Source organism: Lygodium microphyllum, chromosome 2 (assembly GCF_053477565.2).
Source record: "Lygodium microphyllum isolate KBCC chromosome 2, Lygodium_microphyllum_v1.1.10, whole genome shotgun sequence".
Classification (NCBI taxonomy): Eukaryota; Viridiplantae; Streptophyta; class Polypodiopsida; order Schizaeales; family Lygodiaceae; genus Lygodium; species Lygodium microphyllum.
Genome location: NC_141136.1, coordinates 172,799,596 through 172,943,774, shown reverse-complemented (window position 1 = coordinate 172,943,774; position 144,179 = coordinate 172,799,596). Strand labels below are relative to the sequence as shown.

Below are 144,179 nucleotides of genomic sequence, written 5' to 3'. Positions count from 1 at the left end.
GGGCAGGTGTCCCAGAGACCTTTGATGAGACCAATTTTTTTTGGGTAGTTGATGTACCTAAAGGAGTCCAGAGGTAGAATTTCACGTCAATCGGATCATTGGTCATATTTTTTCAAAGCCTAGACACATTAATTCAAGTTTAAGGGTTTTGGGAAAGTTTTGCTATAAGTTTAAAGCTTCACCTCATTTTACACATTTCACTTTTGAGTTTTGAGTTTTCTCCCCTAGAAGACATGGCACACACCAAGCAAGTGGCCCGGAGACACCCCCCTAGAAATCCTATATAGAGGCCACCTCCCCCCAGCTCCACCACCACCACTCCAGTATCGCATATGTTGATGGAAGCCAAGCATAGTGACTCTTCGTGAGATGCACCATTACTAGAAGACCACGCACATCCTAGTACCAAAGGCTCCACTCTAGAAGCTAGTGCATGAGATTATAGATGGCATACTCATTAAGAACAGAAGGAGACACTTTCCAAATGGAACATGCTTGCAACTACCCGATCAGACTGCTCAAGTCCTCCTTGCACTATAGGAAGCTATCGAAGCTTAAGTCATCGACTTGTTCGGAGACTTGATCTATGTAGCAATACATGCAAGGATAGTCACGGTCAGCGATAGGGATTTGCAAATACTAAGATTCTTCCGGTGATGGAAGGATAGTCATCGTGGAGATCAACAACGATAGGGGTGTACTACCAAAACATATACAAAATGTAGCTTCCAAAGAGATTTTGTAAAACCTTGGTTGTAATGGATCCCATGTAAAATGTCATGAATATGAATACAAATTTTTTGTCACGTCTTTTTTTTTAATTCACTTGTTATTTGTTTCATTTATGTCTTTGAGTTATCGTTACATGCATTCGAACGAATAGATGTTGCGCATGAACTCGATAAAGCACTATGTATCAAATTTAGGGTACAAATCCTGTTGTGTATAAAACTGATAAATAAACATAATATTCAACTAAAAAACAATAATAAACAATGCATATGACAAACTACATTACACGCAAATCCAACAAATATCGATTTTCATTACTTCAAGAGAAGATTACAAATAACATTACATTGGTGATGAGATATCATTTGGCACTAAGTACATCTACTCTCTCCTAGGCTTCTTTGAGCTAGACTCCTCATGGTTCTTAATCATAGGCAACAACACATTTTGCCCTATAGTTCAATGGCATTGGGGTCTTCAACACCAGCAACCATACCACGGGCCACCATGGAAAAAAGTGGCTCAGGCTTAGTATTAGAGAATAAGTAGAGGAGCTTTGAACGTCGAAATAACACTACTTTCTCCAAGCTAGAGTTCGTTGGGATGCTCTTGAAGGGCCGAACCTTCGTTAGTGCCCTCAACTTCAAGAAGTTCTCAGAAAAAGCTGGTGAGCATATCTTATGGAATACAATAATGTCACTCACAAGCTGGCCGATATACTCCTTCAATGCAAAGTCCTATACCCTTCCTTATCTACCAGATCGGCCATCTTGTCTAGATGAAAATTCATCTATATAGACAATGTCTTGCATCACACAAGTTCAGTGTAAGACTCACTATGTTAGACTCGCTATGCATGGAGTATGCTAAAGAAATATACATCGGACTCGCATAAACATTTACCACTAGGGCCTCTAGGGCATCGGGAGTATGCACTTTTTTTTTGGGGGATCAGACCCCCAGAGTTGCCCTTGCCAGAGGCTCATATCTGGAGGCTTGAATCTACACTTCCGATGCCCTAGAGGCCCTACTGCTAAATTTTTGCCCGAATCTGATAACATTACCTTCTCGGCATCATCTATCTTTTGGTGTAATGAAGCATCCAAGTCTGTTCCTGCAATTGGACCACCCTCGTCTCTCTCTTGGGAAGGTATTGCATAGAGAGGTCCAAAAATGCTTTCTCTTGCAACCGCTCAAACTCCTCATCTGAGATCTCATATTGTGGCGCGGCATTCTCTTGCATGCTCACAATGGTAGAGATGTCATCAACACTCGTGCCATCATATCGAGCCACCTCATCAACATGTGCTAGCGCATCTTGTATATCAAAATCTATAAAATCACCAAGTGCATCATGCACCATAATACAATATAGATCTTCTTCCCTTAGCTCCAAAATTTATAGTACATTCTGCATAAGTAAATATTCCACCTCCTCGATGATAATAGCATGGAGAGAAGCAAGGGGTGGCTCATCACTTGTCGGCGTCTCAACAAGGCAAGGAGGTGGGTGCACAATGGCTAAGCTTTGTGCTACCTCTACTCTCTGATCGAGTGTGATCTCCTTAGGATCCCTCTCAAAATACTCTAGCTTTGGTCGAGAGGGTGTGTCAATGTCTTCTTCACTGTCCTCTTGCACCTTAGTGCACAAAACATATATAGCAAATGTTGCATCGTGCTCGATGAGATCCATCATGGCATGGTGCTAGGATGAGGTGGACACTACTCTGTGGAGATAGATCTTGCAAAGATTGAAAAGATTACAGCCCTAATCGCACCAACTAATCCAAAGCAATTGAGAGTATTTCTTGGCCATGTGGGCTACTATAGGCAATTCATTGCCCATTGTGCAACTAAGTTAGACACCTTGCACAAGCTTCTCAAGACATATGCAAAGTTCATTTGGATAGATGATTGCAAAGAAGCTTCCAACACCTTGAAGTAGTGCTTGATCAAACCACCTATCTTACGACCCCCTTACAACCTCCTAACTAGACAAAGGAATTCCATATGCATGCTAATGAATTAGTCGAAGGCTAGGTATAGTTATTTGCTAAAAAAGATCCTCAAAGCTGGAACAACCAATTTATTTTGTAAGTTGAAAAGACATCAATCGGGAGAGGAACTATATAGTGACACAGTTTGAGTGCTTGGTGATGGTGTTTTCCCTGGAGAAGTTTTGCAATTACCTTCTTTGAATACATTTTAAGTTTTGTGTGGGTCATGAGGCTCTATCCTTCCTAATGGGCAAGGCATATGTGAAAGGGAGAGTGATGAAATGGCTCTTTTTATTTCAAGAGTTTGAGTGGTTCATGAAACCTAGTCATTCCCATGTCTTAGCCGATCATCTATCATGAATCCCTAAGAGTGAAGAAGAGGTGCGAGATTATCTAGACCTTTCTGATGCAACTCTATTTCTTGTAGAAAATGTGACCCCATGGTATGCAAACATTGCCAACCACTTGGCCACTCAACAATATCCCCCTGTCATCTTTAGTTAAGAGAAGAAGAAGATTTTGTTGGAATCATCCACCTACACCCTGCTAGGTGGGGCCCTATACAAGAAAGGTAAAGATGAAGTACTCTGAGGATGCATAGTAGGAGATGAGATTAGAATTGTCATGAAAGCATGCCATGATGAGCCATGTAGTGGACACTTTACAAGAGAAGCAACATCTAGGAAAGCTCTACTTGCAGGATACTAGTGACCAACCCTCCACAAATATACCTATGATTATTATAAGCGATGTGATGCCTCTCTCAACAAATGGAAAAACCTACCAAAACTAATGCAATGCCATTGCAATCGATCCTTCTTTTGAAGCCATTCGAGAAATGAGCCATCAATTTTGTGGAGCCAATCGACCCTCCAACTAGAAAAACATAGAACAAATATGTACTAGTCCTACTTCATTGGCTACCTCATTGGGTACGCTTCTTTATTAGTAAAAACGTTTGACATCATCAACAATCCAAAGCTGGATCTTCATCGATAACCTCTAAGTGATGCAAGCTTTCAACCTAATACGATGGGGATAGGGGTATGGGCATCTCCTTTTGCTATCCTATTGGCATCCCTCACCCATCCATCTATCATGTTATAGCCCTTATTGGGGGGGTCTCCCCTTTTCATTTTATAATGTCTTTGTTTTGTAGGTTTTCCATGTGCATGCATCCCAAGTTCAACAGAAATGCAATGTGATATCATAGCTTTGTTTCTTCCTTCAAACTAGACACTTTTTCCTTTTACAACCTCGTGCTTTGACTTATGGTTTCAAAGGGGGAAATGTGTATAGAAAGGGACGGTACCCCATCTACACCATCAGAGATGATGGTCAGGGCTTCTTATGGTGGTAATAAGGGTTGCATGCCCTCAGCCTGGAGGTGGAATGGTCGCACAACTTCTAAATGTGTGGGGAGAGGAGGATCTAGGGAGCTTAGCTTGTCAAACCCAACTCTTCTCCTTGCGCTTGACTATCATTGCTTATGTGTGTTGATATTGTCTATACAAGGTCACAAAATGTATTATTTATTTATATACATATTTACAAATCCATGTCACTTCACGAGGATAAAAGCCAATTGTAGAACTCCGGATTGTACTGGAGTGTGGCAGCTTACTCAATAACGATAAATATTTTGCAACATCGAGCAGCATGGAACCTTGTCTGAGTCTACTGGCAACATGTAACTCCTCCTCAGTGAGAACCTTATCAGACAAAGAGTTCTCTTGGCTAGTTTTAGCTAAGTCCATACCCCGAATGGCAGTTAGCACTCGAAGGGAGTTGGTGCCACATAGATTGGATCTCTTTGAGACCGCCATTTGGCCAATCGCTCCTCTGAGTCATAATCTGGGCTCCTAGGTCGGCCATTGCAATGCGATTTTCAAACAAACGTTTTTCAAATTGACTTCGACCCTCTAATTATCGCTTTAGTTGCTCTATTTCTAAGAGATTTGGTTGGTAGAGCACATCATTGAATGTTACAGTTAAGCATAGTTCATCGGCTTCCTCGTTAGAGGTGAGTCACATGCGTTCATGCAGGAGCCTGTCATAGTGCTCGTCAAGATGTTCTTGCTCTTCCCAACATAGAGGAAATGGAAAGTCTTCTTCAAGCTGCTCCTTAGGGAATGCACCCATGTCCGCAAGGACGTAGACATGTGCGAATACTTTGAGTTTAGCATCCAACTCAATTAAGCATTCAACGACACTTCTATGTTCAACGAGGACTTACTCGGTTGCTATCTCATGTAAGGTTCTGGGAGTTTGCCTAGGCTTTAGCATAGCTGGGGGCTCATACCTAAATGAGCAAGATTGGTCAACGCTAGGATTGCTTATGCTCTTGGGGTTTCCATGTTTCTCCTGAGGCTTTGTTATTGTCTCATGGTTCTTCTTGGATGTGACTGGTATAAATTTGTCACCCTATTGTGACAGCATTGTATCCACTCTTGATTGGTCAATGCGAGTTATGTTGTCGGTGGATTGAGTGTTGCAAGCAATCATTGATGGTAACAACTGCTTTGATTTTTCAAAGCACACAGATGTGTCTGAGGTTTCACCACTATTAGGAGAGATATCAAAGGGTTCATTGGTGGATGGACTCGATGCTTTATTCCTCAGCTCTCCAGCACTCTTGGTCTCAATGTTCTTGGGGTCCACAACCACCTGTAACTGATACTGTTTTTGTTGTTTTCTCCTCTTTTTCTTGGTCAGTGAAGGTGCATCTCTCAACGACTCAAGACCCTGGACTAGGTTAACCGTTGATGTGCTTGGTTGGGCTTCAACATTCTCTTTCTCTAGTGTGTCCTCATGGGACATAGCCATGGCCTGCTGAATAGCCTCGCTAGGTTGTGAAGGTACAACTACCTCCCTTTTTGGAGAGTCTAGCTCTTCAGCCAATTCCCTTCTGTTTAACTCCTCCAGCCTAGGCTTTAGGCACTTTGGAAGTGCTGGAGTTGTCAAGGAAGTTGGTTGCGACACCTCCTCCACAGGTAAACTACTAAGGACAAGTTTCGCAAGGGGCATTGTCACGACCAAGGGCTATGACTGCTGTGATCCCTGATTGGAAGTGGTAGCGGCTGTGACTGCTGTGATCCCTGATTGGAAGTGGTAGCGGCTAGTCCAGTGGGCTGGCTAATCTTGGTGGATTGCGATGTCAAGTCCCTAGGGAGATCAAAAGCGGTCGTGTCTTTTGTTGCCCTTTGGGCATTCACCTGTGTAGATCGATCTAGTCACACTAGGTTGCACAGGCATATCCTTGGGCCGAGAGCTACGGATGGTGTCATGTCCCACCTCCTGGACATTTGGAAGCTTAGATGGAGAAAGATATTGGGATTGAGCAGCCGCCCTTGACGACTGTTGTTGTGCTTCCTGTGTCCGTTCGGGAAAAGAGGGTGTAGGAGATCTGGGACTCTTAGGTGGACTTGGCACTTGGCTGAACAATTTGCTCGAGGCTGTTAGACGATTGTGCCATTTGCTTTATTGAGTAATCAGCCTTCTTACGAGCAGCGTTGTGCCTCTAGTGTTCATTATCCTCTTGGAAAGTCAAAAGCTCCTTGAGCACTAGTGGCCTTTGCGTATCCTCAACGATCACATCTGATATCTGCTTGTTAAGCACGCTAGGCTAAGGATCTACCCTCCGATTAGTCCCGTTTGGTTTCTTGATTTCGACCATGAGCGGCTTGGTTACTCCAATGCTTTTGACTCGAGACTTGGTTTTTCGTTTAGCTCTCCTCCTATGCTTCTTTGCTCTTGATATGATCTGGCCTTCAGTCAACAAAGAAGGTTTAGCAGGGGGTTTTGGCACCCAAATCCATCGGTTACCTACATAATATCCTTGAGCACGTAGCAACGCTTTGGATATCCATTGCGGCGTTGTGCTGACCCTCCATTGATGCCTTCATCTATAAGGCTTGGGCTTCTTTTGGGGTCTTCTACGATATTTGTAAGTCCAAAGCCCATCCTTGGCATTGTCTCTTGACCTTCTTGTTTCAGGCATGGCCTCACTCACTGGTTCTCGTTGTTCGACCTGTGCTTGTATCAACTCTTCCAACAAGTCCTTGCTCTCATTAGTAGGCTTGACTGTTATGTCAGCGCCTTCCTTTCCTTTCCCTCAAGGTTCGAGGAGGTCAGCCTTGCTAAAGGTTGTGATTATCCTCACACTCGATAATGTCAAGTGTATCCTCTGTGCTACATAGTCGGCCTCACACTTGGTCACCCTTTTGAAGGGTCTTCCTTGGAGGGTTTCCTTCCTGTAATTAGCATTATTTGGACGAACATGAAATAGGATAGGCAAGCTTTCAGTTTCAATTGTTGCAAGGATTTTGCACTTCCCTATGAGTGCTTGTGGGTGTCCCCCATAAGGGCTAAGAGCTGCATTAGTCGGTGTGAGCTCTAGTTGGCCTAGTAGGGTCCATGATTCATAGGTCAACATATTAAAATATGCTCCTTCATCAATCAGAGCATCGATAGTATGCTCTCTTTTCGTGGTGATTTTGACCCTAAGATAAGCAGGTGGTACTATGTCTTCGTCTTCTGGGTCTTGGCTTGTAAATTTAAGCCTTCTGACAAATACCCTTGAGTCCCCAACTGCACGACCAGATGTGGATTTTCCACTGACGTCTTGGATTGTCAGTGCAATGCTATTCAAGGAGCATCTATCATCAGGACTGTCATATCTAGTCATCCTCGCTATTGTAGCTTAATGTTGTTGCTTTCCGCTTTGACCAAATGCAGTCCGAATGCGACACGTACGTGTTTTTGCAGTGTGGCCTTTTTGCCCTTGTTGGCTAGATTGACCCATTGAGGTTCTAGGGTCTGTGTTTGTCTCTGTTCGGGTATGGGCTTTTGGTTGCTCTTTTGCAAGTGAGAATCCATGCTCGTGTAGAGCCATTACTACACTAGGGTCTATTTTGGAGGACCTGCCCCTCTGCGGGGGTCCGGGGGGGCAGTCCCCCCCGACCCGCAGGGCCGTTACGATAAACACCATGCGCGATTTGAAGGACCGTTTTTGAACTACTTGCTCTAGATTTCAGCCCAGTGATAGATCTATGATGTGGTTTCGGCTCTATATGGTCTCTCGATCAGTTTCAAGTCTACGGGTTAAAATTTTAAAAAATCCAAATTTGGCCCAACAAGTCCGAGTTGCAAGGATTCAGCCCATCCGAGGGTCAAATTCGGCCAGTCCAAGTCTGGTTGTTTGAGGGCCGAGTGGCCAAGTGGGCCGATGGCCGAGTCAAGTGGGCCGAGTCAGGTGGGCCGAGGGCCGAGTGGTGAATTCGGCTCGGCCGAATGTCAACTTGTCCAAGTGGGGTTGGGCCGAGTTGGCAAGGCCAAGGGCCAAATGGCCGAGCGGTCTGAGGGCCGATTCTGGGACTCGGCCCAAAATCGCGGTCACTCAGACAGGCCGAACGCGACGCGTTTTTTCGTTGAACTTCAAAAAATTTGTTGCGCCAAGCGATGGAGGCTACCCTACTGGTCGAGCAGCTCCAGATCCGACCTACTCATGCAATGGAAGGTGTGGAATTACCTGGGCTGGGCCAATAACTCCTGGATGGCCAGATCGAAGTGGATCCACTCAACGAAGCTTTCTCCTTCTCTCCTGCTCTCCTGAAACCATGCAATGCACAATGTGGCCTTTCTTGCCACTCTTGGTCCCTTATCCCCCCTGCCTAAGCCTGCACTCACCTTAATCTTGCTTCCCTCACTAACATTCAACCCAAATTTTTATTTTTTGCCCTTCTTTTCCTTGTTTCAACATGTTATACAACAACAGAAAACACTACTGTTTGCTCCAATGTTTTGCTCCTATCCTTTCTAAATGCAAGAAAAAATCATAAGAAGAATACCTACACTACTCCATCATACTTTCCCAAGTCCAAAACAACAAAAACCTACTTGCTAAGGAGATCAAATACCTCTTTAAACTCCCTCGCTTCCTACCTATCTATCTCAAGCAGCGGTTTGGGAAAAACCTTACTTCAATGCTTGATTCAAAGCGCGCAAGCACTTAAGGCTTGAATCCATTGGTCCCGGCAACGGAACCAAAATGTGGAAACTTTCCTTCAACCACCAAGACCCACGGACCGCTTATTGTTTCAAGCGTTCCAAGTCGAGCACTAATGGCTACCTCTCACATAGCCGACGTGCCATCCATATCTACGGGTGTAGTGAGCTTATCTCCATGCCAATCGAGTTACCTCCTCTCCCGCACACTCCAGTAGCTCCACAATCCAAGTGCAAGCTTCAAGCAAGCTCCATCCGTAAGCTCCACGCTCCAAGCTCCATAGCCACGAGCAAGACAAGAGAAGAGAATAGAAGAGAAGAAGAGAGGAGAAGATAGAGAGCTTCTCCTCCCCAGTCCCTCGCCCTCACACACTCACTCCCTCACACTCTCACACTCCCTCTCTCAAGCACAAGCTCAAGCAAGCAAGAAGAAGAAAAAGAAGAAGAAGAAGAAGAAGAAGAGAGCCACTTTTGGCCACACACAAGAATGAGCTTCTCATTCACTTTTCAACTTTATATACAAAACCCTAAATCCCTTTTGGGCGGTCATCCCCTTATCCCCTTTTTTACATGGTCGGCCGTGGCCTAGGCCCTTTTTCCCATTGTCATTCTATCTTCCTAGCTTCCTTTCCACTGCCCGTCTACATTTACAAATTGCATGGGTAAGAGCCTGGCACTCCTTAAATTAAATCATGATGCGCTTGTGCTCTTTTACAAAAGTATTGACTTGCGCTTTTCCTTGTGCGCCTTTTTTCCTTATTTAGGACTTTTCTGCGCTTCTTGTGTTTCTAGATTTTTGTTGGCATGCCTTCATCTTTCATTTCACTTTGCCTTGGCCTTTGTCTTCTGCTTTAGCTTTTCCAGATTTTCCACCTTGTTCGTTTGACGGTTAACATCCCTGTTTGTATTCCAAGCTAAAAAACTCAATCTTGAGAAATATCTTGGAGTTCTTCCCTGTAGCACCGTAGAGCCTTTCAAGCTCATCTTTTTCCTTGGCAGTGGAGAATTGGTCAACATGATGAATTAAAGATTCATCTAAATGAAGCATGATGATGGCCTGAGCCCGTTCATCATCTTCTACATCAAGGGGATCGGATGGGTCAATTACTTTGGTCCCTTTTATGAAGGGCCAATAGCCTCTTTCCATCATTTTGTATTTTACCAAGACTTGCCAAGGATGGAAATCTTTTCCATTAAATTTGTGAATTTGAGGCCTTACATCTGCATTGGCCATGGCCATTATATGAAGGGCTTACCAATTGCCTTTAGCAATGGCAGCGTCTAGTCCTTTACAAGTGGCCAAGTACAACTGAATAACAGAACTGATAGCCAAGTTTTAAAGTTGTAGAGTTGAAAATGGTTGGAAATCATACATACGCAATATCTCAAGATAGGATTTAGGAGGTCCTATTCTTCGAACAACCCTTGATTTAGACTTTATTGTTTTTCTAGGTTTCAACAAGGTGAGCTTTGACTCGAATTCAAGTTCTTCCCAATAATGTGGCCTATTAGAGGAGTTCTTGGTGGAGCATGGCTTATCGATCAACTCTATGCTCTTGGATGAATCAAAGGAGAGTACAATAACACTCATATCTCTAACGTACCAATAGACTAATATTGGGATATGGTCTATGTGTTTATAGTTATCACATAGCCTTACAACCAAGCAAGAAGGGATAAATGTTATAAAGCACTTGATGGATTTAATTTTCTGATCAAAACTTTGATTGAGTCAATATCCAGCTAGCAACATGATTGTAAAATGCAACATTAGTGATTACAAGCACTCATCTCAAAGTTTATGCCACTTGAGATGTAAGATGTGGATTGTTTGATGAACTAAAGAGATCCACTGAGGGTAAGAACTTTGAAATAGAGCTTTCAAACCTTCAACTAACTGTGGAGAAGTTCAATCAATGATTAGAATCACTGTTAGTGCTTAGAAATTGAAAATTTTAAAGAATGGAAAAGCTTGAAGCTTCCTGGCTATGGCTGCTAGGAAACAGGTAGTTAGGGTTTGATTGGTTGCAGCCACCACAGGAGGAATTTCACCAAACCCTCTTAGAGGGAGATAGCCCACTAGGGGGGATTTGAAAGCCCTATGGTGGCCAAGAAGATTGTGTCACATGTAGATCACACCATGCATTGGAACTTCAGGTTGCCCAAAATTGCGTTGTTTTTTGGAACTAAGCAATGTTGCCCTCCACATCAACTAATCCCTGCGTTTAACATGCCGTGATGAAGCATCCTCAGCTTAGAAGAAAATGTCTAGAAGGAATCAGGAGATGAAATCCCCTCCTTTGGCTTCCCCAAGTCCTCCAAGGCTAGGGGGTCAAGCTGGCTATGGAGGTTGAAGGTCCAAGATGAGAGAATGAAGCTTTTCTTGTGCACTTAGTGAAGCTAAGGATAGACGAAGCTGAAAGGATCAGAGGAGGCTCTGATACCATGTGGAAAATCAAAGTTTGTAGTAAGAAGAATGTGCATAAGAGGGAGATGAGAGCTCAAAGTACAATAACAAAATCTTGCTTACTAAGTTTCTCAAAGTACAACTTGGGTACACTCTATCTCACACTTGATAGTGACCCATAGGCTGTTTATATAGCCTCTGCCAAGCTAGGGTTAGGGTTTTCCTTACCCCTTTAAGCCATTCACATCCATCTGTCCTCATAGACCCTTGCTTAGGGTGAATTCCCATGCCTATATTGTAATAGTAACTACTCTTACAAATATCCCTAATCCAACATTGGAAAGCACCATCCAATCTTGTTTAGATGAGGAGGAAAGAAATTAGAAAGAAGGCAACACTAATCAAGCATCCACTTCAGCAGCCCATGACCAACTCTTGGTTCATATTGTATCAACTAAATGCTCCTTCTGCAACGAAAAGGGACACTTATTAGAAACAGTTGGAAAAAATATCCTAAGAAAATGAAGTTTAACAAATGTAAGAAGACATGGCATATTACCAATAAATGTCCTACCATCCCTGAAGTACTAAAAGAATTGGAGGCCAATTTTGTCTCCAAACCATTTGATGATCAACTTTTCTAAAACTATAAATCCTCTACTTATAAGCACTCTTGTAGCCTAATTTATAAAGGCATCCCATTTTGTTTGAGGGGGGGCATTAACATGTCTTGTAGTCCAATGCCACTCTGGCATTGAGGGGGGGTGTTGAGAGATGGGCATGTGAACCCCATGTATGTAAGGGTGGATAAGGGTAGCTAGGTGTGAATTGTTGGTAAATCAAACTCAAGAGGACTAAATGTAAAGGGAGATAGCATCAGTTCACATGGTGAACATAGGACTAGATGTGTACTTAAGAGTGTGCTAGTGTGAGTGACCTAATCTATGATGTAAGACAGTATGCCCATGTGTGTGTAGGCTAGAATCTAGGAGAATACTATGTGTGGTGTGGAGAGAATCATGGAGAAATTAGAGGAGAGATTATAGGATCTTGATTCCAGTTCATGGAGTCATCGATGATGTCAATCTCTGGTCTATATATTCTAACTCTCTTGTGAATAAAGATGTTCATTTTTTGAGTGCCTTCTATTGCTTCTGTTGCCTCATTTTTCAATATGGTATCAAAGCTTAAAGGACTTGCTAGTGGGCTTGCTAGCTGCTAGCCATGCTATTCAATGCCTTCACTCCCTTGTAACACACTGACCCAGATGCTGCTCTCACCCCCCCTTGGCTTAGAAAGCATGCACAAGGTGCCAGGCTTTTTATCACATCATTGTAAGATACTGCTTGCACTATAGTCGTCCTGGTGTTTACACCCTTGATCATCATCAACATCACCACTACGAAGCCGAGCAAGTGGATCAGATGCTAAGCAATTGAATACTGCATGGTGTCTTTTGGAGGGAGACACACACACACACACACACACACACACTCTCTCTCTCTCTCTCTCTCTCTCTCTCTCTCTCTCTCTCTCTCTCTCTCTCTCTCTCTCTCTCTCTCTCTCTCTCTCTCTCTCTCTCTCTCTCTCTCTCTCTCTCTCTCTCTCTCTCTCTCTCTCAGGTGGAGTTGATGAGTAGACGAGCACCTCCTCTTCTTCTCAGGAAGACTACATGTGATCCTTTTCTAAGCCCACCAACTATAATAGCTGACCACTCCCTTGTTGTTGCGCTTCAACTACACTCCCTCGATGGTGTGCTTCAACGGTACTAATCATGAGTGCCTCCTCTTCTTCGAGTCTGCACGAGAGAAGGCTGTTGCAGATTACAAGCGTAACCCTCATGATTGTCACTCTAATATGATGGCCCGGTAGCCCAACCCACAGGTGCTTCAGCAAACGAAACCCTCCAAAACCACAGCAGTTCTAATGTTATCTAGTAGTGTGAGAGCACCAAGATCTCCTACCTTTGGATGCTATGAGATACATCCTTCCCCTTTTGAAGACCACAGCTGTAGGTTCCAGAGTTGCGGAGATGGTCGACTTCCTCCACACCCCCTATTAGTATTTGAAAAGCATTTAATTACTTTTTTTTTTGTCAAGATGCCTTCGAAGAATAATGACTTAAGCTTCAAGTTCTCTAGAACTTCATTTCATACATGGCAAACTAGGATCAAGTTGGTCCTCATGAAGAAAATTTTATGGAATATTGCAAATGGAAAGGAGAAGAAGCCTCGGGATCCTGCTCAAGCTACTGCACGGGAAGTTTGTGACAACAAAGCACAAGCCATAATCAAGCTAGAGCTAGATGATACCTACATCCATCATGTGGATGAATGCAACAATGCCAAGGACACTTGGGATATTCTGAATACTCTCTTTGGATCCAAGTCAAAGAGTTCCAATTTTGGACTTCTAGTTGAGTTTTTCCGTCTTGAAATGAAGCCTCAAACCTCACTTGCTTCTCATTTGAATTACATGAAAAGTCTCCTAACTCAACTTGCCGGTATTGGTTTATGCATTGATGAAGATATCTCAATTGGTGTATTACTTAAATCCCTTCCTAGTCCTAAATATGACAATGTTGTAACAACTCTCACCAATATGTCGGATCCACGACTAGTGGAAATAGAATCTTCTTTGCTTGAGGAGGAGAAGAAAAATAAATTCAAGCAAGAATCTCCACCTACTACTACAATATCATCTACAAGAGAGGAAGTACTTTACCACAATGGATTTTCTAGCAAAGGGAAATATAAGTACAATGACAACATCATTTGTGATTTCTACCACAAGCCAGGCCACAAAGAGAGGGACTGTTTTTCAAGGAAGAAAGCACAAAGATCCTATCTCATGAGCATCACCGACAAAGAAGAGCATGATGAAGAATAAACCAAAGAGCATCAAGAGGAAGACCACCAGAATCTCAACATGGAAGTGAAGAAGAAGGGGGCCTCTAAAACTCCTTCAACTTCGTTTGATGACCATTTATTTTGAATAAAGATGTAACCCTAGCACATTAACCTCGTCTTGATATTGTATACCTATTCCAAAGGTAAACTCATTGTAAGTCATGGCTAAACCTCTGATCCAAGTCTCCTACACCTTCCACACCATTGAGAAACCACATCCCTGCGTTGGTCATGGATGACCAAGTCATGTCATGCCTAAACTATTGTACATCCTGATTTTGAGAGGGGGTGTTGGTAAATCAAACTCAAGAGGACTAAATGTATAGGGGGATAGTATCAGTTCACACGGTGAACATAGGACTAGATGTGTGCTTAAGAGTGTGCTAGTGTGAGTGACCTAATCTATGATGTAAGAAAGTATGCCCATGTGTGTGCAGGCTAGAATCTAGGAGAATACCATGTGTGATGTGGAGAGAATCATGGACAAATTAGAGGAGAGATTATAGGATCTGGATTCCAGCTCATGGAGTCATTGATAATGTTAATCTCTGGTCTATATATTTTGACTCTCTTGTGAATAAAGATGTTCATTTTTTGAGTGCCTTCTATTGCTTCCATTGCCTCATTTTTCAATATGAATGAATTGGAGGGCAGGGGAAAACCCTAACCCTAGCTATCCATAGGCTATTTAAACAGCCTAGAGGTCACTCTCAATGTAGAGGAGAGTGTACTAGTTGTACTTGTGAACAACTCATTAAGCAAGATCTTCTTCTTGTACTTCTCTCCCTCTTGTGCACACTCTCTTGCTCTCACTTTGATATTTCAACATTAACATGGTATCAAAATAGGTTTCTAGGAGATTAAGTGTAAATTCCTAACCTACACAATGTGAAGAAGAACTCTAGCATGAATTTATTGTGCTTCTTGCTCAAGGCCTATTGAGGCATTCAAAGGGGGTTCTGCGGCCTGCAATGGAGCTCTGAGAAAGGTTTATGACCAACGTACTATCCAGATGCTCAGTGTGAATAGCAAGTAAGTCTGCATGTTTTCTCAGGATGATAATGTGGAGCAACATCAGAGTAATGGATGACATACCTTTTACTCACTCTTGAGTGAAAGGTCGACTGCATTTTGGGCATCATTGCATTGTATTCAACATCCTTAAGTTTTGGATATAGTAGCAACAAACATGTGGTTTTAAGCTAGCATGCACAACAGAAATTGCACATGCTTCTTAGGCACTAAAGACACCTCTTTCCTAGGTATTGAAGGTAGCAAATAGTAGCTCATTTGTGAGCTTATAACACACTGTAGAGGGGATCAACCATTGAGACCCACAGACCGGTTATTGCTTCAAGCATTCCAAGCCATGCACTAATGGCTACCTCTCACATAGCCGACGCACTATCCATCTCTTCGGGTGTAGTGAGCTTACCTCCATGCATGATCGAGTTACCTCCTCTCCCGAGCACTCTGGTAGCTCCATGATCCAAGTGCAAGCTTCAAGCAAGCTCCATCCTCAAGCTCCACGCTCCAAGCTCCATTGCCGCAAGCAAGTGAAGAGAAGAGAAGAGAAGAGAAGAGAAGAGAAGAGAAGAGAAGAAGAGAGGAGAAGATAGAGAGCTTCTCCACCACGATCCCTCACACTCTCACACTCCCTCTCTCAAGCACAATCTCAAGCAAGCAAGAAGAAGAAGAAGAAAGCTACTTTTCGCCACACACAAGAATGAGCTTCTCATTCACTTTTCAACTTTATATACACAACCTTAAATCCATTTTGGGTGGTCATCCCCTTATCCCCTTTTTCACATGGTCGACTGTGGCCTAGCCCCTTTTTCCCATTGTCCTCCTACCTTCCTAGCTTCCTTCCTACCGCCCATCTACCTTTACAATTTGCATGGGGCGCTCTTAAAATAAATCATGGTGCACCTTGCACTCTTTTACAAAAGTATTGACTTGCACTTTTTCTTGTGCGCCTTTCTCCTTGATTTAGAACTTTTCTGCACTTCTTATATTTCCATATTTTCTTGGCAAGCCTTCATCTTTCACTTCACTTTTGCCTTGGCCTTGTCTTCTACTTTAGATTTTTTGGATTTTCCACCTTGTTTGTTTGAGGGTTAACACACACATAAATTGGAAGATATCTTTGGGCATTGACACTAGATATTATTGTCTTGGTTTGAGCATCCATTGAGCTACCTAATGAATAGCAAGTATGCATGTACGGAGCAAAGTAAATTGTGGGAAAATGCTCTTGGCCTGTGACAGTGATGATAAAAAAATTCAGCCATCTAATGCTTGATAATGACACACTTGGAAAACAAGGAATGATTGGCAATGAATTTGGCATTAAACTCATGTTTCTAGATCACAAGAAGTGGACTGAAAGTGTGTGTTACAAACATGGAGCTATAACAAATCAGGAACAATCTGCACCTCAATTTCCTCTCATCAAAGCTAGTATTGATGCTTATGCATGCTTGGATAGTACCATATCACTATGAAATGATTCTTGAGCTACTGCAAGCTATTTTTGAGCTAAAATGTAATTGGTTAATATAGAGATATTAGTGCAGTCATTGTAGGATTGAAACTGCCTTGGTTTGAAAAATGTATGTCTATATTGGTTAATTGAGATCCATGGGATTCTATCTAATGTATGAATGTTAGCTCTATGCATGGGATAAGCTAGACTGAATTGAGTGTTGCCTAATGTATATGTGTTGATTGGACATTAGGCAAGCATTGTGTCTTTGAAAATACTATTTGGTCTACACAACAAGGAGTCATGCATTGTTAGCATAAAACTTGTATAGTGCAGTAAATACTTTCATATGCAAATATGGAAAAAGCAGATAGGTTAAACAATACCACACAAATTATCAGTGAAAAGTTGGATAATAACAACTATGCAATATGGAAGTTTCATATGTAGAATTTCCTCATTTGAAAAGGATATTGGGATCTTATTACAGGTGATGAGGCTTAACCAAAGCTTCTAGAAAGAAATCCCATTACTGAACATCAGAGAGCACATCATGCTTGGCTTGAACTAGCTCATAAAGTCTTGCATTGGCTTTCACTATGTATTTTCAATGCAATGGTCATACAAATCATGAATTGCAAGTCATCAAAATGGGACATCTTGATGTGGTATTATGGTACTACTACCAGCGCACAAAAGATCTAGCTAAAATAGAAGTTTAATACCATGGATAGGAAAGGGCAGTCAATACATGACTATTTCACAAAGATAAATACCATTGCTGATCAACTAGCCTCTGTAGAAACTGAAGTAGATGATGAATATTTAGTTGCATTGTGTATTACTACACTGACAATACCCGCCACTACACACTGCAAGTGGTGGGCGCTCGTCACCGTCACTTTATTCTTTATTCTTTTAGTGACAATTTGAATAAAGGAAGGCTCGGTTACACATTGTGACTGTTGGAGTTCCCATTTTGTGTCTCTCTCTTTCTTGATTTTGCTCTCCCGCCATAGCTCTTCCAAGCAAGCTTTGATCCTTCTCACCTTTCATTTTGAATGAATGGACTGCTTGAAGGAAAATTCTATTTTTATACTTAAGCATTTTATTCTTTCCATAAAAGCACAATCAATTCTTGCTTACCCAATTATATTAAGGACACTAATGGTGAACTATGGTTTCATGGCAAGAACTCAAAATGGCAGCATGGACATCGGCTTCCATTCACGGAAGAAGAAAGGGCAAAGTACCGCATCTCCCTCAATAATCGTGCCTACACCAACTAAAGTTCAGAACTATCCACAACATCGAAGAAGTCGTGGCCAAGGAGGAGGTTGCCAAAAGAGTTGTGGAACATTGCAATCTTGCTAAATATGTCGAGAAATTTGGGCAAGAGGCCAACCACACTAAGTGCGTAGAGTTCTTGAGGACCTACAATCCCGACATAGAATGTGACACTACAATAGTCGGAAGAGGAGAAGGAGCCAAGCAGGTATAGATCCAACTTAGTAAGGCCTTGGTGGAGAAGGCACTAGGGTTGGAACCCAAGGTGGAAAGGAGACCAAAATGAGATGTCTATGCCATGTTGAACATGAAGAAGGACTAGGTTCTGACCAACAATGGCATTAGCATCCAAGACATCCTCGACCTAGAGATACGGCTCCAAGAAAAGGTCATCCACTCCCTATTCTCTAAAGGTATAATTCACTCATGCACAGAATCAACGTGTCCATGTTAGAGAGCTTGGTATCCCACTCACTGGATGAGGCCGATTGGAATGGGTATGTAAGAAAGACCAATCAGCCAAGGTATTGGCCCTTGGAAGCAGACTGACAGGTGGAGAATCCCCAATATCAAAAGGTGGAGCTGAAAGAAAGAAACCATCATCAAAAGCCTCATTCATTGGGTATGGGGGATTTTTGATGGCTCTTATCCAAGAGGCAGTGAAAGAGATGTAGAATGATGAAGGAGAAGGGGTCAACGAGACACTAGAAAGGCTGCCTCCCCACCATGAACGAGAGCAATCCAATGAAAGGATAGTGAGTGAGGAAGAAGGAGAGCAACAAGCACAATCTAGCTGAGGAGGGGCCAAGAAATCAAAGAAAAGGGCTCCACAAAAGAAAGTCAAAGAAGAGAGCAGGAGAAAGAAAAAGTAGATCTGAAAAAAGCCCAAAGGGAGTTCAAAAGTGCCAAAGATAAAAGAAAAAGAAGAGAGAAGGAGATGAAAAGAGTAAAAGAGGAATCCAAGATGGCTGAAGAGGAAAGGAGGAGGAAAGTAGAGAGCATGAGGCCAAGGAGTTAAGGAGGAAGGAAGAAGAAGACATAGCCCTCGCCATCCGCCTCTTAGTGGAGCAACCTTTAAGGGAAGAGGAGCTCGCTGCCATGAGTCCACCCAGATGCGAAGACCCAAGCACTAGCTCCCAAGCACCCAAAAACCTGCCACCCCTAATAACCGAGGGCAAGGACAAGGATCTAATCAACCCCATCCCACCTGCCCTAGTGCTCACCACCCCGGCCTATGCACCCACCCAAGGCTCTTCTACCACAGTAGATGCCAACAATCTTGTGGCCTAGGTGTAGTTTCGGGTCAATAAAGAGACAACTCAAGGTGCAAGTGGAGGAACCCCTATGATAAGAGCAAAAAGATAGGTAGTTGCAGATGCGGAATGCAGACGGAATGCCAAAAGGTAGAAGATAGAAGCATCTACAACCACTGATCCTGCCGCACTAACATTGTCTACAAACTACAATGACTATGTGCAAGAACTCCTGTCACAGCTAGAGCGGGCAAAAGAAGACAAGAAAATAGCAATTGTTAAGCTTGAGGCCGAAAGGGAGACAATGGCAACCTCTCGATTAGAAAGAAATCGTCAAGTGGCCAGGTATCAAAGAGAGATCAAGGAGCTAAAGGAGAAGCTCAAGGCCAAGGGAGGAGAAGAAGAGAGGTGGCAAGCAAAGCTTGCGGCAGAAACACAAAGCCTCATGAGCCTACAACGCCATTATGATGATATGGTAGTGCTATATAAAGACCTGCAAAAGGAAAATGAAAGATACAAAATGCCGCAGAGCAGCTAGCAGCAATAGAAGAAGAGAGAAGCTGACGGCACCAAAAGCAAATATAAGATTTGGAAAAGAGGATGGCCTCAAAGCTTGAAGAGCAACAACGCTTGGAAAGAGAAATCAAGGAACAAGAGAGGAGGCTAAGAGCGTTAGCCTACAAACACAATGAAAGCCTGGAAGAAATGAAGAAAAAAGCAGATAAATGGGTGGACAGGAGCGAAGAAAGGGTGAGAGACTTAGTATGCCAGCTAGCCCTTGTAAAAGGTGACAAAGTATTAGTAGAGAGCAAGGCAGAGGCCACACAAGGGACTTTGGAAGCCCAACAACACGCCTTCCTCCACACTCTCTTGGACTGTGCAAATTGTAAGGGTAGACTGGCGATAGAAAGGAAGCTAGGAAGATAGGAGGACAATAGGAAAGAGGGCCTAGGCCACAACCGACCATGTAAAAAAGGGGATGACCGCCCAAAAGGGATTAGGATTTTGTATATAAACTCAAAAAGTGAATGAGAAGCTCATTCTTTGGTGTGTGGCTAAAGTGGACTCTTCTTTTTCTCTTCTTATCTCCTTCTTGCTTGCTTGTATGTGCTTGAGAGAGGGAGTGTGAGAGTGTGAGGGAGTGAGTGTGTGAGGGTGAGGGATCAAGGAGAAGAAGCTCTCCAATGTCTCCTCTCTTATTCTCTTCTCTTCTCTTCTCTTGTCTCGCACATGGCTATGGAGAATGGAGCTTAAAGGTGGAGGCTTGAGGCTGCTTGAGCTCGCATCTTGAATTGTGGAGCTACCGAGTTGCTTGAGGGAGGAGGCTACTTGTTCTAGCATCAAGGTAAGCTCACTACACCCCCTTAGGATCGAAGGTGTGTCGACTAGGTAAGAGATAGCTATTTGTGCTCGCTTGAAACGCTTGAAGCAATAAGCGGTCCGTGGGTCTTGGCAGTTGAGCATGAGCTCCTACTACATCAGCCTACCTCTATTTTTATATTAAAGTGCATATTTATTATTTTAATATATGAAAAACATGTAAAAAATACTCTTTATATCTACCAATGAATGCAAAACCATAAACAGTTGGGGGAAAGGGTTGTGGGGAGTTAAGAATCCATTGAAATTTGATTTTTTTTGCATATCTTGGCATATAGGATTCATAAGTCCCTAAAGAAGGGTAGTAGCACAATTACTTCGGTGCTACCTTAGCACCAACACATTGCGATCGAGGTGAAATCATGAAAAGAATTGCTTGCACACAATTCACGATGTTTGATCTATAAGTTTACATGTTTGTGCACTTAAAGGCGTTCACATTTGCATTACATTATGTACATATGATATCAAAAAAATAAATCTTGGATGCATTGCACTTGATTGTTACAATCATTGATTGGCATTGAGAGCATAAGAAGCCCCGTGTTGTAGAATAATGTGTTCATTTCCTTTGGGGCCTGATTTGTTAAGGATTGAATTATCTCCTAGAACGAAAATTAAAAGAGTGGACTATATTTCTCATGTGCTTTATGTTGGAACATCGCATCTTGGGGCCAATCCCGGAGATGTAGGAGAGCCGTAGTGGGGGCATAACAATCCGTTGGGGGGTGCTCCCTGTGTATGTGATATGATCTATTTGGGAACTCCAGTTACTTGGAGTTGGGAAGGGATTCATTGGACTATAAATAATACAAACACATGATTAAGTTAAATCAGTGTGGTTAGCCTCCAGACGTTCTTGGTAGCAAGGCCGTGGGGTGTTTCGGTTGAGCATAGAGGTCCAACTAGAGCCTTAGAGCTAGTATCAGGCCCATTTTCAATCCCGACACTGGGCATTCATACTACGGTACTAAAGAGACCAAGGCAAAGCAAGAACCAAGTTGCCCTTGTAACACAGAGCACATCCCAATACCCATTATTTTTTAGTTAGAGAGCTAAGCAAAGCCATGAAGAAGCCTCGTCCAACAAACCTAAATTGTAACATGAAGGCTTTACCTTGATATGCGGTTGAGAACCATTGGTTGAACTCTTCCTTTGATGGGGGCCAACCCATGAAATAGAAAAAGAACTCCTGTAGATGCATACTGCGTATATCATTGTTTGATTCACTAGATAGATAAGGAGATAATGACCTTGTAGCAAGTTTTACCTTTAGTAGTAATTTCTGCATGCCTTAGATCACTGAGCACCAATTGGCATTCCCTAACTTAGCACTCCATTTCCACCATATTGTGGCCACCAACTGAGCAATAACAATGTAATCAACCTCCATGCCTATTCCATCTACATCAGCCTACTTCTTCCTCGTTTGAGCATTGAACCCACGGTGGTGTGGTGTACCAGATCACTTGCTTGATCCAATACCTTGCATGCATGCAAGGGAGGAGGTGAGGCCACATGTGGGTTGCCTTCATGGATGTTATGACATGTTCATTAGTTTTTAAGACCAGCAATTCTACACTAAAGCTTCTATACCTATTATTAGATGGTTTCTGGAGGGTGCTGTCAAGATTGTGGGAGAGAAGGAAGGAGTCTCACTTGAAGCTTTCTTGCTTGCACAATGGGGGAATACACACAAGGGTGGAGGCTGAAAACAGTTTTCCTCTTCTTAGTTGTGTAAGCCAAAAGAACTCAAGTACAAAGAAATAGAAGAACCCTATATATGGGTTTCAAACCAAACTCAACTAACTAAGGTGGCATACTAACTGAGCCACGAACTTAGAGTAGATAAGGATAGCTATCATGTAGCTATTCTTCATGGGCGGTGTACCAACTGCGTCTGCAAACTGACAAGTCGGTGACATAAATACACAACGGTCACCCTGGCGTATCACGAGTGGAGCTCGATATCTCAACACTCCCCCTCGAGCTCAATCCCAATTCCTGCACACCAAGCAGGTCTCTGAACTTGCGCAGCTTCTCTGCGCCCAATGCCTTCGTGAATATGTCAGCTACCTGATCCTCTGTGCTGACATAAACTAGATCAATAAGACCTGGTAAAACCCTCTCTCGCACATAGTGATAATGCACCTCAATGTGCTTTGTTCTAGCATGATAGACTGGGTTATTTGCCAAGTGTATACTACTCATGTTGTCACAATGAATGACAACTGGCCCATCTGTAGGCTGATGCATATCATAAAGTAGCTTATGCAACCAAGCTACCTCACATGCAGCCATTGCTGCGCCCCTGTACTCAGCCTCTGTGCTGGATAAGGCAACTGTAGGCTGTTTCTTGCTACTCCAAGTGACTGTAGCACTCCCAAAAGAGAACACATATCCACTGGTAGATCGTCTATCAGAAATGCTACCAGCCCAATCAGCATCAGTGTATCCATGCAACTGTATCTGAACCCCAGTCTCATAAAATAGTCCATACTGCAATGTGGACTTCACATACCTGAGTATGCGTCTAGCCACATCCAAATGTGGTTTCCTTGGAGCCTGCATAAACTGACTTACCAATCCAATAGCATAGCTCAAATCTGGCCTAGTAATAGTCATATAAATCAAGCTTCCTACTATGCGTCTGTACATAGTAGGGTCTTCCAGAAGCTCACCTGCATCTACGCTCAGCTTCACATTCTGCTCCAAAGGAACTGAAATAGGCTTACAGCCTGTCATCCCATATTTGGACAGCATCTCCAATCCATACTGCCTCTGCAAGAGCTGTATCCCACTTGGTGATCTAATCACCTCAATGCCCAAGAAATAACGCAGCTCTCCCAAATCCTTCATCTCAAACTTCTGCTTCAATAGCATTTTCACATGAAGGATATCTTCATCACTGTCACCTGTCATAATCAAATCATCAACATAAATGACAAGTAGCATAATACCTTTCTCTGTTTTTCTCACATAAAGTGAGAAATCTGCCTTGGAAATCTGAAAGCCAATAGTGACAAGATACTGTCCTATCTTGTCAGACCATGCTCTAGGTACTTGCTTCAAGCCATACAATGCTTTCTTCAACCTGCAAACAAACTCAAGATGAACAGCATGCACATAACCTGGTGGCTGCTCCATATATACCTCTTCTTGCAAATCACCATGCAAGAAGGCATTCTTTACATCCATCTGATGTAAAGACCATTCCTTTGATGCAGCCATAGCAATGACTGCTCTTACGGTTGCCATCCTTGCAACCGGACTGAATGTTTCTTCATAGTCAATGCCATATGTTTGTGCATACCCCTTGACTACTAATCTTGCCTTGTATCTGTTCACAGAACCATCAGCATTGTGCTTCACCTTATAAACCCACTTACAACCAATTGCATTCTTACCTTTAGGCAAAGGTACTAACTCCCATGTAGCATTTGCTTCCAAGGCATCCATTTCTTTATCCATGGCTTTCTCCCATTTTTCTTTTCCCATGGCTTACTCAAAAGAAGTGGGTTCTGGTTCCTGTATCACTTTGACCATATATGCATAGTGAATGGCTGTAAATCCATCATATTTCAGCCTATCCACAGGATACCTAGCTCTCGTAGACCTGCGCAAAGTAGGTTCACTCCCAGGTGCTCTCAAAACATCCCTGGTCTTCCTTACTCCAGGTGTAACAATAGAAGGAATACCCAACTCATCATCAATGCTCTGTTCTGAGCCACTGGATTCACCATCCACATAAGAGTGACCTGCATTCACATCAAACATGGGCTGATCAACCTTCTCTTTTCCTTTTCGTGATACCTGCATACCACTATCTACATTACTTTGAGAAGATTCTCCTGATCTCAATCTGCATGTCCATGGCGAAGAATGTGAACCACTGCTAGAGGACGCTCCAGGTCCACTAATATTTTGTGACTGCTGCTGTGAATTCTGTGCAGCATTACCATTTTGTGCATCTACATCATCAATCACATTTACTGGTTTATACCAGCTACTCATCTCATCAAAAACAACATCTCTGCTCACTGTAAACTTACGAGTAGAAGGGTTATAGCATCTATACCCTTTTTGCTGCAGAGAGTAACCAATAAAGATGCACTTCTCAGCTTTTGGATCCAACTTGGATCTCAACTCATCTGGCACATGTACATAGACAATGCAACCAAAAATTTTCAAATGAGAAATATCTGGTTTCCTACCAGTATACCTCTCATGTGGAGTCATTCCATGTATTGCTGCAGTGGGAGTCCTGTTCATTATGTAGACTGCTGTAGCAGCTGCTTCGGCCCAATGAAAATCTGGCAAGTCTTTTTCATTGAGCATGGCATGAGATACCTCTCCAATATGCCTGTTTTTCCTTTCTGCAATTCCATTTTGTTGTGGGGTATGACTGCATGAATATTGCTGCTTTATGCCATGCTCCTGCAGGAACCTTGCAAACTCATTTGAGAGGTACTCTCCCCCTCCATCTGACCTTAGGCATTTTATTTGCAGGCCTGTTTCTTTTTCAACCATAGCTTTAAGGGTTTTGAAATGCCCAAAAACTTCACTTTTCTTTTTCATAAAATACACCCAAACTTTTATGCTATAGTCATCAATAAAAGTAACAAAATAATGACAGTCTCCAAGAGATGCAGATTTAGTAGTCCACACATCAGAGTGGATTAATTCCAATGGCTTCTCACTCTCTTGAACATGTCTAGGAAATGGTTTCCTTGCTTGTTTTCCAAACTGACAGGCTTCACATACCTTATGCATTTCTGCAACCTTGAATTTAGGCAAACCTGCAACAATATTTTGGGCCTGCATTGATTTAAGTCGCTGTACATTAACATGACCAATGCGTTTATGCCAGATATCAATATCTGCAACTACACCGGTCCCATGTGCAAACATTGTTGCACTCAATTCAGACATGTCTGCATCCAATGTAAACATTCTGCCCTTCTTCTTTCCTTTTGCTATCAAGCGACCTTTATTTTTCATATCCTCAACAAAGCATCCATGAGGATTAAATCTGACCTGCAAGCCCTGCTCAACCATTTGACCAACAGAAACCAGATTCTTGGTGATATTCGGGACATGAAATACATCGGACATGTATTTCTTTTTCCCATCCTGCATAGACAAAGGAATTTTTTCAATCTGCACAATAGGATGTGCAGTATCATCACCAGTCTCCACAAATCCTGGTTTTTCCATTTTCCTTGTATCCTCCATCCATTCTGCATGACCTGTCATGTGGTTTGATGCACCTGAGTCAACATACCATACATCATTGCTTTCTTCTGCACTTGTCACAGAATTGTTCATGTGCTGCACCATAAACAAATGCTCATTTCTGTCATCACCCTGTCTACTAGAAGATGCATAATTTCCTTGTTGCAGTTTTCCATTCATGATGCCATTCTGCTTTTTATAGCAGTCCTTAGCCATATGACCCATTTTACCACAGTAGTAGCATTCAATATTACTGTTTGCATTTTGGCCTCTTTGCCATCCACCACAACCTCTTTGGCTCCCCCTGCCTCTAGAGTTACCACGTCCTCCTCCATAGGATTGGTTTTCTTGAGTTTGCTGCATATTCTGATTTCTACCACGGCCTCCAAATCGGCCTCCTCTACCTCTGCCTCTACCTCTTCCAGCATTTGAGTAGAAGACAGCTTCCTTTGAAGTTCCTCCTGAAGAAGATGCACCACCATTTCTCTACTCCTCAGAAATTAGAAGAGCAATCAACTCCTCAAAATCAGGAAATCTTTCACGAACTGAAATGGATGTCCGAAACTGTGCATAATCCTTTCCTAGACCATTCAAGGTCACAGAAACTAAATCATCATCTTCCACTGGCGATCCAATGGAAGCAAGCGCATCTGCAATCTTCTTCACTTTCATGTGGTAGTCATTGATGCTCATATTTTCTCTTTGCACATTATGCAACTCTTGCTTGAGTTGCATTTTCCTGGCTTGCGTATTTGTGCTATACATTTTTTACAAAGTATCCCATGCCTCCTTTGGCGTACTTGCATCTTGAATATGCACAATCATAGAGTCAGAAATACTGATAGACAACCAGTACATAACTTTTCTGGCTCTCTCATGCCATGCTTTGAATGCCTGCATTTGCTGTTGGTTGGGAACATCAGGAAGAACTGGTTCTTCTTCATTTCCTGCAACAAATTCCCAATATCCTTTTCCCATAAGGAAATTCGTCATTCTAAACTTTCATGCTTGGAAGTTGTTCTTGTCAAGCTTTTCAGTTACAATCTGTGAAAGAGAATCAGACGCCATTATAGAATACTGCAAAAAATTCTGTCACAGCAAAAAACACAGCTTCACCCTCACAAGAGCAAATCTGCAAAACTGGCGAAAGTGGTATTTGACCACACAATCACTTCCTAGTGACGATTTTGCATAAACAGGAACCAAGGATGATTCTGTAACTCCCAATGTCTCTGCACACAAGCATACGATGCAATTTCTACAGTAACTTTTCACCGACCTGTAGAACAGTGGCTGCACAGCATAAAACTGGGCCTTTTCCTGAGTGCGTATAGAAAACTTCCACCTTCAAAACAGGCCCCGAAATGGCCTCAAATAAAAAAAACAGGGTCGCCGAGGGCTAAAGCCCTCGCCCGCAGCATGTACTGCCCTCTTGCTTCACCGCGAAGGGCGTCTCAACCTAAGACACTGCACTCTTGCAATTTCCGGCTGTGCTACCTGCAGAGATATGCTCCCAAAAACAGAAAATGAAAGCAACACTGCTCCTCTTACCACAACACCGCGAGCTTGGCTTGCTTTCTTGAGCTCCTTACCACGAACAAGGCTCTAATACCATGTCAAGATTGTGGGAGAGAAGGAAGGAGTCTCACTTGAAGCTTTCTTGCTTACACAATGGGGGAATACACACAAGGGTGGAGGCTGAAAACAGTTTTCCTCTTCTTAGTTGTGTAAGCCAAAAGAATTCAAGTACAAAGAAATAGAAGAACCCTATATATGGGTTTCAAACCAAACTCAACTAACTAAGGTGGCATACTAATTGAGCCACGAACTTAGAGTAGATAAGGATAGCTATTATGTAGCTATTCTTCATGGGCGGTGTACCAACCGCGTCTGCAAACTGACAAGTCGGTGACATAAATATACAACGGTCACCCTGGCGTATCACGAGTGGAGCTCGATATCTCAACAGGTGCCACATGGCGATAGCTTGGCACCCTCCAAAAACCTTCACAGAAAAAATAACCTTCTCTCTTTTAAAAAAGGAAGAAAACATTCTCTCTCTCTCTCTCTCTCTCTCTCTCTCTCTCTCTCTCTCTCTCTCTCCCCTACATGTCAGAGGCTAGGGGTTCGATCTTCTCCCATGGGCAGCTAATGAGGATGAGGTTGAGGTGGTGCCGAGCGAGTTGGAAGCCAAAGGATGCTCAACTCATGGTTTTATTTAGTACATAGCCATAAAAGTAAATTGATGTGAAGGGAGATGAACAAATTTCCAACTCACCTAACATTTGAGTAGTAAAAATACAAGAACAAGAGGGTGGTTAATGGTTTTACAATGAAGGCACACAATGCCAATGGTGGCGAGCAAGATGGGTGGGAGGTAGAGAGCATGACGATAGTTGTAGAGCTCTGTGTGTGTGTGTGTGTGTGTGTGTGTGTGTGTCTCTCTCTCTCTCTCTCTCTCTCTCTCTCTCTCTCTCTCTCTCTCTCTCTCTCTCTCTCTCTCTCTCTACATGTCAAAGGCCAGGGGCTTGATCTTCTCTTGTGAGTAGCTAATGAGGATGAGGATGAGGTGGTACCGGGTGAGCTAGAAGTTGAAGTATGTTCAAATCATGGTTTTATTTAGTAAATTAACCATAAAACTAAATTGATGTGAAGGGACATGAACAAATTTCCAACTCACCTAACATTTGAGTAGTAAAAAAACAAGAACATGAGGGTGGTTAGTGCTTTTATAACGAAGGCATGCAATGCCAATGGTGAGCAGGAAACTTAGGTGGGAAGTCGAGAGCATGAAGATAATCATAGAGCTCTCTCTCTCTCTCTCTCTCTCTCTCTCTCTCTACATGTCAGAGGCTAGGGGTTCTCCATCTTCTCTTGTGAGAAACTGATAAGGATGAGGTTGAGGTGGTGCTGGGTGAGCTGGAAGACGAAGGATGCTCTATTTAGTACATTAACCATAAAAGTAAATTGATGTGAAGGGAGATGAGAAAATTTCCAACTCACCTAACATTTGAGTAGTAAAAAGACAAGAACATGAGGGTGGTCAGTGCTTTTACAATGAAGGCGGCATTAGTCATAGAGCTCTCTCTCTCTCTCTCTCTCTCTCTCTCTCTCTCTCTCTCTCTCCCCATGTCAAAAGCTAGGGGCTTGATCTTCTCCTATGAGCAACTAATGAGCTGGAAGCCGAAGTTGTGGTCAATGACATCCATGTAGCCCATGATAAAGGGCCCAAAAGACATAGCAAGAGAGCTTCTTGCCAAGGTGAAGTCCCAAGAAAATGAGCGAAACCCAAACCTTCCACTTCCACGTCAACTCCATCCAAGTCCACATCAAATGCATCTCTAAAATATGGTCACGGTTGCAAAATTGAGGTCCAATGGAAGGCAAAAGAAAGTATCTAGGGTTCCATACAAGCTGTTACCATACCTAGCAAGCTACAACTATGCTAGCATGGCCCCAATTAACATGAGCTTGGCATGCTGTAAAGTAAGCAAGGGGAGAGGGTGTAAGGAGATTTCCTCCTAGCAACACATGATGTAGTAAGTTGATGCTAAAAAACACGGCAACGATTATACAACTTGAGCATAATTTAACACCTATATTTAGATGTCCTTCAACTCTTTGAGCTTGATACCATTCCAATCACCAACATATTGCATCACTTTATGCATTGGAACATTACTCCCATGTGAGTTGTGAATAGTGTATAAACTACGTTACATTTAGTAGCACCATAGAAGGTGCAATAAATTGGCATGCTTGCATAATAGGTATGTTCTAGGTGATGCTACTTTAACACAAATGAGCAGGCAGTTGGTGTGATGAAAATGATTGATTTGTTTATACTTTACTATTACATGTTCAATTGTTTTAGTGTCATAATAGGATCACCACATGGGATCTCAAGGCCTCCAAGTCTCCCCATTTTATATGACCAAACCAAAATTTTTAGATCACATAGTATGGAAGAAGTGAAGATAAAGTGGTTGGTTCAAACAAATATTTCATACATGGAAAGATACATACATATATTATATAGACATATGAAGTAATGTTTCAATCATCACAAGGCAATGCACATTTGAATTTTTCCCCATGTGCACTATGGTAATTTTTGCAAGATTTATGCTATCAATAAATCGTTGTCCACTTGATCTTTGCATAATACTCCCAAAATTACAACATTCCTAAAATGCAAATCACCTCAATGTAGGAAAGTGCTTCACGATAATTTGAAATGCACACTTGCAAGATTTTTATATAGAATTTTATTTTATGGATTAAAGCAAATACACCAAATGTGAAGCTACACACTAATATCATACAAGCCACATAGATACAAGCGTCCATGGTAAACCGGTGTGAGGCAGAGTGTTAACACTTGGTCCATCTTTGAAAACTACGATCTTGGGTGGTATGGTACCTATCACAGCATCACTGGACAAATATAACCACTCTAGGCTCATCCAATTGGCAAGCATCACATGCTATGTTGCACACACACACAAACACACACACACACACACGCGTGCGCGCACGCACACGCACGCACACGCACACACACAGAGAGAGAGAGAGAGAGAGAGAGAGAGAGAGAGAGAGAGAGAGAGAGAGAGAGAGAGAGAGAGAGAGAGAGAGAGAGAGAGAGAGAGAGAGAGAGAGAGAGAGAGAGAGAGAGAGAGAGAGAGAGAGAATAGAAAATATTACATCATCTTAGAGATAATTCTGAGGTAAATTTCAAAAGTCACATACTTATTATGGGATGTATTCTAAAGCCTTGGCAAAACTCCTAAAGAGTGGAGCAAAGTTCTTGGCACTCTTGAGAATTGTAATCATCGCCACGTGACACTATACAAAACAAGTTACACAACTTATGTCTAGCCCCAATAGGTGTCTTCCATGCATGACCTCAAAATGTGCATAGCATAAATGATCACACGTCCTTCTTCAATGAGTGTATCATTCTTGTATGCAGAAATAGCGAGGTATGACATACTTAATTTTTAATTAAGTTTGAATACACATGTGAATTTAGGGTTTAGGGTTTGTCTTTTCCTCTATTTGAGGTATCAATCCCTATGCTTAAAGATATGTTTTATATTCTTCTCAAATTTATGTTTAACATTGGCCTTGGATAAATTGAACTATGTTTCTTTGTAGATACAAACTACAATTATATTGAGAAAACACCAACATTTATTATTGAAGGAATAGTTTAGGATATATTTAATGCATGGTTGTAACATTATTCAAATGTAGCTTAAAAAGCCAAACATAAGTTCTCAATTGAATAATAGTGGTGAAAGATATTATTGAGATATAGCTTCAAAAGCAAAATATACACTTAGTTGTTCTCTTAATGTGTATGTGAATGTATATATGATGCAAATGCTTCTTGATGCTTTGTGTGAAAAGCATAACGTTACACATATTTTTAGAAATAGGTTTTGTGCTTCTATGCAAAGATCTGATTGTTACTAACATCGGTGCCAAGCATTGATCTAACACCAGTGTGCGGTATAGGACATGTAGTGCTCTACTTGTTAATGACACCAGTGTGAAGCATCACGACGACAGAAACATGAATGAATCCTCTTGACACATTAAGCATGCATGAGAAGGTAAAGTGTCCAAATTGCTATTGGCGTGCTTCGCACCGAGAAAACATCAGCGTGAAACATTGAGAGAATTTAGGAGCACACTGTAGAGCTCCTAGTGTCCTTTATTCCCCTCCAAATTCGTAGAGCTCCTAGGGGGTCCTTCATTGCCCTCATGAGAGCACATCTTTATAGCGACTTTATTGAGTTTCACTCGCATTACAAAAAGAACTGAACGTACACTTCCCTCGACAAAACTAAACCTTCGTTTTTTAAGCAGATTGTGCTTAACTTTATCTAAAAGCATTTCGTGTCTTGTTTTCTGATTTTGAGAGAGAGAGAGAGAGAGAGAGAGAGAGAGATATGGCGGAGCAAGCGGACTCTCAACCCATAGCCAGCGAGCTGGTAGCATTCTTGAATGCTTCACCGACGCCTTATCATGCTGTTGGTATTCCATTTTCCCTCTGAATTGTGTGTTTTTCGGGCCTTCTAGCGTTTTCCTTATACCTCTTGTTATAATGATCTTCAGATGCTTCTTCCTTGAATGATCCTGCAATGTAAATTTTCTAAAATGATATTCAGATGATATCGATCTTATTCCTGTAATACCTTATTCTTATGATGATCCTCAGACGGTTTCTTCTTATAAAGGATCCTGTTTTGTGGAATGATTTTCAGATGAGGCCAAGGCTATGCTCAAAGCAGCTGGCTTTGTTCAATTATCGGAAAGAGCAGTCTGGCATCTCAAGCAAGGGGGCAAGTACTTCTTCACGCGCAACCACTCCACCATCATTGCATTCACCATTGGACAACGGTGATAGAGCTTGTCCTTCTTCATTACCTTAAAGTTTGCAAGGAAAATGGTTATAATCTGTGATCGCACTAGCATCACAGAATTATTCTCCTTTGCTTCCCATGGCTTTCCAGTTGTTACTTAAACTAAGAAGAAAAAGAAGGAGCTCTTCATTCGAATTTACTCATAAATAAAGGACTTAAAAAACTCTTTGGAAGAGTGATGGTACTGTCAGATAATAGTTCTCCTTTTCCTTCTCGTAGCTTTCAGTTCTTAAGCTGCTAATAAAATAATCTCTTCGTGCTGATTTCCTCACATTAACTACTGCTCGCAAAAACTCTTTAATTGGAAGAAGGACAGCCAGTGCTAGCCTGAATCAGAGAGGTCTGCCTTTTCATTTTGGCGTGATTTTCATAACACAGAGGGACCGATTGATGCAGTTCCACTATCATTGTAATAATAATAATAATAATAATAATAATAATAATAATAATAATACTTTTGCAGGTATGCCCCTGGCAATGGTTTCATGATTGTTGGAGCCCACACAGATAGTCCCTGCCTAAAAGTGAAGCCAGTCTCAAAGGTAAACAGTTGCTGCTTTAATTGTCAGCTGAACCTTTAATTTGTTTGCTTTTCTACTAAATCATTTGCCAGTACATGGGAATGCACAAACCATATAACATGTTCACCTGTGGAAGAATGTAAATGTACGTGTGGCATGCAAGGGCAGAAGCTGACCTGAAAGTTTAGAGCATGTTAAGTCGACATATTGGTATGCTCTCCTATTGGGTGGATCCATGTGACATAGGATCTGCCAAATTCACAATATCAGCTGGCTGGAAGTTGTGTGCATGTACCAAGGCATATCTTGGAACCTAATTCACTTGTGTAACAGTTGTCTACTCATTGTCCATGTCAACATGAATTTAGTCTTCATCTTCCGACCTCCACAGTTCTTGCCATGCTCTAGATCCAACATTTTAACAGGGACTAACTCTTCCGAGGTGACTTGAAGACAAGGAGGCAAAGGAAACTCTCAAGTCTTCAAGCTTCACAAGTCTTTGGTTACACAACAAGTCCCAGCAAAGGCTACATCTCCTCTTGCTTCACGTCAAGACTTGCCCTTTTTTTGATGGCACCATGTGCCAGCTTGCCAAAGCGCAACAATTCTTTAGCTTGTTGTTGTGAGAGGGAGTCAGGGTGAAACCAACTCTTCCAAAGTGACTGAGAGACAAGGAGGCAAAGGCAACTCATCAAGTCTCCTAGCTTTATGAGCGTGTCAGCTACACAATGGGTCCTCCCAAAGGCATCATCTCTTCTTCCTTGACCTCCATGCTTGCCATTTTTTTCCACCCTCTTAGCTTTTGCTATGGGACTTTGACGAATCTGTGACATCACCTAGTTGGGTTGTCTTCTGAAGTCCACTGAAACTCTTTGGGAGTCCCTGTGAACTTTCTTGGGGGAGGGCTTGGTAGTATGCTTTTTGGTCCCAATCCAAGTTACGCATTTCTAAATCCTCCTCTCGGTCCTTTTGTTGTCCCGTTGAGGGCCCAACTCCCAATGATGAGAAAATTTTTGGACTCTAAACTAGCTTCCACCGAAGCGTGTGATTAGAGTTGCTTGCTCCTAGCTTCCAATTTGGTTTGTTGAAGCCATAGTTGCTTGGGCGTGTGATCAAAACTGCTTGCCCTCGACATATTGCATGGCCTCCGAAGAAGTGGGGCGCACCCCCACTATCAACTCCCATCCTATTGATTCCTTGCCCTCATCTTCTTCACCTAGGCTTCTTCAAGTTGAAATGGGGAATGATCTAGGCTCTAATTTCTTTAGGCTCGCTCTAGGTCCTTGAGCGTTATGCACATCACCATACCAATCCAAGCATCCCACTAGCATAATACGTAGAAGGGTCCCCAAGAGGGGTAAGTATTATTTTATCATGGACCGCATAACCATGCGCCCAACCTCTACTCCGCGAGTTAGGGTGTTTGTTGAAGCCCTCTTGCATTGGCTTCCAACTTGTTTGAACGAGTAGCCGTGACTTCTTTCTATTCGCTCCAGGTTCACAAGTCTCTATCTTGGCTTCTCTACCCTCACCCCAGGTTCTGGAGTCTCTATCTTGGCGTCTTTATACTTGCCTTGGGTTCATGAGTCTGCATGCCTAGTTTCTTTGTGTTCGCCCTAGGTCCACGAATAGTGAGTCGATTTGTTTTAGCTCCCTCCTAGGCATATTAATGTTCATCCTCAATTGCCCTCATGGCACTCATAGCATCGCTTCCACAAAGAGAAAGGGCACCTCATAGCCCGCATCTTTCATTCTTGGCACAAGTTGGCACACTCGAAGGTGGCTCTCATTATGATGACCCTCATTGGTCTCATTCTCAGCCCTCGCTTTGGGGCTTCCATTTAGCTCAACTTAGAGTGCGATCCACTACACATCCCATGGATGGGTCAAGACTTGGCTTCACATTTCAAGCTTCAAGCATCCCCCATTGCATACTCATTTTTAGCACATTTCACCAATGGCCACTTAGGCCTCAACCTATGTTCTGCACCATATGGTAACCTTGTTTTGACATGAGATCTTTTGTGCTAGACTCGCTCTCCACTTAGTCCACTGAGCTTTCGTTGTAGACTTGACTACACAAAGACACGGCGTGCTGCCTCTTTGTTGCTAGTGGGAGCCATCTTCCATAGAAGAGGCATAGCTAAGGTTGGATTCAGACTAGTCTGGACGGACTAGTTTGCTTCAATTAAAACTGTTCATGATGTGTTTATACTCATAGGAACAAGATTTTTTAAATAAAGATGCGCTTTTTATGTTGCTCATTGGTTGGCATGCTAGTAGTACTATGGCCTGAGAAGAGTGTCCTCATTGGTTCAAATCTCACTTTTTGTATGGGAGATGTTTGTCCATGGCTTGGGTGATGAGGTTATGTCGGTCAAGATTTTCTATCGTCGGATAGGTTTACGAATCGCCAGCGCTTGTGACATAAGCTTGACAATGTTGTACTTTTCCTTTGTGCGGATGAGTGTGAATTTGAGCTACATTGCTAATGGGACATGCCAGTTTCGGACCAATGGCATTGATTAAGCTTGTACATCCTAGTTGCTTTTGTCGCTAGTGGGACACTCCCTTCCCAGTAGAAGTCCTAGTCACATCATTGAGGTACATCAATGTAAGAGAGTTCAAGAATTGGCTTTCAACCAATCTCCACCCTTGGTGACCACAATCGGGCAAAGGAGACTCTGATATCAAGTGTCATGGACATGCCAGTCTCAAGTGTCGTGCCTTATACCAAAAGGCCCTACAACTCACTCTCTCAAGCCATGGCATGGTTCGTGGCGTAGAATGGATAACAGAAGCTTTCATCCAAGTATTGGTTGAGCAGGGTTTTTCCCCATGCCTTGGCACTACACAAGCACCGTGGGCTCAATCCTTCATGGGGTGACCACCGGGAGGAGCAACACCTTCCACTTTGGCTCGTCACCTTCCATGTCGTGCCTCAATGCATCACGGTCCCTTGGACCAAGATATCCACCTTGCGTTGCGGCTTGTCAAAAATAATAGGTATGCTCTGATACCATGTCAAAATAAGCGACATGTAGAGAGACAGTAGGGTTTGTGGGGAGTAACACAGTGTGTACGGCAAACACTGAGAGAAGAGAAACTAAAAAATACAAGAATACGGTGATGATGCACTGAATCATGCTATGAGAAGAAAAGCTGATACAATGGAGCCAAAGCTCAAAAGATAACTGCACTGTCCTGCCTGAATTAGGCGACAGCACATGTGGGAAATCTGCACTATGAAGGGAGTGAAACACAGTCCTTCGGGTTGTGGGCTATCAAAGTAATTACTGGAAGGTGAAGGACAACTGTGGAGGGAGCAGAACGCAGCCCTTTGATGTTGTTGGAGATGTGGAAGATGATCACTAATTGTCGAGGGAATGAACCCCAGTCCTCTGATGCTGGGGAGCGACTTGGGCAGCAAAATGTAAATCCCAAAATGTTGGAGCTGTCAAACGTAGGGAGAGCAGCCCAAATGTTGATGCCAAGTGGATAATGATGATGCTTGATGGCAGAGGATGAGCCGGCTGCAAAAATGCAAGTCCCAGTAGCCTTTGCGACAGACGAGTGACTTGAGCCACGAACCGCAATGTTCTCTTGAATGGGTGTGAAGGTAGTGGAAGGGGCTGGTGAGAGAAGGGAAGTGGTGGTGAAGAATGACTGAAGAGAGAGTGGTGTGGGGTGGTAGAAGTGAAGAATGAATGAAGCAACTACTTATTTATAGGCATAAGCTCTCTAGGGTGATGCACCATTGTGTGGGTGTCCACTCAAAAAGTGGCCAAAATGTGGACATAAGCTCTTTTTGGGGTTGTTAGTGCGAAACCCTAAATGAAGTGTATAAATTGAAGAAGTGGTTTCTCAACACCCTCTCTCAAGCCCAAAAAGGGATGAAGAAAGAGGAGTAAAGAGAGATACGATGAAGAAGAGGATCCTAGAGATCCAAGATTGCCACCTGAAAGGTAACCTGTAGTAAGGAACAGTAGACGAGATGAACAGTAGAACTCGCTGATTCCATCTTGGGAGAGAAGCCACTAGCTCCATAACTCCATACTAGAAGGAATTTGAAGGTCTCATCGCCAAGTTGCGGCTGAACCTCCAAGGCCTTGATCTAGGCGGTCTTTGAAGATCGTGGGTATTAGGAGGAGAAATGATTGCTTGAAGACAACTATTCCCAAAGAGTAAATAGAGAGTGACGAACTTCAAAATGAGTAGGTGCCCCCTTGAAGGTTGGAGATTCAAGGGCCCCCTTTGAAGCCGCAAAAGAAGTAGAGCCTCTTGGAGGGCAAAAAGAGTACATCCACCTTTGAATCCCCCTTTGCTAGAGAGAGGGAATCTGAAAACTCATGGATCATAGACTCCAAATCATCTGATGACAAACGAAGTGCCGTCGGTCATGCTAAAGAAGGTATTTGGGGTGTTGAACTCCCAGAGGTGGCCTCTCCAACTTGAGTAGTTGAGGATGGGGAAAAGGGAGGCGCCAAGGGTGGGCAATAGTCACTGTCTCTTAGTGGAGTGGACTGTGGAGCCGAAGTAATAGAAGGGGTTGAACAATCACTTTCTTTTGAAGGAGCGGAGTGCTGAGGGAACGGTATCCAACAATCACTGTCTCTCGGGGGAGCGGACTATAGAACCGCGGGTTGTTGAGGTGGCATTCCTGAAACCCTAGAAGAAGTAGAAGCAACCTCCGCAGCGCATTGCGGCGATCGCGGAGGCCATGGTACCGATTTATTCTCTCGCGGCCTGAAAGGGCTTAGTGCACATTGGATGTATCTTATTGCCTTGAGCGTAAAAATTTGAAAGCTGGTGCAAAATAAACTTTGTGGCCCAGAAGGGAGAGGTGACACAATGAGTGCCTGGGGGTTAGATGTATATACTCTAGCGGGATAGGGAGCAAAGGTCTAGGGCGGCAAGCATCGGTGGCGGTTCAAGTGATGCCATAAGAGGAGCACTCAGTGGTTTGTCCATCTGTTGTTGGAGAAGTCATAGCACCGGAGTGTCAACTTGTAAAAGAGTGGGAGAGAAAGAGAAGGGTATCTCTGTCTCCTGGTGATGCAATGAAAATGAAGGGGAAAATCAGTAGATGATGCCGAACTCGCAACCTGTCTGTGCCTTCTCTGATGAATAGGGTCTTTAGCTCTTTGAGCTCGTGCGATTTGATACCATGTCAAAAATAATAGGTATGCTTTGATACTATGTCAAAATAAGTGACGGTGCAGAGAGACAATAGGGTTTGCGTAGAGTAGCACAGAGTGTGTATGGCAAACATTGAGAGAGAAGAAAAACTTAGAAATACAAGAACATGGTGACAATGCACTGAATCATGCTATGAGAAGAAAAGGCGTTACAACGGAGCCAAAGATAACTACACTGTCGTGTCTGAATCATGCAGTAGCACTTGTGGGAAGGGAGCGAAACATAGTCATTGGGGCTATTGAAGTAATCATTGGAAGGTGAAGGACAGCTGTCGAGGGAGCGGATCACAGTTCTTTGATGCTATCGGAGATGTGGAAGATGATCACCAGTTGTCGAGGGAGTGAATTGCAATCCTTTGATGTGGAGGAGCGACCTAGGTAGCAAAACACAAATCCTAGAGTGTCGGAGCTGTCAGACGTAGGGAGAGTAGCTTAGATGCTGGCACCAGGTGGATAATGATGATGCTAGATGATGAAGGATGAGCCGGGGGACTGCAAAAACACAGGTCCCAGCAGCCTTTGTGTGACAGACGGGTGGCGCCAGGTGATGGAGGAGAAGCTAGGCTGCTAAAACGCAAGTCCTAATAGCTCCTGTGATAGATGAGTGACGCCAGGTGATGGAGGAGTAGCAAGGTTGCAAAAATGTAGGTCCCAGTAGCCCCTATGATAAATGAGTGACGCCAAGTGATGGAGGAGGAACTAGGCTACAAAAATGCAGGCCCCAGCAGCCCTTGTGATAAAGGAATGATGAAATCATTGTCAGTTGGTGATGTAGATTGTCGCTAGAGGCTAGGATGGTGATGCCAGACAAGGAGAAGATCTCCACATTGAAAAACGTAGGTGAAGATGGAGCCTGATGAAAAAGGGTGTTGATGCCAAGTAGATGATGGTGATGCTAGGTGGAAGATGCTCCAAATGCAAGGCCTAATGATGGAATAGGGTGCTTGAAGCAGAAGAGGAAGGGTGAAGGCAGCCACAAGCCATGAACCGCAATGTTCTCCTGAAGAGGTGCGAGGACAATGGAAGGGGTTGGTGAGAGAAGGGAAGTGGTGGTGAAGAATGACTAAAGAGAGAGTGTTGTGGGGTGGTAGAAGTGAAGAATGAATGAAGTGACTGCCTATTTATAGGCATAAGTTGTCTAGGGTGTTGTACCACTGTGTGGGCACCCACTAAAAAAGTGGCCAAAATGTGGACACCAAGCCTTTTTGGGGCTGTCAGTGCGGAACCCTAAATGAAGTGTGTAAACTGAAGAAGTGGTTTCTCAACATGGCTCGCCCTTGGCACATGACTCCAACAAGGCTTCTCATCCCACATCTCACACTTGGTACCTTGGCATGCCTTGTCTTGCCACAGATCGTCATGCTAGGCTCATCTTGCACGATAACACGGATCATGTCGCCTATGGAGCATGATGTGTCACGGTGGCCATGCTGCCTTGGAGCATGGCATATTGCAAAACCATCTCGAGTCTCACAACTCAACCCCCATGTCCTTGCTTGTCTCAACTCAAAGGGTCCTCTTGACTTGCACAAAGGTCATAGGGCTTAGTTGCCTTGGCCTCCTAGAGAACACCGCTGCACTAAGGGGCAAAATATGGTTGCTCCTTAGCGGTATGCACCTCGGGGGAGGGAGCGGACTGCAGGTTGCCCAAGCACTCACACCCTACTACCCTCATAGTGGGTGGGCTGCCTACAGCTAAGGAAGGGTTGGCAGTACCACAAATTGAGATGTCTGCCAATGGAGGGTTGTAGATGTTGAGCTAATAATGCATTAGCTTCACTTAAACAGCCCCAGAACATGCTTAATTTAGAAAGAAACCTTGTTTATTTAAAAAGAAATGCGTTCCTAGAAGTGCCTGTATCCCATAAGCACAAACCCACTTGGGAGGGCCCAAACTTTCTATAAATAGGTATGCTGCCCTCCATTCAGCCTTAATCTCATTTTTGTAGGTTTCAAGTGTTTTCAGCTTGTTGCCCACACCCCATTGGTGGAGGACATTGCAGTCCAAGCTGTCCATTGCAGTCTTCACTCATTTGGCGCCTGTTTCCAGCCCTCTGTCTCATTAGTTTGCTGCTTCTTACAGCCAGGCGACTGTTGCTGTCCATCATCCAACTGTTGTACAGCCTGCTACGTCAGCATACTGCTGTGTTTGCAGGCCCCAGCTGCCGCTTCGCAGATTTTCTCTCTCCTCCAGCTGTTGCCATCATCCTCTGAGTTGTCGTTTCTGTTTTCTCTCTCATGCAGCCTGCGTTTGTTGTCTCTCTCCTCCGTGCTGTGTTTACTATTTTCTCTCTCCTCAGCTTGTCGTTGCAGATTTTCTCTCTCCTTAGCTTGTTGCTACAGATTTCCACTCTCCTCACTAGCGTTTTTAGTCTTTCTCTCTCTTGCACTGCTGTCTACATCCGATCCAGTCTTCCTTGGCTGCGTTTGTTGGTGTTCGACATCGGGAGGCCATCTTGCTGCGATTCAGGCTCCGTTCAGAGTACGACATACTCCCTAGCTCATTACCCCTACCTTGATCCTTGAGATACAGGAGTTTGAGGTACAGTATTCATTCATTGCATAGTGTGTTTGCTGCATAAGCATTGTATATTCAATAGTCATATCACTTCATTTATTCTTTGTGTTCATTGTCTCTGAGTTACCCTAACCTTAATTGTGTTCTTTCATCAGTCTGTGCTTTGTCGTACAGTGTTATTTGTGTTTTTATGTTAGGATATTTACTATTTCTTCACATGGTATTAGAGCAGAGTTCTCTGAGAGAAACAGAGGCCTTGATCTGAAAGCTCTACACAAGAACTAGGAACAATAGAAGGGCTAATGACTTCGAACACTACTTTTGCACCGCTTCTCACATCCGAGCTAAATTCATCGAAGAATGAGTCGGAGAGGGCCTCACAGCTTGCTTCAGAAGCTCCTGACATGGCCGGATAGACATTGGACTACCATGGAGTTCCACAACCTTACGAGATCATTGCAGCTGAGTACGATCTCATTTTGATGCATAGAGCCCAACAGCAGATAGAAGGTAAGTTTGAATTTGACCCTTTAGATTCGGTGCACTGATCTACTAACCATGTAGAAAGGGCGGAATCTCCACTTAGGATTGGCCATCCGCAAGTGGAAATTGACACAGAGTACACTCCATTACCTTCATACTCATTTTTTTTCATGATGTATGTGAAACAATTTATGGTTTATGAGTAATGAGGAAGACAGATATTTCTTTATGAACTCAAGACTAGGTAAGCAGTTGAAACAAGAAACTGTGAGTACTCCTTCACTTTCTTTTCCTTTAAACAATTTTTGTTTTCAAAGGTCAAAATGAAGTAGGTACATCTTCATCATCATCATTTTAATTTAATGCATTTAATGGACAAAAGGAACCCACATTATTTCCCACATCTACACCTATTACAAATCCATTTAATCTCCCTCCCATCCCACCCTCTTATTTTGCTACCACATCCTTTCAGTCTCCATTAAGTGCACCGCATGTTGCCTCTCATGTAGAATCACAAGTGTTTTCATTCACCACATCGAGGGGTTCCTCAAACTAAGGCATAGTCGTTAGGACCTTATCTCTTCCTCAGCTGGGTGGTGTTCCACGTTTTTCTCACACATTTCCGGGATAGGGTGGTAAAGCTGGCCAATAAAAGAAATGCTCCACTGCCTTGACCGTGGCATCAATACCTCTATATCCTGCATATGGAGGAGCATGACTTTCAGTGATAACTCTAGGCCTTAACTGCTTTGTGACACATAGTCATCCATGCATCATCAGAAATCCATCTCTTAGCACAAAGTATCCATACCTTTGGCCATTGCAAAGCTGATCACAAACATTAGCAAAGTCCGAATCAGCAACATATTGCTCTTTCATGGCATCCAACTCAGTGTGGTAAACCATGCTGATGGCTGAAATTTGTGGCTTACGTGATAGTGCATTAGGCACAACATTCTTCTTACCATCCGGCTTATTCCACGCACTGTCATAATGTCCACCTTAAAGGTACTTGTCAACCAATTCGATGCAAACATTTGCTTGAATTGTACCCATGTTGACGGTGCTCTACCTTGCATCAAAAGAGTGGACCACCATTGTAATGCATTCCCTTTTAAGAAAGTGGTTGCCTTTCGAATCTTCGAGGACTCTGTGAAGTTCCTTCCTGAATAGGCTGCATCTAATTGTTGAATGAAAGTCAAAGCTTTAAGCCTATCTTGTACACCACCGAAGGACTCAAACTTCAGTGCTTTTCCACCCTCATCATAGTCTTTTGCTACCTCTTTGGGTGTCAAGTTGTCATACATTGGCTGTTGCAAAAAGGGTGCATTTGCTGAATTTACATCAAAACCAATGCCAAACGGAGCATTTGCATGACCAACATTCATTCCTTAAGCCCCATAAGCATTTGGGGGTGTAGGTGCAGTACGAAACATGCTACTTTGTGCACTAGTAGGCATCAAGCCAATGCTGCCATACATAGGGTTTTGTATATTTCTAGCCATACCCGAATATATTGGGCCTTGCACATGGTTGCTACATACCATACCATACATTCCCGTATGCGGTCCTTGTCCAACCATAGCATGAAAAGTTGTGCTTCCACCAAAATATCCTAGTCGCCCCATTATAGCTTGTATGCCCGGCTGTCCAAAATCCATTGGATTGGCACTTCCATGATGGCCTTGCATTTGCATTCCTTGCCCTGTAGGTACCAACTATTTTATTTCATTAGCATCTTTGGGAGCTTCAAATGAAGGGTTTGACATTATCTTCAGTGCATCTTGCTGTCGCGAAGGTGTAAAGACGTCTTCTTCTTGCCTTTGCTGTCTTTCTTTGGAGCATTCAAAAATCAGGTAAATTGAGGATCCTTTGTCAACTCAACAAAGAGATTTGATGCTGTTCTCATCCGATTCTTGAATCGGTCATCAAATTCCTCTTCACTTTGCTGGTCATCAGCCTCCTTATGCTGTGAAGGCCGTGCATCTTACCCAACAGCAACATTTTCAGCTTGCTGTCCATAGTCCGAGCCTTGTTCAAGGTCAGGCATTGCATTTCCTTCATTCCCATGTAAACGTTCATACTGAGAGGCATTATCATTGCTTGAGTCCATCTCACTGTATGAAGATATATTGCTGTAATTTCTCAGCTGAGAATAAAAATCAGCACTAGCACAAAGCTTTGGCTTGCAATCAGGCGCCTCGTGTCAAAAAATGACGTACTAGTGAGACAGTAGGGTTGGCGGGGAGAAACACGGAGTGGACTCGGCAAACATGGAGAAGAGAAGAGAAGAGAGAAGAAACTCCAATGAATGGAATGATGAAGTTCCAAATCATGGAGTGAATGTGATACAAGGAACCAAGGGTGCCGTAGCACAAGGAAGATGATGAAGACAGCCACGAACCGCGAACCGCAATGTCCTCCTAAAGGGGTGCGAGGGTAGTGGAGAGGCTGGAGAGAAGAGGTGATGGACTGAATGAATCAGCTGTGAGGAATGAATGAAAGAGTGGCCTATAAATAGACACAGTCAGTCTAGAATGGCACCCCTTTTTAGGGTTGCAAACCCTAAACGCAAAACATAGAAACGCAAAAACGCATATTGTGGGTGAAGGGTTTCTCAACATCTCGGGCCCACCAAATCAAGGGATTGAGTGGTATCCCGGTTATGGAACCATGAAACCAGCCTTCCTTCTCGGATAGGGTGGTAAATAACCTGATTAAGTACTATTTATAGTAATTAACAAATTCACAAAAGTGGAAAGTACACTTTACTATATAATCTTGGACATTGGACACCCTGTTGGTTCCAAAACTGGTGCCCCTTTCGGTATTTATTTAACTTAATTGAAGAAGAAGTTGATGTACAATGGGATTCTCCCAATCCCTTTTGGTATTCCAACTTTCCTTACTGTTCAAACTGACAAGCAAGTCTTTAATCTGATTTGCCCCTTAATTCAAGCAATCAATTGGCCTTCACCCGCTTTGATGGATATGGAAAATGCCCCAAGTTCAATTATTTGTTGGTCCCTCCACTTGAATAGGCTAAAAACAGCTTCAGGCCTGTTGAATCCAAGTGTTGGAGCTTCCAATCTCTGGCATGCTTTCCAAGACTACTGTTGAACCCTAATTTTTGCAGATTAGGGTTTATAGCAGAGACATCTGAAATTTTTGAGCTTTTGGTGATCTTAATGCTGTAATCTTTGGAGCAAGGTTGGGAGATGAGAGAAAATGCTGAGGAGAGAGAAAATTCAGACTTTTTTCGCGAAGAATTGAAGAAAATTTGTCATTTATTGTTGCTGCCCTGTCTCAACAGCTTGTAGATGCAAAGAATTGAAGAAAATTAGTCATTTACTGCTGCTGCCCTTTCTACAGCTTGTAGATGTTGTCACTGCTGCTGATTGGTCTTCTCCTGCCCTTGGTTGCCTCAGAAGATCCTCCAATGGTTGCAAATCAGACTAGCAACATCTCCTCCCTCTCTCTTGGAGGTTGAATACACTAAAAATGCCTCTTTAGTCTCTAAAGACGTTTTTTAGTCTTGCATGGGCATTTTTGACCAGTGGCAGTCTTTCCAAATGGTTTTTCTAGCATTATCTACGATTAAATATTAAATTTCAGTCTTTAAATATTGAAAATTAATCTAATAATTATTTCGGTGCCTTGAAAAATAATTTGACTGGCCAATAATTAGATTGGCTAGGCAACTTCCATTCCGGAGTGTCATTGCACTATCTTTGACCATTAGATTGGCGTTAGGTACCATTAAGCGCCACTTCTCTGGTGTCACCAATTGACACTTATGGCCAAATGAATGACCTAGGCCAACAACTGGCACTAGATACCACCAAGTACATGTGCGATATAACTTATAGCAACTTTTGCCTTTGACATCCTGTGATTTTGTCGGGTCTCGGGCTTGTAAATTTACTCTAACCCTAGTTACACCTCACATGTGCAACATTTACTTAACTATGTGATTAAAATTAATCCACATGTTAAGTAAGGTTTCAAAAATACATGTGCTCATGACAACCCTTTTCCTTAAAATGGACGATTGCACTGCCAAATGCTTCAAAAGCAAAATAGTGGATTGGAATTTCCACAAGGCATCATAGTTAACACAACATTGTGCATTGTTGCTCAACCATTCCATATGCCCAACACGTGCTGAAAATTACTAGCCAATCATAACACACCATAAGACTCACAAAGAATCTTATAAAAAAACATTGCCAGATTATCATGTGATATGTCTATTTCTCATGAGCTCAACTCATTTGGCAAAACCAAACCATAGCATAGCATAACCGAGCATAAACCATGGCTAAAACATCAATGGCATCATAACATATATTGTTGTCTATGGAACCAAATGTAAACCATTGAAAACTGAGCATAATCTGATCATAAACTGATCATAAACTGATCACTTGTTGATCTAAGAACTGATCACAAATTGCTACAAATGTGACCCCAAACTGATTACAAACTCATTGCAAAAATTGACCAGTAATCAATGCAAAAACTGATCCCAAAAGTGACCATAAACGGTTCTCAAGCTGATTAGAAAGTGAGCTGAAACTGATCAGAATTTTTGTCTCAAAATTGAGGCAAAATTCATGCCAAATTGATCATAAGCTGATGCAAAACTATAGTTCTAGTGCCTGGGCGAAACTCATACTCATCTGCATACATCTCACAGTGACTAGTACACTAAGTAGTAACCTCATGGCAAACATACTGTCAATGTAGTACCTTGGATACATGCTGAATAATCTGAGATCCATTACATACGAGAGTTGTCCATACCTGAAGGAATGGAAGTGCTACCTCCCCCTTGAGCATCTGGCAATACTCCGGACTCTTGCTCTACTGAACTTGACGGAGCCCGAACTAAAGTCGGCTCTAATTGAAAGGTATCTAGGTAAAGCTGCAACAACTGAGGATGGTCTACCAAGTCATTCTCTTCCATCCATTTGGCATCCATTGGCGAATAATTCTGAAATTTCACTAAGTATCTCTTGGAAACTTTACCTTTGACTTTTTTTCCTTATGTGTCAAAATCTACTAAGGTATTAAAATCTCATCTAGCTCCTCAATGTTAGGCTGAATTTCAACGGACATATCCTTTGGCACATCACCATGAAAAGGCCTCAACAAACTGACATGAAAGGCATTGTGTATCCGCTAATGTGGAGGCAATTTCAGCTAATATGCCACATTGCTGATCTTCTCCAACACATGGAAGGGCCCATAGTATCTCATACTCAACTTCAAATACAATCTTTCTCTTCATTTAATCTTTTTCAGCCTTGCCTTTCCAAAACTCAACAATACATAATCACCCTTTGCAAACTGCAAAGCATATCTATGGTGATCAGCTACCCTTTTTTACTTTTCTTGCGGTCTCTGAAGTGCATATTTTATCTTTGCATAGGCTACATCTAAGTTTTCCACATAACGATTAGTCTCAAAGATCTTATCCTTAGTTTGCACAATAGATGGTACCTTCTTGCTACCCTCAACCACCTCAAATGAAGCTTTGCTCAAAGAACTATGCACTATGTTGTTGTAAGCAAACTCAACCAAGGGCAAATATTGCTCCCATTGTGTCTTGTGGTCTAAAACATAGCACCTCAAAAGATCTAATACTGTGGAATTTGCTTCCTCAGATTGACCATCTGTCTCTGGATGGAAGGATGGTGAGAATTTTAGCGTGGTACCCATATTCTCAAATAACCCCTTCCAAAATAAATTGGTCATCTGGAGGGCTCGATCACTAACGATTGACTCTAACATACCATGATACTTAAAGATGTGCTGCAAAAACAATCGTGCCATATAATCAGCCTTTATTTTCTTCCTCACAGGAATGAAATGGGCTTGTTTGTAAATTTGCAAATGATAGTCCATATCCTATCATTCCCTATAGGTGTCTTAGGAAGCTAAAAATTAAAGTCCATTGCAATGCTTTGCCAAGGTCTATCCAGAATAGGCAAGGGCTGCAACAAACTCGGCATCTTTTGTCTATCATGCTTTACCTTCTGGCATACGATGCATGTCTTAACAAACTGTTCTATATCATGCCTCAAAGATGGCCAATAAAAGAAATGCTCCACTGCCTTGACCATGGCATCAACACCTCTATGTCTTGCATACAGAGGAGTATGACTTTCAGTGATAACTCTAGGCCTTAACTGCTTTGTGACACATAGTCATCCATGCATCATCAGAAATCCATCTCTTAGCACAAAGTATCCATGCCTTTGGCCATTGCAAAGTACATTAGAAAGTTCGAATCAGCAACATATTGCTCTTTCATGGCATCCAACTCAGTGTGATAAACCATGCTGATGGCTGAAATTTGTGGCTTATGCGACAGTGCATCAACCACAACATTCTTCTTACTATCCGGCTTATTCCACGCTGTCATGATGTCCACCTCAAAGGTACTTGTCAACCAATTCGATGCAAACATTTGCTTGAATTGTACCCACATTGACGGTGCTCTATCTTGCATCAAAAGAGTGGACCACCATTGTAATGCATTCCCTTTCAAGAAAGTGGTTGCCTTTCGAATATTCGAGGACTCCGTGAAGTTCCTCCCTGAATAGGATGCATCTAATTGTTGAATGAAAATCAAAGCTTTCAACTTATCTTGTATACCACTGAAGGACTCAAACTTCAGTGCTTTTCCACCCTCATCATAGTCTTTTGTTGCCCCTTTGGGTGTCAAGTTGTCATACACTGGCTGCTGCAAAAAGGGTGCATTTGCTGAATTTACATCAAAACCAATGCCAAACGGAGCATTTGCATGACCAACATTCATTCCTTAAGCCCCATAAGCTTTTGGGGGTGCAGATGTAGTACCAAACATACTACTTTGTGCCCTAGTAGGCATCAAGCCAATGCTGCCATACATAAGGTTTTGCATATTTCTAGCCATACTTGAATACATTGGGCCTTGCACACCATGCATTGGTTGCTGCATATCATAGGGATTTGTGCCATACATTCCCGTATGCGGTCCTTGTCCAACCATAGTATGAAAAATTGTGTTTACACCTTTAGCAAATGTGGCTCATTCGAAACCTAAAGTATTGAATGTGGCAACAGGTTGATTGTGGTTGTGCGATTAATTGCTTTGAGCATGTTCCTCATATGGCGAATCTGGAATCGCAACACGGATGCCATATGGCTATGGGGGATGTCAGTCGTGTGTGAGATCTAGTTTGCATTCTCCTAGACTCTTGACCAGTTGCCAAAGTTGATACCGATCAATAGGGCCACCGATTTAGAAGCCCTCAAGGAGAAATTTGAATACCCGAACGCAGACAATCCTTTAGGTAGGTTTGATCTTCCTGTCAGAAGTGGTGCAGCAATGGAAGCATAAACAACATGTTGAAATAAATTGCTGAAACACAAGACAAGAGAAAGACTGAATGAATGAACACAAATACAAATAAGAACTCAGATGTATGCTCGGGAAACGGAATCCATATCGAACACGAGACTGCAGCATACAACAGTGAGTCACTGGCTGTGTGGGCACCTTGGCACTGGCTCCTCTCTCCCTAGAAGAATCCACAAATGATGGCTGAAGTACACCAGAGGAGGAGGAGCCCCAGCAATATATAGGCATAAAATGTGGGGAGCAATAAATGCAGTCAGCCAGCATTAAATGCTCCCCAGCCCTAAAAAGGGCACCAAAAGATACGAGAAAACATACTATAAAAAAAGGTCACAGCCTTTGTAGCACAAACTCACACCAAAAACAGCAAAAACAGCTTGATGAGGTAAGTGCCCAGCTAGGAGGAGATGCAGAAACACCAAAACGCAGGCTGAAATGGATGCGCAGGTTGTATGGAGGCTGATGTTAGTAAAAACGCAGGCAAAACTGGTCGCCTGATTGGAGCAGCAGGTGCTTGATCAGCTAGAGGGAAAACAGTCCTGAAATCAGCAATAAAAGACAGCAAAAACACAAATCCTGAAATCTAATACCATGTCAGAAGTGGTGCAGCAATGGAAGCATAAACAACATGCTGAAATAAACTGCTGAAACACAAGACAAGAGAAAGATTGAATGAATGAACACAAATATAGATGAGAACTCAGATGTATGCTCAGGAAACGGAATTCATATCGAACACGAGACTACAGCATACAACAGTGAGTCACTGGCTGTGTGGACACCCTGGCACCGGCTCCTCTCTCCCCAGAAGAATCCACAAATGATGGCTGAGGTACACCAGAGGAGGAGCCCCAGCAATATATAGGCATAAAATGGGGGGAGCAATAAATGCAGTCAGCCAGCATTAAATGCTCCCCAGCCCTGAAAAGGGCACCAAAAAATGCCTGAAAAAATACTACAAAAAAAGGTCACAGCCTCTGTAGCACAGACTCACACCTGAGCTGACTAATTTGCTAACACCCTCTCTCAGATCAGGGGTGATTTGATACAATACAATAGTACAATGATGGGAAATCATAAACTATACAACATAGAGTCACCAGAAGAACCATGGATATCCAAGCAGTGAGTGGCCAGCCCACCACCAAGATGCCTCGGAGAGTATCTGACGTCGATGTTGATCATAACAGCACCACCTGAAAATAGAGAAGAATCATAGCAGCTCTCTGTGTTATGTCACCTATGTCACTCAGGACATACAAGGCCAATCTGTCAAACATGTATCTAAACATGTGACCATAAAATCCCCGCCTTTGGCCAGAACCGCCAAAGTGTCCTCTCATGTGGGCTCTAGATGAAAGCCTCCCGCTCTTTGTCAAGTAACCAACCCATCATGAACCAGGATGTCAATCCTAGCTCCACGATTTGTACCTGCCAGACTTCGGTCGATGCGTCAGGGATATCCCTCTCTGGATCCTATGCATCTGTATAGACATATAGATGAGGCATGGTTGCCCCATCTCACCACCCTCTCACACTCCCTCTCTGACACTTCAGAGTTGTGAGGGATGCCCGTATCACTACCACTAGAAAGCAGCTGAGGAAGGGGCCACTAAGCCCTTCCCATGATCCGAAAAAGAGGATCCCTTTCGCGCCTTGGACTTCGCCTTGGCTGGAGGATCAGAATCAGAATCTGAGGCAGATGATGACTCGTCAGAGGAGTCCGCATCCCGCTTCGTCTTCTGCTCCTTTTTCTTCCTGCTGAAGCCGCTAACTCTTTGCAGTTATTCCTTAAATGACCTTTCTTTCCATAGTAGTAACATTGGGCCTTCGACTTCTTCGTCGAACCCCTTGTTTTTGTGAAACTGCAACAACCTCACCTAAACCTCCATAATGTGACGGAAGCCTCCCCTATAGTCGCAAAGTAGCCTCATGGTCAAGTAGCATGGAGGACATGTGAAGAAAACTGACCGGAGTCGTAGATGTTTGCGCCTGTAAAGCATTCGCCACTCCATTAAACTCGGGAGGAAGCTTGTAGAGTACCGTACCAACAAGATGTGCCTCTGATAGGGCACACTGCATAGTGCGAAGCTGGTTCTGGAGTTGGGTAACACGAAGTAGGAAGGATTGAATCGTATCTTTGAATTCAAACTTCAGTTGTGCTGGAGCTGGCCATAGAGAGTAACGGCCCTCATGGTGGAAGGAGCCTCGTACATGAACTGTAACTTCGACCATATGTCTGAAGCTGTCGTACAGGAGGTGACCGCCGATAGAACTTCTTTGGAAATACACCGAAGTAAGGCCGAATAAGCATAGGCATCATCTGAATACCATGTAAGCACTACCTCCTCATGGTTGTCATCATCAAAATGAGATGGAATAGGAGAAGGTTGTCGAGGATGTGCCACAGCTCTGCCAACCACGTATCATAACCGCTTCTGAATAAACCAAGCCTTCATCACCGCACTCCACGTGTAATAATCAGGTCCATGGAGCTTGTCATCGGTGGATGTGCATGGAGGAGCCATCTGGAGAGGATTTAGAAAAGAAGTAGAGAAAAAAAGGGATTGGGAGAGGGAACACAGCCAAACCACGAGCACAGACTGCAAAAAAACAAGAGTTCACATGAAGTATAACCCAAAATCTGATCAAAATAAGACAAAAGCTACTGTAAAAAGTCAAGAAATCAGTAAAAAACTGTCAAAAACAGCAAAAACAGCCTGATGAGGTAAGTGCCCAGCTAGGAGGAGATGCAGAAACACCAATATGCAGGCTGAAATGGATGCGCAGGCTGTACGGAAGCTGATGTCAGCAAAAACGCAGGCAAAACTGGTTGCCTGATTGGAGCAGCAGCTGCCTGATCAGCTAGAGGGAAAACCGTCCTGAAATCAGCAATAAAAGATAGTAGAAACACAAATCGTGAAATCTGATACCATGTCAGAAGTGGTGCAGCAATGGAAGCATAAACAACATGCTGAAATAAACTGCTGAAACACAAGACAAGAGAAAGACTGAATGAATGAACACAAATACAGATCAGATGTATGCTCGGGAAATGGAATTCATATCGAACACGAGACTGCAGCATACAACAGTGAGTCACTGGCTGTGTGGGCACCCTGGCACTGGCTCCTCTCTCCCTAGAAGAATCCACAAATGATGGCTGAAGTACACCAGAGGAGGAGCCCCACCAATATATAGGCATAAAATGGGGGGAGCAATAAATGCAGTCAGCCAGCATTAAATGCTCCCCAGCCCTCTTAATATATCTTGCACCATTAATGTAATATGATGTTTAAAGTGTGCTTTTTGAGTGTCTTTGAATACTTGTGAAGTTGTTTAATGCATAATTATCTTAAAAATCCTAAATATTATCATTTTAAAATTTCCCATTCCCCCCGTTCCTAGAATGGGGCCTTCCCATTCCAACCGTGTTTCCCATTCTTGTTACTATTTCTTGTTCCCTGTTCCAGGTGGCTGTGCTTATGGGACATGGATACTTTGGTGATTTTCCTGTTTCTTGTTCCATGTAGCTGTGCTTATGGGACATAGATACTTTGGCGATTTTTACTACAATTTGGGAATTTTGAGTTTTGAGGATGCTTTAAAGAGTTAATTAAGGTTTAAAATGGTGGGCTGCAACAAATCAGCCATTCACAGTAGGGCAGTATTAAATTTCAGCCAATAGATCTTAGCCAAATTCAGTCCCAAGAGGGTGCAATGGAAGAATTTTTGTTGCTAAACCCTAATTTATGGCAGAAATTAGGGTTTACCAGCCACCTTGGGAAGAGTGCTTAGAAATTGGGGCCTAGTACTTGAAATTCAACAGCCAAAATTTGGGGATTTCAGAGAATTTCAAGAGGCCAATTGGACAACATTAAGTTTCGGCTAAAATTTGTTATCCGAGAGCGAAATTGAAGGCCAATCCCCAAGCAAACTAAGGGGCAAATTGGTTTAAAGGCTTGTTGGTTGCTCTGGACAGCAAGTTGCATTGAGGATTGAAGGAGATCATGTTGGATCTCAATATACTCCAACCTTTGGCAATACAAGTTAAAGAAATACTGCATGCTACGCTAGTTTGTGGCCAATAGAGTGTCTATTGTCCAAGATTAAGTGGTAAATTAGGAAGGCTGGTTCCATGGTTCCATTGCCAATATATCATCAACTTCCTTGAATTGGTGCACTTGATTGGAAGTGAGAAGCAATGCTCTAGTGCATAGCAACAATGGGAGGCTAGGTGACAATTGTAGACCATGTAGCAATAGTCTCCAGGGGCTGGACAGCTAGTGGAAGAGGGGTGATGGTTGAAACTTACAAGACAAGGATGGGGCTGAATGGTGGGCAGCTTGTCTATTTGTAGACGTGGAAGATCCTCCCAAATTAGGGTTTTTCATGTGGGACATAAAAACTCTATAGAATTGCTCGTCGCTTAATGAAACTTTTGGTAATATGCTATTTTAGCACTTCTTTAAAGAGCTAATGAATGAATAATGAATTTTAACTCAACATCCCTCCTCAGGCCCAAAATTGGAATGAAGAAGGGACTGAAAGAAAAGCTCAAGCCTAGTTTTACCCCAAGGTGTCTCACCCCAAAGCAACCAGGGCATCGGACAAAGGGTGCACATCAGCTGTCCAGTGGCCTATCAAGACGATAGAGCATAGTTACCAAAAACGGGATCCCCTGGAACGGGGGAATGGGAGGAACACCTAAAGTTAGGGAACGGGAATGGAGGGAACGGCATTTATATATATATATATATATATATATATATATATATATATATATATATATATATAGAGAGAGAGAGAGAGAGAGAGAGAGAGAGAGAGAGAGAGAGAGAGAGAGAGAGAGAGAGAGAGTGTGTGTTCTTTTCACACGATAGGATAGAGCCATGTATCTTGTAATCATGTAAACTTGTACTTTTTCGTAATTAATACAATTACCTTTTACGGAGAGAGAGAGAGAGAGAGAGAGAGAGAGAGAGAGAGAGAGAGAGAGAGAGAGAGAGAGAGAGAGAGAGAGAGAGAGAGAGAGAGAGAGAGAGAGAGAGAGAGGGAGAGTCAACACTTAAGTCTAGATTCATCTAGAAATTATAGATAGGCGGGTGTGTTGGAAGGTGGGCATGGCAGTTGGGGACGGCCAGGCACCCGTTGCTGGAACGGCCGTTCCAAACAGGAAATGACCAAGGAATAGCCCGGAACGGGCGGGAACGTGATAGGGAATGGGCGGGAACGTTCCCCTAGCGTTTCTTGGGCTCGGATCTCCCAGAACACGTTAATCTGTTCCTAAGTGCTGGAATGGGCATTCCTTGTTTCTATGCGATAGAGGCAATGGTTATCTTATCAAGGGAGTCCAAGTAGTCACCCTAGAGAAGATAGGGCATCGGACAAAGGGTGCTTGTGGGTTGCCCAGTGGCCTACCAAGTCTTGTAAAGGCGGATGGGACTACATTGAACTTTTTTGTTTTTGGGGGGAGGGGAGGCGAATAGATATGGTTTGCGGTCTTTCAAGTAATTTGTCCTATGGGGAGAACAAAGAGATAGTTAGATCGAACACATCACAAAATAAACAAGCTAACCCAACCACTTGAAAAGTCGATGTTGAGAGAAAGGATGATGAAGTAAAGTAAAGGTGGTGAAGAACCCTCGATAGAGACAACTGAGGATTTGCTTAGGGGTGCTTTGCACAATGAGATGCATAGTAGTATGCTACATGATGAGAATGTGCATGCAGCAGGTGCCACTTGGACAGTATCCCTTTGTGGGGAAATGGTTTTGTTGTCCAAGCACCCTTTACAAAGATGATGAAATTATGCAATGCAAAGGAGAAGGTACAATAGGGAAGAGAGACTGATGTCAAAGACAAGTGTGAAATTCTATAGAATACCAAGAAAGGGTAAGAATCCCCTCTCAACCCTGGATGTCGAAGCCAAAGGAGAAAGAGGACTCTGATGTCGGTCTTCGTGTGGTGCCAAGAATCATGAAGATGGGGAAGGATGAAGCACCTCGACTGGAAGAGCAAGATAGAAGGCATTGCCATGATAGCATCAAGAGAGATGTTGTATGATCCGCCTCGAGAGGGGAAGCCTCCATGTTGGTAGAAGAGTAAATCTCCTAGGAAGATGGAACCATGAAAGGAATGGTGTGCATCCCTAGTCTCTAGCCTAGGAAGGGCTGATGTAGACCTGCACGTTAGCCCTATACTAAAATACAAAAACCTATAAGAGATTAGAATATGCAAAACAAAAGTCAGTGGTGAGATACTCCAAAGAAATACAGTACAAAAAGTAAACCTAAATGAAAAATGTGCAATGAGTGTGTATGGGTGAGTGAATGCAATGGAAGACTGAAGAAGGAAAGATTAAGGATGTAGCCACCATTGCGTACGTCCATTAGTAAGTTGATGCCAAATGAAATGCTTAACAAGGTGGAGAAGTGGTCCTAGATGGAGATGCATCTAGGATGACCTAGGAATCGATGCAAAGAGTGCAATGGATAAGGAGCTAGCAGACCAATCAGCTAATCCTTTAGAAATACTGAAGATAGAGGTTGTTGAGGTTGTTTGCGTGCCACATGTCCAAGGGCAAAAGAAGAAGATGGGGCAGTAGCGGTGGTAGGCGTAGCCTTGCCGGGCTGTCTAGTAAGAGTGGAGGCAGTTGCAACGATTTGTTGAGATTTCTTAGGACGAAGAGCTTGGGCATTGGTATGATACTACTCGTCCACATGGCTTGATCTCTGGTAGTGTGTGTAAAATCTATTTTTCTTAGGCAATTGTTGCCAGATGGGTTTTGTTTCTTTGTTTTTGTGGGAGGAAGGGGTGTCACCCTTGTTTTGGCTTGCCTTTGCATCTTGGCGAGTTCTTGCCATCTCCAGTTTTCCCTTGCGATGAAGAGGCAATCAAACCCTGCTCTAAATAAGAGTGTAGAGGGCTTGTGGACTTGATTTGTAGCCTCGCATAATGCAAGAATTGACACTCAAACTCATAGAAGTTTGGCAATTGGGGCAATGAGATAATGTGTTGAAAGAAATGGAGATACTTTTCAAGAAGCTTGTTAAAAAAGAATGTAACTTGATCACCATTTGACTTCGAGGAGCGTGTAGTGGCTAACTTAGCAAGTACTGTCTATATTCGGCCAACTTGACTTTCAGATCATCCCCTTTAATGGAAAACTCATGAAGCTCAAAGTTGAGATTTATAAGCTGAGTGCGATCTCGTGTTGCATAGCGGTTAATGAGATGACTCAAATGCTCGGATGGGAGGGGGAAATGCTGTAATTGAGATTGGAACTCAAGAAGTAACCCTTGCATAAGTTCAACATTGTTTGTGGCATTGTGGACTCTCCATTGATAGATGTGCTTTAGGATGAGCCAGGCCTATCTCAAGACCAATGACTAGGTCCCACAGTCCTTGAGATTCAAGCACTTGTTGCATGAAGTTCGACCAAGTGGTGAAATTCGACGTGTTGAAACAAGTCTTATCCATGAAGGCATTCTTGGTCGTAGCAATAGTAGTGGTAATGTGTAGGATGGGAAAGGTGGATGCATTATTTGTAAATGCTTAGTTGAACACAATTTCAGCACTAGAGCAAAACTTTTGACCTTCAATTAGGTGCCTTAAGCCCACCAATTCAAGGGAGTTGATGGTATTCCGGTAGTGGAACCATGAAACCAACCTTCCTCCTTAGATAGGATGGTACTAACTTGATTCAACCCTAATTACAACAAGTATAAAATTCACATAAACTGAAGATGCAAATGCTACAACTTAATCTTGGACATTGGATAGTGTGTTGGCCCCAAAACTTGGCGCCCCTTGTGGTATTTCTTTAACTTGTATTGCAAATGGATGGAGTACAACTAATATTCTTCAACTTTCTCCGCTAATCAGTGTCCCTTGCTGTTGTAAATGACTAGTAAGCCTTCAAATCAAATTGCCCCTTGATTTGCTAGACCTTTACTTGTGCTCCTTGGTAAATAAATTAGCCCCAAATTCAATGCTACTTGATTGGCCTCTTGAATCCTCTTGAAATACACCGATTTCAACTTTGAAAATTCAAGTTTGAAGCCTTTAATTATGGGCTTGCTTCCAGAGGTGGCTATCAAACCCTAGGTTCCGCTGTAAATTAGGGTTTACGGTTCATCAAAATCTCTGCCTCCAATGGTTGGATTGTTGTAAAACTTGGAGTAAATCTATGAAATGGTTGGAGAGAGAGAGAGAATGCTATAGAGGGAGAAAATTTAGAGTTTTGTTTTGAAAATTTGGTGAAATTGAGCTATCGATCCGGTTTTTCGGTCCCAAATGGATTCAACAGCAGCAAAGGGAGTATCAAAGGCTGTAATCTTTAGAAAAAAGTACATCAATTGCGATCATCAACTTCCCTTGTTAGGAATATGCAACAGCCTTCACCAAAATGCTCTCCAATGGTTGAGAAATGGCCCCAAAAGCAGACAACAATATAGCCTAGTCTCTCTTTCCAACAGCTCCAAAAATGCAAAATGAGATTTTTCTCCCTTTAGCCGCAATTTAGCTTTCCCAAAATTGCATGGGAAAGTTTTGCCAAGTAGCAGTCTTTTAAATTGAATTTCCAGTATTATCCAGTCCATTAAATTAATTTTTAGAATATAAAATTTAAAAATTAATTTAATAATGATTTATGTGTCCAAAAAAAAGAAACAAACAATTGCATTGGCTATGTCAATTTATCAGCTAAGTAATCTTGAGTACTCATTAGTCCGGAATTGGCATTGATTCATTAATTAATGCTAATTTCCTAGTGTCACCAGTGACACTCGTAGCTAATTAAATTTTCTAGGCCAAGTTTTGACGCCTGGTACCACCTAGTACCTATTAGGCATAACTTATTACAACTTTTTCCTTTGACACACGAACTGATATCTCGAGGTCCTTGGTTCCACATTGTGAAATAATCAACTTGCACTCTCACATATGTAAGTCACATTTGCACATTTGTTTAACTTTCAATCAAATACTAAGCAAAGCAATAAAATTTCACATCCTCATGACATAAGTGAATGCCAATCGTGGATATTTGTACCTAGGGAATTGCTACATCCTCTTTGATCAAGCCATTGACTAAACAATGTTCTTTATAATCACAAATGTTGGTTCTATCTCTACTTTCACAATCTTATGGGGTACCAATCCATTTGTTGTGTATTATGCGAGCAACCATAATCACAAATGGCCTCTTAATACTCTTTCATGTCTTTTTGCAAAAACCTGGAACCCATACCGGAACTCATATAACAGCTAGGTTAACCAGTGTATTAGACAACCACAATTTGGTTTGGGTCTCTTGAGATTGAATATATGCACACTTTCCTTGAAGTGCTCCAAGGGCTGTATAATCTTTGTCTAACTTGGTAGCTCGTGATGAAAATGTAGGTCTATTGGAAGCGCGGGGAAGAACATGAGAATGATAATACTTTGAACTTAACCAACTCGATCAATTATCACCATGAAAAGTAGAAGAGAGAGAGAGAGAGAGAGAGAGAGAGAGAGAGAGAGAGAGAGAGAGAGAGAGAGAGAGATTTGAATCCACGTTGAGAGGGGAACTGGTCCCTCCTCCTTTACAGGAATTTTTTGAAACAAACCATGGGGATTGAGTGCTTGAACCATATACAAAAAGGCTGATTTGTTGCAATTCTGAAAATTAGGGTTTTGAAATCCTAATTTTTGCAAAACTCCGGGCAACAAGCTGATTTTCTTCTTAATTAGAGTTTTGAAATCCTAATTTTTGCAAAATTCCGGGCAATAAGCTGATTTTTTTCTTTAGTGCTTGGATTAGATCAAACCAAGTAGAAAGTGCTTCTTGGATGAGAGATAGATATGAGAGTACAAAGCATGTGGCTGAAATTTTACCATGAGAGCTTATTCCAAATGAAGAGAGAGACCTTCAATATATAGGTGTGGGGCTTGGGTGCTCAAAAGCGAAAAATAGAGTCTACAAATGACAAGTGTTTGTTGAAAATGACAAGTGTAGGGATACTTGTCTTTTCAAAATGACACGTCTTTTTCTAGATGTTACATGTCACTTTTTTAGAGAAAGAAGCTTTCAAACCTTGTACTCTAAAAATCTCTCAAATGGTTATGAATTTAAGATAGCTGCTGAAGGCAAAATTGCTTCTTGCGAAATTTCGCAGCCTTTGATGTGAACAGAATTTCCATTTGAGTAACTTTAAATAATAGTAACCTCTTAAATTTTAGGAGTCGCCAAATTTAGCTTTTGAAGAGCTTCATTATATAGGTTCACCGGTTTATAATTTGTTTCTTTGATCATGAGTATTTGGTTTTACTTTCTGAAACCACTCATTATATGGGCTTTTAGTCAATGTAACTATCTGAGTATAAAGTCTTAGTCATCTGAGCTTTTTGATCAATCTGACTGTCTAACTAAACTTTTAATCCCTCTTAGATATCTTGTCAATGACGACCCAAGTATAATTATAGGGCATTTTGGCCATTGGCAACCCTTCAATAGAAAGATGAACATTTAATTATATCTTGAAACACTTAAATAATACAAATCGCCTTTCAAAGTACATGAGCATCAAATTAATTTGGAATCATTGAGCTAATATGTCTTGGTAACAATTGATATACAAAAGGTTTATTACATTCCTTTCTCTTGAAATCCGTCTTGTTCTCAAGATGTTGCTTAAAGTATTTGTGATCCTACAACTTCTTTATAAGCTGCAAGTATTTCTGGATAATCTTTAAAATACGTTTCTGATATCCATTTAGAATCTAAATGAGAGTAATTTTTAAAATTGAAAAGAAATTTTCAATAAATATTTCTTCCTCATTTCCTAATTATATGAAAGACTATTTGCTCTGGTTGAAGCATCTTGTACTATTCATCTACTTTAAGTGGATCCTCTGTTATAAGTTCCAATGAGGGAGGCCCTTCATAAGACTTCAGAAGATGGATATGAAAAGCATTGTTGTGAATTCTCTTATGCTCTGAAAGTTGTAACCTATAACAAATATCATTAATCTTTTCAATGACTTGAAATGGCCCATAATTTCTTATTGCTAGCTTAGTGACTTGGGATAAGGCTTGTTAGAGTTTCTTAGACAAGCTTTGTCAAATTTCAACCACACCCAATCTTCTTCTTGTAAAATCAATTGCTTTCAATGCTTATTTGCTACTTTCTTTTGTTTTTCTTGAGATCTTTGGATAGCTCTTCTAACCTAGGTGACAGCTGTATCCATATCACGCATGAACTCATCGGTATGAAATATCTCGTCCTTTGTTTTGAGAATAGGTAATAAGAGTGTTTTTTCATATATGATCTCAAATGGTGGTTTACTTATAGAAGTATGAACTGTGTTGTCATAGGTATATTTTACCAAAGGTAAATAATTTTCCCATTGTTGGTTGGCTTCATGGAAAAAGTACTTCATCATATCCAATATTGTGAGATTGACTATCTCACTTTGACTATATGATAAGGAGAATAAAAGATAAGCTTTGTATCTAAATTTTCAAAAAGAGCTTGCCAAAAGAGACTAGGGTTTGTGGATCTTTATCATCCATGATGGATTGTGGTAACCCATGATACTGAGAGATTTGTTGAATAAATATTCTAGCCATATGTCAAGACTTGATAGCTGGAATAAAATGAATCAGTTCGCTAAACGTGTCAATAATAGTCAATATGCCATTATTGCTGTTTGCTGAATTTGGCAAGCTAAAATAAAATCCATAGCAATGCTTCCGAATGTTGGCTCAGAATTGGTAATGGTTGCAAAAGCCCTGTAATCTTTTGGCAATCAAACTTAAGCTTTTGGCACACAAGATATTCTTTGATAAATTGCTCAATGTCTCGTCGAAGACTTGGCCAAAAGAAATACATATCAAGTACCTTGGCTGTGGCTAAAATATCCCGATGAGCCATGTAAGGAGTCGCATGACATTCTTTCATTACTTTAGGTCTGAAATCTTTACTAATACATGACTTATTCTCCATAAAAAGAAATCTATCTTTAATAACATAAGAGTTTATCCATTTATCAGGTTGTAAACTCTCCCATATGATTTTAAAATCTTAATCAGAGTATACATGTTCCTCATACTAGTCAAATTTGTATAATGAGTTGTGGACATTGCATGAATCTGAGATGACAGGGCATCAACTACTTTGTTTTGCTTTCCATGAATATGTAGTATTTAAAAGTTAAATTGAGCTAAATAATTGGTCCATTGAATATTCTTCTTAGAAATCTTTGGTTGGTTGAGAAAATGTTTGAGACTGCCATGGTTTGTCTTGATGAGAAATTCTCCACTTAAAAGATAGTGCCTCCAATCTTTTAAAACTTGAATGATAGCCATTAACTTCTTTTCATAGGTTGTAGCATTCTTTTTTACATTTTGCAACCTCTATTTGTGTAAGCAATTGTATGTTCTTCTTGGTTTAAGACTGCACCAATACAGTCTCCTAAAGCATCACATTTCACAAAGAAAAGTTTCGACAAATTAGGTATAATCAAAATAGGTCCTTTGCTGATATAGAACTTTAGAGCTTTAAAAGCTTCCTTCTCTAGTTTGGTTCATCAGAATGCCACTGCTTTATTGGTTAAATCATGCAATGGTCCAGCAACCACTGCAAACCATTTAATGAATCTCCTGTAATAAGAGCATAATCCCAAGAAACTTCGAACTTCATGAACACTAGTCAATTTTGGCCATTCTATAATAGCCTCTATTTTTTTTGGATCTATTTGAATCACATCTTTGGATACAATATGGCCCAAGTAGTGAATCTCTTCTAGGAAAAATTTACTCTTTTTGCCATTCATATAAAGTTTGTATTGGCGGGGTTTTTAAAACACTATTTTCAAGTGTTGCTTATGCTTTTCTTGATCTTTTGAATGAACCAAAATAACATCAAAGAAAGTATATGTAAACTTCCGATGTGCTCTAAAGATTATTTCCATCATTCTATCAAAGGCTGCAAAAGCATTGGTGAGACAAAATGGTATCACAAAAAACTCATACAAACCAAGAGTTGTCTTGAATGTTGTTTATGAATATCTTGAGGAGCAATTGTTATCTGATGATAGCTGCTCTTTAAGTCAATCCGACTGAATACTTTGGATCCATCCAATTTATCAAAGATATCATGAATTCTTGAAATGGAAAACCTCTTTGGAATTGCAATTTTGTTGAGGGGCCTGCAGTCCACATACATGTGCCAAGATTCATTTTTCTTTTGCACTAAGAGGACTGGAGAGTAAAAAGGTGAGGAACTAGGTCTTAGATCCTTCTTCAAGAGCTCGTTCACTTGCTTAATAATCTTCTCTTGTTGTGTTGTACTCACATGATAGGGTGGTCGATTTGGAGGTGAGCTTTTAGGAAGGAGATCAATGTGATGATCTTCTGGCCTCTCTGGTGTTCACTCGTCAGATAAAATGTCTACAGAGCAATTTTCATACTCCTTTAAAAAACTCATTCGGTCCTTGTTCATCTCTTTAATTTTAGACTTTTTGTTAGAATCTTTGACAAAAATCAAGTACAAGGAAATAGACTTTTTCATTGCTTTACAAATTTGTACATGGGATTAGATAGGAATAGAGTTTTCTTCCACTCCCATATCAAAAGATACATTTTTACCCTCGAAAGAAAATCTAAACTTATTTTGATTCCAATCAATGGCTGGATCTATTCTTCTATGCCAAGGTATTTCTAATACAACATCACAATGACTAAGATCTCCCATAACAAAACTCTCATGATCTATATAATCTCCTATCTCAATTTGTAGTTTTCCCAAAATGGAAGTAACTTCAGACTCCATTTCTTAAAAAGCAACACTTGACATTTTTGGTGTTTCAAACCTCTTCTTTGGTAGATGTAGAGCTTCAATAATCCAAGGATGGATATAATGATATGTAGCCCTTGTATAAAAATGAATGAGAACAGGTTGATTAGCAATCTTATCCCAAGCCATAAAAAGCTTTCTTTTCTCTGACGGAGTTTCATCCTATTGCAAGGATTCCTTAGGTACAACATTTGCTTGAGGTGTCTTTTGGGGTTGGTTTTCCTTCTTTGCCTTATTAGGACATTGACCAGCCATGTGTCTTTTTTCTCCACAAGAGAAACATCATCCTTCTCTTGTATATTCTGCTAATTGCTGATATGTTAGCTTCTTTCCTTGGATGGCAAGGGTGGTCTACCTCCATCCTTATGCTTTCATTCTTGTTTATTTGACTTCTTTTGGTTAAACATCTTGGTCTTCTTTCTTTGTGGTTCTTCTTTTGAGGCTTTATGAAGCACCCATGGCAGATGTAGTCCTTTAGCTTCTAATGCCTCATCTTGGGCTACTTCTAAAGTATCAAGCTTTGTCATCTTGATAGTTCACCGTACTGTTGGGTGTAATCCATGGATAAACTTTCTCATCTCCATATTGGAAGGAACTTCATTAAGAGATGCAAATTTAAGAGAAATAGTTGCAAACCTGTTGATATATGTTTCAACATTGTCTCCATGGCTTTGCTTTAGCTCATCTCATTCTTGTTGCACATCGGCTTCAAAGGATGAAGGTAGAAACTTCTTGTTGAATATCTCCTTAAACTCTTTCCAAGACTTGGGTTTGTTTTTCTCTTGAATAACTATGAGCTACCAATTTAAAGCAACATCCTTTAGATGCATTTTAACCATCCTAATTTTTGATTTTTTAATATAATCTTCACCATCAAAAGCATAATCAAATTATCTAGTAAAAGAGACAGCTTTTTGAGAATCTCTCTTACCATAGAAAGCGCCAAACTTAACGCTCTTCTCTCTAGGCTTGAAGTCTCTTTTAGCATCGTTTTGCTTTGTTAAAAGCATCTTTGGAGATTTAGCTACCATGGAAATAGCCGGTTCTTTGACTTTCTTCTTGCCCTTGCCCATGGAGGGATTCTTGGGACAAGAAGAGGCAGCTTGTGTATGATGAGACTTTGAAGTCACCGTTGGGGTGGTGGATCCTCGAATGATAGGTGATATGTTACCTTTCATAGACATAGTTGCATCAATAACATTGATACCTTTCATGCTGAGATAGGCCTTTGTAGCCATAATACCATTTGTCTCAAGAGCTTTCTCGGTAAGAAAATCTAGCCAGTGCTTTTAGCCCTTCTCTCTCAAAGCTTGAATTTCTGGATCAACTTTTAACTCTAGATGAACATTTAACATATCTTGAAATGTGAGAGAGGACAGAATCGAAGCTCAGCATAGAAAACCAGTAGACAATGTTAGAGTGAAGCACGACACCCAATCCAATAGCTGAAAGAGTGAGCTGAAAGTATAAGGTACAATCCTTAAACCTTAGAGTTGTAGGGGGTGTTCACACCCGAACACGGTAAGTGCCCGTAAGTGTGTGCCATAAGCACATACGAAATAATACCATAAGTCTAGGGGAAAAAACCTCTCCTACCGAGAGTAGAAAGTGCCCCAGTGTCCTATTGATCACCGACACTCCTATGTGAGCGTAGGCGTAAGTGAGGCATGAGTAAAATACCCAACAAACCCCCCCTGGAGTGAAGAGTGATCAAGAGTACAAGGATCATCCACTACCAAAGGAGATCAAATTTAAAGCATTGCGAAATGCTTCAAATTTTTCATGAGGAAGAGCTTTGGTGAAGATGTCTGCCACATTATTGGTGGTAAGACAATAGACAAGGCTGATATCACCTGCATGTAGCCTCTCTCTGACAAAGTGATAATGTATCTCAATGTGTTTCGTGCGTGCATGAAACACTGGGTTCCGTGCCACTGCAATGGCACTCTGACTGTCAGTAAACAAAGGAGTAGGCTCTGTAATAGATACATCTAGATCAGCTAGCAAGCGTCTAATCCATACGCATTCAACTGTGGTAGTGAAAGCTGCCTTGTATTCAGCTTCACATGACGATGTGGCAACAGTGGACTATTTCTTGCTAAGCCAAGATATGCAAGATGAGCCAAGAAAGAAACAATTGCCACTAGTGGAGTGACGTGAATCATAATCACTAGCCCAATCAGAATCACTGTAAGCATGTAACTGCAGTGGTCCCCCCTTGGCATAAAACAATCCAAGAGATCTAGTACTCCGTAAGTAACGGAAGACACGCTTAACAACTTGCTAATGTGACATGCGTGGCTGATGCATGTATCTACTCAGGGCTGAAACTGCAAACTGTATGTCTGGCCTAGTGTTGCATAAGTAAATAAGACACCCAACTGCTGGAGCATATGTATGTATATCAACCAAATCACTATCATCATGTAATGACAGCTTTAGTCCAGGTTTCATTGGTGTACAAACTGGTTTGCAATCCTGTAAGCCAAACTTCTCAAGAAGTTTACCAATGTATCTTGACTGTGATAAACCAATACCTCTAGCATCATGTATGAAGAACTGAATGCCCAAGTAATAATGCAAAGTCCCCAAGTCAGACATGTCAAAAGTTTGCTGCAAATTTTATTTAAATGCTGAAATTTGATTAGCATGTGTCCCTGTAAGCAAGAGATCATCAACATAAAGACAAATGATCAACATGGATCCCCCCTCTTTGCATACGTAAAGGGTAGACTTAGATGAGCTGTGAATGAACCCTTGGCTAAGCAAGAAAACATCTTTGCATACCAAGATGTAGGAGCTTGTTTTAGACCATATAAAACTTTTTTTAGCTTGCAGACCAAATGTTCCAAGCCCTCAACTGCAAAACCAATGGGCTGCTGTACATATACTTACTCATGAAGTTTCCCATGTAAAAATGCAGTTTTAATATCCAACTGATGCACAATCCATCCATAATGAGCAGCCAAAGCAACCATAGACCTGATGGTCGTCATGCAGAAAGTGGGAGCAAATGTCTCCTCATAGTCAATGCCTTTCTTTTTGTGCATAGGCTTTAGCTACAAGCCTTGCTTTGTATTTGTCAATGGGTCCATTTGCATTCCGTTTCAGCTTGTAAACCCATTTTGTTCCAATGGCTTTCTTCCCAAATTGCAAAGATACCAAATCCCATGTTTGATTCTTAGTGATAGAATCCAATTCAGCTTGCATTGCTGCCATCCAATGCACACTCTGTTGTGCATCCTCAAAACATTCAGGCTCCTCATCATCAAGGGTGCTTGCTGCCATAACGAACTCCATGGTATGTGCAGTATCATGCATATGAGCTTGCCTTCTAGTACGACCAGCCATGGGTGCATCCAGATGACTATCTTTCATAGTTTATAAATACCATCTAGGCATTTTTCTTGCTTCCTGACTATGCATAAGCTCTTACTGAATTTCAGTTTCAGCACTTTGTTGAATATTTAGATTAGCCAATGGCTGATTTTCTGCATTTTCCAAAGGAGCAGCTGGTTGAACATTGAATTCAATTGCTGAAATTCTAGCTGAATCACCAAATGTAATGGGCAGTAGCTCTTTAAATACATCACGGGCAGCCTGATATGTGTCTAAACCAGCCAGGGACAATTCTGATTTTTCATCAAATAGTACATCCCTACTGACAAACACCTTTTTAGAAACAGGATCATAGAGTCTATAGCCTTTGCTCTCACTGCTATATTCCACAAAAATGCATTTAACAGCCTTGTTATTCAACTTTTTCTTAAGTACCTTTGGAATATTTGCATATGCAAGGCACCCAAAGGTATGAAAGTGTCCAAGAGAAGGTTTCCGGCTGTTCCAAGCCTCAAAAGGTGTAATTTTCTTCAAAGCTTTGGTGGGGCATGTGTTTAAAATATGGCAAGCACACATGACGGTTTCCATTCAAAAACTGTGAGGCAAGCTCTTTGCCTTCAGCATACATTTGGCCATCTCCATGAGTGACCTATTCTTCCTCTTTGCAATCCCATTTTGTTGTGGAGTATAAGTAGTAGTGTACTGATAGACAATGCCCTTCTGCTTCAAAAAAGAATTCAGCATAGAGGACATGTATTTCCCCCCTCTATCCGAACGATGAGTCTTAATTTTACAACCAGACTGGTTTTCAACAAGTGCAATAAAAGCCAAGAATGCATCATACAGTTCTGACTTTTTGACCAAAGAGTAGACCTAGCAAAATCGAGTAAAGTCATCAATAAAAGTCACAAAATAGTAACATCCTCCCAATGACTTTGTCTACATAGGCCCACATACATCTGAATGCACTAACTGCAACCTGGCTGTTGCTCTAAAAGCAACATCACAGGGAAACGAAAAATGATGTATTTTTCCCAAAATACATTCTTCGCACAAGTGCTCAGGAGGTCTCTCCACCAGTAGAGGTAATCCATCTAGCATCTGCGTATGCTGCAAGAGCATCAAGCTGCCAAAGTTCACATGCCCAATCCTAGCATGCCATAACTCTGCCTGTATCATAGCAGGAGTAAGAGTGGATGTCAAATACATTGACTGATCAACTAAAAGAGCATCCAACCTGTATAACCCATGACATAAAGTGCCTGTTAAGACCAAAGTCATGTGTTCTTTGTCTCTCACCATGCATCTGCCATCATCAAATGTGACCTGTAATCCACAACGTGCCAAAGAAGAGATAGAGAGCAAATTCTTCTTTATGCGTGGCACAAATAAAGCATCCTGTAGGCGGAGAATAAAGCCATCAATGGCTGTAAGCACAATCTCCCCAATACCTCGAATAGGGTATGATGCATTATTGGCACACTATATAAACTTGCCAATTGGAGCAGCACTAACAAAAGCAAATAAATCTCTGCGAGATGTAATATGCCTAGAAGCACCACTGTCAAAAAACCAAGTGCCTGCATCCTCAGTAGAGCTAAATGCTCGATTTGTCCAAGATATGTCATAACTACATGTGTAAAAACAATAGTCCCTATCTGCAACAAAAGACGCGGACTCGGTAGCAGTAGAATGAGCATAAAAAACAGACATTCCTGACTTCTTTTTCTTCTCCTTGGCAATGCGCTTTCTGGACTCAGTAATGTAGTGGCGTGGCTTCTTGCAATAATGGCATTTGCCCTTTTTGGCTTGCGTGCCTCCTTGTTTTTTGTTTGCCTGTGATGTGCCAGAAGTCCCAGAACTCTGCGGAGCATTCTTCACTTGGCTGCCTTTGCCCTTCTGTCTAGCCATAAAAGCCTGCTCAGAGGCAATAGCATCCACACCACTATTAATCCGTGTTTGCTTCTCTTCTAGAAGCAAATTGACTAACTGAAGAAAAGTGATTGGCTGCGCAGCAATTCTCATGGTGAGGTTTAAGGTTGTATGAAAAGCCAAGTACGAAGAAGGTAATGAGTTCAAAGTGATAGATATCATTTGTGCATCCGAATAGTACTCGTCAACATTCATGAGTTGCTCTCACAAGTCCTGAATCTTATTCAAGTGATCGTGAATAGAATCACCTTTATCCATTTTCAATGTCTCTAGCTCTTTCTTTAAGAAAGAGATGCGAGTCTCAATCTTGCCTGTAAACATCTGCTCCAAAGTTATCCAAGCTTCTCGTGAAGAAGCTGTTGAACAAATGTGGGGGATGATTGACCACTGAACTGCCAATGCAATCAGCGACAAAGGCTGTGCATCCCTTGTATCCCATGCTTTTTGAGCTGTTGTTCTTTGGGGAAGTGGCTGAAGTGGAGTAGGTTTAGGTGCTCGTTGTGCACGTCCTCCTGGAGGAGGAGTAGTTGGAGCCACAACTCCAGGTCGAGCTTATTCTCCACTAACATAATCCCAAAGATTTTTGGCCACAAGTACATTTTTCATCATGAAGGACCAAAGTGAATAGTTATTTCCATCCAGTCTGTCTTCTTTGGATACATAGGTGAAGACATCTCCTCCCTGATTTGCCATGATTATATATTACCAAGAAAAAGCAAAAGAGTAATGTCGAAGTAGGACTACACTGGAAATCTGAAAATTTCGAGAATTTGCAGGAAATAACTTTCTGCAATTAGTATATAGAGGTGCACTCTGTCAAAACTGTCTGTTATGCACGCAGTCCAACATGCAATCAGTGTTCAGTAGCACTGTACCAGCAAAATCCCCAAAATTTCTTGCCTCGGATTTGTCAAAACAGTTTTTCAGTGGCTGTAACTGCAGTGCGTATGCCAATGTTCCCAGAAAACATAAAAGCCCCAAATTTTTTTTAGGAATGTGTCTAGAAATTGCATTCAATGTGTCCCAGACACCTTTCTGAGTGCTATGCCTGTGGCGTAGGAACCTTGCTTCTAGAAATTGCAGCTGGAATTAAAAAATTAAAAAACAATTTACCAAAAAAAGGGGATGATTGGCGCAGAGACGTTAGGCAGGTGTTAGATGGGTTGACTGGCGGCGCTTCAGATGGGCTGTCGCTGGTGGGTTCCGGTGTTGCAGTAGGTTCCTCACGGCGTAGTTGGCGGGTCAGACGAGTGGCGAGGGTCAGAGACTGTGGGAGAGCATAGGCGGCTGCAGGCGGGTGTGACGATTGGTGATGAACATTTGGCGGGGCGTGCAGTAGCTAGCTGACGACGTGGCGGCTGTAGATTGACATGGCGAAGGGAGTCTCGTAGCAGGACTGGTGGCGGGCTACTGTCAAGGCACAGGTACGATGCCCAGAGGGTAGGCGAGGTAGTGGCGCTGGGCGAGGAGCTGCAGGAGATGGGCAGCACTGGTGCTGGCAAGCAGGGTACGGTGAGGAGCTGCCACAGTGACTGAACAGAGCCAAAGCAGAGTTGGACTGAGCAAGAAGCTCCCGGAGACTGAGCGGAGCTGGGCAGCACCTGAGCTGAGTAAAGCAGAGCCAATGCTCTGATACCAAATGTGAGAGAGGACAGGATCGAAGCTCAGCACAAAAAACCAGTAGACAGTGTGAGAGTGAAGCATGACACCCAATCCAATAGCTGAAAGAGTGTGAGTTGAAAGTACAAGGCACAACCCTTAAACCTTAGGGTTGTAGGGGGTGTTCACACCCGAACACGGTAAGTGCCCGTAGGTGTGTGTCATAAGCACATACGAAATAATACCATAAGTCTTGGGGAAAAAACCTCTCCTACCGAGAGTAAAAAGTGCCCTGGTGTCCTACTGATCACCGACACTCCTATGTGAGCATAGGCGTAAGTGAGGCATGAGTAAAATACCCAACATGAAATGCTTAAATAATACAACTGCCTTTCAAAGTACATGAGCATCAAATTAATTTGGAATCATGGAGCCAATATGTCTTGGTAACAATTGATATACAAAAAGTTTGTTACATATAGTGAATTGCACCCCCTAATATACAATGTGCATATCCCCTTCAAGATTAAATTGATGCCATGTGTGGGTCACCCAAGCTTGTGTGGTATTGACACCATCACGCTGGTCCTTTCACACTAATGCTATCTTGCTCAATACTCTTGCATTCATGTCCATTCACTCTTGCAATATGGCACATGAGCTATGTTTAATTTTCTAAAGCCGCGATGAAAATAATTCCTCATAGACCTTACAGTTTTGTATTTATTATTTGTTGCTTGACAATCTATCTAATAGTATATGCCAAACCACATGTTCTCCTTTATTTGATAGTCTATCTTCCTAACTTTGAATTGAAGCTTATGCTCTAGAGTTTTTTAATTGTTTCAATCACTTCCAAGTTGGACTGTATTTTGTTAGTCCTTTCTTATCAATTTCCTTGTTCTTTGTCTCAAATTTCTCAATGATAGTTATTAATCTGGATATGTAAAAACTTGCTTGCATGATTATATTGATTCTCTTGAAGTTGCATCACACATAAAATACTTTACAAAGACTGTGTGCTGAATTTTCTCTTTAGATCCTCTACTTGGATCCACAAACAAGACCACCCACATCACTTTTTCATTTTAGGAACATAGTTGGCAGGTATAGTTGAGCACTACACACAAATCTCCAACAGTGCTTTCAACACTATCTTTTGGATGTCCAAATGTCCAATTCATTGATGTCTGCTTACAAACTTTCAACAGGTAACTAAAGGAGGCTTTTTAGAGGTGGGAGTGCAAACATATGGTTCTGGTTTATGGCACACATGGTTTGATCGTGACCTTACCATTGCTGGTCGAGTTATGCTGAAACAAGGGACAAAGGAAGCTACTTGTTCTCACAAACTAGTCCGAGTACAGGATCCTATAATGCGGATTCCCACCTTAGCTATCCATTTGGACAGGTACTTGTTAAACTGTCTTTAATCATTACTGAATATGAGCTATGTGACATGTTAACACGTGTTTAGAAAAGCAATGCTTTAATGTTATGTTATACAGGGTTTTTTCTCCATGACTTTGGCAAGTACTATGCTATTCTTATGAGGCAGAGATTTGCATACTGTCCATCTTGGATTAGTAAAAGGAGTGCTATTTAAGAATTTACTGCAGAAAGGCAAGAAGAGGAGTGCCATTCAGAAATTGCTTACAAGAAAAAATTGGAAAACCTGTTTTCTTCTTAATTAATGTTGCAACAAAACAGTTTGTTTGTTGGGGTTTAGATCTTGCCATGATGTGCACCTTGTATACACTTGCGAGGAGACATTGACATGGACATAACAAGGTATCCAATTCCTTTGATACCACCAGAGTTGGAGCATGGTATGCAAAGTCACCATGGAAGGGAGAAGCATAGGTAATATTTCTCAATCACATGCTTTTTCAGAAGACTTTACTTTCAGTGCATCTTCTTGTCACATTCAAATCCACCCTTCCCACCCTCTACTTCTCTCATTTTGTCTTGCGTTGATCCCAGTTATCACTCATCCTTTCGCTCTCACCCTATACCTATGTACCTAGGGGGTCCTATCTCTTTAGGTGCAAACCTCATAGGTTGAACTTCTATCGATCAGCCAGGTCTAGAAGTGTGGTAGTGGTGGGATTTCCCCTCCAAAGCATAATAGGTCCCACACATCACTTGGGTGACCTCACAATTCAAACATCTTCTTCAGCGACCTTTATTAATGTTTATGTACTGGTATAGGTCAAGGTTATGATGAATACTTGTGCCCATAGCTTGCGTATCAGTTGGAGTACATAAAAGAGTAGGAAATATAACTTGTTTACGTTTCACTGATTCTGATTGGTTTGGATTGAAGAATGGTATGTGCACCTCCCTCTAGATTGTAGATGGGATCACTTTGATGGTATGCCAAAGTTGCAGTAGTATATGGTGGGAGCAGAGTTCAGCCCAATTGTTGACGATGTCCCTCTTCTCTCTTTCTGATGATGATTTGGAGTTCCATCGCTTCTAGGCTTTGGCCACCACACGGGAGCCCACGGACACTGAGCGTCTTTGGCATTTTCGCTTAGGGCATCTGTGCTATGACTCTCTTTATGAGTTGGCGCGTAAGGGGATGGTTGAGGGTCTTCCACGCCTAAAACTATCTCGAGAGGTTTGTAAAGCATGTCAGCTAGGTAAATAGCATTGTCCACCCTTTTCTCAGTAGTTTGTCACTTGTGCTGCAGAACCCCTTACGCTCATTCATGTAGATCTTTGTGGTCCCACATCCACTGCTGCCTTGAATGGCGCGCTGTATTTCTTTTTGATAGTGGATCATTTCTCTAGATGCATGTGGGTGTACTTGCTAAAGCACAAGTCTGATGCTTTCACTTATTTCAGTGCTTAGGTGCTGTTGGTCCATAACCAGATTGGTTGTCGTGTAGGTACTATGAGGAGTGATTTTCGTGGCAAGTTTACCTCCCACGAGTTCTTTGAGTCTCTACAGGAATAGGGTATTATACGCTAGGTCACCTCTATCAACTTCCCCGCACAAAATGGAGTCGTAGGGCATAGGAATCAGACTGTCCTAAATATTTTTTTGCAAGTACAATGTGGCTGATTATATTACTAAAAAAAACAGATTACATGGAGTGCTCATGCTATACAGACTAGCTGGAGCTGATGAAAGTCACAAATATATCATGTATACAAGCCTCTCAAGGCGGTCTGGGGGGGATTGGGGCAAGAAGCCATGGAGGGGGGGTGTATCGCCATCTGGGGCTGCTTGCCTGCATCACGAAAAACAGGTCTTGGTCGCCTCAAGTGCGCATGAAATGATGTTGGAGCTCCCGACGAGCCCTGGACTTGTCGTGTACTTGATCCCATCGGCTGCGGAGGGAGTAGATGATGGAGGTCCAAAGCTCTACTAAGGTCACCTGTATTGAAAGTCCCTCTCCGTCGAAAGCCTCCTGAAACCGCGCCTTCCAGATATGCCATCTAGTAAGACTCCCTATGATCTCCCATACCTCCGAGCGGTCTGCTGTGGGCTCCAGTACCTGGCGGATGGGTAGAGCCTCCAAACCGACCACTGCGCACGACCCTGCCTTGATAATGAATATCGTGTTGTCCTGCATCCCGGCCTCATACAGAAGGTGACGGCCTTGGCCCTGCTGGCTGACTGCCTGCAAATAGAAAGATCCCCATGAGATACATCCAAGGCTGGGTGCTGTACGACGAAGGATGCGGCATGCTCCTCTCCACATGAGCTGCACCTCCTCACATGACCGAAGGCAGTGCTTTGGGGTTTCCAGAGGCTGCTGTGTGCAACGCTTACAACCTCCCTCCTGCATCTGGGCAAGCCAACTTCCCATCGTCAAGCCTCCATGTGTCACCAGCCATAAGAAATACGACACCCTTCTCAAACTCTAGCTATCCCATAGGCGGTGCCAGAAAGTCCGTCGGAAAGGCTCTGTGATGCTGTGCTCCACCCAGTGCCTGCTATGTGACGACGCCCAATCCATATCCTCCTGTATCAGTACGTGGTTGCCAATCCTGGCAGTGTACTCTAGGAACTTGGATGGCTTCTTGGTGACCGCAGTGGCCGGCCATAGCCACTCTTCTGGATCCCACTCCAGCTCATCAAGTGGTATGCCCTCCCAAATCCAAAGGCGTCACTCCCGGAGCTCCTTCCAGAAAACATAGGGGTCCAGTCGCCATGTCTTCCCCTGAAGGCCCACCACCCGAATCCTTTTCCACGAAAGGGCAGCTATCCCCTCATCCTGCTGCACTCAGTCAAGGGCCAGACACCCCCCCCTCCTGAATGGCGAAGAAAGTCCCCTATGGGGCTCCGCCCACTCTACCTGCCACCTGTAGGGGTGTGCGTGCTGGTGAAAACCTAGTTGCCCATATCTCCCCGGGCTCTATGGACTCTCGTATCGAGGAAGCAAGCCACTCAAGAGGTATTGCTGCGTCTATCTCCCTTCTCAACTCCACTCCTCTCTGGCAGCCTGATACTCGCTGCAGCACCTCCTCGTCCGCCATCCTGTACATGTCCCGCCATGTCCTGATGGTACAAGTTGGGCCTGCCTCCCAACCAGCCCACTGGATGTGGAGGTGCTCATTGATTTGTGTCCCTTCTTGATCTTTGACTTGGGGGTTCTAGATCATCGGCTGACAGTCTATCTCCTCCTAGCAGCTTGGGGGGCTCTGGATTAGGGCCTTACGGAGGCCCTGCCACACGCGAAGCAAGCTGTGTAGGAAAGGTGATCTGGGAGGGGTGATCCGAGCTGACGTGAAGATCCATCTCAGGGACGGCCTCCACTCACCGCCGAGCCTCGGTCTACAGTCTTGAAGGCCCTCTTGCAATAAGACCTTCCAAGTCTGCCTGCCTGGTGTGAGGCCGCAGACAACTAGCTTGCCCAAGAGAGCCATACTTTGATACTCTGGGTCTATGATCCCAAGCCCTCCCTTTGACCGATGCCGTATGATGGTTGCCCACGCCACCTTGGCCATGGAATCCTTGGAACCATCTGACCCTGACCAAAGGAAATTTCGGACTAGGCGGCGAAGCTGCACTACGCATGATGAGGAGAAGAACCAATATGAGGTAATGTACTAGGCCGTTGCTAGGAGGACCTGGTTAGCCACTAGGGCTCGGCCGGCTAGTGAGAGGCGAGCCGTGCTCCAGTAGGTCAGTTTTCTCCGGATAGAATCAAGGACAGGAAGAAACTGCTGTGGGCAGGAGTGATGTCGAGTCCCACTTGGAACCCTAGGTACCGGAAGGTCTACCCTCTGCTCACCCATCTAAATCTCAGGTGGATGCCCCACTCTGTGCTAGAGTCCGGGTCTGTGAGGAAACCAACCAACTTTCGCCAATTGATTTTCGCTCCCGCTGCAGAACAAAACACGTCAAGAGCCAACCTCACTCTCTCCAGCATCAACTTATCGTCCTCTATGTAGAGTGCTGTATCATCTGCATACTCTAAGTCTAACAACTTAGTCTCCTCTCTCACTGGAAGTCGGAGGCCGTGTAATCCGCTCACACGTGGCCTGAGGAAGTGAGACATCGCCTTTGCAAAGAGTAGAAACAGGTAAGGGGCCAGGGGGCAGCCCTGTCGAACCGATCTCTCCAGCCGAAACTTCTCCCCTCGCCTTCCGCCTATGAGAGCCCTGCTGGTGGCCGATTTGTAAAGGGCGGAGATCCCGCGAATCCAAACCTGGGGGAATCCTAACCTCATCATGGTGCCCTCTAGGAAATCCCAGTCCACCCTATTATAAGCTTTCTCGAAATCCAAGAGTAGTACGGCCAGTTTCTGCCCACTGTGCTGAGCCCACTCTGTCACCTCAAAGAAGGTAAATACATTGTCTAGGATGCTCCTATCCTGGACAAAGCCTGTTTGTGTGTCATGGATGATGCCTAGAAGCACGGGGTGTTATTGCCTACCAATCATCTTTGCAAGTGCCTTATAGGCCACTGACAATATGATGATCGGTCTCCATTGGGAAAGCTCCAACCGATCTTCCCCTTTGGGGAGAAGACTGATAAGGCCTGCCGAAAGACTCCGTGGCATCTGTCCTGAAGTGAAAATCTCTTGGAAGGCCATCAGTAGGGGGTCCTTCATCACTTCCCAGTAGGTAGTGAAGAAGGCCTTAGAGGCCATCCTCTCTCGGGCATTTTTACCCATCTTGTGTATGGAAAGCCTCCTCTAGTTTTTTCTCTGTGAAGGGGGCTAGGAGGGAGCATCCCATCTCCTCTGTGACGAGGAATGGGATGTGATCCTAGACCTGCTGTCTACATCTCTGTTCTCTAGCTGAAGCTGTCTCCTACTGGAAAAGGCACGTGTAATAGTCGGTAGCAATCTCCATCACCTCGTTTATACTAATCCCGAAGGTTGCGTATCTACTCTCCTGCGGTGTGATACTGGTGCACCTGGAAGAACTCCTTGCACATTGTGTCCTCCTTTGGTGCCCAGAAGGTGGCTGAGGTTCGGAAAGAGAACTCCGAACGCCTGTCCTCAAAGCTAACAATGGCTGCTCGTGCGCGCACCTCTTGTGCACGGAGGGTGGGATCCCCTGGTGCCTCTTGTAATAATCTTTGCGTGGCTGCAAGGTCCCGCCGGAGTGCTCTCTCGTCCTCCCAGCTCTGCTGCCTGGCCTGTATGGTTGCCTCTTGGCAAATTCTACTCGACTCGGCTAGGATCTCTACAACCTCCTTTGCTATCCGGTCCCTCCTGTCCCACTCTTTGGTTCAAATCTGCTCTATCTGTCTCATCACCTCCTCTCTTCTATAGATTGAGACAGGGATCCGACAGGATCGTGTGTCTAGGGCAAATGATGGGGGATTAAGTGTCAGGAGAACCGAGCAATGATCGAACAACGTGGTGTCAGAATCTGGCCTCCATGAGAGCCTCCCCACTCTCCCACATAAAACTTGTCCAACTGCTCTAGCAGGACTCCACCTAGCCGCCTGTATCCCCAAGAGAAGTCCAACGACCTTGGATATTGGGGACTCGTGCATTGGAGTTCTCAATGTCTATGCCCCTACGGAGGTTAGGGCATGCAACAGGTTCTGGGTGGAGACCGCGGATGGACTCCTAGACGTGGACTCCTGGATCGTTGGAGGAGACTTCAACAACCTGGAGGCTTTGGAGGACCAGCAGGGCAGTGGCAGAACTTAAGATAAATACAAGGCTCGCCTTGTAGTGCAAGGTTTCAAGCAAAAGCATGGTATTGACTATGGGGAAATCTTTGTATCGACTGCTCGATTGACATTATTTCGCATGTTGGTTATGCTCGTTGCTCGCCATGATTGGCCGATCTATCAGATGGATGTTAAAGTGCCTTTCTGAATAGTTATTTGGAGGAGAAAGTCTATGTGGAGTAAGCCTATTGGCTTTTCTTCCGTTGACTAGACTGACAAGATATTTCGCTTGCGGAAAGCTCTTTATGGGCTGAAGCAAGTGCCGAGGTCTTGGTACCAGAAGATGGACGAGTTCTTACGGATTCACGGATACCATTTTAGCCCCTATGATCCAAATCTATATGTCTGCATCACTAGTGTGGGGGTCAACTATATCCTGATGTATGTTGATGATATATTATTCACTGGCTCAGATTCTGCGGCTCTAGGAGAAATTAAGGCACGACTTTGCTCTACATTTGAGATGATCGACTTAGTTTGTTGCCTTATTTCTTGGGGATGGAGATTGTTAGATCTGAGAGACGTATCTTTCTATCATAGCAGAAGTATGCCCTAGAGTTGTGGCGGACCAGTATTACACTGATAAGACATGGCCAATGGCCATGCCTCTTTATCCCACTATCCAGTTGCACAAGGATACCTCGGGTCAGCCTTTTGATGCTCATATCTATTGTTCTGTTGTAGGTAAATAACTCTGGTTGATTCATACTAGCCCAAATATTTCATTCTTAGTTAGTTTGCTTAGTTAGTATTTTAATACACCTAGAATGTCTCATTGGATTGCTTGTCTTTGTGTGTGGAGATATTTGAGATGTACCTATAATTATGGACTAACTTATGGTTATGGTTTATGCTTATAGATGTAAATTGTCATGGACATGCCATGATCAAGTATATGGATTAATTCTTGTTCATGCCATATGAATCTACACCCCATACAAACGTACCCTTAACAGAACATCCTTGAGCCAACCATGTGAATCCACCCTTGCCGTGTCATCATAGAACCTTCTAGAAGATATGCCATGTCATTGCTTGTATCATCAATGATGTCATCATAGAACCTTTTAGAAGATATACCATGTTATCGCTTGCATCATTGATGATGTCATCATGGAACATTCTAGAAGATCTTTAGCTGCCCTCCAACATCTATAAAAAGAGGGACTCGCCATAGAGCTCCTCAGTCTTGCCAATGCTTGTCTTAGGAGCTCAAGGAGTCGAGACCTCCAAGTAAGTAACTTCGAGTTTCAGTTCTAGGTCTTGTCTAGTCATGGTATCTAGTCTTGTCTTGTCTTCCATTAAACTCTTGTTGTCTTGTCACCTTGTAATCTCATAGTACGAGATCTTGTCTAGTACTATCTTGTATCTTGTTCCTATCGAGTCCTGTTGTCTATATCTACCGTCCTAGGTTGTGGGATTTTTTGTATCTTGTTAAGTTATCATTGTACCTTGTGCCCCTACGTGGGAGTATCTTGTAATTAGAATTCTTGTAACAAATCTTGTATCTAGTCTAGTCTCTCGAGCACAGTCTAGTGCTCCCATGACAGTTTGGCAAGACTAATTTCTAGCTCTACTGAGCACCATGGAAGCAACCCTTGAAAGAATCGTGGTCTCCCTTCAAAACCTCCAACAACAAATTCAAGACTTGAATGAACGACAAGTGCAACTTCAAATAGAATACCCTATGCATTTAGGCCTTGCACTTCAAGAGATGCAAGACCAGATCCGAGACTTGCAGAACAATAGAGGAAGTGATTAGATGATTCCCCGTGTTTATCAACCCCCAACAAGAGAACCCAAGATCAACATGCCAGAGAAGTTCAATGTGGTGACGGTTCGAAGTTTAGGGGATTTCTGCAACAAGTAAAGCTCTATATCGGTATGGAATTGGATAGATATCCAGATGGTGCTTCCAAGGTGGGATTCATTGGGACTTTGCTTTGTGGTTAAGCTTTATCATTGTTCATCCCAATCTTGGAAAAGAATATGCCAGTACTTCATAACTATGGGATATTTCTTTGCGAGCTCACTTCCACATTTGGAGATGTAAACACTAATGGAGTAGCAGAAACAAAACTTTGGAAGCTATAACAAGGTAACCGCCCTGCCTTTGCTTATGCATGTAAATTTAGGCAATTAATCTGTGACCTCACCTGCCATGAGGAGTATTTTATCAGCCAATTCAGATGGAATCTTCGAGATGACATCAAGGACCTCATACTCACTATGCTTGAGGCAAAAACACTCAACGATTATATAATGCAATCCATCCAGTATGATAATAGATTATTTGCGAGGAAGCAAGAAAAGTGAGAAGAATTAAGGCCTCCCCAATGGAACCCAGCCCTAATCAGAGAAGAAACCAAGGCCGAACCGATGCAAATAGATAATATCAAATTCCAACTCCTGACCCCACAAGAAAAGCAAAGACGAAGAGAGAATCATCTATGCCTATATTGTGGAAACCGTGGACTCATCGCCCTAAATTGCCCAAATAAGAGGGCAAGAATCCCAAGAGTTGCTGCAACCATCCTCGAGCAGGAAAACGAGGATGTCTAGTTGTAAATGAGATCGTACAATTGGACCTTGATATAAGAAAGGGTCTCTTGATTCCAGCCACACCCATGGAAACTTTCCTTGTCACAGTCGAGATGATCCTGCCGAGAAAGATGCTTTCCCCCAAAGCCTTGGTCGACTCCGCGGCCTTCGCATGTTTCATTGATGATGGCTTTGTGAATAGGTATCAGATTCGAGTACTCCCAAAGACCAATCGTACACCAACTGAAGTTGTGGATGAAAGACCTCTAGCATCTGGAGATATTACGAAGGAAACCCGACCACTCATGGTGACTCTTGGTGATCACAAATCTCGTATATGCTTTAATGTTATATCGAGTTCCACAAATCCAATTATCCTTGGGATGCCTTGGCTAAAGATACACAATCTAGAACTTAATTGGGTTAAGCAAAAGATTACATGTCGTGAAAATAAAAAAAGTCAGTATATCTAGGAGTCAAAGCCTTTATGCACACAGCAAGGCAAGAACTGAGCTACATGATATATCATATACCGGCTCAAGAATCTAGTAAGGATGAGTTAGTCAAGCTACCAAGCCAGTATCAAGAATTCCAATATATCTTTGTAAAAAAGAATGCAGATCTCTTGGCCGAGCACATACCATATGATTGTGCTATAGAACTCCATGAGGGGGCTCAATCACCTTTTGGACCCATCTATAGGCTATCCCCTGATGAACTAGCTGAACTATGCAAAAACATTGATGAGAACTTAGCCAAGGGGTTCATTAGATACTTGAAGTCTCTTGTTGGAGCCCCAATTGTGTTCGTGAAGAAGAAAGACGGGTCACTTTGAATGTGTGTGGATTATTAAGAAAGTTATCATTGTACGTTGTGCCTGTACGTGGGATTATCTTGTAAACAAAATTCTTGTAACAAATCTTGTATCTTGTGCATTTCCAGGAGTTAATATCATATGTACGATTAATTTAATAGTGGATGCCTCATTGTGCACAACTAGTTATGTTTTGAAATCAGTCTATGTGCTAGTACGCAAAAAGTCTTTCCATGGATTCCAACTAATACATATATGCTTCGTTGCAAGAATCTAGCACCAAGGCAAACCTTGTGCTACTAGATCCCTTACTTCCAAATAGGCCATTTCCTAAATGCTATGCATAGAAAAAACCAATTAGAATTTGTATTATTTCAGCCCTCAAACTGTTGCATAAAATCCTCCTCCCCCTCACCATTTAAGTTTTGCGCTACACCTTCGGCACAACACCCATCTCTTGGGCTAGCCATAAGTAGAAGACAATGGGCACCACAATGATCCTTTAAAGAATGAGTTTTGATACCTTCAGAAAACGGAATATCTTTCCCTTTGTAGCGGTGGCTTCCACGGCCGAGGTAGAGTATTGGTCTCTCTTCGATGGTATTGCCTCATGGATTGCGCATAGTTATTGGTCAGATCTGCACCTCATCCCACCATCTGAGGATTGAGACAAGCAAATGGGAGGGTATAAAGATAGAGGAACACGTATGCCCACTATGCGACAGAGAGCCAGAGAGCCAGAGATAGAGAAATACTACATTTGCTAATGCACGGTATATTATGATGTACGAGACAGATACCGTTGTCTATTTTGAGAGGGTTTTGGACCCTTGAGACGAATCATGCAGTTTGAGAATCAGAGATGCTTGGGTTTCTTCCTCTTGGAGCTACAAAGGCATAGAGCAGCTACTCTATGGAGGAGGAGGCTTCCACAACTTGGCTCACATAGACAAAGAGCGGTCACTGACTTTTTCACTGCTACACAACCGACTATGGCACATACTACTACTACTGCCACATAGCCTACAAGAGTACATTATCATTGGATCTCATCTTTTGTAGGTGTCCCTTTGGATAGACCAGTGGCACTTAGCCGGTCTAGGCATCCATATGCACCCGGACGAAGGCATAAACATCCACACCACAGACAAATTAGAGCTATCATTGAGCACCACAAGAGATAGATGCCGAGACGCCTCAGCCATGCAGAGATACATCTCTCTAGAGGAGAAACATCTCATTGATGAAGATATGGTACCATTTCCTAGGTGCTTGCTTCAAGCTATAAAGACTTTTCTTCAGCTTGTACACTAGGTGTTCCCTGCCAAGCTCTGCAAAGCCCTTAGGCTGCTCCATGTAAATCTTATCATGTAAGTCTCCATGTAAGAAAGTCGTCTTGACATGTATATGATACAAGTCCAAGTCAAGCCGTGAAACCAAAGCCAAGACTAAGAGCAGGGTGGTCATCTTAACCACATGAGAGAAGATCTCATCAAAGTCAACACCATGCTCATGCTTAAAACTCTTTGCTACTGGGGTGTCTACGGGTAGTTTTCAGCTTGTATACCCACTTGCATGGCATAGCCTTTTTGCTAGCAGACAAGGAAACTAAATTCCAAGTCATATTCTTATGCAAGGAGTCTATCTCAGACTGCATAGTCCTCTCCCAGGAGTGATTGTCACCCCTGCGTATAGCCTCATCATAGGTGAGAGACTCCTGCATTTGTAACCAAGACTGTGTGTATGGAGACCTCAAATCTGTCAGGTGGACGTCTATCTCTAGTAGAACACCGCATTGTAGACTCTGTTGCCTGCCTAACATTCTGTTCAACACCTTGGCCATGAGCATCTGCTGTTGCTACTTCATGTTGTACGGAAGTACATGGCTTCTCCTGAAATATAACCCTGCGTATCTCCACGACTCTCTCAGGCTACCTATGTATCTTGTCTTCATGGAAGACTACATCATGGCTGTGGATGACTTTCCATGCCTGCGGATCCCATAGATGGTAACCCATCTCTCCTGCATCTTCATAACTAAGGAATATGCATTTAATACTCTTAGGATCCAGATTGTTACGCTTATCCTTGGGCACATGGCAAAATGTCTCGCATCCAAAGACACATAATTGCGCATAAGAGGGAGGCTTTCTTGTCCATACCTTTGCAACCTGGAAACCAATGGCACTATAGGGTGATCTATCAATGATATGCAGGACAGTCGTAACTGCTTCAACCCAAAAGTACTGGGGTAGGCTTGCATGGCTAAGCATATTGCGAATCCTTTCCTGGATGGTCCTATTCATCCGCTCAGCCATACCATTCTGCGGAAGGGTGTAAGGGGCCGTCGACTGACGGTTAATACCCCTCTCATCACATAACTGCTCAAAAGCACATGATACATATTCACCCCTATTATTTGTCCTAAGGCATTTTAGCCTATGCCCAGACTGGTTTTCTGCCAAAGCAAGCTGAAAAAGTGTCAAGACATCGGACTTTTGCTTTATGGGATAAGCCCATATCTAATGTGAAAAATCATCTATGAAGGTAACAAAATACTTCGCACCACCCAAAGATTGACAGGGTATGGGCCCACAGACATCAGAATGTACCAAAGCCAAGGGATTACTCATGCATAACATACCAGACTTCTTATGTGTAGACCTAGTTTGCCTACCATAAAGACAATGATCACAATAATCAAAATGAGAATAGTCAAGGGGTGGTAAGTATTGCAAACCAGAAAGCATTTTCATTTCCTTGACGGACATGTGCCCCAAATGGGCATGCCAAAGAGATACATGAGGTAAAGATCCCACAGACAAAGCATGATCATGTGTAGATCCAAAAACAACTAAGGGGTAGAGACTGCCAGCCTTGGTGTTAGATATGATCAATGCCCCACCCTCATTAGGTGCTACCAATGATCCATGGTGCTCAAAGTTGTAAGGCCCCCATTATGAGGAGAAGCCAAACGTGAGCCCGGACATTGGTTGAGTCCTGACTTGTATATCAAATGAGGTCTATGTGACCGGATGGCAAAAAGGTGACCGTTGTGGGTCTAATCTTTGGGTTAGACAGAGTGGTTAAGCTGGTAGCAACTCGAGGCACATTGCATCGAGTTGCGGTGTAAGGGAGTTAAAAGGGGCCCCTATTGTGGGGTCCGGGGGCCGTGGAAGCGGCCCCTGGCTGGGGGGGTCCCAGGGGGGCCAGCGCCCCCGGCCCGATGGTAAAGGGAATATTCCCTGGAATATTCCCTGGCCGACTAGTGGAGGCTCATATGGTAGGTCGGTCAGCAGGCCGACCTAACGACCTTCGCGGGCTATAAAAGCTAAACCCCTTCGTAGCCATCTCTCACTCATCTTTCACCCAGTCAGAGTTGTTGTTCCAGCTAGCCTTAAGCTCTTCACCTATCTTCTGTCTAGATCGCCATCTAAGCTTCACACAGTAGAAGCGCACGGGTGGACAGAGCCATCTTTGTATCAGTTGTTTGGAGTTAAAGAATTTACTGATTCTCCTCTTATCTGTTGTGTACTCTCTGTCTCTTTCTCAGATTCTGTTCGCTGCGCCGTGTAATATTTTACACTTGGCACCTCTGGCAAGCACAAGCCTGTCATGAGTAATCTTCCATGCAGAGTCTCCAAAAGATACATGATATCCTACGTCATCAAGCTGTCCAATGGACATGAGATTGCGTGTCAATGCAGATACATGACGTAGATTGTGTATAACAAAACTGTTGCCAGAAGGAAATTGCAGCCTAACTTTACCAATGCCGACAATCTCAAGAGATCTATCATCACCCAAGCGCATAGAATCTGAAACAGAATGGTATGAATGAAACCACTCTCAGCAAGGTGTCATATGAAAGGACGCACCTGAGTCCAAGAGCCAAAACTATGTATACATAGAGTGTATCTTTGTAATCTATGAAGCACTAGATGAAGCTCCTGCAAGGATATAATCCCCATCACTATCCTTGGGCTACATAACATTGATTTCTTCAATTTTAACACTTGACTTAGTAGGTACTATGCTGCGATTAGAAGACTTTTCCTTCACTTTCTCTTTCCCCTTGTCTTTGCGTCTTTCATTGCACAATTCATGACATTGTGGCCTTATGTGGCCCCTTTCTTCCCACAATGATGACAAGTCAGATTGGCATTTCTCCCAGGAGACTTATTGCGTGACTTGCCACGCGACTTGGATCGAGATGTCAGCGAATCCTGTCCACGGCCATTACGACGGTCATTCTTTGCATTTCCATCATGTCGGCCTTTAACTGTCAAAGCATGAGACACAGGAGAGGCATCCAAATTCTTATGGTTTATCTCTTCTTGCAGAAGAGAGCTCTCAATATCAGATAGCTTCAGGGTAGTGTCAGAAGCACATTAGGCAGTGCAGAATACATCCCAAGACTCATTAAGAGTTTCAACCAAGAACAATGGAGTGACATCCTCTTTGAAGTTAATGCCCTGTGAAACCAAGTTCTTAAGAATAGCATGAAACTGGCTCAGATGAGCTGACATGGTCACATTCTCTTTCATACGGAGATTCACAAGCTATTTCAGCTAATACATTTGACTTGTAAGACTTTGCTTGTTATAGAGGTTCTTGATCTCATCCCAAAGCTACCAAGCACTTTGTGCTTTCTCAACCACATTGTAATGCACTTGTTCAGTGAGAGACAAGATGAGGGTGGACTTGCATAACTCATCAAGCTCCATCGATTTGTCATTAGTCATAGTTTCAGGCTTCTCTCCACTCAACCTTAGTGGCTTTATCTGCGATTTCTGTACCAATACCTGCCAAACTTAGTTCTTCCAATAGGCATAATTCGTATCATCAAGCTTAATGATGTTAAAGATAGTACTGTCAGTGGAAGAAGATGCCATACTGTAAGCTAAAACAGTGCAGATAGTTCAAAAGTGCTTGTTGTAAACTGCAGAAAATGACAAAAAAACCACCAAAACCAAGGCAAAATGGCGAGAAACGAGTGTTTAATGATGCTGCCCACCAAGTACCATCAAAAGTACATCAAACTAGGATGACTCAGTATGAAAAATACATGACAGTCCGGAATATATGCTTGCTGTAATTATGAGAGTAGTGTACAATGAGAGCTGAAAGTAGACAAAAATAATATTCCAAGTCAACCACTGACTGACAATGCAAAACTAGCATCAAGTGGGCATAAATAAGCATGTAACAGTCAAACTGACATGAGCCAACACCCAAGCATGTTAGGCAAAGTCCATAAGTAAAGTCAGTACACCCCCCAATCAACAGGGCAAAATGTACATACCACTGCCAAGACTTGACACAAGTTGGTGTCTGCGCAGTGAATACAAAGCCGAATCATCCCAAGTACATTTACATGGACCAAGGTATATCAACCATACATCATCCATGAGGAGATCCTGGTCTCAAAGATCCAAAAGCTCAATATGCATAACCCACACTGCTCAATGTCTGATAAGCGTACAAAGACGTTCCCACTGGCACAAAAGCCGTAAGTGTCAAGCAAAGAAGCTCAAACAAAGCATGTAAGAGCACCAGTGACGGAGTATCCAAGATCATGCATCAGTAAGATATCTAGAGCATATGAGCAGTTAAGTATCCAATGATAGCATCCAATGTCATGAAGACAATCCCAATCAATCTCCGATGAGTCAAAGCAAGACCAAAATAATCAAGCCCAAACAAAGCTCTAGTAGCATTCAAGTCCAAACAATGTAACTAGCATGTGTAGGTAACATAAGCATCAAGCATGTACCAACGGGTCATACATAGACCATAGGTATAACCTTTGTCACAAAGCATGCCAGTGTAGACCAATGTCAAGTAAATGCCAACCAATACGGAACTCAAACAAGGCTCAAAATACATTCCGAAACCATCCAAAGAATTTGCCAACCTTCATTTGCATCCCAATAGTCATATGAAACACTTGGGAAGCACCCATGACCAATAGGCAAAGCATAAAGTGACTAAATAAGCTTCAGCCCTGGAGTGCACAGCAGCGATTTACTATGTAAAACTGAGTATTTCAGGCCATTAAATCAGCTCCAAATGATGGCCAATCGATAGGCATACATTCCCCTAACATTCCAAGACCATTCGGGACCAACTGGGCATCATATGTCAATGCTATCCAAGCATAAACATAAAGTGCTGATGTAACACTGTTTGTGGCTGCCTGTGGACTGTGGAAAACAGTCTTAGATTGAGGTAAATCAGTCCACAAATCAATGCCAATGATAAACCACCAATGCCGAGCATCAAGGGGGTGTTCCTAAGTGCCAAATGAAGCGTTCTCAACTTGCCAATGAGTGCCAAGGGAGGCCTAAAGTAAAAAACGAATATTTTGCAGCCCCTTCTTGCTGTACCTTGCAAACTGAAACAAACACTCAAAAGAATGCTTCAATACCTTTGAAGGAATATCCTAAGGGTGCCCAAATGGGCCGGGTAGGTGCTCGGGAAGCTAGGGAGTGATCGGACCTCGAAAGAGTCAGATATGGTTGCGAAGAGTGAGAATCAATGGTGTAGGGATTTGAATGAATGCTGAAGGAGTCACGGACCAAGCTCGAATGCTCAAGCAACCATGCTCTAATACCAGTTGAAAGGTGAGAAGGATTGCAGCGAGAGCTATGGCGGGAGAGCAAGAGCAAGAGAGAGAGACTCACAATGTGGGAACTCCAATAGTCACAATGTGTGACCGGCCTTCCCTTTATTCATATGTTACTAAAAGAATAAAGAATAAAGTGACGGTGATGGGCGCCCGCTGCCTACAGTGTGCAGGCGCGGGTATCGTCAGTGTAGTAATACATGGGCGGCTAGGCAGAGGTGCCTTTACCCCCAACTGGAGGGGGGAGGAGTTGTTTTGGAGGAGAAGCTATTGTTTTGGAGGAGCTACTACTGTTTTCAACTTGTATGTAGCCTTGTATGCAACCTTGCACATGCAGCCTTTCTCAGCCTTCTGATATTCTCAGCTTTGCCTGCCATTTTCTTAGCTCTGCCTGCCATTCTCTTAGTCTTGCTTGCCATTTTTTGCTGATCCAAAAAAAGAGCCCAGAAACCCTAATTTCTGAATTTGGGGGTTTTGAAAAAGTTTTGCGATTTCTCATCCATCTTGCTTGTCTCATCTCCAATGTCAAAGAAATTTTCAATTTCTCACATTTCGTAATTTAGGGTTTTTTGACTAACTTGTTCAATTTCTGAAATTTCTTCGAGGAAATTTGAAGCATTTCCCTAATTTGAGCTTTTGTGTGTGAATCTCCACTGAGATTGCCAACATTGTGCAATTTCTTTGACATTTGTGTGAGAAATTTGGGGCTTTTTTGATTTTTGGGACCGACACGCATCTCAAGGTGAAGTCCAATTGCTAGTTGCTGTCTATGCGCATTGTGAGGTGACATTACACCAAATTCTAATGCTGTAAGTATAAAATCTGTTCTCTCTCTCGGAATTTTGTTGAGAAAATTTGGAGCTTTTGCTTGGCATGCATCCCAAAACAATGAACTGGTGCTGCAACAACATTATCTTCTTGTTCATGTCAGATTGGACAGAGAAACTTGTACAAACTTGGAAAATTGCAACAAAATTTTAGGATTTTCAGCATTAAGTTACTGAATTTAATATTTGGCACTCATTTGGAGGCACATGCAGTGGTACAGCACTGAATTGCTGTAAATTGTAGATTGGGTGGTATTTTGTGTAGTGTAGATACGCTTTTCAAGAAGATTGATAGTTTTGACAATTTTTTACTTGCATTAATAAACTGTGTTGGGATTTTGGTACTTGGAATAGTACATTTCACACTTTAAGCTTGGAAGTATTTGGTTGCCAAATTTGTTCATTAAGTTGGAGCAATGTTGAATCAGGACACCAGGGATCACAGTAACATTTTGGGAGTCCTCACTTAGGCGAATAAGCTAGATGGCACCAGCTATCCTCCATGGAGTTTTATGATGCGTAATCTACTTGTTGTGAAGGATCTTTGGAACTATGTCATCGGTGATTTGTAGAGACTAGGAGAGCTTGTACCTCAGACACATCAGTGTGGTGCTAGAGGACAGCCAGCTACTCCTGCTGTTGCCCCTGCTCCTATTACAACAGATCAGAGGAGGTGGGATTCGAAGGATGCCCATGCTTTGTCATTGATAGCCTTTGTCAGTTAAGAGAGCTATTGTATCTCATATTTAGTCATGTAAGACCTCTAAAGCAGCTTGGGATGTCTTGGAAAGCATGTTTGTAGCTCATAATGAATCTAGAACCTCTTACTTGTAAAGATAACTGGCTAATTTGCATATGGATAAGGGTGACAGCAGGACTGATCACCTTACACACTTGCAAGACTTACATGAGGTTATACGAATTAATGGTAATGTGATCGTAAGTCTATCTTTGAAAACACCTTTGTACCACTTAGTTGGCTCAATAAATCATCAATTGGTGGAAGGGGATATTTGTTCCTTATGGTTTGCTTATTGAGACCTCTGTAATCAATACAAAGTCTACATGTCCCATTCTTTTTCTTCTACAACAATACAGGAGCACCCCAAGGAGAAACATAGGGTCTGATAAATCTCTTTTTCAAAAGATGATCAAGTTGTAGTTTTAGCTCCGCTCCTTTAGCTCTTATATATTGAACTGGTAGGGTGCTCTAGAGTAGGGTTCTATTCTTGGATACAACTCTATAGCATGATCAACTAATCTAGGAGGTGGCATACTTGGCAGGTCATTGGGAAAAACATCGTTATTGTCATCAAGTTGTTTCTCCATGAATGTTACTTTGAATTCACTTCTAGAGTCTTATCTTGGGTTCCACACCTCTCTGAATTAGTTTTTTTTTTTGGGGAGGGGGGGGGGGGGGGAGCAGCCCCGCCTCTTATTACAAGAAAAACAAACTTAGAAAGATATTGCTATGCTTTTAGGTGATGTAGCCATGCTCTCTAAATATAAAGGCAAGGGTAAAGCAAAGCAGTACATAAGAAATCAGCTCAAGGCTGATATGGGACGGCCATCTAACAAGGCTTCCCAAGACATAGAAAAGACAAAGAAAAAGGGGAAATCCCACTAAAGTAAGAAACCTAGACATTACATTGATGAACGTAGGAAAAGGTTGGCCAAAGCGAAGAAGAAAGATTTCGATTTGGTTGTCTAGGAGACATCCACCACTCAGTCTTCGGATGGGGATGTTGTAGCCAATTTTATAGAGAAAGACTATGCAATTATGACACTTCCATGGCCGATTCTGCATTTAATGCTGCTGTAGCATAGCATACTTCGTATTTTGACAATGGGGCATCTAGACACATCACTTCACAGAAGTGTTTGCTCACATCTTTGCATTCAGCCCCCGCAGGAAAGTGTGTAACTTGTGCTAATAATAGCAGTTATGATGTTTGTGGCATTGATGCAGTGCTGATTACTATTGCAGATGGGTGAGATTTTATGCTTCTACATGTCTTTTTGTGCCTGGTATCACAAAGAATCTCATGTTCATTTCGGCTTTCAATAAGCATGGATTTAGGTCATCTTTAAAGATGACAAGTATATTTTGAGAGACCGAGAGCTTGATAGCACTAGTACGCCCGCTATGTAGAATGCGGAGCTATAGCATGCCTGAATCGATCATATGAGTTTTGCTAGTGTGATGACTCTTCAGCATTGTTAGATGGTGGGTGCCTTACCTCTTGAGGAGATTCCACCTCCTCATGCATATGAAAGATGTATCTTGGGAAAAATGCATAGGTTTGGTTTAAAAAAGGATAGTGCCATGTGTGCTTTTCAAGAAGTGCAGTTGATACACTTTGATGTATGTGGTCCCATGAGGACATGAGCACTTTGGGGTCATCTCTATTTTATCACTTTTATTGATGACTACTCATGGTATACTTACGTGTATGGTATGAAAGCAAAATCTGATTTATTTATTCATGTACTTTAAACATTTGGTTGCTAAGCTTGAGGCAGAAACTGGTTTAAAAGTGCAGACACTTTGCACTGATAGAGGGGGGAATATATGTCTTGTGCTATCGAGATATTTTTGCTTGAAATAGATATCACACATCAAGCCACTATGAGGATGACCCCTCAGCAAAATGGTGTTGTTGAAAGAGAGAATCGGACCCTCATGGAAATGACTAAATGTATACTTAAGAGCAAAGGGTTGCCACATAAGTTTTGGCCAGAGGGTCTTCAATGTGCTAATCATGTCTTGAATGGTGCTCCCAATAAAGGCACTAAAGACTATCACAGCTTTTGAGGCTTGGCATGGAAAGAAACCAAAGGTTGGCTACCTTTAGGCGTTTATATGCATAGGCTATGCACATGTCGCACAAAGAAAGTGTTTGTCAGTAAAAATTAATCTCTGCTGAAAATGCAGCCTTTTCGCATGATCAATTTGAAATGCCAGCCACCTATGACTTGAGTGATGTATTTGAATGCCTCTTACCACTCTCTTTGGTGTTTGAGTTTGCTGTAAATGGCTGGACAAACTTATTATGGCAAGCTATTATTGCACCACATGCTCCCGAACAGCAGGTACTTGATGATGTTATGTCTCCAACAGTGGAACGTGTAGTACAACAAGAAAGGGTTGTTGTAAATGCAGCAAAAATAGTCCCTAGATGGCTGTTGCAAGCTCTTCAAGAGAGTAAAATGAATGCTCCCCTAGAAGGGCTACTAGACATACATCACATCATGCAGGGGGGCTCATTTGGCTGGTCTTTTAGAAGTAGATGATTCTTGTGATGAATATGCATTTATGAGCTCACTATTAGATGATGATGAGCCTACTTGCTCGGAAAAAGCCCAACAGAATGTACATGGGATGTAGGACATGCAAGAAGAATTGGATTCTATCACTACCACCAATACTTGGGATCTTGTTGAGTCACGCTTCAGTTTATAGACCCATTTGGTAAGAGGCATTTGTTCAGTTTGTAGTACCATCAACATTGCCAACATTTTTACCAAAGTACTACCTCGTGAGAAGCTTGAGGCTTTTCGAAAGCCCTTGAACTTACTACCCTTTAGTGACTCATCTTCCTGTACTTCCATCACATTGGCTCTACAAGGAGGTGTTAGAATTTGCCAATTCTATGAGTAGTACCTAATGTTTTAGTTAGTTAATTTGCAGTGTAAACACAACTAAGTTAATAAGTTGTGTCACCACATTTAGAGTTAGTTGACTATCCCAAGCTCGAGGGTGAGCTCGTTTGGCTCTATGGTTGTGTTGAGATATTGGCAATCACACCTAGCTTAGCCTCTTTGTATGGAGCAGTGTGGGCTCAGGATGTAGAATCCCATATGCACAGTGGTGGAAAGTGCAGCCTAGTCTATTCCTATAAAGCATTGTACTTGCTCTCTTTTTGAATGCAATGTCATAGTACTTTTGTACTTCGAACAAAGTGTTTGTGTCATTATCAATACACAAGACTGTGTTTATGAGTCCAAGCTTCCATCTTGGAACCTAATTCACTTGTGTGACATTTGGTCTCGATGTTTGTTACCTCATGAGCTCACTCTTCCTCTTTCAACCTCCATAGCCATGCTCTGGATCCGACATTTTTACATGGTATCAGAGCCCAGTTGGGCATGGCTCAACTCTACAAATCACTCCTTTAGCTACACAAACAAAACTTGGGGGTCTAGACTTGGAGCAGAACGTGGCGATATAATAGTTAAGGGCCACTTGCCCAACACTCTAGGAGTCCTAAATTGAAGATGCATTTGCTTTCTTGAGTCTCTTGACACCTTTTCTAGAGTGTCTAGGATCTTTAGTGTGGGAAAAATCCTTATTTACTGTGTCCCTTCTATGTGTGTCTAGAAGAAAGCCCTTCCATGGTACTCGTATTTTGATTTTGCATCCTCCATAGCGTCTATCTCTGGTTTGGTGGCATGCATACTCTCAACCATCCTTTTGCAATTTGGCTGCCTCTCCTCTCTTGAAAGTGCTGCCAATGAAGCTCTAACAGCCCTCTCTCTTTGCCTCTCTCCAAGAGGCCCATCTTTCGTGCTCTCATCCTTTGTTGTGAAGAAATAACAGATCTCTTGTAGGCACTCACCCAAGTTCCTAGCTTTCGTACTAGTTGAACAGGGCCTAACCTCCCAGATCCTAGTAATGGTCTCTCTAAGGTCCTTATCATATACAAGTAAACAAGGGCTTTGATATTGGTAATGGCTTCCTCCATTCCCTTCAAAAGAAGTAGCTACACTGGTGCATGATCCGATAAAGTGGTCCCAAGAATAATCTCAACCAAGCCTCCTTTGTCATAGGTCCAATTTGAAACCAGCCTTCCTCTTTGGATAGGGTGGTAAAATTTGATCAAGCACTTAATTACAACAATTAATAATAGAGCATAAATTGAACTGCACACATTACCTTAACAATCTTGGACAGTGTACAAGTTGAGATTTCACAATGTCCTTTGTTTATCCAAAAACTCCTTGCTTTACATACAATCAACAAGCAATTTGGGCCAATTCCCCCTTGATTTTCACCCAAGACTTGCACAACTAGAACCACCAACTGGCCAAATGCTACCCCAACTTACAATGGATGGGCTGGCATTTGAAATCCTTGTCAATTCCACAAATTTTAGGTGCTGATTTCAGTGTACAATGCTTTCTTTTGTTGGCACGGGTTCCAAGGTGGATGTCAAACCCTAATTTCTGCAAAAATTAAGGGTTTATAGTAGAAATCCTCTTGCTGTCCACCAAATCTAGTTGAGATCTATTGAGAATGGCTGAGAAGTGCTGAAATCTTTTGAGAAATTATTGGAGAACATGAGAGAAGGCCTAGATGAGGGAGAAATTTGATTCTCTTTGCAAAAAAACCCTATGATTTGCCTATTGCTTGCTCCAACCTACATTTAGTGAAGTCACCTATTGCGAGGCACCTCCAAAATGTTGTTACTTGATCACAATGCTGTTGCCAGCCCTTGGAAGGTGTCTTCCTATTATCCCCTGCTTGTTGAGGCCTTCAATTTGGTTGTCTTTTGTAGCAAATTGTTGCTCTCTGATCAGAAAATGGACCAACAGCTCCCTCTCTCTTTTTCCCAGGTATAAAACTAATTGAATGGTTGAGACCTAACTCCCAAAAACGTTTTCTTAGTTTGTATGGGCATTTTTGCCAACTCGTAGCTTTCTAAACCCATTTTTCTGCATTATCTAGCCATTTAATTAATTCTAAGAATTAAATAATCCTAAAAAATTAATTTGTAGTCATATTGACCTTGCTCAACATTAAATGTGCCCATCCATAATTAAATTGGCTTGGCCATTTGCAACCTGGAGTGGTTCCCAACCTCTGTTGACCCTTAGACTGACATTAATTAATTAATTAATTCTAGTTCCTAGTGTCACCATTGACACTTATTGGCCAAACAACTTGCTTAGGGTCAAAATTGAAGGGAGAAAGCTTTGAGTGGAAGCAAGAGCTATGGTCGAAGGAGTAAGAGAGCACGGATGTGGAAACTCCAACAGTCATAATGTGTGACTAGTCTTCCCTTATTCAAATGCCACTGAAAGAATAAAGAATGAAGTGAAAGTGATGGGCACTCGCGACGTGCTGTTATGGGAGCACTAGACTGTGCTTTGAGAGACTAGACTAGATGCAATATTTGTTACAAGAATTCTGATTTCAAGATAATCCCACGTAAGAACATAAGGTACAATGATAACAAGATACGGAAAATCCCACAACCCAGGACCGTAGGTATAGACGACATAACTCGATAGGATATGAAGGATCCCACAACTCGGGACCGTAGGTATGCATACAAGATATCAGAATTACAAGATCTCCCTCGACAGGGATGAACAAGATACAAGATAGTACTAGACAAGATCTCGTACTATGAGATTACAAGGTGACAAGGCAACATGAGTATAATGGAAGAGAAGACAAGACTAGATATCATGACTAGACAAGAACTAGAACTGGAACTCGAGGTTGCTTACTTGGAGGTCTAGACTCCTTGAGCTCCTGAGACTGGCATTGGCGAGATTGAGGAGCTCTATGGTGAGCCCCTCCTTTTATAGGTGTTGGAGGGTGGCTAAAGATCTTCTAGAATGTTCCATGATGACATCATTGATGGAGGCGATGACATGGTATATCTTCTAGAAAGGTTCTATGATGACACGGTAAGGGTGGGTTCTCATGATTGGCTTGAGGATGTCCTGTTAAGGATACATTCACATGGGGTGTGGATTCATATGGCTTGAGCAAGAATTAATCTGTACACTTGATCATAGCATGTCCATGACATTACCCCCTCCTCTAGCGATGAGTTTCATGAGGACTGGCTTGGTGGTTTGGCCCAAGTTTCGTTGGATTCCTCTTGTGAAATTCTTTAACTTTGAGAGGTCTTTAGAGATATTGTGCAGGTTCTCAAGTGTGGTCATTGATGTCATATCCTTTCCAAGGAACAAGGTATTCCAATCGACCTTGGGAGATCCTCGAGTCTAAGATATACTTCACCTCAAATTCTTCATGGATTTCAATCTAGACAGATAGTGGGGGATTAGATCTCTCCCCTCTCAATGGTGAGCTATGGTATGGCTTGAGCAAGGAAACATGGAAGACTGGGTGGATCTTCATGGTGCTGGGGAGTTGGATTCGGTAAGCAACTAGGTTGATCTGGGCTACGATAGTGAAGGGTCCAAATCTCTAGCGGTCTAGCTTGGTGGAGGGCCTTGTTGTCTGGAGGTTATACCTGAGTAACCATACCTTATCACCGACTTTGTATGTTGGATGTTGGAGACAATGATGGTCCACATAGTGCTTGTACTGATTCAAAGCCTTTTGGATTTGTTGCTTGAGTTCTTGGTGTATATCTGCTAGGTATTGAGCTTTATCTCAGGCGGCAGGGTTGTTTACTTGATTGGAGAGATGTACATCCATCTTTGGATGCTGGCCATAGTTTGCAAAGAAATGAGTTTGCTTGGTAGATGCATGGATACTATTATTATAAGCAAACTCTGCAAAGGGCAAGAGCTCAAACCAATCATTTTGATGGTAGTTGATGGTGCAACGGAGACATTGTTTCAATACTTGATTTACCCGTTCTATTTGACCATTAGTTAGTGGATGATTGGCTGTGGATAACTTAACTTGGACTCCAAGGAGGTTGCAAAGGCTCTTTCAAAAACTAAATATGAATTGGGTACTCCATTGCTGATGATGTCGTCTGGGAGTCCATGTAATCTGAAAATGTATTTGAGGAAGAGTCTAGCAGTAGCTGCGCTTGTGATGGTCTTGGTGGTAGCGATGAAATGTGCCATTTTTGTGAATCTATTTACCACAACAAGAATAGAGTCATTTTTTTCTGATTTGGGAATATTTATTATGAAATACATTGATAGAGAAGACTAGGGTCGTGCTGGAATGGGCAAGGATTGCAGAAAGCCATGTGGTTTGTGACAAGGTATCTTGGCCCTGTTGCAGATATCACATGATTTTATATATTCCTTAATATTTTTCCACATCTAGGGCTACCAAAAATCTCTTGAAATAGGCTCTAAGGTCTTATTAACTCCAAAGTGTCCTGTTGCTTGGGTATCATGGCATTGTTGTAAGACCTAGAGTCTTGGCTTTCCTAGAGGAATGCAAAGTAGATCCTTATAGCATAACAATCCATTAGTTTCCCGAAACTCACAAACTTCATTTCCTTTTCCCTTTTCATTTTTTCTCTTAACATTGTTGGCCAAATCATCATGGGGCAGGACTTCATGGATTAGTTGGATCAAGGTAGGGTCGTCTCGGTGACAATTTGAGATGGCTGCTAGTTGGAGGTGCTCTGGCTTGAGTAGTATTGCTCATTGTTGATCAAAAGCTTCTTCTCCCTTCTTAGATGCCAAGTAGGATCTTCTTGATAAGGTATCTGATTGGCATTGTTGACGTCCTGGGCTATAGGTGATGATAAAGTCAAACCTAGATAAGAAGTTACTCCAGCGGGATTGTGTTCGATTGAGGATGCGGGTTGTCATAAAGCATTCTAGATTTTTGTGATCTGTATAGACAATAACTTTATGGGCTGCACCCTCTAGATGATGACGCCAAGTATCAAAGGCATCTACAATGGCAATGAGTTCTTTGTCATGGATCTCATAGTTTATCTCTGGAGGGGATAACTTCCTTGAGTGGAATGCCACTGGATGCATATGACCATCATCTCCATGCAGGGACAAGATGGCTCCTAAGGCATAGTTTGATGCATCCGTCTCTAAGAAAAATGGCTTGGTAGGATTTGGGTAGACTAGGATTGGGGCAGTGGTGAAAGCGGTCTTCAAGGTCTGGAAGGCCTTCTCGGCTTCTGGGGTCCATGAGAACTTTGAGTTTCCTGTGAGTTTGGTGAGTGGTGTGACTATCTTTGAGTAATCCTTGATAAATATCCTGTAGAAGTTGGCAAAGCCAAGGAAGCATTGGACATCGCGGACACATGTGGGTGTTTGCCAATCAAGAATAGTCTCAATCTTCTTGGGGTCCATGAAGATTCCTCTCTAGGAGACATTGTACCCCAAGAATTTCACTTCTGTCTGATGGAAGAAACATTTCTCAAGTTTTGCATATAGTCATTTTTTGGTTAGTTGAGATCTTGATAAGGTCAACAGACTCGGATTTGGGGAGGTGGGAGGTTGAGGTGGTTATACCCTCTCCCTTCCTTTATCTTCTCTTATCGATCTTGGCCATCTCTGCCCTTTGCTTATTTGACTGCGGACAATCGGCTTGACTACCCTTTACATGAGAAGGTAGAGGACAACCAAGACCATCTTGTATATGAAACCGCTCAAGGACTTTTTGGATATACTCTTTCTATGATGACAGATAAAGGAGCCCCTTAGAGTGATCGTGCGTGATGCGCATCCCAAGAATATGCAAGGCCTGTCCCATGTCCTTTATCTCAAAGCTCTTCTTAAGGTAAGTTTTCAAGGCATTTAGCTCATTAGGAGCTCTCCCAACAATAAGTATATCATCCACATAGAGTACCGAAATCATAAGGCTACCATCACGAGCCTTCTTCGTGTATAAACATGGATCCATAGCACTATGGATGCCATCACGAGTCTTCTTCATGTATAAACACGGATCCATAGCACTACGGCTATAGCCTTGTGAATGCATAAAGGTGTCAAACTTGTGGTACCATTTCCTAGGTATTTGCTTAAGGCCATAAAGACACTTTATTAACTTGCACACTAGGTGTTTCCAGTCTTTTTCCTCAAAGGCCTTAGGCTACTGCATATAAATCTCATAATACAAGTTTCCATGTAGAAAAGATGTGTTTACATCCATTTGATAAAGGTCCAGATCTAGCTGAGCAACCAATGCTAGTACCAAGCATAGGGTCGTTATCTTGACCATAGGAGAAAATACTTAATTGAAGTCAACACCATGTTCCTGCTTGAAATACTTAGCTATCAATCTGGCCTTATAAGTGAGCTTGGGGTATGCATGGATACTTTTCAACTTGTATATCCACTGGCATGACAATGCCTTCTTGCCACTAGGCAAATGAACCAAATCTCATTTATGGTTTTTCTGCAAAGAGTTGAACTTTGACTGCATATCCCTGTCCTATGAGTGACTATCATCTCTGTGCATGGCCTCATCATAAGAGAGAGGCTCACTTGCATCTGTCACCATAATATAAACTATGGAGGGTGTGAAGCACTTAAGTTGACATCTAACTCTAGTAGAGTGTCTCAAAGCAGGCCGATCTTACACAATAGGCAGATCTTGGGCCATCGAAACATAAACTCCTGCAAGCTGTCTAGCTGGCTGTACGGAAGTAGGAGTTTCCTCCTAAAAGATTACTTGGCATACCTCAACTACTTGCTCAGGCTAGTTATGCATCTTTTTATCATGAAAAACTACATCATGGCTGTGGAGAACCTTGCGAATCCCATAGGCGATAGTCCATCTCACTTGCATCTCCATAACAAAAAAAAGATGCATTTCATGAACTTAGGATTCAACTTATTGTGCTTGTCCTTGGGAACATGGCAAAATGGCTCATAACCAAAGAAGTTTCCATAGCTTTTTAGGATATTTACAAAAAATAATATCCAAAATATCAAAAACATGCTAGTTTTGTCCAAAAATCTATTTTTTTTGGATCATCCATACCATAGACACTGACACTAATGAGATGACATTGAGTCTATAGATCAATAAAAAAGCTGGATGATGATGCAGTCTAGGTTTTTTTCACACTGTCTCCGCGTAGCGACACGACAACATGCAAATAAGTATATGATGGAGGTTTCTAAGCAAAACCTTCTTTGCAACATGCCAATCAATAGTAGTGCAAGGGGATTGGCTAATCAAGTGTAGGCAATAGTAATTGTCTTAGCCCAAAAGTGTTGCAATAAGCTTGCTTGGCTAAGCATACTACAGACTTCCTTTTGAATCGTTTTGTTCATTTGTTCAGCAATACCATTCTGGGAGAGGTGTAAGGGGCAGTCAACTGATGCTTAATACCCTGCTCATTACAAAATTGCTCAAAATCTTTTGAGACATACTCACCTCCATTATTTGACTTAGGCATTTCAGCCTATATCCATATTGGTTCTCAACAAGAGTAAGCCAAGGCTAAAAGGTAGACAAGACATTCAATTTTTGCTTAATAGGGTAAGTCTAGATCTTATTTGAGTAATCATTAATGAATATAAAAGTACTTTGCACCACCTAGCGACTGACAAGACATTGGACCACATACATCCGAATGAACAAGAGCCAAAGGCTCACCCATGCGGTGCATGCTAACTTCTTATGCGTACTATATGTCTGCTTGCCATGTAAACAATGATCACAAGACTCAAAAACACGAAGCAGAAGATATTGCAAATTGTCACGTATTTTCATTCCTTTCAAAGACATGTACCGAAGGCGATGATGCCAAAGAGATACATGTGGAATTGCAATCATTGCCAAAACACGGTCAATTGATCTAGATACAAGGGATAGAGGGTACCGGACTTAGCATCATGTGCAATAATAAGATTCCCATAGGTAATCTTTAATGAGGAATCACTAAAAGAGAAAATAACCTGCATCATCCAAGGTGCCAACAGAGATAAGGCTCTTCGTGAGAGCTGCTACATGACGTACATCATGAAGAGTGAACATGTTGCCTTAACTGAATTGCAGCTGGATATCACCAATACCAACTATCTCCATGGTAGGGCATTACCCAAATGGATGGATCTAGTTATAGTGCGATAGGACTGAAACCACTCTCTATGAGGGGTCACATGAAAGGAAGCCCTTGAATCTATTAACCAATACTGAGTATATCTTGACAAAGCATCAGTTAGTTGTGAAGCATCCAAGGAAAAGGTTGCCAATATGAGATCATGAGACACATCAGGCTGCACCACATTAATCTCCTTAATCTTGACGCTAGACTTGCTAGGCACAATGCTGCAGTCACGATTCTTCTCTTGCACTTTCTCTTTACCCTTTTCCTTGCACGTGGCTTTGCGCATTTTATGGCATCGTGGCTGAATATGACTTGTTTTTCCTCAATAATGACAAATAAGACCGGACTTATGGCCACGGGACTTATTGTGAGACTGTCCATGTGTCTTAGACTTAGACCTTTGAGAGTCTCTACCACGGCCCTTGTAGTCTTGCGAGCCTCTCAAAGTCAATGCATGTGACATATGGGAAGAATCCACATTCTTTGTGTTCACCTCTTTTGTCAAGAGGGCACTTTTAACATCCTGCAATTTTAGCCCATCCTTTGAAGTGCTAGCACATAGAGCCATACAGAAAGTGTTCCACGACTCAGGTAGTGTGCAAAGCAAAAATAAAGGATGCAAAGCATCCTTGAACTCAATCTCCTGTGAGGCTAGATGGCTGATGATGGAGTAAAACTCATTCAAATGTGCAGACATAGAAGTCCCTTCCTTTGTGTGAAGATCCACTAACTATTTCAGCCAATACATTTGAGATGTAGGACTTTGCTTGCCATAAAGATTCTTAATCTGTGTCCAAGCTGATATATAGAGAGAGATAAAATGATTGTGGACTTGGATAACTCATCGAGTTCAGCCCAATCTTCGGCATCAATGTTTTCGGGTTTAGCACCCTCATTTTTTAGTGGTCTCACTTGCGATTTCTGCACTAAAACCTGTCATATCTATGTCTTTCAATAGCTATAGTTGGTTCCATCCAGTTTTTCAATAGAAGGGCAAAACAAGTTTTCCAATATCTATAGCACTGTCATGAGAACCACCAGCCATAATGAGACCAAGCAAGTGCATAGAAGGGCAAAACAGGTTGTTGTAATTTTCAGCAAATTAGCCCCAAAACCAATGCCAAATCAAGCTATGAATAAGAAAGACTGCCAAGGTAATAAGCTATCCACAAACTGCAATCATGAAACTATCAAGTACAAGTGATTGCCCTCATAAAGAATGCATAGATCAGAAATGACAGGCTGCTGTAATAAACTGCAACAATAAGTCAACAACCCACTGTGAACAATCAAGATGAAAAAGCCAGGAACAACTAGCACTGAAGATTGTCACAACTGTAGTGTGTTAGTAACCATACATGCAATAGGCATAGACATCATGCACAGGGTAGGTCTCAAGGGTAAATGAAGAGAATTGCCAAATACACAATCCATTGAGCAAAGCTCAATACATAACCCAGAAGAATATAAATACCACTGACAACACACGGACAAACATAAGTGCAAGGTCCAAGTCAAGAGATCAAATTAGCCCACAATAGGGTAATTGCATCCAATACATATTAAGAGAGCATGTACATGTCACAATGAGTCCCATTGTCTCATGGTAATACACTCAAGTTCAACTGCAAATATCGAGTGCTCTATCTAACATCCAAGTGTCAAGTAGCGGCTTCCATTGGAACAAAGGTTGAATGCCAAACAAGCATAAGAAGATCAAAGCATCATGTGTGTGGCATCTAGACATCCAAGATCCATATGACAGACATCCAGAAGCATGGGACCCAAGCAGTTTGCAAAGCTCTTACTGTGGCATCCAAGTAGCATCCATAACAGTGGATAACAGCCAATGTCAATAAAATCAAGCTCCAATCTCAGCTCAATAGCATGTTATGAGCACTACCAAGCATGTAACATCAATGGTATACACCAATGTAGCATCCCAAGTGCTCGGGAAGCATCCAATGGCAATAGGCATACAAGATCATTGATAGAATAGTGTGTTGTCCTGTTATTCCAGCAATGAAACAACCATTGCAAACTGATCCAAGTGAGCTCAATGTGGCCCACAAAGCATCTCCAAACAATAATTGAACATTTACCAGTGTGCCAGCATCAAATGAGTATAAGTAGGGCAATACCGGAGCCATAATCTCTAAGCACTGTTTCAGGCCTTTTACAGCAGGTCTGCTGTTGTATACAGCAGTAAGCAGAGTTATAATCACTGCAAGGAGTGTTCTAATGAAACCAAGGATGCCCGGGGAAGTTGCCAAGAGTGTGGCCAAGTGCAGGAGAGCTTCAGGAGCTGATTGTGTTGGTCAGATCAGAGACAGGAGCAAGATCTGCAGGCGCAATCATGCTGATTGCTGATCTGTTTGTTGCTGCCAATGTTGAAGGTAATGGGGTTGAGAAGGCAGTTAGGGGTGCTCTAGCAAGTCTATTCAAGCTTCGGAGAAAGCCTCAATAGGCCTTGACAAGTGCTGGAGTAGTAAAGCATCAATGGTTACCTCAAATGGAAGAAGCCATGGCTGGTGTTGATGAAGGGCTGAAGCTTCCAAGTCTAGGCTGAAGTAAACTGAAGGGAAGGGCTTCTGGATCTTAGCTCTGATACCAGTTGAAGGGAGGAAGCCTCAACTGGAAGCCCGCCTGGAACAATTTTAACAAGGTTCTAGTTCGTTGTTTTGCCTGATACTGCCGTTTTTTGTGAAGGAAAATGCTCTCACATCTTATATGTACTACGCCGTGGGTCGCAATGTCCACATAGAAACCTCTTTCTATAACACATCATACATTGCATGCCATATAATACACTTATGTCATAGTTTGCATTATTACATAGTCAGGGCTGGGGTTTTTGATTCCCAGTAGGGTTACTGCTTCCGATTCTTGTATGGCATATACATCATATCTTAGTCCATGCACTGTGTTAACAAATATGCTTTATTTGGGAGGTTTCAATAATTGAGGTGGCCAAGCAATCTGGGTCTCCATTAGGAAGGTCACTTTGTTTGCTGGAGGTCTAGTACTAAGAGGTCAAGAAAGGCAATAATTTTAATCAACCTCGTATGCCTTTCCATGATTGTAATTTGCAAAGTCTTCTAAGAATGGCTAGCATCTTATCTATACTCATATACTATATGTGGCATTCAGGTGGCGTAATATGTACAAATCGTAGTTCTCATGCTGAGTATATCTATTGGATGACTCACTTTGTACTGTTTATCTCTACCCGTAGGCTGTTTGAGGGCACTTTTAGCTGGCAATGGGCAACCCGTATACTGTTGGTATGTTGATGCTTGGTTACTCCAGCCGCTGAATGATGTCAGCCTTAGTGAATCTAAGGAAATGGTGTCTAGGGAATCACAACCTCAACTAAAAGTTTTAAGGTTTTTAAGGTTGTGTTCCTCTCTGGGAAATGTGAGGACCAATGAGACCTGAGCTGAGAATGCTTTTAAGGAAGTCAAATATTATTGTTGAAGATCTTGGCAGGGCTGGAGGTGAGGTAGGAGGTAGTCTATCTTGAGTCCTTGTCTAGAGAGCCAAGTAGAGATCTGAGCATAAAAATACATTAGTTTCCCCATCTCTATAGATACCCTAAGGACTAGTTCTAGAGACCTGCTGGCCTCTGACTCTGATATTGGTCTTGTCTCTAAGCCCTGGTCTGGAAAGGGGGCCTCATACATCAAGGCTGGTAGAGCATTAGTATAACAGACCCAGTTTTTTTGTCTTGGGTTCTTAAAAGGGAGGAGGGAGTAAAAAGAGAGGGAAGGATTTCATGTTCTCGTTGATTTCAGAAATGTCAATACTGATGGATTTTGTTGCAACACCCAAACACATCTTCTACCTGTCTTGTCCACGGCTATCAAGGTAAGTCCCATTCTGATTTTGTTGTGGAACATATTTATGAAGGACACTGCATGTAGCACATACTTTTTGAAATTTTTCTTGTTATGCCAGCCTTAAACCTTGACATTGCCTGCCTTAGAATGAGCTAAACAAGGGAGGGAAAGTTTCCTCTTCAATGGAGAGAGATGGTTCCACGACTGAAACTAATATTCTGGATGCCACAAACAAGATAAATAAGAAAAGTGGGGATGGAGTAGATCAAATCCATCACTCCCTGCTTTTAGAGGTATGTGCATGTCATTATAGAGATTTTCACATTGAAGTGCAAAGCAAGGAACTTTTGAATGACATTATGGGTTTTTATATTTTTGAGTACAGCTATTGGCTCAGGAATTAGATTGTGATCCAGAAGAGATTTCAGACTTTGAACTGAACATCTGTGACACACAACCAAGCGTTATTGGAGGGGCGTTGAAAGAGTTTATTTTCTCTGGTCGTCTTGATAACTTGTGTATGTCATTTTGTTCGCTAAAGGCAATATTCCAATGCCCTTTCTTTTAACATCATGTTTAGTAAACTTTCTGAATCGAATGTATCTAGGGGCACTCCAAGATAACAGTGTTTTACTCTTGCACATGCCATTTATTTTTGACTACTTGTCTGGTTTTGCAAGTTAAAGCGCGTTCTGTGTTAAAGTGCAATCGCCATGTGGTCACCTTTGTTGACTGTTATGTTGGGGCTCTGCTTGATTCACAGGGCACAAAGAAATACATCAATAACTTTTGTTTCAATTGGATGATGGCCAAATGCAGGGCTCTCTCTTCCTTGTGATTGTGGTTAAAAGTACACAGTTTGACATGTCTCTGTGATGTTCACTTTTGTTCTGTTCATCTCTCTGTATAAGACATTATATGCCACAGTACAGTGCATACACGTTCAAGAAATCACATTAAATTTTGTCTGACTACCCAATTGATTAGGGTTTTGATTCATAGTAGGGTTCAGTTTTATAATCAGTGGATGAAATGTATGGAAAAGAAACAGATCAAGATCTTCTTGAACATAGCTAAGGATAGAGATAGAAGGAGCACTTGTAAGTCTGACTTATCAACAGCCATAACATTTTGCTTATTCTCTATTCTTGCATCACTGCAGGACATTCCAGAGGAGAATCACTCTGGTAGGCATTATTAGAGGCATGCTTTGATCTCTTCTTTATACCCATGCTGGTTTTAGGATAGTAAGAAAGCCAAGAGTTCTCATACACCAAGACGACTCCACTTTCTTTGTTGTCATGTCTTGTTTACCCATGATGAGATATATCATGGGCTAGTTGCATTCACCATTTTGATCTCATAGGCCATAGATGTCAAAACTTAATACAACTCTCTCTTTCTCTCTCTCTCTCTCTCTCTCTCATGCATCTCTCTCTCTCTCCCCAGTATCAGAGGCCTGTCAGTTATTTTGATGCTACACATCTCCTGTCATACTAGTCTTTTCAAGCACATGCTCTATGTTTTCATTTGGATGCTGGGCTTTCTCAATGGCCTTGTGCTCAAGTTTTTAGGCTATGAAGGGGTTCTTGTTAGTTTTTGTTGACGTGAAATTGCTGTGAGGATAATTTAATTGTGCAGACCAGGATCCCAACATGTTTATTCACACAATTGAGTTTTTCTTGTGGTTGATTTTACTTGTTGACATTAACGCGATATATTGTCAGGGTCTAATTGATGCGGCACATGAAGATTCCCTGCAGCATGAAGAGGGAGTGAGAATGGTTGCCTTGTTTGATCATGAGGAAGTAGGGTCTAACTCAGCGCAAGGTGCTGGATCTCCTGCCATGTTTGATACTTTGACCAGAATAACCTTATCATTTGCAGGCAGTGGCTCTCAGGTACCTTGTTGGAGATTGTTGAGTTTATTCATTTGATTTCACTGTTGTAGTTCTTATAAAGATGCTTTAAAATGAAGAGTAGAGGGCAAGTAAGTGAAAAAGATTTAGATTTCTTCATTTATTCAGCAACATTCTGGAAGCCAATTGGGTTCTGTTTGATGAGATTACTTGTTTTACTTCAATCATATTGTGCACTCATTGTTGATTACTTATTTTCTTAATAATGCAACAGACCAAATAGAGGGTGTAAAATTCTAGCTCTTACAAATTTGTAGTGTTCATGACATGGTAATCCTTCTTCTTTGCTTTTGGGACTGCCGAAAGCCTTCTCCCATGGTTTGGATGCTGAAACTCTGTCTTATGACTTTGATGGTGAAACTTTTTCTTCCACTTTTCGGCTGATGTACCTCAATCATGCATGCATCTATTCATCCAATAGAGCCATGATAGACTGAACTTTGTTCCCCTGCATGTAACTCATCCCCCAATACCTCTACCTTCTCACCTTCAAGAAGAGGCACAAACGATGACATGGCTACTTTGTAGCTTTTTGGTGCATTATGACTGGAGTTGACTGCTCTAATAGAGGAGAAGGGGTCTTTTCCATGGGTTACTTGCCCTCACAATGCCACTTGGAGATGATCCCTTGTTGCTTGCTTGCGTTTCTATGATCTCCCCCAACTTTGTTGTGATGCTTTCATTGTTAGTAGCAATGGCCTCATTGCCTTATTGATTGATCCCCCAACTACTTCAGCAACTGTGATAACTATATTTTGAAGCAAAGCCACCTTTGTTGCAGGACCAGCCACATAAGAGGTTAAAGGGCTCATTGGATTGGTAGGGGTCAAGGGGTGATCCTCACCCTTTGAGCTCTTTCTGTTCCCTGTCTTCTTTGGACCCATAATGAAGCTTCAAGCCCAAAACATGCTTAAGTAATGAACTTTATCAAAAGAAAGGCGATCCTAGAGAGTTTCTGTGTCCTACATGCAAACCCTAATGGCCCCAATCTTTCTATAAACAGATAGGATTTTCTCAATGCAGCCCAATCTCGTTTTTGCAGTTTGTAGGTGCTGAAGCTTCCTGTCCACACCCGGTTCGTGGAGGATATGTCAACCGGAGTTGTTCATCAACATCAGCCATCATCTAGTGCTTGCTGCTCAGCTCACTCCTTTGGAGTCCTCTCAGCCTGGTGTCTGGTGCACACACCTTGGCAACTGCTGTCCTATCTGCGTTTACCCTGTTTCATGCCATGTGGAGCTGCCAAACAGTCATCTATGCTGTTGCCCTGATCTGCCCACATCAGCCACAGCTGCATTTTCAGTCCTGGACTGATTTGCTGCTGTAGATGCAGCTGTACACTACTGCGTTTTTATCTTCTGCTGTTGCATGGACTGCTGCAATGTCATCAACATTTGCATTTGCAGTTTTCTACTTTGTCTTTACCCATTTGACATTGATCCAACGCCACTCAGCTATGTTTGTTGTTGCCAAACACTTTTGGAGGCTGCCTTGCTGCGTTTTGGTATCTGTTAGAGTATGACACACTCTCCATCTCATTATCTTTGCCTCGGTTCTTGAGACACGAGAGTTTTAGGTTTCACTATTCATCATTGCATAGTGTGTTTGCGGCATTGAGCATCGTGTTCTATTCAGATGCATTCATTTCATTTTTCTTTGTGTTCATTGTCTTTGAGTTACCCTAGCCCTAATTGTATTCTGTTATCAATTGTATTTGAGGTTTTGTGTTAGGGCATTTCTTTATATGGTATCAGAGCTAGGTATTCTTTGAAGAAACCTAGACCTTGATTTGAAAGATGTTCTTAGAATCTATAGAAGGGAAGATGACATCGAACACAACAATACCACTTGAGTCTCCCAAACCGAGCATGCTTGAGCTGACAGTGCTAGTATGGTAGTAATGAACAAATCTAGAAGCACGAGAGCTAGAAGTTGTAGGGTAGTATGAGATTATGAGTAAGATGAACCATGAGGTACTGGACAAGAAGGGTAGGAAGGATAAGGTGGCTAGAAAGAAGGTGGAGATGGGATAAGGAGTAGGAAGAGTTGAGTAGGCAAAAATGGGATGTGCGTATCCATATGGTGCCGATGGTGGAGGCATTGGAACATGGAAGCCCTATCCAAATGTTGGCTGGGGCACAATAGAATGACGGGTAGGTCCACTAGGTAAAGCCATGGAGGTAAATTGTGGTACCAGTTGACAAGACTTGTTTCAATGAGTCAAATTACACCACTTGGTTAAATTTGATGAGGCATATTCTTGAGTCTCAAACCTACGGGACCTTGTCTTGGGGTTGAAACCTCAACCTGATCACACACTTGTTCATACGAGTTTGTTCGCTCATGGAAGGTTAGAAATGCCTTCGCTATGGTCAAGTTGATGCAAGTTCTCTCTCTGAGTTTCACTCCTACTTACAACACTTTGATCTAGTATTTGAGCGATGGGCATACTTGATTGATCGTGAGTCACAAGGAACCTCCCTGTCTTATCTCAAACTACAGTGATAAAATCTACCTAAAAAGTATAAGTATTGTCATCATTGTTAAAAGGTTGGCCGTGAGGATGAGTGTCGATCAAAGGCAAGAGATGCACAACCAAAACCCAAGAATTAGACCCCTGTCCCCTAGTCGGGCAACCCTGAGTAGTGGAGGTAGGGTGGTGGCAACCAAAATCAGGGACATTGATGTGGTTAGATCCACATTGTCATCGATCAGCCATAACAATCAATATTGTTCTCAACTCTAGAGGGCTTGTTTGACTAGTTTGTAGAGGCCCACCTTGTTTCTTTGGAGACATCCAAGGATGCGTGCCTCATCCACATTTGTGAGTTATTTCCCAACGAGGTGATTGTAGAGGCTCACTCTTCACAGCCTAGCACTTCTTCTCTTGCTTGGATTGTGATAATGGAGCCACACATCACATGACTCCCATCCAAGACATTTTTCTTATTTGAGCCCCTACAAGCCATGCGTGTTTAGGTTGGGAATAACTCTTGGTCAAGATTCGGGCTTACGGTTGTTAATTTTGCCACTGATCAAGGTTTGGATCTTGCTACATTGGACGATGTCTATTATGTTCTTGAGCTTGGAGTGAACTTGTTATTTGTTCAACAGCTTTGCAAGTTGGGGCAACCGATGATCTTTACAACGACCACAGTTGAGGTCCTTGATTGTCAGATTGATTTAGTGATTGCTTGCGGTGAGGCACAATCTAGTGGCTCTACTCTCAACACTCTCCATTGCTGCCCACACCCCTAAATGGAGGACATCTTAGTTCATGGAGTTTTTTCAAGTGCTGCTCTTCTTCCGTAGGTTGTCCAACCAGCCACAACTATTTCAATCAACAACGGGCAGAATCCAACTGCTCTTGAGTGATAGAATAAAGTGCCCGATATTCTACCTCCGTAGATGATAAGGCCATGGTAGACTGCTTCTTATTGCTCGATGGGATAGCTTGCGATCAGCAAAACCTATGGTGGAGTGTCTAGACTCCACCGTAGCAGCTAAAAAACGTGTTTCCTTTAGTTTGAAACTTATGAAACATTTCTTAAAGTAAGAAAGGTTTCTGAGAGTAAAAAATGTGTTTTTTTTTTGTGACTTGGAACCCAAAATATGGGTTTTTTGACAAAACAATTGGGCAATGTTAAACATGATGATGATGATGTGTAATGACTCTTGTGGGCTCAAGATTTTTGATAAGGGATTGATTTTTTGGTGATTTTGTTTGGTTATTGAACTTTGTCAATCTAGTATCTATTCTTTTCTTGAGAGTTGATTATTATACGACTTTAGTCTCATTTATGAGTTATTTATGATATATTATGATTCATTCTTGATTTTGATATTTTGCCAGTTTGTTTCAAAATGAGAATCATGATGTTGCAACTTAACTCAGTCCATATTTTAGATAGGCTATTTACATGTTTATTTCAATTTTCTTTGTATGATATATATAAATCTTAATGTGTGAGTTCTAAACCATAGTATAGCTTGTCCAAAGACTAACTTTGACATAAATGACAAGTCAATAATGAATCAAGCTCAATTGGCCATTCTTCATTTAGGAGAGAGTTCCATAGAGGTTTAGAACCTCTTTCCTTAGTCAAAACTATTAAAAATCCCTATATTAAAAAACTCGCATTTCTTATTTTGCCCCCTCTTGAAAGAAACTTACAAAACATGTTTCTAACATTTTGTTTCTAAATGTTTCTAACGTTTCTGGCTGCTATGGACTCCACGTCTCCTTTCCAATCTGAGTCACTCCATCTAGCAAGAGTGGGCCCCTCTCTATACATGATCATGTAGGATCGAGTATCCTATAAATAACGGAATGTGCACAATGCAACTCTACATTGAGCTTGAGTAGGTGTCTTCATGAAGGAAGATAGTAAAGCCACCACAAAAGATATATCCGGCCTAGTATGAATAAGCTAGATCAAGGAGCTAATAAGGCACTTATAGCGAGTAGTATCTAGTAGGGGTTTTCTAATAGGAAACAACTTGAACTCACGGTTCATGGGGCATGAAATGGGCTTTCACTCAACCATACCAAACTTTGATGGAAGCTCGGAGACATATTTGTGCTGGGAAATAAAAATGCCTTGTGTCAATTGATAAATCTCAAGACCAAGGAAGAAGTGAAAGATCCCAAGGTCTATCATGTCGAACTCATGTGGCAAAATATGTGGAGTCCAATCCACCTACAATGAGTTACTCCTTGTTACAATCAAGTCATCCACATACAAGATGACCAATACACACCTATCGCCCTCAGCCTTATAATAAAGATTGCGGTTATATTGGAGCGATAGAAACCATTCTGTAGAAAGAAGTGATCGATCTGTTAGTATCAAAAGCCATAGGAGCTTGCTTCAAGCCATATTGGGCCTTCCCCAGGGCCCAATCCATAGACATGATCCTCCTTCCCGTGCACATGAAATCGAGAGGCTAATCACATAAATTAGTTTCTCCAAGATGTTCAAGAAGGCAAACTTTATGTCCATATGGTAAATTGGCCATCAATGATGAGGTGCATGAGTCAAACAACGTGAATAGTATGAGCTATAGGTGCAAATGTCTTTGAATAGTCTAAGCCCGGCCTTTGTGCAAGACCCTTTGCAACAAGCCTAGCTTTGCGCTTGTCCAAGACTCAGCTAGGTATTTGGTCTCATACCCACTCTACACCAATCATTTGTTGCTTCCCTAGATGCAAAACCAACTCCCATGTTTGATTAGGCTCGATAGCACTGAGCTTCATCTACATGGCACGACCCTAAGTATCCTATGCAAGAGGCTCATCAATAGTAGTAGGCTCATGTCTTGCAAAATCTGAGACATAAGGGCATAGTTCACATAGAGTGAACTATGAGAGTGTGCAACGGAAAGGAACGGAAACATAGAGACAGAGGAATAGAGAGAGACTGCAAGGAAAGAAGAATGAAATCTGCACTGAACGAGAAAGAATGCTGATACAAACGGGAAAGCAGGAGACTGATTAGTCCTTGCCGCAGCCCATAGTGTCAATGAGCCTATGAGGGCACCAGATCAGGCTGATAATGAGTAGCACCGGAGATGGAGGAAGATGACAGAGTCGGAGTGTGCACCTGCTAGGGAGAGGGTACCATCAAGGCAATGCGAGGGCTAGAAGGACGGGTCCTATGTGAGAAATGCGAAGAAGCAAGTGGAGGAGTGAGCTGCTCGGATCTTCAAGACTTGTTAGCATGGTGTTCCCTTTCGGAACGCTGCTCTGATCTTCTTTCTTTGTGTTGCTCTTTGTGACGTTTGGATTGGTGAGAGTGCTTGTCTTCTAAAAAGATAGACCCCTTGTCCGAGTCATCAAACGCATTGAACTGGTTGTATTCCATCACTGTAATAGACCTGCAAACATACGAAATCTGCTGTATTTTGCTGTTGAAGAGCCGGAGCGGAAGGTATAGTCAGGTACACTTCAAGAAGATAGTGCTAGATGTCCCGCCTTTGTTGAAAAATCACTGGAACAGTACAGAAAATCTGCTTTATTTTGTAGTAAACAGCAGGCTGAAATCTGCAATTTCAGCAATATTGTGGTCTCCTCTCGCTTAAGTCTCTACATCCTCACTTAGGCGATGACACCATGTGAGAGTGCACAAGGGAAGAGGAACACGAACACGGAGAGAAAAGAGAAGAGATGGACAGCAAGAATAGATGAGAATGAAGTGATAATCTTCATTGAATGTGAATGGAATGCTAAGTACAATGTTGGGCTGATCAGTCCCTGCATGCAACCCAAGGTGTCAGTGAGGGCACCGGATCAAGTTGATGAGAATGGTAGCACCAGAGATGGAGGAGGGCTGAAGGAGTGTGTTGAACTTGCAAAAGAGAGAATAATTGGCCATGATTGGGAGGGGGGACTATGAATAGCCAACTGGGTCCAAAACTGGCGATCCGGCCCAAATTTGGAGCAGTTTGCCTATCAAATACTGGCTGACTAGTAGTCATAAACGTGAAAAACATCTGGTGCAGATAATAAATAGCCCACGGCCCCACTCTAGCCACTAAACTGGCTGCACAGGAAACAGAGAAGGGCTGGAACTAGTGTGAACACATCCTAAGCACACTGAAAAAGAAACGCACACAAATAGAATGGGCTGAAATAGTCAAAGTTCCCATGTCTTCGTCTGACTCTGAGGGAGCTCACAACCAAGGATGAGAGATTAACAAAATACAAGCTAACATCCACATTGCTTGCTTGCATAACTAGCCGTGCATTTGCCTATGGTGGCTCATAGCCCTAAACCTATCTGCAAGCTCCAATTGCTTGGTGTACATTTGCCTCGACCAGCTCCCTGACCCACCTATCGTAGGTGCCATGGGCTCCTCCTGTTGACCAAAAGTAACACGTCTCTCTCCCACCCCCCACCCCCCACCCCCCACTCCCCCCCATCCACCCACCCGCAAAATTGACATCGGTCGTCACTCTTCTCTCTCCTCAACATGACAAATTCTCCTCTCATCATTACCAGCTTTGAAGAGAAGACTGAAAAACAAATTAAAATAATTAAAATTTCAATGATTATGTTTTTGTGTAGGTCCCTTGATGTCTGATGATGGTTTGCCATGGCCATGGAGTGGCAACTCCGCGGACCCCATTCGTTGGCACACATCCAAGAAACTGAACCCTTTACACCATCCCGAGCATGAGTATTGGACATGAACAACTTCTCCTCAATACCTAGCACCTGCAGCACATTCCTTCCATGTTCATCCCTTTCGCTAGCAGCCTCTCATACTGCCCTATTTGATACAAAAATGAGCCTGTGAGGCATGGAGGGTCATAGACCTATGAGCAAATGGTGGTTTTGCACCAGAGTAGGTTGATGCTTTGATGCCAATGAAACGTTCCCCTAGCATCCAACTTGCACGCAAGACACAACATAAGCCATATCTATGACACAAAAGCCATAAGGGAGTGGATATCAAACTTACTTTCAAGCCATAGTGCCAATTAGGCTCTACTTCGAGATTGGGGCCAGCAGCGTATCAGGCTACACTCCTTTTAAAAGGGCTGGTGTCCCATACCACCAATCCACACCGTCCAAATGTGCATACATGATGGCCCTTGGGCCTAGAGTCCAAGAGTAGTGATCACAAAATGAATGTGCACAAATGGGCATGGAGTTCTATTTGTAGAACTCAAACTGCTCTTGACAAGCGCTTAAGGATTTCATGAAGTTCAAGTTTGTTTGCTGGGACATGATAGGTGCTTGATGTTGGTTAGCCCATGGTACGTTCGCACTAAGTCACTCATGACCCAACGCTGTTACCAATGCTGCTGATATCCATCTTGGATGTAATAATTTCACTCTTTGTATGAGACACGTCAATGAAGATCTTGAACTAAACCACGCTTTTAGTAATCTATCCAGTATGTAACATCAGATATGTGGTTGAAAATCCTGCCTTAACTTACAAATCCCAGAAAGGTGCTGAATAATATTCACTCTCTAAATGCAAATTTTATAGTAAACCATTGAGAAGTCTTAATTCACCTATTCTCAGTCTGAACATATGTCTGTAGATTCGATCATTCAATCTTCTAATCTTTATTGCAGACATTAGTTAACAAAGCTGTTCAAGAGAGCTTTCTTGTGTCTGCTGACATGGCTCATTGTTTACACCCCAACTACATGGTGAGTCTTTCAATCAAAAAGGGCAGTTTACATAGTTTTTATTCAACAGTCCATCCTTATATCATTATTCTGTACTCCTAATACAAGGGCTCCACTGTGCATGTGGTTACGTTTTGTTCTACGAAGTATTCATTACAGATCTCTTAAAATATTTGTACAGGATAAGCATGAGGAAAACCATCAGCCAAAAATGCATAAAGGTCTTGTTATTAAGCATAACGCCAACCAGCGATATGCCACAAATGCAGTTACTGCTTTTATGTTTCGGCAGATTGGGAAAAAGCACAATATTCCTGTTCAGGTATGTGAATGCTTAATCTTTTCCTTTGAAGGGGAGGGCTATTTGAGTTTGAACATCATACTGTATGGAATCAAACCCTCTCTTTTTCTCCCTTCAGTAATTTCTTGAGCATGTCTAAGGTTTATTCTGCAAATGGGCATGCGATTCTGTTGGACTCACCTGAGGAAGATGAATGAAAATGCTCTTTTTTTCAGAGTCTCTTAAGGTCTAAGGCCCAAGTGATTCATTTATTTAGTGGAATAAAGGAGTATAATTTAGCTACCTAAGACTGAGAAACATGCTCTCTGCCTCAGGTTATTCTCAGTAAAAGTTTTTGAATCTGGCAGTTTCTTGTGAGCCTCTTCATACCATATGTAAATTTTAATGCTTTGGAACATGATTGCCATTTTGTGCATCTTCATAAATTAGTGATCCAACATGGTTGCCAGTCTGTCAACGAAAAATATAAAACAAGCTACCACTAGTTTTGTTTCCTTTTCGTGTCACCGCTTAATATTTTGGTCTTTCTGTCCAAGTACTAGCTAGCTCTAGTGATAAACTCGTAGCAGTTGCGGTTGATTTGGTTTCTTCATTGGTCTGTTTAGCGAGCATGTGTTGTGTGCGTGTCTTGAACTGCATGCTTGTTAGCAAGGCTTGATGGGCAGGATGTACAAAACAATATATTGTGAAACCAAGCCAATAGAAGTGGCAAACCTTCTATACCAGTCTGATTGCTGTAGGCCAGTGGTAGTGTTAGTGCATCACGATAACTAGAAGATGTCTGTCCTTCCTGATGTATGCAACTTTTGCATTCTAACTTAATCCTCTCCATTATTATTCTTGATGTTAAGTAATTTCATGTTTCTTTTTCATGCTTTATTCTTCATCAGTCTTAAGTAAACAAGAAAGGCTAGTTTGCCGTTTGAGGCCATTCCTTTAGCTCTCATGCTCTTTCATGAGTTTATGAAAGAGCTCTTATAATGTTACTTGGGAATGTCTCGGCAATGCTTTTTGCTGTGGCTTCTTTGATGTTGAAGGAACAACCTATCTTTCTGATTATCTTTGATGTTTGTTTCAGGATTTTGTTGTCCGTAATGACATGGCATGTGGCTCTACAATTGGTCCTATTCTGGCGAGTGGTGTTGGTATACGCACTGTCGATGTTGGAGCTCCGCAACTCTCTATGCATAGTATTCGGGAGATATGTGGTGTAGATGATGTCAGTTATGCCTATCAGCACTTCAAAGCCTTTTTTCAAGAAGTTTCTCAGCTTGATAAACAACTAGTTGTGGATGAATAGAGCAAATCTTGAAGCTTCTTGCAATATGATCTGTGTTTTGCAAAGGCTTAGGTTCAGGTGGATGTTGATCACATAATTGAATCCCCTCAAATGCATCATTGGTTTAGGAGTCGAGGTCTTTAGTGAATGACCTTGACTATGTGACCCCCTCAATGTGTAATTGCCTTTGGACTGGAGGTCTTTTAGGAAGAGAATGACTTTGACATCAGTTCCTTACATGTAAAAGTCAAAAGTTATGTTATAAACCCAACGATTAAGGTATCAAAGATGAATGCAGAGCTAAGAGTAGACATTCAAAGATGGTCTATCTATATGGTGCACGAATTTCGAATGGTCATGAAAATCACAAGCTGAACATGTTAACTAAATCCACCTGGTTTTCAAATGTGCTGCCCTATGAGAGCAATGAGCCTTTGTAGGCAGCTTTATGTCATGCATCCTGTTGAAAGGTTTCTGTGATTTGTTTACAGCCGGCATGATCTAGACACTCGTTGAGCCTTTTTTAATACAAAACTTCTGAATTGAAGCTCAAACATTACGCTGACTAGTTTAAGTGACATCGATCTGAGGAAATAATCATAAAATTTTGTAAATGGATCCAAACCTCCTGAAATGCAAATGGGTCATGCACATGGTTGATTAATATAATCAGTAGCTGAGAACTTCCAGCTTCATTCCTGGCTGTGTCATTGTATAGTAAGGAGGTCAAGGACTTCGGTGATTGGGAGTTGAATACGGAACCCAACAGTTTACAGGAGCTAGGCTGTTCTCTCGAAGCCTGAGTGTCATTGTGTGGTTAACCTTCTTCGACCCACGGTTGGCAGTTGATTGAAGCTCACTAAGTTGAAGGGGCCGGTAATAAGTAAGTTGATGTCCTTCTTGAAGCGATTCCATCCTTCACTCATATTTGAGGGTTCCCATTGGATCTTTTCAATATTCAGGTGAACCATACAAATGTTCTTTCATGTTTGAAATTTATTCATCAACTGACCCTCAACTATAAAAGTATTGGAACATTTTGATCTCTTTACATGTAGACATAGTTCTAAAATTTAGTGACATTGAAGGATGCATTGTCTGCAGGTTTTAACTACATAGCTATTGCTTGACTTAGAACTTTTATTTAACATCTGGGAAAAGCTTCAAGTAGCTAAAAGACGATCAATCTTTGATAGACAATTCTCACTCAAACGGGGGTGGCAGGCTTTGAGTTTAGGAAGCATAACTTTAATGGTCCCTTTACATGGTATTGTGGAGAATGGGCACCACCTATTATCATGATAAATTTCAAAATCTCCATTATGAAAGTATCGATAAGAAAAGAAGCTATATAATTACAACCACACACATGCTCTATAGAAGCCATTTTGGACTTTTATTTACCTATTAACTTATAGATTTCTACAGTGGAGGCCAGGATTTATGATAAGTTCTTTAGCTTATTGCTCATTGTTTGTAAATGGGGCAATGGTAACATTGCGCAGATCGTTTCCAAACTCGTTGGACTTAGATATTTATAATTTATTTGTGAGGAGATTTTTATTTTTAGGTGATGTTTTGGTCAACATACATTTTTGCCTTAAGCATAGCCACCATTTAGCCCAAATGCTAATTTTTGGAGGTTTTCTTTATTCATCGGACTAAATTTTTAGGCTCGAAAACTTAAAAAATTGCCCATATATACTAAAATTTATATATTTTGATTTAAAATTTTCTAAAAAATAGGTCTCTCTTAAAATTCACCCAATGTTCTAAATTATTCACCATTGATCAACCAAACATTCGCCCACGTATCTACAAACTAACAATTAAGGGGATCTCTTATTTTTTACCCTACAAGTTTGAACATGTTTGAATATCGACTCTTATCATTGTCTTTGGTTCTGTTAAAACGCCAAACATGGAAAATGAGAAACTACATTCAACACAAAAAATGAGAAAATAGCTCGCTTTTTGTTTTGTATTAGTTTTAGCTTGTGCTTTCCTCTCACTAGTTGTAAGGTTGTCACCTTGCAAACCTATTCTATTAAATCAACACATGGAAAATAAGAAACTACTATCAAGATAGAAAATAAAAGATTAGCCAAGTTTTTCATTTGTATTAGTTTTAGCTTATGCTAATGTTTTAAAAATATACGCCCTTGGATTCAATTTAGCTCTCATGGTGTTGATTACCTCATGTAAGTATGTACTTTTACTTCCAGGGTACATGAATGATTTAAATTTTATCACATGGTTATACACATGTTTAATGTTGATATATAGCTTGTTTCTACGTTAGATTAGTTTGATGATGATATTGGCTTTAAGATCACTCATGATTTTGAAAATGAAGGATAGGGAAAATATAAATCAATGTTCAATGCTGAAATGACATGTTTTTTTGGTTGATTTTGGTTGTTTTTATGGATTGAATGGATGATTTTACATAATGATTGATTGGTTTTGAAGTGGTTTGAGAGTGTTTTGGATAGGGTGGAATGGTTTTGATAAGATCATGATGTTTTTCAATAGAGATATGAGGCTTTATGATATTCTGTTAGGTTCTGTTGAGGCTTTTGTTTTGTTCTGTTTTTCTTTCTATATGAATGATGGAGTAAAGTTTGAGGTTGTTTGAAGGCTCATTCAATGGTTTTTTATGGTTTTGATTGGTTTTAGTTATGTTGGATGCTTTTTGTTGACCTTCTGTAACTCTTTATTGAGGTTCTGTAGAGCCTCTATCTCTGTTCTGGTTTGTTTTGTATGCCTCTGTAAGTGTTCTGCTGGATGAGGGTGTAGTATGGGAAAGTTTTCTAGCCTTGGCAAGAGGTGAATGCAAGTTCAAAATAGCTCAAAGAAGTAAAAGAAGCAGCTGTTGAAGACTCAAGTGAAGACTGGAGTGAAGTGATAGTAGTGAGCTATGAAGAGTCAATGTAGTGGCTTTAGTAATCTTTCATATCAAACATACATCTAGGGGGGGTATTCACGACCAAAGAAGGGTTATTGTGAGTGATTATTGAGTATTATAGTGAGGAGATGATGTACTATTGACATAGAGAGAGAAAGTCAGAGATAGCTAATTTTATGCAAGACAATGTATCTATCTATGAGAGATTGTGAGAGAAAGCTATGGAACCTTTGAAAATGAACTATATGTGATATCTTTCCATTCAAAGTGGAGTATTCTTTTGTGTCTTTGTGGTCTATCAAAGAATTCTATGAAGAATATGAAGAGAATGATGGATTTTGTTAAAGTTAAAGCCATGGGAGAATTATTTCTATGAAGTTGCATGAAGATTTATTGTTCATAGTGTTTTTTTTAAAATTGAGATCATATCAAATATGAAAAATATGGTTTTTGATGATACAAAATAGATTTTCTTGTAGTAAAAATTGTATTTTTCTTGGTGTGTCTCTTGGAGCTCCATATTTTTGGTGTGCAGCTAGGGAAGACTGCTATCAACAAGCATCAAAAGAGGCTGAAAATGAAAGAAATGGCATTGCGAAGAAGAGAAGAATTCAATGGACGCTTGTAAAGTTTCTTCAATCACTGAAGAATTGGAGATTCTCATTGACAAAGTCCCTTTCTACAAGTGCATTCCACAATGGCAGAAGCATATCACCATCTTGATATATGCTCTATATGGTGGACTATTTCCTCTCCTTGATGAAGCAATAGAGACGTACATCTTGGTAGCAAACTGTTTGGGAACAAATTGAAGTGTAAAAATAGAGAGAATGATCATCCATGGGAGATTTAGCATTCATTGAGAAATTTTCAAACATCATCAAGTGAGAGATAGTAAATAAGCTTCAGGAGTCGTGGTCAATGAAAATTCACGAAAATAAGAAAGAAAAGTGTTGGAATTTGTTCGTGGATGCTTAACAACAAGACACATGGGACACATGGGGCATTGACAATCTCATGTTTTTCTAATTAGCAACCTATTGGAAGCTAGTAGACAAAGTGTTCTTTATAACATACACAATTGAAATAATCAGAAGCTAGTATTACTATGATGATGACACTACAACGATCTTAAGAAGAACGAGTTTTGACACCTTTAGAATGGAATATCTTCCCCTGTGGCGGTCTGTGTTGGGGTAAAATGCCTCTGGGCCTGCCCATGTACACTGTGACCCCCCATTCTTTATTTATATATAATATGATAGTGCAATAAAGCTGTCAGTTTAGTTGGATAGCACCTACATTGTGTGTGCTTTTCTCTCCCGCATCTTTCTCTTCTTCTTCTTCACTGCCATTGCATCCCCTTCAACTGGTATCAAAGCTTTGATTCAGAGCTTGATCGTCGAGCTTGGCTCGGCATTACTTCATCTCGGATTGAAGACCGAGAGCTTGAAGCTTCAATGCCAACTATGGCTTCTTTCCCCCGAGGTAAGATTTCATCTCCCGCCTCTCCCCGCCTCTCATAGGCTCTTTGCAAGTGTTCCTTGGCTTCATTGGGCAACTTATATGCCCCCATTTGCCCCCTTATCCTCAGCATGACCAACAGGCCCCACAATAGCAGCTCACGCTTTTTTACGCTTGTTTCAAAATCTGGCTCAAAAATTTCATTTTTTCTCATATCTCGAGCATCCGGAACCCGATTTAGGCATGGTAAGAGTCTAACTTGGGATTTTGGCACGATCTAGACACAATGGTGATATCAGATCTATCAAATTTTGATCACAAAATTTTCTGTAACAGATCTGAGTTGATCTACAACAAGAAAATGCCATGCTCTTAGCTTATGTGATGCTCCCGAGGCTTGGTATTTGATGTCCAAATGCTTTGGGGATATTTGCCCAATGTTTTGAGATGCTTTGGGACTTGATTTGAGCTTCTATAGCTCGATTTATGCAGGGATTTACTGCTGTACATTGTTTAGGCAGTAAGGTTTTATCAAGGACTGCTTATGCATAATGCTCTTTGTTGACATTCCGGTGTCTTGTTGGATGTATTGATGCTTGGTCATCATGGTTTATGCTCGGATATACTATTTGAGAGCTATTGAGCCTTGATTTGAATGTGGACACTTTGTTGTTGGCTAGGATTTATGCTACCTTAGTTGACAAGTTATTTTACCTCCAGTTTGGTTATGCTTATGGTCTATGGGTACTCCCGACTACTTAGGATGATATGCTAATGTATTTGGATGATGCCACTTTGATGTTTATGCTCCCGGATGCTTCTTGAGCAAAGAGTAGAGCTCAATTCTTGGTTCAATGTCATTTTCTTTGCAGCTGGCATTTGACTTGACAAGGCTTATGCCCCGTGCTACCCATTATGGGACTGATGTCTGATGTGGATGCTTTTGGGTTCGGCTGTAGTATGGCAGATGTTTGGGCTTGAATCGACTTGCATTTGAGAATTTTGTGGAGCAGTTTGCATTTGGTTGGCTTATCACATATGCAGCTTGGATGCTATTTGGCCCTTAAATGCCCCGATTATGGATCTTGGATTTACTTGGATGCAGATATATGTTTGAGCAATGCTTGCTACATTGTCTTGGCAGTTCGTTATTGAGATTTCATTGCTCATTGATACTTGGTTCTTTGCGGGTTACTCCTTGATCATTGGACTTCTTGACAGTGCTTGGGTTTAGCAGTTATGGCTTTGTTGCTTCCATGTTGCCTAGCTTCTATGCTACTTGGGTTGCTTTTGCCCATACAAGTCAGAGAGCAGTTGCTCTTGATGCTGACCCGTCTATGCACATGGTCTACTTTTGTATACCTTACAAAGCCACTTGTATGGATGATGTTGTACAGGTGTTTGGGCTTCTCTTGGAGCTTGACTCTTGCAGGATGCTTTGCCACTTGTCGGTCTTTACTTGACTTGGATGTTCCTAGGTGGCATGATGTACTGCAGAGCTATGAGTATGCGTATGGTTATGAGATGATTTCATGGCTAAATACCATATGCTCTTATGACAGATGTCTTATGCTTTACTGTACTGTGGTTGCGTATGTCATGCAGTTGCCTATGACTCTTCTTCATGTGGGAGCTTTTGCATCCTTGGTTGATGCCTTTATGTCCTCCTGTTTGTTGAGGTTTCATGAGCCTTTGCAGCATGCTTCTACCACTCATGTACTTGTAGATGATTGTCTTTATAAGCATGTTCCCTCCGTTGGGACAGCCCTCGACTCCTTGAGCTCTTTGGATGCTATGGATAGCCCTATTCATGATGACTCGGATTCCTCGTCGTCTTCTACAGGTTCTTCAGTTATAGATGTTGTATGCTTCCATTGTGGAAAGCTTGGGTATGTTAAAAGAAAAATTTTAAGACGGATTAGAGAGTAGCAGAGATAGAGATGGACTTGACACGAGCAGAGAGTTAGTGATGCAACATGTATTACCACTCTTTCTAGTGGTGAGGTACATGGAATTACCCATGATGATGCAGTTGAGCATGTCCTCCTCTCATCTAGTTTCCCTACAACTTACTTGCTCAATGATCAGGCCCATGCCTTTGATTGGCTTTTTGACTTTATGGCATTTTGTCATGTTACCCCTCATAAAGCATGGTTCTCTTCTTACAAGGAGGTTGATGGATGTATTGATGTGGGCCTTGAGTAGACTTATGTTATTGTTGGTATAGGGGACATACACCTAGCTTTGCCTAATGAGACTTCTCTTATGCTTATGGATGTTCTACATGTTCCCATGCTCAGTAAGAGCTTGATTTCTGTCAGTCAATTGCATGATGCAGGTTACTCTATTTCTCTTCAGGATAGGTCATGGAAGATCTACCGTGGTTTCTTGGTTTTTGCCAGAGGTTCTAGAGTTGGTTCTCATTACCCAGCGCATGTCTCTCATGTGGGAGATTCTATGGTTGTAGTTATCCGGATACCATATGCATTGTTATGGCATTATTGCCTAGGCCATCTGCACCACAGAGAGATGGATATCTTGTCTCGTTTAGACTCATTGTTGCCTCCTATGTCACTTACAGATCTTGATGCTTGCCCTGATTGTACTCTTGGTCCTTGCAGAGCCCCCTTGGCTTATGGCGATTGTACGAGGCATGCTCCTCTAGATCTTATTCATTGTGCAGTATATGGACCTATGCCTTCCCAGTCACTTGGTGGAGCCTCATACTTTGTGACCTTTGTTGATCATGCTATCCATTGTTTTTGGGCTTTTCCCTTGGTGCAGATTGAGGATGCTACAGTTATGCTTGACAGGTTTATGGATTCTGCTGGTAGCAGGTCTAAGTGCTTACAGATGGATTATGAGAGTCATGCTCTCTCTCCCAGCTTTCAGATCTCTTGTCAGCAGTATGACATTGGTTTCTTGTGCCTAGAGTATATTATGGGATTGCTCATGGCATGTGTCTGACCTTACAGGCAAATGTTGCTTCTATGCTTACCACAGCTGGGTTGTCTTATGGATTTTGGGCTGAGGCCCTTATGACGGCAGTCTATTTGGTTAACAGGATGCCGTGCTTGACATTGGATCATATTATACCCCATGAGGCATGGAGTGGCATGTAGCCCTCCTATGATTACTTGAGGATGTTTGGCTGCCAGCTATCTGTACATATGCCACATGAGCCTATGTCACATAGATGTATCCTCCTTGGTTATGGAGATGGTGACTTTAAGGCCTACATATTATGGGATCTGGATGCCCAGTAGGTCATACGCAGCCGTCATGTTGTCTTCTATGAGATGCAGACGCCTCTTAGGCCTCTTGACGAGCGTTCAGTACACTTTATGGTTGATTTTACAGCAGCTACAGTGCCATTACAGCTAGCTGTTTATGCTCAAAATGAGGCACTTATTGGCCTAGATGACATAGCTATGCATAGCAGTCAGGGTTAGGATGTTGGTGGTCAGTTGCTAGACCCCTTGCAAGCTCATGAGAGCCGTTTTCTTGCAGTTTTGCAGGCTGGACAGCTAGTCATATGTCAGTCTTCTGCTTCTCTGAGACCACATGTAGTCTTGAGACCCTGTTGGATGAGTGTCCGGGATGTTGGCTCTCTTTTAGTGATTGAATCTAGAGAGTTTGACTACTCTCCGTTGTCTTGTATATGCCATGGTGATGCTATGTGCGACTCTGATGCTTTACAGCCGTGCACTGATGAGTTGTGGTTGCTTCATGAGAAGCATTCTTGGATTGCTTCATTGTATGGAGCTGTGGGATCGCTTATCTCCTGGATGTCATGGACTCGGGGATGCTTGACTCTGCTTCTGTAGAGGTTCCCGACACTTCTTGCACAGCTGGCTTTCCGATTGGGCATTGGGTGAGATGTCATAATTCCTTACCTTGTCTTTTTCTTTTCTTTTCTTTGTTTTCACTCCCCAGCCACATTGGCCTTTTAGTGGGAGGTTATTGGGGTAAAAGGCCTTTGGGCCTGCCCGTGTACACTATGACTGCCCATTCTTTATTCATATATAATATGATAGTGCAATAAGGCTATCAGTTCAGTTGGACAGCACCTACATTGTGTGTGCTTTTCTCTCCCGCATCTTCATCTTCTCCTTCTCCACTGCCATTGCATTTCCTTCAGTCTGGAAGCTGAATTCAAAGATGTAGAAAAGGAGAAAGTACAAGAAATGTTGGCAAGAGAGTCCTCCAGAGACTGAAGCCCCTTCTAATTCTGTTCTGATTGAGTATAAACTAACTGGGTGGAGCTAACTCCGTGATGAATGACAGAATCAAGAGGCAAGCACTAGAACGAGTCGAGAGGTACGTGAGAAGAGAGAAGGCAAAAATCAAACCTGAGAATGAGCTAGCAGTAGAAGCCTCCTTCGATGCCCTAGTGACACTTTTTACAGAAGTCCCCATGATGACTCAAGATCCCCTTCCTAGTCAAATCCATCCTCGAAATATTGATGACATGCCACCGAATGTAGTCCCATTGCCCATTTTTAAGAAAGAGTACAATGAAGACCTTGATCTTCATGTAGCAGAGTTTATGATAGCATGTGTGGCTAACAATGTGGTGCACAAATCGAATGCCATATGCATATATAGTGAGTGTTAGAAGGTCCCCAAGAACAAAGAACTCTACTTTTTGCTCAAAATCCAAGAGAATAGACTTGCACGACATGAAGCAAAAAGACAAATTGGGTACAATCTCCCCCCATGCCTTGTGTGAGTACTCCATAAAGCATGTATTTAATATTTTATTCATCTCCAAGCTAAAAAATAGCCCAAATTTACAATTAGCATGCTTTAGCTTTTGTGTTTGTTTTTGTCTAAATAAAGAATAAAGCAGTTGGGCACCCTAACAATCGAGCTGTGCCCAAATACAATGACCAATAATGAATATTTAAATCGTGCGCCCATATGCATACAAAATAATAAATATATGTCAGGTGCTTCAATAAATAAGCACTTCAAAATAAATATTGGCGTCACATCTAAGATGCGCGCCTATAAAAAATGATAATCTCTTCTAAATAACTTGAATAAAGGCTATCGCCCCCAGTGCTTTCCAGTGCCACCGCCGCCTGCTCTACACATCAACTGAAGCATTCACAATTGTTAGAAAATAATAAAATTAAATCGACAAAAGTGAATACCTAGCAGTCTTCAGCTATAAAATAAATAAATAGGTTGAAACTTTGTCCTAACCTTAATTTCATACGAGTGCGCACTCTAAACTCATAAACGTCCATTAATTTAAATATGTATTTTGCGAAATGTTTTCTTACATGGAATGAAATATGCCTATTTGCTAAACCGATTTACAATAGTCCAAATCATATCGTGATTAGCTTGAGTGTTAGGCAAACCAATAATAAAATCCATTGAAATATGTTCCCAAGGCATTAACAAACCATATTGCTTACCATGGTGTCTCTTAACTCTTTGACAAATTAAACACTCAGATACAAAGTTAGAAGCATCAGATTCCATTTGTGGCCAGTAAAAATCTTCAATCAATGTACGTAAAGTGAAAATAATATCTCTATGGCCTTGATATGGGGGACAATGAATTTCGTGCAACACAAATGATCTAAATGGAACAGTTACACATAACCTTTTCTCATAAAACATAAATCCATTAGCATAGGATAATGAATCAATTGAAATCTAGTTATTGGCAATTAATTTATTACAATCAACTTGAAAATTGGGGTCTTGATCATATGTATCTTTCATAGGGATAAGGGAATCGAAAGATGTCACAGAGATATTATGAATAGTTAGTCTTTTACTCAAGGCATCGTCAACAACATTTTCTTTTTTGGATTGATATTGGATAAGTGGATGAAAAATTTGAATAAAAGCAGTCCATTTAATGTGTCGGTCAGATATTTATGGCTAACTAAGGAGATGTTTGATACTTTGTTGGTCAGTTTTAATCATGAATTCAGATCCCATTAAATAGTGTTTCCATTGACGTAAAGCTTGTACTACAGCTAGCAATTCCTTATCATAGGTAGAATACTTAAGTTCATAGGGTTTAAGCTTGTAGCTAGATTAGGCTAAGGGATGGGAATCTTACATAAGGATAGCTCCTATTCTAGATCCACTAGTGTCAGTGACTACTAGAAAAAATGGTCTATTAAAGTCAGGGAGTTGCAATACATGAGCATGGATTAAAGCATGTTTCAATAAATCAAAAGACTTTTGCTAATTTTTAGACCAATGATATATAATACATTTCTTTAATAATTTTATCAAAGGTAATGCAAGCAATGAAAAATTTCTCACAAATTTTCTGTAAAAGCTACAAGACCTAAGAAAGAACGTAATTCATGCACATTTTTAGATATCAGTCAATTCAAAATTGCTTCTATATTTTTAGGGTCAACTTTAATACCTTCAAATGAAACAATATGTCCTAAGTATTCAATTTGGGTTTGGAAAAATTCACTCTTTTCAAGGTTTGCATATAATTGATTCTCTTTCAATAATTTGAAAACCAAAGATAAATGTTCATAATGCTCGTTCTCATTCTTACTTCATTAAAGAAAACGACACAATGCTAATGCTTCAAAATTATGCAATTTATCATACGAGTAAATGTGGCTGGTGCATTAGTTAAACCAAAAGGCATGACAAGGAATTCATAATGTCCAAATTGAGTTCTAAATGCAATTTTGAAAATGTCAGATGTGTCCAGTCGTACTTGATGGTATCCAAATTTAAGATCTATTTTACTAAATATTACAGCCCCTTGTAGTTTATCCACGACGTCGTCTACCCTAGGGATCAAATATCTATTCTTGATAGTGATCTTCTTTAGGGCATGATAATCAATGCACATCCTATAGGCATTGTTTTTCTTTTTAACTAATAGGACAGGTATACCAAATGGAGAACTGCTGGGCCTAATGAGTCCTCGGTTAACAATTCTTCAACTTGAGTTTGAATTTCTTTCTGTTCAATTTGATTATGTCGATAAGGTGCTTTACATGGTGGTTGAGAATCTGGAATTAAGTCTATTTTATGATCTTCAAGATGTGTGGATGGTAAACCGGGTGGTAAGTCAGCAGCAAAATAGTCTTTAAATTGTGAAAGAAATTGTGCGTGCCTAGGATGCATCTTATTTTCCTTAACTTCAATTTCATTCACCTAGATTAACTAGATTTTGATACATTTTCTTAACGCACATTTAGCCTATGTATGACTAAGCAATGGAAAATTATCAAAAGTGTACATACCATGTAATGTGATTTGTTTTCCATGAGAATGAATCTTCATTTATGGATCCTATCAAAGAATATGACTTGGTCAAAGATCTAGATACTTTTAAATCTAACCTAACATTTCGACAGGTGCTGATGTTGTCTCCTAGCCCCATCGAAAGAAATTCAAAAGCATACTGAAAAGAAGAAGAGACCTATGGATTGCTCTCTCTCTAGAGCAACCAAGTCCAATAAATCCCCAAAGCCTGTGAAGGAAGTAGATGTGGATAATGCCTTCCTGGATCCTGGAACCCCAGAGATTGGCATATGGATTGAAGGATGCTTTATAGCAGATGCATTGATTGATGGAGGCTCATTAGTGAACATCATGACAAATGTGACAATGAAGGATCTAGGCTTTCAAGGAATGCAACCTACATAGTGGCTTCTTAGACTAGTAGACCAAAGTAGAATCAAGCCTTTGGGCATTCTCCCATATGCGAAGACAACCCTCATAGGAAGAGATTATTGGCTGACATATTTGGTGCTCAAACCAAATTCCTATGGGACCTCATACCCTCTACTACTAGGAAGACCTTACCTCTTTGAAGCGAGAGCAAGGACGGATTGGTTCAAAGGTACCTTAACCCTAGGTAGAGGACCCAATGAGGTGGTGTTGAAGTTGTATGGATCACAAAAAGGCAATGGATCCACATCAATCGAAGTCATAACAGACTCGTCCAATGAAAGTAACGAATAAGTTGTCAAAGAAATATTTTCCAAGAAAATACAGGCACAATCCTTGATAGTGGCCACTGTAAGCCAACCGTCGAAAGAAGCAAAGTATTTGTCAATGGGTGAATACCTCACGTGCATGATTTTGAATTGAGTTCTGAAATTACCTCTGACAGTGAGATAGAAGCACGTATGTACTATTCTCCCTTTGTTACATGGTTGTAGCAAAGCCAAAGATAGAAGCATAAAAAGAGACAGAGACAGAAGTAGAAGCAGAGATAGAGACAAAAGCAGAGACAGAGATAGACCCATAAGCAGAAGCAGAGGACATAATAGAGAGTCTGTTCTTCTCTTACAGAGCCCCCACAGAGGTAGAAATAGAATCTGAAGAGGACAAAGATGATAGTGTAGAAGAAGATTATGAAAGCAAGATAGAAGAGTCTATCCTACTCGTAAAAGGCACAGATGAGGAAGAAGTTCCAAAAGCCTCAGAAGCTGAAGATCCCTTGCTGCTCAACAGAATGACTATGGTACCCTTTGAACTGAGTAATGAGTCACGTCATAAGAAAAACCTCTATAAGAAATGGATTAAGCAGAATAAACATTCCTTGAGCAGTGACTCTCTTGCCACCCTAATCCACCCTTCTCACGAGAAGATGATGACAATGTACCATGCCAACAACCACTGGTTCGGCACCTCAAATGGAACTCAGAAGGTTCTTGTTATGTGACGTTCTTGGATGCATCCTTGGAAGACAAATCTTCAAGCCAAGGATTAACTCATTCCCAAACCAAACCTGAAACATCAATGATACCATTTTAGCTTCCCAAGAGCGAGCTAAGTCTCCAGTAAAAGAAGTTGGTTCTAATCATCAGAAGAGGAGACCACTCCCTTAAAGGAGTTGGATCTATACATAGAAGTAGTCTGTGGGACATTCAAATTGAATCCAAAACAATTTTTACAACCAAATGCGGAACCTATGCTTACAGAGTGATGTCGTTTGGGCTCTGTAACGCCCCTGCCACCTTCCAACGAGTGATGATGGCCGCATTCCAAAACCATTTGCATAACTTCATTGAGTTGCACCTAGACGAAATTTGTTTCTCTAGTCTAATCCGTGAGCATTGGGGACACCTAGAGCCGTGCTTTGATAGATGTCAAGAGTATAGGATCTCTCTCAACCCTTACAAATGCGTCTTTGGCGTCTTGTCAGGAGTTGTTTTGGGCCAGGTTCTCTCAGCACAAGGGATACCAACAGATTTTGCAAAGATTGAGAAGATTGCTGCCTTAATAATGCCAAGCAATCTTAAATAATTGAGGGGATTCCTTGGTCATGTAGGCTATTATAGACGATTCATTGCACACTTTGCGACAAAGGCATCACCTTTGCATAAGCTTATGAGAAAAGATGTAGAGTTCACGTGGACCGCTAAGTGTGATGAGACATTCAATATCCTAAAGCAGTGCCTGATTAAAGCACCCATCCTACAACCTCCTGATTGGATGGAGTTCCATGTGCACATTGATGCATCGGTCGAAGGCCTACGTATAGTCTTATGCCAAAAGGGCTCCTCAAAGTTAGATCAACCTATCTATTATGCAAGCTGAAAATTAACCAACAGAGAATGAAACTACATAGTGATGGAGCTTGAGTGCCTAGCAATGGTGTTTGCTTTGGAGAAGTTTCGACACTACTTATTGTCGATGCACTTTAAATTCTATGTGGAACATGAAGCCCTATCCTTCCTAATGAACAAGGTCGATGTGAAGGGAAGAATAATGAGATGGCTTCTTTTGTTTCAGGAGTTCGAGTTTGAAGTGGTCACCAAATCAGATTGCTTCCATGTCTTGGCTAATCATATGTCGTGAATCCCTTAGAGCGATGGCAAAGAAGAGTAGGATGATCTAGACCTTTCTAATACTTTCCTATTTCTAGTCAAAACTATTACCCCCTGGTACACAAACATAGCCAACCTCATGGCAACCCAGCATTATCTCCCTAGTATCTTGAGTCGAGAGAAGAAGCTTCTGTTGGAATCAGCCCCCTACACCCTGTTAGGTGATGCTTTGTACAAGAAAGAAAAATATGAGGTATTGCGAATGTGTGTTTCAGGAGAAGAGATTGGAATCATGCTGAAAGCATGCCATGATGAGCCATGTGGTAGCGGATACTTTGCAAGAGAAGTAACATCTAGCCTTGCTTGTAGGATATTGACAGCCGACCCTCCACAAGGATGCCTATGACTATTGCAAACATTGTGATACCTGTGGGAAAGCCTACCAAATCTAGCACCATGCCACGGCAACCCATCCTTCCCTTACAGCAGTTTGAGAAGTGGGGAATCGACTTTGTGGGCCCTATTGATCCGCCAAGGAGACGGAAGTAGAATAGATACAACTTGGTCTGTACGGATGTTAACCCCCCTCAGACGAACAAGGTGGAAAATCTAGAAAATCTAAAGTGGAAGACAAGGCAAAGGCAAAGTGAAATGAAAGATCAAGGCATGCCAAGAAAAATATGAAAATACAAGAAGTGCTAAAAAGTCCTAAATCAAGGAGAAAGGCGCACAAGAAAAAGCGCAAGTCAATACTTTTGTAAAACAGTGCAAGGCGCATCATGATTTATTTTAAGAGTACGTGCAAATTGTAAAAGTAGATGGGTGATAGGAAGGAAGTTAGGAAGATAGGACATTGGGAAAAAGGGCCTAGGCCACGACCAGCCATGTAAAAAAAGGGATAAAGGGATGACCGCCCAAAAGGGTTTTAGGGTTTTGTATATAAAGTTGAAAAGTGAATGAGAAGCTCATTTTTATGTGTGGCCAAAAGTAGCTCTCTTCTTTTTCTTGCTTGCTTGAGCTTGTGCTTAAGAGAGGGAGTATGAGAGTGTGAGGAAGTGAGTGTGTGAGGGTGAGGGACCGTGGTGGAGAAGCTCTCCATCTTCTCCTCTCTTCTTATCTTCTATTCTCTTTTCTTGTCTTGCTCGCGGAAATGGAGCTTGGAGCGTGGAGCTTGAGGATGGAGCTTGCTTGAAGCTTGCACTTGGATCATGGAGCTACTGGAGTGCTCGGGAAAGGAGGCAACTAGATCGGGCATGGAAGTAAGCTCACTACACTCATAGAGATGGATAGCGCATCGGCTATGTGAGAGGTAGCCATTACTGCTTGGCTTGGAATGATTGAAACAATAAGCAGTTTGTGGGTCTTGGCAGTTGATTGGGTATGGAAGTAAGCTCACTACACTCATAGAGATGGATAGTGCATCGGCTATGTGAGAGGTAGCCATTAGTGCTTGGCTTGGAATGCTTGAAACAATAAGCAGTTTGTGGGTCTTGGCGGTTGATCACCTCTACATTTTGGTTCCATTGCCAGGACCAACAGATTCAAGCCTTGAGCGCTTGCATGCTTTGAATCGAGCATTGAAGTAGGGTTTTCCCTGAACCGGTGCTTGAGGTAGATAGGTAGGAAGCGAGGGAGTTTGAAGAGGTATTTGATCTCCCTAGCAAGTAAGTTTTTGGTTTTTTGGATATGGAAAGGTAAGTTGGAGTAGTGTAGGTGTTTGCTTTGTGATTTGGATGTATTAGGGTAGGAAAAAACACAAAGAAAAAATTAAGAAAAACAGGCATTGGGATTTTTGTTGTCATAACAGGGTAAGAGGGTTTGATTTGCTTGCCGATTTGTATTTTGGAGTTTACTTACTATTCCAGGTATATACAATCCTTCATGAGGGTCTATTCTTACATTCTGGAAGCTTGTGCTACCCCTCATAACCAAAATCATTAGAATCGAGTGATTTTTGTCATCCCTAGGAACTCGTATGTAGGAATCAGACACTGTTACTAGAGTCAAATTCCCAAAATTGGACTTAGACTCAAACTCGGATGGTTCGATTCCTAGAATCGGACACGGATGGTCCAATTCCCAGAATCGGATGGTCCGATTTGGGAAATCGGACCAAACCATCTTGTCCGATTTCGAAAATCAAACACCCCATAATCGGATGTCCGATTCCCAGAATCAGACTCCCAGATTCGGAAGCACGAAAATTGGACACACAAAAATCAGACACAAAAATCAGATCATCCATAATCGGACACTCTAAAATCGGACACCTGTCAAATCGGACGTATCAAAATCAGACACACCAAAATCGGACCAACCGATAATCAGATCACCTAAATTGGACCACTCGATCGTCGATCGGCCGATCGGACCAACCCAGAATCAGATCACCTAAATCGGACCACTGGACCGTCGATTAGTTGATTGGACCAACCCAAAATCGGATGTCCGATTCTAATAATCAGACTCCTAAGAATCGGACCTTTGAGAATCAGACATAAAATGATCAAAATCGGATAGGTGAACACAATGCAAATTTAACACATCTAACCCTTGAAACCGATCCAGAGACCATATACAGCCAAAAGCACATCATAGATCTATGATTGGGCTAAAATCTAGAGTAAGTAGTTCAAAAATTGGCTACGAATGGTCCTTCAAATCGCACATGGTATTTAGCATAACGACTCTACCCACTCTACACCTCCTCCAAGTAGGTTGGAGAGAAAATGTGTGCCATGAGACAAGTCTTGCAAATTAGATCCTAGTGTAGTAATGGCTCCGCACAAGCATAGATTCTCACTTGCACAACATCAACCAAAAGCCCATACCTAAACAAAGACAAACAGAGACCCTAGAATCTCAATGGGCCAATCTAGCCAACAAGGGCAGAAAGGCCACACCACAAAAACATATATATGTTGCATTCGAATTGCATCTAGTCAAAGCGAAATGAAACAACATCAAGCTACAACTGTGAGGATGACTAGGCATGATAATCTTGATGATAAATGCACCTTGAACGGCACTACATAGACGACCCAAGATATTAATGGAGAATCCACATCTGGTTGTGCAATTCGGGACTCAAGGGCATGTATCAGAACGCTTGAATTTACAAGTCAATACCCAAAAGATGAAGACATAGTATCGCCTACTTATCTTAGGGTCAAACTCACCGCAAAAAGAAGAGCATAGTGTCGATGCTCTCATCGATAAAGGAGCATATTTTAATATATTGACCTATGAAGCATGGATCCTACTAGGCCAACCAGAGCTCACACCGATTAATGTAACTTTTAGTCCTTACAGGGGACACCCACTAGCACTTATAGGGAAGTGTAAAATCCTTGTAACTATTGAAACTAAAAGCTTGCCTATCCTATTCCATGTTCCTCCAAATAGTGCTGATTGGGGAAAGGAAACCCTCCTAGGAAGACCCTTCAAAAGGGCAACAAAGTGTGAGGTCAATTATGTAGCATAGAGGATACACTTGACACTACCGGGTATGAGGTTAATCACAACCTTGAGCAAGGATGACCTTATCAAGCCTTGAGGGAAAGACAAGGAATATTTTGACATATCAAGCAAGCCTAGTAACACGAGCAAGGACTTGTTGAAAGAGTTGATAGAAGCGCATGTTGAACAGAGAGAACCAGTGAGCGAGGCCATGCTTGAAACAAGAAGGTCAGGAGACAATGCCAAGGATAGGCTTTGGACTTACAAATATTGTAGAAGGCCACAAGAGAAGCCCAAGCCTTACAGACAAAGGCATAGATGGAGAGCCTACACAATGCCGTGATGGATATCCAAAGCGTTGCTATGTGCACAAGGGTATTACGCAAGTAACCGATGGATTTGGATACCAAAACCCCCTACTAAACCTCCTCTATCAATTGAAGGCTAGATCACATCAAAAGAAAAGAATCGCAGGAGGAAATCTAAACAAAAATCCAAGTCTCGAGGTAAGAAACCAAACATGACTATTTGAAAGGTAGATCCTCAGTCTCTAGTGTGCTTAACGAGCGGACATAAGATGTAATCATTGAGTATGCACAAAGACCATTAGTGCCAAAGGAGCCTTTGATTTTCCAAGAGGATAATGAGCATCATAGGCACAACACTTCTCATGATATGGCTGATTGCTCAACAAAGCAAATGGCAGAATTGCCTAATAGGCGCAAGCAAATCTTCAGGCCAGTGCCAAGTCCACTTAGGAGTCCCAAATCTCCTACACCCTCTTTTCCTAAACAGACACAGGAAGCAAAACAACAATTGTCTAGTGCACCTGCTCAATCCCAATCTCTATCTCCATCTGAGCTTCCAAATGTCCAAGATGCAGGACATGACACTACCCTTAGTTCTCAACCTAAGGATGTGCTTGTGCAATCCACAATAACTAGCTCAATTGATGCTCTATCTACATAAGTGAATGCACAAAGGGCAACAAAAGACACGACCACTTGTGATCTACTTAAGGACTTGACACCATAGTCTACCAATAGTGGCCAGTCCACTGAACTAGTCGCTACTACTTCTAAGCAAGAATCACAGTAGCAGTCACAGCCTTTGGCCGTGACAATGCTCCTTGTGAAACATGTCCTTAGCAATTCACATGTGGAAGAGGTGTCACAACAAACATCCTTGACACCTCCAAAACTTCCGCAACACCTAAGGCCTAGGCTTGAGGAGAAATATCTCAAAGTCTAAGTTCTCCTTTAGTACGTCTCGCAGGACCACTAGTTCTTCTAGAAGATTTAAGCCTACTTTCAGGTGACGTCTAGTACCGTTAGCATCCAGGAATGTCAATTTCCTTTTACCTTCCACTTTGTGGATAAATGTCCCATGGATTGCTTCTAGATAGCGGTCTAACTCCTTCAAGAGAGTAGTGTCATCATCTGATGTTCCACTAGAACCAATGTCCTCCTTTTGAACAGATGACTCATTTGTCCTGTTGAGATTGCTGGAAGGGTATTAGAGCTTTGTTTGCTTCTGTGTGAGTGGTGATTTCTTTTGGACTTAGGGATTCATCTTCAGAGGATGCATCCAGGAATGTCACATAGCAGGGACCTTCTATTATCCGTGGCTCTGATGGCTCTGGCTTCTATTGACAAGGGGCATCATCATCATCTTTTCTCTAGAATGAATGGTCAGGGTGACAGGAGCCATTGGTGAACTTAATTTTTATACCTTTAATCCATTGTGTATGTAGATTTCGCATGCTTTGTGATTCATTGGTCAACCCAAATGGAACCATGGTAATTCCATTCAACACTTCGAGATCCTCGGCCTTTGAGGTCTCTATAGGGACATCAACAAGGTCGTCCGCTATCAGAGGAACTTCTTTATCTGCATTTTCATAACCTGCTTCTTTTTCTTCCTCATCATTTTTATCCTCTTCCTCTGGAGGCTCTGTCTTTGCTTCTGACTTTGCAACCACCATGTAATAGGGAGAACAATACATCCATGCTTCTATTTCGCTGTCAGAGGTGTATTCAGAAGTCAATTTGGATTGAGGTAGGAGGTATTCTCCCATGGACAAAGACTTTGCTTCCTTCGGTAGTTGGCTTACAGTGCCCATTGTTAGGGATTATGCCTCTATTTTCTTGGGAAAGATCTGTTTGACAGCCTCTTCGTCTCCTGATGTACCATTTGCTACTTCATTGGAGGAGTCTATTATGACTTTGATGGACATGGATCCATTGCCTTTTTGCGATCCATATAATTTCAACACCACTTTATTGGGTCCTCTGCCTAGGGTTAGGGTTCCTTTGAACCAGTCCATCCTTGCTCTTGCTTCAAAAAGCCAAGGTCTTCCCAACAATAGAGGGTATGAGGTCTCGAAAGAATTTTTTTTGACCACCAAAAATGTTAGCCAATAGTCTCCTCCTACAAGGGTTTTTTTTACATATGGGAGGATGCCCAACGATTTGATTCTGCTTTGGTTTGCCAATCTGATAAGCCACTGTGTAGGTTGAATTCCTTGCAAACCTAGATCATTCATTGTCACATCTGTCATTATGTTTACTGATGAGCCTCCATCAATCAATGCATCTAAAATAAAGCATCCTTCTATCCATACACTAATCTCTGGGGTTCCAGGATCTAGGAAGGCGTTAACCACATCCACTTCCTTCACAGGTTCTGAGGCTCTGTTGGACTTTGTTGTTGTTGGGGAAACAATCCTTAGGCCACGTCTTCTTATCAAGATGCTTTTGAATCTTTTTCAACTGGGGGACAACATAATTTGGTGAGATATGACCCTTTTCTCCACATCTGTAACACTCCACCTCTGATCTCTGACCATCGCCAGTAGACTGTCGTCCTCTATAACTTTGAGAGGGATACCTCCTTGGACCGAAATTAGGACCAAACTCCCTAGGCTTTGGTCTAATGTCCTGCGTTATCATTTTGGATTCTAGCAAGTTGAATCTTGCGTTTTCATGTTTCTGTCTTCATTCGTGCATCTCTTTCAGAGAGCAGATATTCTCTGTATGGTTCTTCCTCAAACAGTATGAACAAAAGGCTCTAGGAATAGTTGGTTTTCAGATACATTCAGTCGTTAAATATCCCACTTGATGGCACTTTCCGCACCATGTATTAGAATGCATCATATCTCTCACACCTCCCACAGGAGTAGATATATTGGTGGTATTTACCTTCAGTGTCTGTAGTTGTTCTGTAATCACATCCATAAGCTTTTTCTTGATACTTAGCACTGAATTGGATAAATAGTCCTTCATATTTTCACCTCATGGAGTACTTGTAGTAGGGTTTTGGGAAGCTTTTGTTATTCTGCATACATTGGTTGGGTTGATCCAAGAGGTTCTCTGTTTTGGTTGTGATTCAGAGCTCCTGTTGAGACTTGGGGTTGTTGATTCCAGTGTGTAGGATTCCACTGTTGTTGAGTCACCATTGGAGGAACTGTTGGAGACCATTGTTGTTGTGGTTGAACCATCATTTGAGGTATTGTCATTTGTGGCCACTCTAGATTAGGTGAATTGTACTGTGGCACTGTTTGCATCTCGGAGTAGGGGTAGGAAACTATACCTAGAATTGCATTTGGTGGGTATACCATTCCTGGCATGGGAGGAGGTAAGACTCCTCTTCCTAGAGTCATTCACAGCCTTACTTCAACTTCATCATACAATCTTGCACCTTCCATTGCAGCTTGCAAATTGATTGCTCTTCTCAATTCCACAAACTTGTGAACTTCTGGTTGTAGGCCTCTAAGGAACACTTCTTTCTGGATGCCTTCATCCAAATAATGGTTGGTCCATCTCTTCGAGATGGATTCCATTCGTGAGACATAATCTTCTACTCTTTCTCCAGAGGACTGACTTAGATTCATGAACTCCTCTCGCATCCTCTCTTCAAAACCTTCATGCCTAAATTTAGTGAGGAAGGCAAACTTCAGGTCGTCCCATGTGCCAAAAGTTCAGCTTTCAAACCACTACAGAGGGGGAGATATTCCATTCTGAAAGTATCAAAACTCATTCTTCTTAGGATCATTGTTGTGCCATCATTATAATAATGCCAGCTTCTGAGGGTTTCAATAGTGTATGTTGCAAAAAACACTCTGTCTACCAACTTCCAGTGGGTTGCTAATTGAACAAACAGGAGGTTGTTAGTGCACCAAGCATCCCATGTTTCTTGCTATTGAGCATCCACAAACAAATTCCAACTCTTTTCTTTCTTGTTTTTGTGAACCTACACAGATCACGAATCCTAAAGCTTCTTCACGATCTCCCACTTGATGATGTCTGAAAACTTCTCAATGAATGCCAAATCTCCCGTGGATGGTCATTCTCTCTGTTTCTGCTCTTCAGTTTGTTCCCAAACAATTTACCACCAAGATGTACGTTTCTGTTTCTTCAACAGGAAGAGGAAATAGTCCACCACATAGTTCTTGCATCATAATGATAATATGTTTTCGCCATTGTGGGATAAAATTCTTGTAGAAAGTGGCTTTGGCAATAAGAATCTCCAACTCTTCAGTGGAAGACGAAACTTTGCAAGCATCCATTGAATTTTCCTCTTCTTGGTAATGCAATTTCCTTCATTTTCAGCCTCTTCTGATGCTTGTTGATGGCAAGTTTCCCTGGCTGCGCACAAAAAACATGGAGCCCTAAGAGGAAACCAAGGAAAGGGGGTTTCTACTACAAGAAAATCTATCTTGTAACATCAACAAGCTTTTATTTCATTCTTTAGAGAATCACAACAAGGAAAAGAACAAATCTTCACACAACATCATAGTAGACATCTCATAAAAGAACAAATCTTCAATATCTTCATAAAATCTATCAATGGAATAAGAAACACAAAAGAATACACCATTTTTGAATGGAAATAATATCACATATGATTCATCTTCATTGTCTTCGTATTTCTCTCTCTCAATCTCTCATAGATAGATACATTATTTTGATAAAATTGGCTATCTCTGACTCTCTCTTTCTCTCTCAATCAATAGTACATCATATTCTTACTAAAATACTCAATAATGGCTCTCAATAATCCTTCTTAGGTCGTGGATGCACCTCCCAAGAGGTATGGGAGGTATAAAAGGGCACTAGAGCCACTATAGTGTCTCTTCATAGCTCACTACTATCACTTCACTCCAGTCTTCTCTTGAGTCTTCAACAGCTGCTTCTTCCATTTGTTTTAGCTCTTTTAAACTTAGATTCATCCTTTTCAAAAGTTAGAAAATTTTTCCAAAGTCACATATACATTCCACAGAACACTTATAGAAGATCTACAGAACAGAATATAAACATAACAGAGGCTCTACAGAGGGTTAAGAGAAGATCAATAGAGGGTTACAGAAGGTCATCAGAGAACATCAGATCCTCATAACTCATACTAAAACCATTCCAAACTATCAAAAACTATTCAATAAGCTTTCAAAATATTTCAACCTTCATCAATCATCAATCCATACTTCATACAGAATAAAATCAGAACAAAACAGAAGCTAAATAGAAGGTATTAGAACCAATCAAAACCTCAACAGAACCTATCAGAACATCACAGAGCCTCATATTTCTACTAAGAATCATCATGAGCTTCCAAAACATAATCAATATCATCAAAAACACTTTCAAACACTTCCAAAACAACCAATCATCACTCAAAATCCATCAAAAATCAACCATTCAAGCCTAAAAAACAACAAAAATCAACCAAAAAATCTAGTCATTTCAGCATTCAACAGGACAAGGCAAATTTGTGTAGAAATGGCACTCCAACCAGAGTTTAGTAGCCAAAATTGGCCACTGACTAATGACACTCACTGAGCAAATGAAAGTCCTTTGGACATCAATACAAGATCCCACGTACATTGCCTCGACCTCATTAAGAGTGTTGGCAATGGTCCATGAGGTCCAGCTTTCTGCCACTATCCAAAAACATCCCTTGTATGATAAACTACTTCTAGAAGAAGATCTACACGTGGCTAGTAGGCTAGGAGTAGGGATCATGGTACTTGATGTTTGCGCATATGTCTTCTGTCTCACTCAAGACCTTGCAATCCTAGATCTCTATGCTTCCCATCAATACAACCCTGACTTCTTCAGCTGGTTCCGTCCAAGCCTACATGACAAGAATCCTAAATCGGCTCTTGGTTCTACACTAGAGTCACCCAAACCTCCAAAGTAAGAAAAAAAAGCTCTAAACACAACATCCGCTCCGATAAGAAGCAATGGAGGCATGTCCCAATGGGTAGTAATGAAAAGAGTCTAGAGCACATGCCCAAAAAAGAGCAACTGCCAATGCAATTGGATGAGGGGCTAAATGAAAGGGAATTAGCTGAAGAGCTAGACTTTCCACAAAGAGAGGCAGTTGTACCCTCACAACCTAGCGAGGCTATTCAGCAAGCCGCGGCTATGTCCGAGGACAACATACCAGAAGCAGAGAATGTTAAGGCCCGACCAAGCACGTAGGGTCTAGAGTCTTCAAGAGATACACCTCAATTGCCCAAGAAAAAAAGGAGGAAAAAATGAAAACAATGACACTTGCAAGTGGTTGTAGATGTCGAGAAGATTGAGACCAAGATTGCTGAAGAGTTGAGGAATAAAGCATCGAGTCCACTAACTAATGAACCCATTGCCATCTCTCCTAATAGTGGTAAAACCTTAGACACGTCCATGTGTTTCGATAAGTCAAAGCAACCATTACCATCAACAGTTTCTTGCAACACTTAATCCACTGATAACAGAACTTGCATTGATCAATCAAGAGTGGATACAACACTGTCACAATAGGTTGACAAAACTATACCAGCCACATCCGAGGAGAACCATGACACAATAGCAACAAAGCCTTAGGAGAAACATGAAAACCCCAAGGACATAAGTAATCCTAGCATTGACCAATCTTGCTCAACTAGGCTTGAGTCCCCCAGCTATGCTAAAGCCTAGGGAAACTCACAGAACCTTGCATGAGATAGCAACCAAGCAAGCCTTCATAGAACATAGAAGTGTCACAAAGTGCTTGAATGAGTTGGATGCTAAACTCAAATTATTCACACGTGTCTACGTCCTTGCAAACATGGGCACATTCCCTAGAGAGTAGCTTGAGGAATACTTACCATATCTGCTATCCTGGGAAGAGCAAGAATATCTTAACAAGCACTATGACAAACTCCTATATGAATGCATGCAACTCATTTCTGACGAGGAAGCCAATGAACTACACTTAATTGTGACATTCAACAAAGCGCTTTGCCAACTAAATCTCTTTGAGATACAATAGCCAAAGCGACAATCAGAAGGTCAAAGTCAATTTGAAAAGCATTGGTTTGAAAACCGTGCTACAATGACCGAACTTGGAGCCTAGATTATGACAGTCTCAAAGAGACCCAACCTATGTGGCACCAACTTCCTTTCAAGTACTAACTGGTTCGGGGTATGGACTTGGTCGGAGCTAGCCAAGAGAACTCTCTGAATGATAAAATTCTCACTGAGGAGGAGCTACATGTTATGAGTAGACTCAAACAAGGTACCATGCTACTTGATGTTGCAAAATATCTATTGTTATTGAGTAGGTTGCTACGAGTATTGGATGGGTGTGTCACACTCCAGTACAATCTTAAGTTCTACAATTGATTTTTATCCTCACGAAGTGACATGGATTTATAAACATGTACATAAGTAAACAATGGGTTTTGTGACTGTGTATAGATAATACCAAAAAAAGAAAAGCCAACACATGCACAAGCAACGATAACCAAGCGCATGTGATATGCATCGAAGTCAACACCAAACCCTATCACCAACCAATCATGCCAACGAAGTGCCACCAATCACCTTCATCTGCACCACCAAAACTCCCAGGCAAATCACAACAGTCCCTTCCACCCACGTCTTTGATGCATGCCAAAGTATGTTACCTACGATGGTGAGTGCCATGGGACTGGCACTCATCTAGGAGGAGGGGTAATGTTAACCCTGAGACGAACAAGGTGGAAAATATAAAGCGGAAGATAGGGCCAAGGAAAAGTGAAATGGAAGACAAAGGCGCGCCAAGGAAAATATGGAAACACAAGAAGTGCTAAAAAGTCCTAAATCAAGGAGAAAGGCGCACAAGAAAAAGTGCAAGTCAATACTTTTGTAAAAGAGCGCAAGGCATACCATGATTTATTTTAAGAGCGTCGGGCTCTCACCCACGGGCTCTCACTCATGCAAATTGTAAAAGCAGATGGGTGGTAGGAAGGAAGCTAGGAAGATAGGAGGGCCAGCCATGTTAAAAAGGAGATGAGGGGATGATAGCCCAAAAGGGGTTTAGGGTTTTGTATATAAAGTTGAAAAGTGAATGAGAAGCTCATTCTTGTGTGTGGCCAAAAGTATCTCTCTTCTTCTTCTTCTTGCTTGCTTGAGCTTGTGCTTGAGAGAGGGAGTGTGAGGGTATGAGGGAGTGAGTGTGTGAGGGTGAGGGACCGTGGTGGAGAAGCTCTCTATCTTCTTGTCTCTTCTTCTCTTCTCTCAAAGCCCTTAGACTGCTCCATGTATATCTCATCATGCAAATTCGCATGCAAGAATGCAGTCTTGACATCCATTTGATACATGTCCAAGTCAAGTTGCATGACTAAGGCCAAAACCAAGCATAGAGTGGTCATCTTGACCACAGGAGAAATGACTTCATCAAAGTCAACTCCATGTTTCTATTTAAAACTCTTAGTAATAAGTTTTGCCTTATAAGCCGGTTTGGGGTGCCCAGGGGTACTTTTCAGCTTGTACACCCATTTTCATGGCAAAGTTTTCTTACCCTGAGGCAATGCAACCAAATCCCAAGTCATATTCTTATGCAAGGACTCCATCTCAGACTACATAGCCTTCTCCTAGGAGTGACTATTACCCATGCACATAGCCTCATCATAGGTGAGAGGCTCTTCTATATCTGTAACCAAGACATAATACATCGAGGGCTCAAATCTATCTTGTCTTTCTTGCGGCGATGGAGCTTGGAGCCTGGATCCTGGAGCTTAAGGATGGAACTTGCTTGAAGCTTGCACTTGGATCGTGGAGCTATCGGAGTGCTCGGGAGAGGAGACAACTCGATCGGGCATGGAGGTAAGCTCACTACACTCGTAGAGATGGATAGCACATCAGATATGTGAGAGGTAGCCATCAGTGCTCGACTTGGAACACTTGAAACAATAAGCAGTCCATGGGTCTTGGCAGTTGATCGCCTCTACAACGGAGTATGTAACAAAGTGGTGTGAGGCCAAAGCTCTGAAGCGGGATGATTGCAATAACGTGGCATCACCTGTTTTGGTAGCCCCCTAGAGCTTGTAAGTGACAGAGGTACTCACTTCCTTAATAAGATTATGGAAGAATTGAAAAAGTTGTACAAGATACGCCATCGTAAGTCTACACCATATGACCCTAGAGCCAACGACCAAGTCAAAGTTACCAATTTCATCCTTTGCTCAATTCTAACAATGACAATAGCTACACATTGTCGTGATTGGGATGATCAACTTACTGAGGCCCTCTGGGCATACAAAACCTCCCATAAAGTTGCTACAGGAAAAACCCCTTTCTAGTTGGTGTATGGAACAAAATTCGTCTTCCCTATTGAAGTCGAGCTACCCTCTCTGTGTGTGGCTATCAAAGAACACTTGGGAGATAGCGAGTCCTTGCAATGTCATCTCTTGCACCTAGATTGTCTAGATGAGACTCGCAGGATGGCCCTATAGTGCATGGAGGCCACAAAAGCTCGTAGAAAGGCCTATCATGACAGCTTCATCAAGAAGGAGTTCAAAGGAAGGTGACTGAGTCCTAGCCTATGATTCACGATTTGGTAAATTTCCAAGCAAGCTTCCACTACGATGGATGGGCCCCTATAAGGTGGGAGAATTGTTTTTATGAAGCTGCGTGAAGATTTCTTGTTCATGGTGTTCTTTTTTTTTGTTGAGATCATACCAAATATGAAAAAGATGATTGTTGATGATACAAGATAAGATTTTATTGCAGTAGAAACTCCATTTTCTTGGCGTCTCTCTTGGGGCTCCAATCAAACAATGTTTTTGTTGTGTTCTAGTTGTGTACTTGTGTTGCCATGATTGCTATACAATCCTTTGTAAATTCTCTCACATTGATATTATGGTACCAAATTCCAAAGATGTATTTTTGGTCTTTGCTAGAAGTGCATGTTATGGCATATGCACAACAACATAATGCATGTTTATGAGAGCACATGAAAAACATTGAAATTTCCCTTTAAATTATAAGCACATAAAGCCAACCAAAAACAAAAGATCAAAGTACTAACGAATAAGATCTCATAGACTCTTGTAAGTTTACCAAAAAGTAATTGTAAAGCTCTTTAGTATTTTGAGTGAGAGCTCAAAGGGCTCCACACTACATCAGTGCATGATCATGTGTAATCTCCCCTTCTCCCCCTCCCAACATATATGCATGCATGCACACATACACACACAAAAAAAAACACACATTCCATAGTAATTCTACCTTAGAAATGTGAAACTTTCTTCTTGTAATAGACCAGTAGCACACTTATTCTAGGTCTATGTACGTGTTGGTGTCAAGGTGTGCTTGTATAGCTTAGATGTACTCCTTGATATCATATGGTCTTGAAATGCACATTGACTCACTATTTTATTGTAAATAAGCAAAGCATCAAAATTTCATATTAGATTGTTCGTATACACAAACAAAAAACATGATTGGCTAATTTATAATTTAGCCTCTTAACATTGTTAAAGAAAAATAACTAATCATGTGCTTTAGTTAAGTGTATGTATATGCTAATAAACAAAAGATCTGTTTAGAAGAAACATGCAACTCTCTAGGATTCTTGAAAGGCAATACACAAAACCTCTAATGCAAGGGGATATTTATGGTACGTAACTACCAATGCAACCATGTATATACTCATGCAATTATATCATTACTAATATATCCTTTGGTATGATCATGAGCAATCCCTCCTGTCATCCCTCCTCCTTCCCTCCCTTGTGTGCATGTGCGTGCACATGCTTGCATATATATGTGTGTCTTGTGCATGTATGGTTTAATATACATATAAGAGGTTTTATGTTTTATGGAGTGCATGTGGTAGTCTAGGTGTATGGATATGTGATAGATTTAAGATTTAAAAAATGCAATTAGCATGTGCCTCCATGGATGTCAAAGAGTGCATTTGTGTTCAAATATGTAACTTGAGATTCATACATGAAGGAGGGGGTTGAATATACATGCACATTCACTATTTTGTTTTGTTGTGGGTGTACATTGAGAGAGAGAGAATTCAAATTTCAATCAAAGGCCCATGCCATGGGCCATGGATTTAATAGAATTAATGCTCCATAGGTGGTGCATCTAACACACACACACACACACACACACACACACACACACTCTCTCTCTCTCTCTCTCTCTCTCTCTCTCTCTCTCTCTCTCTCTCTCTCTCTCTCTCTCTCTCTCTCTCTCTCTCTCTCTTGTAAATAAAAGAAAAGAAAAGGGAAAAAAACTTCAAAAAAGATTTGGATTCCATAAGGACTTGGGTGTCATTTTTGTGAAGTTTGAGAGATGCAAAAATTAGTATAGATGAACATTGTAGATTGAACTTGACCCAAGATTCTTTCAAATTCACCATGTGAACGAAAAGTTTGTTGCAAATGCTACTATTTTTAATCTCCAAATGCTCCATTGGGAACCATAAAATGTCTCACATCCATGTGTGGAATGGCTTTTGGCTTTTATTCCATACGAGATGCCTTACAAGCACACTATTGTATCAAGAAGATATGTGCTTGCATGATACTCATTATCTACCATAAATCAACTACCCTACCACATTACATCATTAGTAGTAGCTAATAGCATACCAATTAGTATTCTTAGTCTTGCTATGGAGGTGATTACCATCCAAGTTTTACATAGATCCACACACCTAGTACTAGTATGGATTGCAATCTATAATAGTACTAATAGCCTTGCTGAGCCTCTCAAGCACACACTATTACTACCCAATATTAGCACACATAGCATTACTTAGCAAATTAGCCCAATACAACATAGACATCATCACTTAACTCTTGCTATCTTTTAAAAGAATGCAGAGTTGAGGCCTAAGCATGTCTTTAAGGTTTCCTACAAGCATTTTTTAAAAATCTTGCTATTTTTTAAATACTCATCATGCTCTATGATTCCCCAAGGGATTGTAATAAAAAGTATATATGCTATAATAATCAAGACTAGCTACACTATAGCCACATATGCCAAACTTTATGATTTGCACATGCAATAGTTCAAGGGAGTTTTTAATTATGTTCCAATATTGCTTTGAATTAATTAAACCTAATATTGGTCAAGATATCT

At 41.8% G+C, this 144,179-nt stretch overlaps 1 protein-coding gene across 1 annotated transcript; it reads left to right on the top strand.

Annotated features, from left to right (window-relative positions):
* Nucleotides 1-31,546: 31,546 nt before the first annotated feature.
* LOC148040625 (Zn-dependent exopeptidases superfamily protein) lies at nt 31,547-114,705 on the top strand. Its single transcript, XM_087701398.1, has 11 exons — nt 31,547-31,736; nt 31,967-32,102; nt 32,589-32,667; nt 70,182-70,381; nt 102,484-102,556; nt 102,675-102,821; nt 102,914-103,069; nt 104,256-104,429; nt 112,538-112,615; nt 112,776-112,916; nt 113,974-114,705. Exons 1-11 carry the CDS (start codon nt 31,652-31,654, stop codon nt 114,193-114,195), a joined length of 1,491 nt encoding a protein of 496 aa, XP_087557524.1. The 5' UTR covers nt 31,547-31,651; the 3' UTR covers nt 114,196-114,705.
* The last annotated feature ends 29,474 nt before the right edge of the window (nt 114,706-144,179 follow it).

What these genes read in the sequence shown, in the direction of transcription:
- LOC148040625 (XM_087701398.1), top strand. Translation starts at nt 31,652, where the DNA reads ATGGCGGAGCAAGCGGACTCTCAACCCATAGCCAGCGAGCTGGTAGCA. An exon ending in TGTCATTTTGTTCGCTAAAG is followed by an intron (nt 103,070 to 104,255) that starts GCAATATTCCAA and finishes ATATATTGTCAG; the next exon opens with GGTCTAATTGATGCGGCACA. An exon ending in GTTTACACCCCAACTACATG is followed by an intron (nt 112,616 to 112,775) that starts GTGAGTCTTTCA and finishes ATATTTGTACAG; the next exon opens with GATAAGCATGAGGAAAACCA.